A 126378-nucleotide genomic window follows, 5' to 3' on the forward strand; every position below is an offset into this window, starting at 1 on the left:
TTAACAGCAAGAAGGAGACATTTTATGGCTTTTTACCTCATCAACATGTTAAACATTAATTCTTCTGGAAAATTGAAGGGGTATTTTGTTGCAGTGGCTACTTTGTAATTTCGGCTTCCTGAGTCTGTAAGAATAAAAGATAATTCTCTGGTGTTAGATGTGAAGTAGAGATAGGAAGAATTTCACACATTGCAAATTCAGACTAGGGAAACGTTAAAAGCCCCCATTGTTAGTTCCAGGCTTATGATGCTAGAAAGGCTAAAATCTTCCAGATAACAACAGTCAGCTGCTCCCCGTAATGGGACTGACTTAATAAAAGCCCCAGTCTATCCATTAAGTAGAAATATTCAGAGAGAACTCTATTTTCTTCAGCACCCTAATTATCATTCCATATGTAAGTGCTCCTGGAATGTGGACAGAACATCATCCAGAAACATCGGGAGACAAACAACAGTTACTCCTTCCTAGCAGTCAATTTCAAAATAAGACAAATACATTAGGAAATCAGTATTAATTTAACAAGCTGAGCTTCCTCCCTGGCTCCTCACACTCTGCTGATAATCATGTTTTCTCGGAAGCACAGCAGATTTGCAATTCAGGCTCCCAGCTATGCAATTAGCAGAAGGTTTGGGAGAGCATGTTGAAAAGCAAGATAATCTTGGTCTTTATCTGCATGTACTTCAAGAGTCCCAGCCACAGAGGAGTGAATGGAGTCGGCAGAACTGGTGCTTTCCAAGCACCAGCACACACACAGAGCCAAAACCAAACAGCCTCCAGCAGAGGCTTCCACAGGAGAAGGGAAACTTTGCCTCTGCCATCGAACTAGAAAGTGAGCCCTACATACAGGTCACAACAGCCATACATACTGCGAGGGGACTGTGACCTTGTCCCAGCGTGTTTAGAAGAACCCCAGAACCCCACGTGACCATAGCAAATGTTCATTCGTTGGAGCATCAAGGTTGTTCACTGACCTTCATTCCGTTCGTTTGCCCCAGGTGCAGAGGGAAGTTTGCAGAAGTGCTTCATCTCCTTTCTTCAGCTCTGCTTCAACACATGACAATTCCATTGATCCACTACAGCTCCTCACTGTGGAACACATTCTCCCCCTTACCAAACAAGAGGTGTTTAGGCTGTCACAAAAACCAACTGAAGAAAAATTCCAAGGCCGTTCTGTTGCTACACAAAGTACTTCCATTGAATATCAAGGACCATTATAGGAGAGATGGGCCTTGTCCAGTTCAAATACAACTTCAGATTTTCTGAAATTTAGAACTCTGGGTTATGTGAAGGTAAATTGCAGTTACAGCTTCAGATCTGGATTCAGTGATGTATAAAATCACTGAAATATGGTAATAAAAACTGAGTCCTGAAAAGGGCAGAACTCTCAAAAAAGATTAATCTTCCATTGTCTCAAAAGGTACCCAGTAAAACAAAAAAACTGGTTCCTATCCTTCCCATTTTGCAGTAAGAATCACAAAGCCAAAATTCCCTAGCCACTGTGAATCCAGAGGTTTGTATTCTATGTTGTAGCTTATCCAGTCTCTGCATATACGAATTGGGAGAAGAATAAACCTTGAAAATTTCTTGTTTTAACAAGTCATAGCAAGAGCACCAGCTCTGCATAGTATGTTTGAAATGGCATTTAAGTACTACCAACAGTAAGAGTTTCTTCCTTTACAGTACTTATAAGTCACTCTTTTCTATAGCTTCTCCACTCTTCAAATTGTTTCAATAGAAAGCTGTTAGTGATTTTTCATCTCTATACATGGTAAATCCAAACATAAAAGTGTCTTTTGTGTATTACGGCTTGACTTGCTTGGCAATACAACAGGCACAGATAGCTTGTCCAAGAAGTGAGAAAAACAGCAATGTTTTCTAGAAGGCAGCACTTGTCTCCCTTTTATTCTTTTTCACTTGGAGTGTTCAACTTTGTGAAAAATCAGTCTCCAAATAGTAACTGCAGTTTGTGTGTTGGGTTTGGAGTTACAGTGTTTTTCTATCCTCACCCTGTTTTGTTTTTGCTGGTTTGGTTTTGTTTCACACTTTTTTTTAAAGGGAGCAAGAGATGGGAGAGTGTGACAGCTTTTACTTGGTGGTTTTTCTTCATTCTGCCCTGTCATGTGGTCATTTTTCCCCCCAATATTTTTAGGCAGTCAACCAGAGGAATAAGCTCTAAAGCTACTTGAAGACAAAAAGTTTGAGTGTCATGGGCAGTAAGATCCCTTTATATTTCTGTAGTGCTGTAAATGACATGGTGGTAGACATGATTAAACCTATGAAGCATATCAGACTAACTGGATTTTGTAATCCTGCCGACTTCCACATGTTTACAGCTGAATCTTTGTCCCCTAGCAGAGGCTGAAGGAAAAGGAATAAGAAGCCAGGAGAACTGTACAAGGATACTTTGCACCTTCTTCATTGATACCCTTCATGCCATTCAAAACAGGACTCCAGAATACACTATTTTAATTAGCAAAGCTTGTTTTAAAGTAAACAACACAAACACTCCTTATAGAACAGTCACAGGCTCCCCTGCTAGACATACAGGTTTTTTTTTGGCAAGATCACATTCAAACAGCATGAAATTCACCTCTGTGCACAGCCTTCCAGCAGGCCCCTGCACCGCTTTACCTTCCACGTAGCTGCTCTGGGTAGGAGCGAGTGGTACATGGGATAAGGACCGAAGTTCACTACAACTTTCCTCCCCCCACAAAAAGATGGTCCAAATCCGCATCTGTAAATATCAGCAGTTTTCCTCACTATAAGGTCATAAAGGTGTAATATAGGCGTCATGCATAGAGTACATACCATGTTTCAGCTGAGTCCTGTCCCCGCATGACTTTGAGCCCCAGTGAAAGTACAAATGCACAACACACGTGTGATGAAGCCCTCGATCAATATGGTTTGCTGCGTTTTGCTGTTTATCGGGAACAAAGTCATTCAACTGACAGGAGTCAAGACAGCAGTGAGAAGAGTATCCTCATGAGGAAGCTCTGACAGGATTCCTCCTGACACATGGGAGGACACGAGATTCCTTTCTTAGTTCAGTAATTGCTAAATGAACAGAAATCATCGATGCAACATTGATCCATAAAAACACTGATGACTGGGACCCTGTTATCCCCTGTACTACACAGAGGGAACAACAGATGGTCAAAGAAAAACAGGGTAAAAACAGAACAATATGGAAATAAGGTTGGTTCCATAACAAATGTCACTATTGCAGTCCATTATGCTGACACTGGTGATCCCTTTCAGCTATAACTGTGCAACAAAATCGGACAGGTCTTCCAGTCTTGATACCGAACTGTTGCTGCTGCTGATTTTCTTTTGTTGGTCAAGTTTTTTCTTGTTTGTTTGTTTGTTTTTCTTCCCCCCCTCCCTACCCTCCCCGCCATGTTTATCAACACTGATACATTACAGATCTTGTTAGTTATACTTTGAAGTCTGATCATGCAGAACTACAGGCAGGTGCAACTTAGATCTTATCACAGGATGGACATGGCAAGGTGAACAGTTGTTTTCGCTAGTTAAGATCTGGAGCTTTGTTACTGTTGTGGCTTTAATGTATACTGGCCATAAGTCCCACTTACTCAATTTATTAAATATACATGATTCTATATGTACACTGAAACCTCCAGTACCCTCCTGTTCAGCATGTGACTTAGGAAAAGGTCAGAGGTCAACCATATTTAGGCATACAGCAGCCTTATTGTAAAAGATTTACCAGAAATAGTGTGTTGGATTATTACATATTAGTTACAGAGGAAGGAAAAAATTCAATACAGCTATTTACATTATAAATACCTTGCTTTCCAGAAGACAAGAATGGCCCTGTTCAGGGAAAATTAGCAAAAGAGACAGGCTTACCTGTCTGAAACAATAAGCATGGTAGGGATATATTTATTTTCCAAACTGACTGTGTCTTCCTTCAATATGTGCTTTTCAGCTTTTCACACTCAGTTAAAAAGGCACCATTAGCCTCAGTTGAAGTTTTTCAACATTCTTTTGTCAAATCAAACCCTCTTTATAACTCAAACTTGCCATAGGTCAATGAGCCTGAACAGAAACCAAGTTAAAGCAGTTCACCTCTTGCAATCAGTAGTTAATTTTTAAAAAGAAAAAAAAAAAAAAAAAAAATAGGCCACACTGGCAAGTTCTTAATACACTAAGCAGATTCTACTGACAGGTCTGTTTTCCAGCTCATCGGTGAAAATGACACATTCACCTTTTCCCCACGCCTCTTCCAAGCATTTTACTAATTAAGAAATTACGTGTTTGTGGAATATTCAAACGTGATTTTCTTATTGTGTGTCTGAAAAAGATCACCTTGAGCTTGCAATTAGTGAACTGTGTCCTTTGTAAAGTGGTGGAAGTTCAAATAAGCACAGCCGTCAGATTCTTGAAGATGTCTGATTATGTTACAATTACATTCTTTATCCACACTGAGAACTTGGAACAAATACAAATACAACACAGGTTCTAAAAATCACATCCATATGTACCCCCTCTCTTTCCTACGCACACATATGGATGCAAAGAAAAACAAAAGCCTATACTTAAAATGAACCACTAACTCAGACTATTTTGCCAGACAATTAAAAGTCTAATCCTTCCCTGCAGGTTTGCTTTCATATTGCTCTCCCTGCAAGCTGACAGAGATTGTTGCAAAATGCCTTTTTAAAAAGATTTTCATTATTTTTCATGTTCAAATTCACACAAAATTTTAAAATCTCAATAAGCATGAGGAAAAAAATATAGATAGATCTGAAACGAAAATAATTTTTGATCCTTTGAAATACTGCCAAGTGTTTAATATAAATAAGCTAACGTTGGCTATTAAAACTTATTTTGAATTAAAATATTTCAATTACCTTTTCTAAGGATTTTGGGACACTCAAAACACATTTGGGAGATTTGCTGAAATGGATTCTCTCAGGCAGTTCTAATCTTGAACATTAGCATATTTTTAATGAGAAAATACATTGGTGGAAATCAAATCAGTGGTGCTCACTGACAAACATTAGAGTACAATCCAAATCAGTTAAGTCGCACTACTTTGGAAAATTTCCTAAAGGCACTCCAGCAAGTCTGATTTCTTCAGTATCATTAGCCCAAAGCTGGAAGGTAAAGCAATATATGTGAAGATAAACCCATATGTATGTATTGGTTATAAGTTTAGAAAAGTGATGCAGTGACATGTTTATCTGTCTTGTGTAATCTCCAGAAGCCAGTATCATGCAGGAACTGGTGATTTCCAGAGAAAAACCATCAGTGCATCAGGGAAGTAACTGATCAGGCTTTCTGTGGGTTTGTTGTAGTTTCTTTGTTGTTGTTGTGGTGGTGGTTTTCTGGTTTTGGTTTGGTTTTTTTGGACAAGTTACCATACTTGTACTCCAATTTAAGCTCCACTTTACATAATGCAAGCTTGCTAAGATTTCTGAATCTATCTGTACCATGTAATCCTAGATAGTATGGGAGGATTTCCAATAACAATGCGATTTGCATAAATCGGTGTGTGACCAACTCAAACATTTGAACTCTCTAAAGATCTATTATATTTAAATGGAATATAGTCAAAGCTCACTATTCCAGCTATCAAGCCAGTATCTGAAAACTGATTTCAAAAATTACAGAAAATTTTTGACTGAAAACATGCATAACCGTGCATCAACTTGAAGCAAATCAATACCTCGTCCTCATTTAAATTCATTAGGGAGAAGGAAAATGGAGGGAGGGTCTTTTAAGAGGAATTCTGGCCTTATTTTTTTTCTTTTTTAGTTTCTCGCACTCTCCAGAAGCATGCCATCTGAAAGTAAAGCAGAAACATTTTGCAGCAACTTTCCTCTCTACCTCCTCAATGCTGTTTTTTTTGCAGCTAGAGCTCTGAGCAGTCACTGGGAATTAACCTGCTGATGGCCATTTACATGACAAGCCACATGGGACAGAATTTCTTATGGTATTCAGGCACTTAAGGTGCCAATAGGCTCTTCGGCATATTTTCAAAAATACAAAGGTGTCCAGCTGCGATTCATGCTGATGGAAGATGTGCCACTTCTGGCATGGGCTTTCTGATTGCCCTTTTAGTGCCTAAATACCTTGGAGCATCTGTCATAGGTCTGTTGTTTCCCAATTTCCTATACCTCTTCAGCGGTGGCAATTACGTTTACAGCTGCAAACCTCAGAGAGTGAGGTGAAAATTGTTACTCAAGTACTATTTAGTAACATTTTAAACAGAGGTAGATTTTAAATACCACTGGCAAGGAAAATAAGAAAAGCATCTATCATTACCAGACTGAACACAATATATTGGAATTGAAGGGAACAGACTTGAAGTGAAGGGTATCAAAACTTCTAGAATCTGAAAGAAAAATTTTGTTTACTGTAAGACAGCTACAGAACATCATCACTGCAATCTTTTATGCAAGAGTACACTGATTTTTCTAAAGTATCAGCTGACAGTGCTGACTTCCTGGCACAAAGTAAAACAAAGAATAATATTCCTGTTTGATGACCACTACATCAGTTTGGACATACAAAGAACTATTGCTTTTCTTCACTGATGGCTTTTTTTAGTGTCCAATGTGGACAGCCCCAAGTCTCCTCCCCCAGACAGAGCTTCTCATAAAGGAGACTAATTTGAGGACAAAAAAAGAGATGCAGTAATTCTTATAGGTCCCATTTCAGCAAGGCACTTAAGCACATGCTGATGTCGATCGCTGCTGAGCAAAGGACAAGAGCACATCCTGGTTAAAATTATGTCAGCATCCCTATAGTCTATGAAATGTTTGTACAAGCACTGGTGCTTAGCGGAATCAGGGCTTCTGGGAATAAAGCTGTATCGCTTCCCTGATGTGGGTTCAGTTAGTGCTGATCACTAGGACACCTTCTATGGTGACCAGTTCTCCAGCCAGCACTCAGGAACCCAAACAGGACTGAACTATACCATGGGACTAAGAGCAGGTTTTTTTTGCTTCAGTTGATGAAACATGGGAGATCTGTAAGCATCAGTCTACTATAAATGGCTTCTCTGCTATTGCTCATGCCACATCTCCATGATATGATTATGAACAGTGATTATTCTTAGTTTCTACGTTCAACATCTGTGGGTTTTTTTGCAGTTTTTCTTACATAACATCTTTGCCTCTTTGACACACTTGTTGAAATAACACACCCAAATGGTGCACACTAAGGAATGTAAAAGAGGTCATAGTAGTTATCTGAATATTTTTAATATATATCTATGACGAATTATATCTGGAGGCGATACATTTCATTATTGCTAAGAAGTCACCCTTGGTGTTATTGCCTTCATACCTAGAAAGCATTGCTGTTTACCTTTCAATACTTTCGTGATCATTGCCTTCGAAGTAGGAGTTACATCACTCAACAATGATTTGATGTTTCATGGCTTGAGAGAGAATATTGCTAAATATTTTTAGCAGTAGTAAATTATTGCTTTTACAATTAATTCTCATTATGAAAAGAGATTTCCAGAGAAATATACCAAAAATATACGTAGAGGGGAAAACCAAACCAAACCAAAAAACACTGAGCACAAACACACACCAAAACAACCAACATTTTTTCTATGGCAATTTTGAGACACCTCAGACTTACCAATTCTGAAATTACTTTATATCCACTTAATTTTTATCTCCCCTCACCACCTCACCCTGGAGAAAAGTTTCTTTCTTTGCTTTCTTTCCTTTGAACAAGATCTGACTTGATACTTGATTAGAAAGGCAGGCCTGTAGGACAGCTAATAGTACAGCCCTATTTAAGTACAATTATGAATATCTAAGAATTAGTGAATTTAAAATATCCAATCATATATTCTAAACCACCTCTCTCTTTGACATTTGGGAAAGCATTAGAGCATGATTTAGCTAATTTCAGTTTACCTGGCACATTTTGGTAAGAAGTGAGATGACTCAGATTTTAGCTCATTTCCGACTCAAGTAATGATGCCCTTGCAGAGGAAAATGCTAATTGTTGTTTCGGCTTGAAAAAATGTCCAGTTCTTCTGAAATTGTGTGGAGATTTGCCATATTCTGGTAAAAACACTTGCTTTTACTTGCCATTGGGAATACTAGTACGTGTTACTATCTGGCAAAATCAATTTAATATTCAGTCACTGTTGGGTTCTTTGGAACTTGTTAAAACTGCCTAAGATGACCCTTTCAGCCCAGTCCACTAGTTGATTGGCATCCTCTGCTATTACTTAAAATACACTCTGGCTTTTTTCCATGTAACACAGCTGATAAAACTTCCTGGGAAATCACATAATTTGGCGCAAGCAAATGAAGAGCTAAAGTCCCTAGAGAATGCAGGCTCTCTTAGTAGCAGAGATCCCTGCAAGGGAATGATTTAAAGGGAAAACAACCTCTAAGCTGCAAACATACACTAAGAGGGAGTGAGCCACAAATATCCTTTCTGTATTTAACCTAGTAAAGATCTAGATGTAAAATAAAGACTAGTTGTGCATGTCCTTTTGACCATAATCTGCCTGTTGCCCAGCCCTGTCATACACCCTACCATACAAACATACACGTAATTCATAATAGTGAGCCTATCTATGAACTAAGATGATAACTCACTTAACAGTAACAAGAAAAGTTGCTTACTGAGATAAATCTTCTGGGTTTAGACACGCTTTAAAAAAACCTTCATTCTTGTTCCCTGTAGCTTGCAAAGATACATGTGCTTCCTTCTAACCTGGCCTTAGCTTGGCATATCTGCTCTAAAAATCAGAACAACAAGTCTTAACATTTACAAACAAACATTTTTCTATGAAGCTCTGTGGCATCTTCTTTCAATACAAAGTGGTTATTATTTCAAAATATATACAACTCTCAGCAGAAATTTTGGTGCTACATCTTCAAGTGTCTGAGGGAGCCGCAGTTTAATGTGGTTATTTACACTTCCACAAATCCTCATACAAGAACGTATGAACAAGCAGAGAGAATATATAGTGGTAATATCCTGTATGTAGTTCACCTGAAATGGGCCATTTAGTTGTGGAGTGCACACTAAGAATGTACGCAGATGTGCATGTCCTATAGGCACACAGTTGCATACACTGCCATAATTCTATCGGCACATGTGTGTATGTGCTATTCACACATGAAGAAAAATTGATGTATATCCCTATTTGCCTCACTGGGCAGAAGATGACAGAACAGAGAGTGAAGGCAGATACACACTTGTATGTTGGAGAGTGGCTACTGCGCACCTTGTCATGCCAGTGAGAAAAGGAGAGTTGCAGGTTGCTGGTTTTGCAGCCATTGATTTTACATCTTATGGGGAGGGGGTAAAAAAAAGGATTTTTCAGTTCCTTTCCACACCCCCTCCCCAGTAAGCATTGTTGGAAGAAGACCAAAGCAGAGCAACTACAAGTTAAATATACACTTGCGCTTAGCTGCATTACATAACTCTGTAGGAGAAGCAGGTTGAAAAGCTTTATTTTTTTTTGTTTGTTTCATTTAAATCTTTGTATTTTATTTCTCTTCCTTTTCATCTCTTAACTCCTGTTAATTTTTCCCCCTAAATTACATCATCCTCTGAAGAACGCTGGGTTTCGCAGGCAGGCGGCTAGTCACCTGCAACAACCGAGGGGTCCCGCAGAAGCTTCCAGGCTGCTGTCCGTGTCAGACGCCAGGGTTTGATCCGTGGACATGGATGAGATGTCGTTGACAGATGAGGATGGAGGGAGGCTCTCACTGCTGTTCACTGCTGCACCTGTGCTACGAAAATGAACACCAACGTGATTAAACCCGAAACCCCAGAACTTCTCGCAGTTTAAAAAGCAAAGGGTACTTACCCTGTGGCAATAGGCATGTAAGTACACAGACCATTTTAAACAACGGCAAACATAAGTGGCTATGCAAACTTTAGGCACTGGATAATATTAAATATTTTACTGGGGAATTCTTTCTCTCCTTCAACAGTCTGTTTCGAAGAGGTATAGCTCATGTTGTGTCTATCATTTCAATTCTTCCTAGCCTTCTTAGAGTTAAAAACCACCCAGCAATCAGAGGTCTGCTAGGATCACACAGGTGACAAGAAGATTAAAAAAAAGCCAACCCAGTCCTCCATACTCGGTCATAAAACCCTGGTTGTTTTCTTGTAGGTAGTTTAGTAGAATGTGTTGTACCAATTCACCCAGTGGCAATGCAGAGATGGCATCTGTGGGCGAGACAAGGCCAGTTTCTTCCTCTTAGTCAAGGACTAGGTGACTAAGCCCAGGATTTCAGTTGTGACAGTATTTTTGTGCATCCAAGTTTACCTGTCCTCTGTAAAATGATGGTAGTACCAGATATTATTAAAAAAAAAATCACTTTGTCTTTGTGAAACAAAGTCTGAACCTTCATGACATTATCATTAACACGACTGAACACGTATCACATCCCTGAATATTATTAGGCATTATGTGTCCTATAAATACAGATAACCGTGTGATAAATACAGAGCCACTGAAGAATGTATTTGTTGTGCACCTATGACCACTCAACCATCACTCTGCCCGTTAACCTCAACTCATACTTAATTCTCAGAGTAGCAAGCAACAATTGGATTGGTATTTTTTTCCACTAAACTTTCAAGCAACATTTTGTCATTCTCTTTCCACCAAAATTAACACTGTCTGCAGTTTGGGAGGGAAACATTACTTTTCATTAAATATTCATGATGTCGTTTTGCATGATATTGCACGGCTGGAAATCGTAGCCAGTCACTGTGACACACGGTCCTTTGTTTTGCAGATAGATGGCATTTCATTCTTACGGCTGAAAAGTTTTCTTGGCTCACATTTAAAGATTTTCATTTCCTTGAAATGGACAGAAATGAACATCTATTGCCTTGAAAAGCGAGACAACACACCTAATAAAATTACAAGACTTTTATAGTCTTATTGTAGAAATTAATAGCCATCTATACTAGTCAAAATATATGGTCCTGTGGGACAATGGAGAGTGTGAGAGATTTGAGGGATTTTCTTGAAGTTAATGTGTGGATGGGTTTCTATTAGATGGAGATTTGTTATTAAACTAGCCAGGCCCAAAAGAATTTCAAGGCCACCTTGGAAAGCTGAAAACATGACGTAAATCAACAGACCTATTAACAGTGAGACTTGGGCGCATGGACAGCTCATGAACATAGACAATATCCAATCAGGTAATGCATGCTTGGCGCATGGATGCGTGATCAGGAAATAACTGCATATATAAGGAGGCTTGTTTCTGTAATAAATGGCTTCACTTGAAATCATATTGGATTATGCGGAGTCCATGAGTTTTCGCCCTTGCAGGAGAGGATTTCTGTTAACCCTTTTGCAATAAAAACATTACTTGGAGAAAGAAGCCACCATAACTCCAAACCCTCTTCTATTTTCCTCAACTTTTTCTTCCCTTTATACACATTCTCTATAAATATGCACAAAACAGAGGCAGATACGCTCCCATTCAGAGCTCTAGATGGGAACTGCTTTCTGCTGTTGCAGTGGTACAAAGTTATTCCGGCATCAGAAGAACCCTTGGATTAGCTTACTCTCCTGATGCATTCAGAAAACAGTTGATGTTGTAAATGCTGCAAAAAGACAGAGTAATCTCAATGACGTCTCATTGGGGACTGCAGACAGCAGCCATATATCTTTTCTGATAGGAGGTTTGTTTTTCTATGACTGATTTACACCTATCTCATTCCTATTGATAACTAATCACCCGGGACAACACTGTTACTTAATGTTTACATGTTATTAAATCATGTAGCATTTTATGAAAATCAGTGAAAATGAATGCATTTAGATACAGTCAAAATATGACTGAATTATATGACTAACCAATGTATTACCTTTCTAAATGTTTACAGTCCTGGACAGAAGCCTGCCAGGAAGTTGTGGATACTGTCCCAGGAATCAAATGGAAAGAATTCCAGTAGATTCAATTGACTTTGGATCAAACTGTTGCTGTGCAGCTTGCTTTGATAGATGTGTGATCAAATTTTCTTGGCAAAATAACTAAGAAATAGCTGCAGAAATTGTTTAGGTGAAGATTTTGTTATGCTGTCAGATTCAGCACCACTGAATTCAACAAACCCTGCTATGTTTGCTTCAGCAAGTAACAACTCAGCCCATAAGTTTCTGGAAGGTGCATTTTTATAATAGCTATTCCGAGTTTTCAGCACAATTGTACGTGACACCATGCACACCTGAGAGTTACTGTTGCAGCCCCAGAGCACCCAGGCTCACAAAATACCCACAAAACCAAATGAAACCACACCAAACCTAAATGACAGAACTAAACAATTCAGCAGCACGAAGAAGCAACATCCAGGAACTCATCCAAAACTGTCCTGATCAATCAGTAACGCTTCATTTGCTGCACTCAGTATCTGCCTGCTGCTACAACAGCTTGTTCTGCAACGGATGGGTGCCACGTGAAACGCTGCAGAAATGACAGAGGGGCATTCAAAAGAGAAATAGATCCCCGTTTGTAAATTTGCTGTTTGGCAGGAAGCTTCTCACTGGCTTGAGGGTCAAGGAAAAGAGGAAAAGTTGAGAGCAGGTGAGAAACAGCTCCTGGGACCTGTTACCAGCTCTGCCACTGACTTGACAGCCGGTCTTTTAAGCCACACATCAGCTTTCCTGCTGTAAAGCAGGGATTCCTTCCTTAGAGAGCTCCTGTGAAGCCCAGTTTAATTAGCACCTATGGAAGTGCCTTTAAGACTTCTGCTGTGAAGTGACACAGATGCAGAGGAAAAAAAAAATTAAAAAATAGAACTGCAGCTTTTGCTGTTTCCAAAAGAAGCCTTGTGTCTGCCTTGGGGATTTGCTCAGCTTCTTATAAATCATGTAATATTAACTCTTATGTCACAGGGCTAGGCAACCAAAAAAGGGCTGCTAAAGGTATCCAGTAGTTCTTGGGTGACAGCAAAATGACCAAATCAGACAACAACTAAAAGGCAGGAAAGGAAGAATAAAAGAGTGAATTTCAGCATGAAAGGGGACTGCTAAGAATAAGCTGCACTGGGATCAGCACTATTTACTGTATTCAGTATCCAGAAGTCAGGAGACAGTTGGAAATGTTAGGTATGAAATTACAGCTGGGTAGTGAAGACTAGGGGAGAGCTTGAGAGACATGGTTGGACAGTTATGCAGTGTCAGAGCAGAGGAAATCTGCAAATGGCAGCCAGGTTATTTACTTTGAACAGAACTTAAGTTTAATTCTAAGTAATCTACAGCCTCTTCTTTTTCTTTTTTTTAGTGGAAATACTTGCTGCTTGCTAACACCAGTCAGATACACTTTTTTAAAAAGCATTAACCATACAGAAATGTGTATTGGTAAAGTACTCCCATATCACTGCATGAAGTTTATACCCTTTCCTTATCTGTTTCAGAAATGACAGAGCAGGAGACCTGAGACTGCTAGTGAAAAGGTCTACAGCACTTCTTGGTAAAGTGAGTAATTAGAAATAAATAATACATCGTCTATGGAACCCAGAAGGACGCCTCCACAGAAGATGCACATATGTGTGTGTGTTAGCCACATACATGCGTATGTCTGTGTGTATTCTGGGGACAATATAGGTGTACAAACTGTATATATCTTCATGTTTAAGGGAGTGAATTAGTCAACAATCCTGAAGGCTGATTAAATTTAGTGGCTATTTCTCACATACATTGTTGTGACCGAGTTCCACTGAGAAAACATTTTTTTTCTAAGCACTTTTATTCTCCCAGCTGAGTAATTATATGGCACAGACTCCTTCAATAGTGAGTGTATTGGTAAGGGGTACATCAGCTGAATTTAACAGAACTGAACAATTTGGCAATTCTGTAACAGAAAAAGAACAGAAAACCAAAACCTACGATCTAAGATTAAATTAAATGTTTACGTATGCATGTGGATGGGCGTATGTTCTTTGCACATGTTGCTTATATATTTATGTAACACGTACATACAAACCTATACACAGATCTTTCCACTCTATTCAGCACTACAAGTGCCTTAAGCAGATGGGTTTCGATACTGCCATCTATGAGAGACAGAAGTCAACTAGAGAAAGTGTAGAGAAAAGTAGTAAGCTCAGAAGTTTCAAAGATGCAGGTAGTGAAGTTCAAAGGAAGGAAGACTGATTAGAGATGCAGTAATGGAATTTAAGTGAGCTAAATGCTACCAGAAAGAAAAATGTAGGTAACTGTTCTCCATGTCCTCTGGAGACAGGACAAGAAGTAAGAGTTGAACTGCATTTTAAAAAAAAAAAAATTAGGTAAATATTTATGCAAACATATTTTTGAAAGTAAACAAGATCGCTTACAGAGGTTTTCTGGAACAGGCAGCAGAAGTACATGTTGGGAACAGTTTTGGACACAGCTGATTTTGTTCATTGGACGTGAGCACAAGGGGCACTGGAGGTTTCTCCAAGACCCCACATTGCAAGATTATATGTTGTATTGACTAATTCTTCACAGGACGTGATGAAGCACCAAGTGACTGACACCCTGATACACAGGAACTCCAACCAGTCTGCAGTATCAATGGGCAACTATTATCTTTGGTGCTGTCAACTTGAGTCATCTCCCCAAAAGTTCTGATCAAGTGATCTCAGAAATTTGTCTCCAGCTTGCTTGCTGTGATTACTAGTAAAGCCCCAAATCTCAGCCTTCTGAATTCTTGCCAAGAAGGCTAACAAGCACAAGCAATGTGTGTGTATAGTCTCCCTAATTTCCCTTTTGCTCAGAACTGGTCACCTGTTTTACCTCATTCTTTCAGTATTTCATTCAGCTAATCTAAATTAAGTCAGGTGCATAAAACTGAGAAATCTACTGTTTCATAAAACAGTTTCATCTCAGAGTGATTTTTAAATAGTTACTATACTTGTTGGCATCTGGCAACCAAAATGAGTCTAAAGGGAACAGCAAAAGAAAGATCAGAAATGGGAATTTTATATGGTCTGAAATGTTTTACATAAACAATAAAAACTTTTTACATAGAAAAAACCAAAATATGAATACATAAAAGAAATCCCTGAGTAGTTAATTCCTGAAAACAGGAACAACGTTTCTAGCTCATAAATCATACTGCAACCACCATTCTGTAGGGGAGAGAGATTACAGAGCAAGGATTTGTCACATACCTGTCAGAGCCCCAGATTTATTTTCAGTGGTGGTACAGTAATTTGGTAAATTAAGTCTTCAAGTCCTATACTTTATTTACTACTTAGCAAGAATGCAATGGATGGTTTTCAGTATCTTATTACCATCCAGCACTCTATTAACTTATGCCATTATTGCTATATTTTCCCTTGTCCTGTCAGTTACTAATGGCACATTCTTATTCTAATGTTAAGTTAGCATGAAGTAAAAAAAATCACAACACACACACAAATCTCCCTGAAAATATGCAGAGGACACTGAATTAAGTTATTTTACTTTGAGAAAAGGCTCTGCAGAAGGTAGGTAGGTTTACCCACAAACACTACTGGGACACTGTGCTCAAAATCTGGGCACTTCCAGTCTGCCAGTGAAAGCGTACCTTCCCAAATGTGTCTTTCTATGTATTGGCAGTCACCCTTGGCATTTCTGTGAAAAGACTGCTGATGTGAATTCTCCTCAGGTAAAATTTAGTTGAGATTTTTTTGTGACAGGATTTTAAGAATCTATGTTTGAAGACAAATTTCCCTTCTCATCAAAGTGTCAACCAAAGTCGTCAGCAAGATGTTCTAATGTTATCAGACTTCTGGAAGGATAAACTACCAGTGTAGGTACCAGTTGCTTACATGGGGGGGTGCAATGTTACATGTCCAATGGGTGGATATGTGCCAACCTCACCAATTTTGCCTATATCAATTAGCAGAGTATTAATTCATTTATCCATCAGCATAGCGGAACAGTAATGACAGCGTGAGATAATTCTCCCCACCTGCAGGAATATAATCCTGTAACCACAGATCTTTCCATAGAAAATACCAGGACAAGTATATCTCAAATAGCAAGAAGACCAATTTTTAAGTATTAATATGACATCGACTATCGAGGTCAACTGAATTTAATGAAAACTTCCTAACTTGGTTTACATAACTGTAAGTGCAGCACCAGTGCTTCAGCCATCTCCATTCTTTCTCTTTTTGTCCGTACAGAACACACGTCAAAGTCATTTAATGGGGCTGAGTACCTGAAGGAGAAGGCTGTCCTTTTACTACACCATTTTTCGTCTTTTCTTCAGAATTCATTACTTCTTTGTAAATGAGTTCTGGAAGAGAAAATTGCAACAGTTACAAATGAGAACCAGCACCTGTGATCAGGAAGAAAGCAACTACCTCAAAACGCAGCACTGTAGCCTTCCTTAGGCTGCCTTGCTCTGCCCTACCTTGTCTTCACAAGTTTGACAGTGCTGCTCACCTAAGACCTCTCTCTTCCATTCCCTTCCTCTCCTATCATCTCTTTTTGGAGCTGAATTGAGACAGAAACTAGGAAACGTGAATTGTTTAATGCTGCACTACCTAGAAATGAAGTAGCACAGTAATACAGTGCTTTTTACTATGGGTAAAATTCTGATGCATTGTCCTGTTCTACAGATGATATCCCTAGATTTCTATGAAGCATTGGAATCTGCATCCCCCCGTGTTAACATTAACCTATGTAAACGATGATAATACTGAGGATATTTCTTATATTTTAGCTACCAAAGTGTTAGTTTCTTCCTGTCAAAGGAATTCCTTTGGGTTTACACAGATGCACCTGGTGGTGGGACATGGCTGTTTCGCCACTGAAATACCCCTTCCCATTTAATTCTAAACTGCTATTACCTTTCCATTCCTCGATTGTATGTTCCCTTTCATCCAGCTGTTTATCATATATCTGAGGCGGTGGCTGCAGAAGAGAAACAAAGTTATTTATTCAACTGTCCATTACATTGTAAATAATTAGGAGTAACTATTTAAGTATAGATAAATGCCCTTCTCCCTCTTTGTTATCTATCCTGTACATCAGGGGTGTCAAACTCATTTTCACCAGGGGCCACATTAGCCTCATGATTACCTTCAAGGGGCCGAATGTAATTTTAGGACTGTATAAATGTAGGAGTAGTTACATTTACACAGTCCTAATATTACATTTGGCCCTTTGAAGGCAACCACAAGGCTCATGTGGCTCTTGCTGAAAACGAGTTTGACACCCCTGCTGTACATGCAAAAGCACATGAAACACATTTGAGTATTAAATGAATTAACACTTTGGGAATTCAAGTCTTTATGTAGGAGTAATCAATGTATTTTTCCCTTTCCTCTTTTAAACAAGAGCCATAATTGCAGGTGAAACAGAACCCTTGTCAGCAGTGCCACTGTTCTTATCCTGAGCCCAGAAGTTCCACAAACAGACTGTTTGTACTGGCAGAGAAAGTACTGTCAGAATACCAGACAAATACCAATCCTGATTAATTAGAAGTCATATTACAATACCAAGTTTCAAGTTGTCCTTCAGACATCATACTCACTGCTATACAAACTTCTAAGAGTAACTAATTTAATGCAAATCTCCCAGCCAGAATTTCCAATCTATGTTCCAAATTCCCAAGCTTGCCAGTATACATATTTTTAAGTAACTTTGCTCTAACCAGAAAGGTGTTGGGTGTTTTTTACTGTATGTTTTAGTTGCTGAGAATGTCACAGAAGTAGCAGATCCTGAAATTTGTTGAGAGAGGCAACTAGAGTTTCTGAGAGCCTGAACACCTGCCTTCCTTGAGCAAATAAGCCACATGTTCATTGTGTCTCCTGATGTCAGCTGCCAAATCCAGCAGCCGAGCAAGGCAGAGGACTCTGCCCCTTCCTTCTATCAAGAAGCTTCAGCATCTGAGGTAAGGCTATCAAATGAAGATGAAAACAAGATCTATTGTGATTTTGTCACGCATAAGTATTTCCTCTATCTTTCATCTTGGGCACTTGGCCACTGCGTCCCTTTGAATACATCCAACTATTAAATGCATGTTTGCCAAGCTGTTTTCTGATTCACTGAGAAGTTGAGGATTTGCTCTCAGGAGTAACACCATCAGTCTATTAAGCTATGTGCATACTATAGATAAAAGTGAGAAAGTAATCACATATATGATAGCTGGACGAGACAAGTCCACTGAAAACAAGAGAAGTTCCTACAGGCTGACAGTTGTATCAGGGCTAAAGACAAAGGGACTAGGTGAAGTCCTGGATTGCCAACTCTCACACATGAGAGGATGCCTAAAGGGAACGTGGAACACATGCCATGAGTTAAAGCGAGTCCCAGGCCTCAGCAGGGGTACCTGAGGTTTTGCCACATCAGCAAGGTAAGATAAAACCACATGAAAAGTCTGAGTCCAAAAGCAATGCAGCTGCTCGCTTATTCAGCATTAACAACCCTCCTCTGTCCCTTTCAGTCTGTCCTGAAGCTTAAGACATGTTAACCCAAAATCAAAGCCATCTCCACTTTTAGTGGTAGCAGCAGGGGAGGCATTTGGCCAAGACAAGAATATCCTGCAAGCAACTTTTCCTCCTTAAAGCTTACAAAAAGCACAGGCTGTGAGTAAAATTGCTCCTATCAAATGTAAACACTCTATTTACACCTTCCACAGAAAAACTAGGATATTTCTCCCCCAGCCGGAAATAAAAGGCTTTATTCTTTTACTGCTTCAATTCCCAAACACACAATTTACAGAATCAAAGGGAACAAGTGATCAGATGCACATTCCTGTCCTCAGTTCACACAACCACGAAACCTCTGGCTTATGCCTCTTCAAATTTATTTCAGTTATGTCTTAAGCAGACATAATTAGCTAATAAGTAACAAGAAAAGCAGCACTAATTATTTCCTAGATTAACACATTCTGGAAATGAAGACATTTTCCAGGGAGAGAGCCTAGAATAATCTAATTTTTTTTACCAAAATCCTATTTTGCTATGAAGATAACCAACGGAGAGCAACCAAACTCTGCATTTCACACACCGGAGGATGCCAGAAACTGCGCCTGCACTGTATGTTCTACTGCTGCACCAATGTGGATGCTGCAGAGCTGATTTGTGAGCTAGCGGGACACACAGCTCTCGGCAGGAACACAGGAGCCAAGGGTAACAAATATTCAGTGTGATGATGACAGGAATAAATCTCTGCTCTTCTCACAGGCAGGCTCTGTAACATCTAAAGCCTGTGCAGGACACGGGACAGTGGAGCTCTGCTATGAGGCCAGGCCAGCACTCCCATACTGGCATCAGGAATCTTTTTTTTATTTCTTTATTTTATTTTATCTTATTTTATTTATTTATTTGTGTTGATTCAGACCTCAGAATCCTCTAACAGTTTCAAGAATGAATTTATTTTCCTGTGATCCTCATTAACCCTAACGACAACGAGAGAGCTTATTGCATTGTTATCAAACTAGATAATCCCCTCCAGGCTGACCACCCAATTTCTGCTAACTTGAAAGAGAGGTCTTTAATGCAAGTATTGTCACAGCAATGGACCTCACAGAGCAGCTGCCATACCTGTGTCCTCCTGGGCACCTGATTTCAGTCTTGGTCCAAAGGTTAGCCTGAAAATGACTTTGCTGCCTAATTCAAATGCCTTAGAAGATGACTGAGCTCACAATTATTAATCTTCTATGTAGATGCAGCTGCAGTATTATAGACATTCTTCTAAATCCTTCATACATCATGTCCCAGCTGAGAGTTATACGGTTTAGTTTGTACGTTTTTCAGAAAAAGTATAGTTAAAGTAGCCTTAAATCAAAACAGAGTGTGGATCAAGCCTATGGGTGGCAGCATCTAGCTTTAGTTTAAGGCAGCCATTTTCTTCCCAGATCAGATTGATTTGCAAGTGACTGCAGTGGCAACAAAGAATAGAATCTATTTTTAGATGCGGAAGAAAAGGAATTAGTTATATTTTTCTAGTATACGTTAAAATAATCCCTTGTTGTTTCAGTGGTTCTTGGCTTTTATGTTTAATAAATGGATTTTTAAAATATTTATGCATTACGTTTGATATTAACTGAATATAATAACAACTACAGAAAAACCCCCAAAATATCCACACTGACCTTTTTCTAAAAAAAAAGAAAAAAATAAGAAAACTAACAAGAACATACCCTAAAAAAAACCCCACACCAAAACCCATGAAAGGCAATGTTTTTCATAGGGTTAGATGGATTTGTTAAATACCTTTCTAACAGCCAGGGAGAAAAAGCTTTTCACTAGAGAAAAAAGCAAAACATATGTTGAGGCTGATGTATTCTAACTTTCCCAAAGCAACACAGATTGGTTTGTGTGCTGCTGCTAGAATGCAAAGGGAGTGGGCTGAACCTCCCACTTGAATAAATCCTGCAGTCTTTGTCCCTGCCTCTGCAGAGCGAGTGCCAGCACAGCGAAGACCTCGGGATGAGCTGTTTTTAGAAAGCTTGGCAGGAGCAAGGCTTGATTCTGCATCTCTTCCCAGAACTGCAGGGTCTGGAGCGGCAGTTGTGGAGCAGCATACAGGGCAATGAGAGAATTAGTGATATACAAATACCAGAGGCAATGGGAGGCTGTAAAAATTAATAGCGTGAGGTTTGATAATTTGTTAAATGGCTTAGATCCTCATAACAGGTGAATATCAATTTGTATTTTGCCACAACCTAGATGATGTTACTGCTACTATTTATATTTTATTTTTGCAGTGCAAGCAGAAGCACACTGGTGTGCTGTCACCAGTGGCCTGAACTCTCTTCAGCTGGAGATGAAAGTGTCAATGGCCTCAGATTTCACCCTGTATTGCGCAGGGACTCCACAATGGGCTGTGGAGATGGAAAAAGAAATGCTTCTGTGCCCAGCCGTTCTTTGGAACCTTTGCAGAGCCTTTAGGAAAACTTCACCATCGAAGAAACTGTGGCCTGAGGTGTTTCTGAACAGCTGGACTGCAAGGATGGCAGGCAGCAGGAGGCAAGATTACTTATCCGTGCACAGATGACTGAGTAGATTACGGATAAGTACAAACAGCAAGCTGGAAAAATCTTGAGCTTTGTTTAGAGGAGAAAAAAGAAGATAAATGCCTCTTTTGTCTCTAACCACTACTTCTCACTGACATTAACATAGATTGCTGCAAAGGGTGTGTTCGGCTTCCATAACTTATCAGCTATAAATGGACAGATGTTGCTGATTAGACAAAATATCCATGCTTGTGTACAAAGCAGAGCTGCAAACTTCTTTTGTGAGACAACAGATGTGCACCATCAGCCCCTAAGCAAAAAAACAAACCCTGGAACTGATTGCTAGAAAACCCCTGTGGCAGATCACCACAGAGTTTAGAAACAACATCCAAATATGCACAATGCTGAGCAAGAGAAAAGAATACTAGAAAAGATGTACAACCGGACAGCCTTGATTCTGCCACAAAGTGTCACATGTAGTGAAGGTGACACCTTCATTCAAGTGTTGTTTTCTAGGCTCACAGAGGTCTCCAGAAATTCTTCTCCATCATCATGGATGCTCAGCACTCAAAGGCAAAAGAGATGGCTTTTTTTGTTGTTGTTTTCTTATAACAAACTTCAAAACTTAAAATTTATTTGAGTAGATTAACAGTTGGTCACAGATAGTTTATACAGAAAGGGCTAAAACAGTACAGAGGCAGTTTCCATCCTGGAGAGGACATCAGACTGAGAAATGCAAACGAGATCTCCTTCATAAGCATTATAGGAAACAGCATCACAATAATAAAAGGCAACACACGGGCTGTCAAGCACAGAAAAATGAATTATAATTTACAGCCCAGCCCCTCATGGGTAGTCCTAGATACAGAGACACGCCAGTGAAATCCTATGAAAATAAAACCAGTATCGAAAGCAGTGTTAGTTACAGCAAATAAAACCCCACATGATCTATCACTTGTAAAATTCTGTTAACACTGAGAAATGCTTAAAAGCTACTTTGTTAACATCTGATCTTTCCCTCTTCTAAGAAATCTCTCCTCTAATGAATGGCAATGTCAGAGAGCAAGCAATAACTACAGGTAAGTAAAATCTAAGATGAATTTTGAAACCATTTAATAGAAAACACCAGGTAATAATCTATGGTAAATTTTGCCACTACATTTGTTCCCATGGAATGGAACAGAATAATACTGTTCCCAAGTAGGAACCACTTATAAGATCACACAGATAATTCAAGAGGTTCCAAAAAGAAGTGATTCCTAAATCATTTATAGCTGAAGAAAAAAATGGGCAACATTAAGTCCTAAACAATTGCCCTTAAACAGCAGAAATTCTTCTAAAACAGCATCTTCCAGAAATATGCATGCAAATATTTTTAGCTGAAAAACACTGGGTTAATATTTTACAAAAAAACGTACTAACTGAAAAATTAAGGAAAGGAATTGAAAGCAGCCACAGTCTTGCATAAGAATGTTACTTTGATACCAGTAAGTAGGTATCTCTCCCATTCAAAATTATTTCTCATGCCAACAACATGGAAGGAATTAGACTGGAGACCAGGCAGCTCAAGCCAACGCCGTCCTAGAGAACAACCAGCATGAGTGTTCTGAAATTTGGCAGCAGAGCCACCCAGGTGGCAACACTAACGCTAATCTGAAGCATGTGCCTAGGAATCCATCCTGTTCACGAATGATTTAAACATTTTACGATAAAACCAGTAACATACATATAGGCAGCGTCGCATAAACATTACAGGAGATATGAAAAACTAACTATCTGATCTGGGATTTATTCACAGCTCATCTCAATGAAGGATTAAGAACATATAGCAAGATCAAAAAAGGCAGCTGTGCAAATGAAAACAAAGTTTCAGGCACAGCATTTTCAGAAAAGAAAATAGAGAAGTTAATATGTCACCAGGGAGATATTGAGATGATCTACAATAAACAGGGTAGCCTACATGGGGAGGCAAGACATGATGGAAATGTCTTCTTCACTAAAGAAGACCAGTGCACTTTGAGGAAGAAAATGTATGGTGTGTCTCATTTATTCATAATAATAGCCCAAATACTGTAAGGTAAAGTAAATATTGTAACACAAGAGTAATAAACAACAGTATTCGTTTAAAAGTAGAATCAAGACAGTTTCTGCATATAATATACAGGAATAAGGAACCTTTAACTGAAATATAAAACAGAGAAGTAAGGTCTATGGCTTCCTATTCTGATTTCACAACGGATTTCCTGTGTAACATTAGTAAATAATACTTTTCCTCTTTGAATGCTGGTTTCCCTACATATGAATTAGGTGTGAAGATTGGTAACAAATTTCAACAGTTCCTGAAATCCTGAGAATTCCATACAATCTTAAACACACATTATCTACTATGTTTTCATGTTTTTTAGAAACACGTATTTCACTTATAATTGGTTGAATATAGAAATTATCTTACCTGGGAATAACACTATACAAATGAATTTCAGAGTGATGATGTACATTCTGGAGAACCTAATGCTCTGACTTTATTGTAAAAGATACTGCAGCGAGCAAGGTGGTCTCAAAAGAAGCTGGCTAATGACGTTAGTATGTTCGACGAAAGAACTACCTCTAAATCCAAAATCTGGCTTACCCACTTACTCCACAGGTAAGCTCAAAAACTGTGCAAGGCCTGTTTCTAAATGTAAATATGATGATTGTTTCAGAGCTGTTGAAGGCTTTGGATGTGGTTTGTTTTTACACAGAAGTCTATGTAGAAGTTTATGCAGAAGTTTGTGTAACCTCTTGGTGTTAGTGAATAGCAATTACCACACCTCTTAACAGATCCTCTTGTTCCTTTTATCAGGGAATTGCTACATGGCACTTAAGGCCAACCAGAAGAGTTTATTGCTGTTACACATCGAGAGGGAAAAGGGTATTGCATCCCTACCGTTTTCCATTTCTGTCACAGTCTTCACCCATTAGAATGAGACATAATATCTTTATGGCTCCCATACAGCCTGTGAAAGACCATAAACTTTTAATAGACTTATAAAAAGGGACTGTAACTGTCTCACTATCCTGCTTTCCTAACTGGACAGGGCTGTTTTATCTTTTCCTCTCACATTTGTAGCGCTGTAAATCTGGGAAGACATGGAGGGTCGTTACCTCTGAGTTAAACCTTGACAATGAATTCTCTGCTCATTCGCTGAACTGTCTTCAGTGCTCTTCATGGTCTACTCCAGCACTCAGTGACACTCCATGGCACTGCAAAAGCTCACTTCAACATTTCTGCCACAATAAAAGCTTTCAGTTGCCTGTCTTCGTAAGCCTCCAAACCAAATGAATATTGTACAATAGATGCCCAACTCCTGTTGATGTAGCCATTTACTGGAGATAGGGAGAAATCTAACTAGACACCTAAGTGGATTAAATCTAATGCTACCCTGCTTGAAAAGGCCATCTTCTTTAATACCTCTCTATTGGTTTTGCTGTGTTATCTCTACTATACAGGGTTATTGACAGTGGGAGGAATCCTGCCTCGTGTTACATGCTATGGGAGGAGGACTCTCAAAAAAACCCACTCCACCACCAAACCTGTAGTCACATGATGAAAGACCTCACTCTATGGAAAACTGCTAAGAGAGAGTGCAGTGAACATGGGTGAATGCACCACAGCATAGGCCTGGAAGTCCCAGTGGGGTCATCGGATTAAATAGTGGGAGGTTAAGCACAATGCAAGTGATGAAAATCATCTCCACCACTCTCCTATCACTCTCTTTTCTGGTTCCCTGTGAAAAAGCCTGTGAAAAGCAGGGCTGTTCCTTCATAGAGCATCATCATGCTGCGAATCCTAAAGGAGAATTCATTAAGGTGCTCGCTGGTCCACTGCAAACTTTCCTTGAGAAGGCTGAAGAACATTCGTCTTTGCTAGTCATAGAATCATAGAATCATTCCAGTTGGAAGAGACCCTCAGGATTATTGAGTCCAACCGTAGCATAACTCTAGCACTAAACCACGTTCATCCTTTCTCCCACTCCTCCCTCTACTCCATCCTTGTCTGTCCAACTCTCAGTAAATAGCCCAGGCTCCTTTTGTACCCTCTGGCACCCAGCCCATAAAATGGATGCACATCTCTGAAGCCATGAGCTAATGAAGGAAAGGTGCTCCCCTAGAAGAGGCAAGGCCCACTTGGGGAAGGCAAAGCAAAACCCATGGTTAGTACCTGCTGTCTATGATACAGAAAAACAGAACATAAAACCTGGGCTTACGGTGTTTCTTCTCCCTTCACCGGGAAACAACAGCACTATTACTTGAAATCTAATAGACAGGTAACATCCCCAAATACAATGTACTTCCTTGTTTAAAAGAAGAGAAGATTAATAACACTGCAGTACCTAGTAAGCTTCTGTAAAGTGCTCCTTATCTCTCTGCCTGGCACAGGAGTTCTGATCTGCCTGTTGATCACACCCAGAGGGATGTAATTCAGCTTGGGTCAGAATCAAGGCAACGGAGAATCAAAGCGCCGAGATTGTATGGAGTCAAAGGAGACCAGGCTTTTCTTAAGTTTCTGTCTCTAAAGCTTTGTTCTCGGACAGCGAAAAGAAATCTATGCACCTTGGATGAGACCAGTCACAGAAGCCAGATTCTGACACAAGAGAAGACTCACTGAATGCAACTGCAGAAAACCAAAATTCATAGGCTCCACAACAGTAACATGCAGGAGCAAGTGATTTCAAATGAGTAGTCCACAAAAAAGAGAGTGGAAGGAAAAAGACCAAATCTGATGCTGACTAACTGGCATTTCTAGTGAAATACAAACCACAAATACCTACTTAAAACCTGTTTTAACAAAAGATCATCTTGAGGTAAAGATACTAACGGACAAATGCTTCAAACCTGGCCAATAGATTAAAAATAAAAAATCTGAATTTCAACAGGAAATAAGCAAAGTGAATGGAAAATGAGTAAAACTGAATACTCAGAGAGCAAAAATGGAAAATCCATTAACTGGTTTATCAGCTAACTGAAGCAGCAATGAGTTTGAACAGCCCAGTCTCCCGATAATCAAAATATGAGAGAATACCTTTAAGAGACAAACAAGAGTAGAACAAATGTTGCACTTGTTTGCCCATTAGTTTGAATAAGAACGGCTACTGTGCCCCACATTGCTCTATCTCTTTCCATTGCTTTACTATTACTAAAGCTTGCAAGACTGTCATGGAAAGAGGAAAATATCACCATCTCTTCCTTGAACTGGAAATCTTCCAGTCAGGCAACACAAAAATGTTCATTGAACTTATTTCACACTTAAAACAGAAGCATTGTAGTAGCAGACTCACCTTAGGCTCATACGCATTTGTGTTAACCTTTTGTCAACCTATTTCTATCAGGAACATAGATCCTAAATCCATACATGAATAATCATGAAGAAAATTGGAGCTAAATTGTTTGAAAAACCTATTTAGACTGTAGTGATTCATTTGCTTTTGTCCTCCATTTATAAAAGCTGGCTCACAAACACAGCTAGAGATAAGTAGGCACAAGAAGTTGAAACCATGCTGGGACAAATTCTGAACTGCACTCAGTGGAACAGTTAATAATCAGTACACGTTTCTCTGCCTTTCCCATGAGGCACTTTTATAAGCTTCACAAACTATGGCATTGTTTGTGGACAAAAAGGACCCAGACTAGTAAAGCATAAGGATTTCAACACACTTCAACAGTGTGAAGAACCAGAAGACCCAGAATTGTCTTCTGTTTCACATCTAGAAACAGGTTCAGCTGCAGAACTGAGATCTAGCGGCAGATTTAAATGCCGTTTCCACCTCGCAAAATTCAGTGGGCCAGATGCAGAGACCAAGTAGAAAAGTCACTGATGAAATGTGCTGGTGCCATTGTTTCATAGCACACATTAATAAAATAGCTTACCAAGAGGGAAACAGGACTTGTTCCATTCAAACTGGAATTGGAAACTTAAGATATACGCAACCTGGAAGAATCAGACCACAATCTGTTCTTTGTACCGATGCCGATGAGATTTTTTTTTTTTTTTTTCAAAAACTAACATTAATAAGCTGGAAAACCATTTTTTGGTTTTTACATCTCATTCGAATACTGGTTCTCCATGCATTTGTACCCTATTATAACTTCTGCGGTTTACTTCTATACAGACAAATTCACTGAGTCAGATTATTAAGTGAATCAGCAAACATACCTCTCAAAGAGCTCATTTGTTGGATGTTTTTAGATGAATACCAACTCCATCCCTGCTGCAAAGTTGGCAAGATCTAACAAAAATCTAACACACTAATTTCCCCATTGCCTGTGACATGCTGAACGCGTGGCATTAGGAAACGTTTACTGAATTTGATCCTAACCCTAGCAACTGCAACAAGATGGATATTTCAGTGGAGATGCAAAGGCTCTTGTGATAGCAATCCTTAATAATACAAAATTGCAATAGAAAGTAACACACAACCAGAGCAAGAGAATTAGCACAATGAAGAACCTAGGGCTTACGGCAGAATATAAACTCCTGCACAAAACTGTAACTGTTTAGGACATCAGATGTCTGTGCAGTGTTATAAAATACTCCAACAGGTATTCTGGACGCTACACTGGGTGCCCCGATCCCTGTCTGAGGTCACAGAGACTCACAGCCCATTTTACACACCAAGATGGCTTTTTCCAAGAGAAAACAAATTACTTCATGCTTGAAGCACTAAATCACTCGTGTTACCACACAAGTTTGTCACGTACAGGTACCTTGCTGCCTTGTAAAGAATGAACAGCTGACCAGACAGCAAGCATTCAGCCAGAAGTGGCAAGTTGTAACATAGGCACAAGTAAAACTTTCTCTCCAGTGTAGCAACAACTGCTCCTCCAGAGGCACTGCCAGTTACTAGAAGTCCCAGGACCTCAGGACACTCTTCAGAAAGAACACCAATCTCCCATGAATCTGAGAAACTTATTCCATCATCGAGACAGTGCTGATGAAAAACACGGACTGACTACACCTCAAGAGCTGAATTAAGAGGCAAAGAGAATCCAACTGAGTTAAGTTTTCTCTAGAAAAAAAATTAGTAAGTTATTCACAGCTAGCCACTGAAGGTGTGTCAGCATGAACAGATGGAAATTTAGAGTTCAATAAACTGTTAATTGCGAAACCAATGTTATCCAGCTTAACTTGCCCTTTGAAAAAGAGATTGGAAAACTAATGAATGTTAAGTGAAGCCAGGCTCTTTCTAGACTTCCTAGCACTCTGACAAAATATAATTAATATTTATTCATCCAGTGTTCATCTATTTAGTTTACACTGCACACAACCTGAACCTTCCTGGTTTTTAACCTGATGCAATCCCAAGAGAAGAAAGGTCTCTGTACCACAGAGCAATTGCTATCAAAGCAATTCCGTAACACTTCACTGTCAAAATACTCATGACAAAACTATTAGTGTGATTCTATAGTATGTTACTGACAACGTATAGCATGTTTTGGAAAATAAAACTTTCAAGTTAAGAGAGACAGAGAAAGCAGCTGGGGATGCCAATGTGAGTTCAGCTCACGTTAACTACACAATAAATGTGTAAAGAGCTCTGGGAGGGTGAAGAACACAGAGCATATCTAAAAAGATGCAATTCCAACAAAGATGCAAACAGCAAATAATGAGGACAACACTGAGCGTTTGAAGTTGAACATTTAGAGGTGCTGTTCCTTCCTCACAGGATGTCCTCTGTTCTTTGAAGTGCTATGGGAGCAATGACAGTTTGCTTTTCCACTGCTTTACAAATTCTGTAGCCATTTTACTGAACAACGAAACACAGCCAACAGTGAAAATGCAGAGAAAATGATTTGATAGCATGTGGCACCACATTTGTACAGGTATCTATGGTGACAGGAGGTGCATGTGAGAGACATGCCTCAGTGACCTAGAACATAATTACTGCAGGCTCTGGAGAGCTAGTGGGCTCATTAGATTCCAGCCAATTCACCCAGCAGGCAAAACGAATAATTATTGTTCATGTTTTACAGTCACAATCCAGAGAAAGGATGTGTTTTGTTCTAGATCACCTCAGGACTATAGTATAATCAGAAGTTAAACTGTTGTCTCTTCAGCTGTAGATGTACCCTGGTCTCTGCAGAAAAGGACAGCAATACAAGGTTCAATATCAGCTGTAATTCTGGGCGTGTGGCAAGTTTTTCCTTCTAAAAGGACAGACCCATTATGGCAGAAATTCAACTTCCACTTCAGTATGAAAAAACTTTGGCGATTAGGCAAATCATTACATCGAAATATCCACTGTACAGAACTTCCTGTTCTGCATCAGAAGTGGCTCTCCATGGTTAAACTCACAGGAAAAGCACGTCTGATGAGGGACACAAATCTGAATTCCGACATCAGATCAGTTCCGTAAAGCGGAGTGAAGAACTGCATGGAAATACAACAGAAGTATCTGATAACGGAATGAGGTCTTCAAGAGGGACATGAAACTAAAATGTACATGCTGGGGGAAACTCTTGCAGGGTATTTCATGTTCACATTTTGGACTGATAAACTTATTTGTCTTGAAGAAAACTAAACAAGACACAAAAACTAAAGCCTCTCTAGATAGCAGAGCCATAAAACACTCCTAAGCAACATACTCTGCAAAAGCCCTACACACCTGAAGTCAGATGGGGTTTTGTGCATTGTTTACTGCACTTCCAAGAACACATTGAATCGGAGCATGTATCTGAACAGCAGTGATTTAATTTTTCAAGGTTCAGATCATAGTTTACTATTGTGGTGAAGTAAGATTTCTAAGCCTGTTGAAATATTGAGCTCTGTTTTCATTCATGATTAGTATTACAGGGAACAGATTTTCCTGAATCCTGACTTAAGGTTTTTGTATTGTTTTATTAATTCTCCTCCTCTCCAGATGTATCATTGAACACAAACACAGGAAGTGATGCTTGCTTGTTTTCCACAAGAAAAGCTTTAGAGAGAAAGACAGTATCTTTTGAGAGAGTGATTTATATAACTAGAAGAAATAAGTAAGCTAATGGGTTAAAAATCCTCTCTTTAGGTTGTCTAGAAGAAAGCAGAAAATGGCTTCATGTGCTGGAAGTGTTTTTGCTTTTCCTATTTATTGCGAGTTAATCTAACAAAGAGATATCCCGTCCCTACATATTTCGTTCCCCATAAATCCAAAGATCACCACAGTCACAACACTATTTCTTTAATGCATGCTCGTTATGGAGCTACTGTAAAGCAGCAGGAATCTATGAATCATATCTGCATTTAGCAGTCTGAAGTCAGGAGTCATGCCTCACTTACCGCCTCCACTTCTGCTGGGTCATACCAGACATTAATGTATGGATGCTGTAAGGCTTCATCTACTGATATTCGCTTGGCCGGATCAATGACTAGCATCTTTGATAAAAGGTCCCTGGCTTGGCTGGCTAAAACAATGAAATCAGATAAACACAATATTAGTACAAGACAATTAACCCAGGGAAGGGTTAATTGGGTTCGGAAAGTAACAATGACACCACCCCTTAGAAAGTGTTTGTCTGTCCTTCTGCCTGTTGCCTTGGCATAGCAAGCATTCTTCAGTCGTTGTTTCAGGTCAGATTCATTAGAAAGGTATCGACATTTTGGTGGCATATGTTAAGTCCCCTGACAAGCTTCAGTGAGATTTTACATGCTGTGTGCAGATTCCAGGCAGAGGGCTGGATAATATACCCAGGAAAAATGAGCTTGCGCTATCTGTATTATTGCCAGGATCAGGAAACAAAAGCTCACATAATGAAGTATAAAATCATGGTACTGAAACTTACAGGTACTCCAGGTGGCTCAGAGAAACACCCAACATTTCTCTGTGTTTTAAAGTTTTTCACCTAGCCCACTTAGGGGACATTACAGATTTCAATGAGGCACAGGTACCAGACTTATTTTACAAGCATCCCATTAGAAGCAAAAATGTAAAATCTGTAGCCTGGGCTCAAAACATAATGGTACAGAAGTGCCTCAGAACTGCTCAAGTCTCCTTTGTCCCACGTAACAAAATTTAAATCAGTGGGACATATCATGCTCCACTGTAAAAATGCACAGCCTTATGTACATGTTGAGTCTTATGTTGCAACATTTATTTATTTTACCTGATAATATAGCCCATTGTGCCTATAAGGCCACAAATTCATTCTTCTATTATCCAAATTGTTTTCACAGCCTAGAGTTTGTAATAAATATACCATCTAAACCCATGTAAAAAATTACAACAACATACATTTCTAGTATTGTTATCAATGTATCATCCACAATCAAAATTATTTCCTGTGTAAATGAAAAAGAAAATGAAAGGAAAAATAATGTAATAAGATAAAAGTGCAAAAATATTACTAAGTATCTGGTCAGACAGGGTTGAATAAAAATAACATTTAATTAAATTGTTAACATTACTTATTGAAATATTTAGGCAGGGCATGGGATGATGCACAAGTGGAATTTTTTTACTATACTCTTCCTCTTTCTGTGACTATATCTTAAAAACTGGCATTCAATATACTCTAATGCATGTGCTTCCTGTATACAAAATATCACAACACTGTTTGGCAGGCATTTCTGTTCATTAGTTCCAAACTCAGGAAAATTCCATTATCAATTTTATTGTAGCAGGAGTATAAAATCAGGTGTATCCAAAAGCATCTGATCAGACCTTTCTCTGTCACCAGAGCTGGAACAGCAGCCTTGCTATGGAACAGGTGTTAATTGGAAGAGCATTCTGGGTAATGTAATGACATGCAGATTGCAAGCAAATGAAACCCCTGACATGCCACTGCAGTAAGTGGCCCCAAATACTCAAGTGGTGCAGAATGACAGACAGTGCAAGTTTGTAGGGGTTCAAGAGCTGTGACAAGAAATCCTTTTTATGCTAAACACATTAGTCACTCTTTCCAGTTGAAAGTCAATGCCCTGTTGAAGTAAAACAGGACTTCAATATATGATTAAAATCATTGCAACATATATTTTGTATTTTATAATGGTATTAATATAATCAAGTAACACCATAATTAAGTTAGTGCTCTGCTTCACATATCCACACCAAACCACAGCATTTTTCAAAAGAAGAAATCCACCCGTAGCAGGTATTAAACCTCAGCTACATCAAGACCATTTTGGTTGATGTTGCTGATGCCCTTCTACTGTCTAGTGAAGGTAGGTGTCTGGCTGAACTAGTATTTTTTTTCCTAAAACAAAACATTGCAAGCATTGAGAACTTCCAATAGAAGTTCTACTGTTCCTTTGTTAGGTTAAAAATGAGAGTAAAGGAACGCCTCAGTTCTTTGTGGCACAGAAACATCACACGGAACGCCACGGGGATATGCCTGACATATTAATCAATGATAACGAATGTTCCCTTGGTTGCCCAAGCACCAGTGTTCTCAAAAAAATAACTTCCAAGAGCTGCCTCTCAGCTGAATAAAACCCATGCAGTCATTCATCTCTGCAACTATTTGCATTACAAGGGAGTGCAACTAGAGAGAAGAAAAACTGGGAAAAGCATTGCACCGTAGCTGTTGGCACAAGAACCGCGCCCCGTTGTCAGACATACCTTTGAGTTTGTTGTGTTCTGAGTCGGCTGGGAAGAGAGAGTCTGGAAAAAGTTTGGGAAAAGTGAGGCCAGCGTACTTGGGTCTGTTCTCAACGTAGTTCCGTACCGTCGGCTGCAGCTTCTTCATGAATTCTGGACAGGGTGTTCCCAACTGCTCAATAACTTTATTCCACTGATCAATATCTGAACATCAGTAGTTAAGGAAAACAAAACTCAAACCCCATTGTAGTGTCCTGACATTTCTGTTTGGGTGTTCTCTGGGAATCCTCAGAGGTGTTTAACTGCCTTTGTAACATCTTTGCAGTCACCATCTTTTTTCATGCCTTTGGGTTCTACAGCCTGCAAAGAGCAAAACTCTCTTTCACACTTATTAGAGGGCACTGTGCAATCCTCAAATCACCACGGGAAGACACGCAGCTTCCTCTCTTTGGTAAATACTTGTTACTGTTTTTATTTTTAACCTGCAATCCAGTGGCTTGTGCCCCCTTCTTCTGACACACAGGTCACCTCAGTCACCTTGGCTCCAACAGGCACAGCAGGAACAACGTGTTCTACGTACAGGCTGTGGAGAGCGAGACCCAGCGGCTCAGAGTTCTGCCCGGGACAGGAGTCACCTTCAACTCATCTGCTTAATGCTTCTGTGTTCACTCTCTCCAATAACTTAATTGGTGCTAATTTTGCTAAACCCACCCAACCAGCAACCCCCAGGGAGCAATTTGGTTTTGTAAGAATGCACGGGTACTCATTTTCTGTAGACAAACGATTCCTCAGGTATAGACGGATGTTTCTCTTTAACTGCAAATGTGAGAGTTGTATTGCTAAACTGTTACTGACTAACAAGAAACAGGCTCTAGTGCTTAAAAAGAAATTGTATTACAGGCAATTTGTACTGAGCTCCTTTTTTTTTTTTTTTGGTCTTTTTAGTTTTCTTGAAATAACAATTAGGCATCTGATAGGTGTTACATAGCTCTTCCAGTCATGTTCAGAACAAGCCTTACTGTGCCTAAAAAACATATTAAGCGAATGTCTGTAAAATCAGAACCGTCTCTACATCACACTATGAAAACCATTTAAATGTATGCTTTAAGAATGCTGAAACCATGTTTTGAATGGTTTTAATTTCAACTGGGCAAATTTGCTAGAAATAGTGGTCTGTCAAGATTTTTCTGAACAACTTTCGTTTTTTAAACTAAAGAAAAGATTTATGTAGAATGAGCCACCCCGCCCCCCAACTCTCTACAGGTTCTGTGTGTCTTGTATTGTCCATGAAAATATCTTTTTCTTAACAGAAAACTAAAGAACTGCAACAACAAAGTCAGCCAAGGCTATAGCTGCTCAAAGAGTAGACTGTATATTTCATTAAACATTTTATTAGAAAAGAAAGTGTTTTGACATTTAAAATTTGTATTCAAGTTAACACACCTCATTGTTTGCTGGCTGGGCTCTTTCAGAAGCAGATCCTTCTGAGGCACTTGAAAATACAAAGGAAATGCTTTGCAGAGAAGCACAGAGAACACAAACACAGGTGCTGTTAGTTACAGCAAGAGAAGCCAAATGGATGAGAAAGCCAAGTTAGAAACCATTACTGGAAGCTTGACCTGTGCAAAGTGAGCGAAAGACATTTGATAGGGAGGAACAAACACAGGACTTGCTTCAAAGCAGATGTCAGCAGCTTACGCTTGTACAGAGCAGGTTATCCATCTCAGACACTGAATGGAGGCCAAAAAGAGAGAGACCTTTAGGATTACAGAAAGTTGTGGGCCTTGGACATGATGAGAGGGAAGAAGTTGCAAGATGTTCTGTATGTGTGTGGTAAGGATAAAAAACAGTAAAAAAAAAAAAGATCCTAGCACAGGGTCTATGTAGTGGGAATTGCCATGCATAACTGGAAGGTTTTTGAGATGGAAGAATCTTCATGAGACACCAGTGAAAAGATGACAGCCAAAGCCAAGGGAGCTGGCAGGGCCACCATGTTCCTCTCCTTGACTAGCCTTGATTTACAGGGCAGCACTGGACCTCCCGCAGCTCTGGCTTGTACCAAGGGCAAAAATGTTAGGTTTTATGTCTCAGCAACTTCAGGGACTTGTTTTGAATAACTGCATGATAATCATGCTTCTTTCCTGTATTAATTCTGACTTAAATTGCTTAAATATGGCCCAAATCCTTAAATAAAATCCTTTCATTTGCTCTTTATCTGTACACACACACAAATTGGCAGGATGGGGCACTCAGGACCTGTCTTTGTCCTACTAACAGCAACAGCAAACTCACGCCTGGTTCCAGCAAGGGCAGGTGTGGACAGAACATTTTGCAGTCAGATGGACACACATTTTTCTCTCTAGTATTGCTTCTCCACCCACCCGGGCTTCACTAGTGCTGCATTTTACCCTGAGGTCCAATACATGCAAACATGCAATAGTGTAAGAGCATTCTTGCTGAACACTGGTCCAGCTGCATTTCACTGTTATGTTTTATACAGTCACTGGTTGCAATGCACCTGTGGTGCACCTGATGATGAGAGTTTATCCCTGTCATGGTATGGATTTTAAAAATATATATATATTTGAAAAAATTCTGAAGTCTACTTATTGAAGCAGAGAGAAGCAGCTTTCTCTAAGTGGTCATCAATTGACTTCAGCAATTCTGTGGAAAACAAATGTTACTATAGAACAGCTCTAATGTGAATCAAAACCTACTGCAGGTTACATTAACCAGTGGATGATTGCGACTGTAGATGTTATTTGCACACCAACTGAAAAAATGGTACTACCAGTTAATGAGCACATAACTCTGACATAATCAGACATATCCCAGGCAAAAAAAAAAAAAAAAAAAAGCCTGTATTTGAATGAAGAAAATTTAAAGAAAAACTTCTGCTAACAGAAACCTCTGTTTTGCACCTTGAAATTAGACAAATATTGGACAGACTGGAAGCTGGAAATAATTACAACCCAAAACTCTGGAAGATGATGCTTTAATGCTATTTGAATGACCTCAGCTGTCCCTTGCCCCAAACAGGATCAAGGAAAATGTGTCAACTATACACAATAGCATATTGTATGACTTAGGAAAGAAGACAGGATCTAACCTGGATTTATTAGTTTGAGCGAAGGATTATATTTTCTTACGTTCAACGACAAGGTTTTGCAGGAGGAGAGATACTGTTTGCAGCAGGATGTTTTAGTTCTATCGGACTATAAATATCAACATACTATGATGCAGCTATACTTAAGCCCCTTCATTCATCTCTAGTAGTCAGAAACTTGGTGCTCAGCTGTTTAACCTTTAGCAATAACTTACTGCAATTGTTTAGTTGTTCATGTTTCTTTTTCTGAAAGGGGGTGTGGGGAGAATCTGCTGCAAATCTAACAGCAAACAGGATTTGTTTTTTCTGGCTAAAGGTGCTTCTTCCAGAGATGGTCAGGACTAGGACATGTCAGATCTTGCTTTTGTTAAGGTAGGCACAACAAAAGTGAAAAGGACATAAAGCTTTTCCTTCACAACAGACAGAGGGAAAGTTCATATCTTTTCCATCTCAAAATCTTAAGGGAACCACCTTTCTGACCATTGTCTCCTTAAATGTGCATGTTCCACTGATGAAAACTGACTGCATTGCTTTGTATACAGATTTTTGATGCTCCTAACTTGTCAGAATTAGAAAAATTACCATAAGCAGCTCTGTATTTCCCTCCCCAATAGAAAATTGTCACACCAGTTGTAAAGTTGATGGCTCAACCACTCTCATTTTTTTTAAAAAATTGACCTTTTTAAAAAATAAATCTGTTAATAAAAACCAAATCAACCAACTTCACTGTTGGAAACACTGGTGGCAGACACCTATTTTTTCCACTCCCGTAAGTTACATACAGAAGTTAACACAGGTTACAACAAATAAGCAAGAGAAATCAAAAACGCTGGCATCTGACAAGACAGCAAGTACAGAGTGTTTTCTGTGCCAAGGTGATCACTTTGAGAAGAATGTGACTTTAGTAAAAAATAGACTGCAATATAAACTATTCTGCAACTTTAAGAACAGTAGCTGCTATTTATATACTATAATAGAACATGTAGTACATAAATAAAAAGACTTCAAAAGATTACCATTGACCACTTGGAAGTTGGGAGACAGCAGTGTTGGTCATGTAGCTGTTGCTGACTCCTCGGGTGCTTGTCTATATTGACACCTTTACTAACATTTTCAACTCCTCTTTTTTTTAGCTGGCACTTCATTCAATTGCTGAGCACCTTTGCTTACACAACAGCAAGCAGATCAACGTTTAGTGAATCGTCCAGATAGTGCAGAACAGGACTGCAATCTTGCCCATCAACGAATCACAGAATGTTAGGGATTGGAAGGGACCTCGAAAGATCATCTAGTCCAATCCTCCTGCTGGAACAGAAACACCTAGATGAGGTTACACAGGAATGTGCTCAGGTGGGTTTTGAATGTCTCCACAACCCCCCTGGACAGCCTGTTCCAGTGCTCTGTCACCCTTACTGTGAAGAAGTTTCTTCTCATATTTAAGTGGAACTTCCTGTGTTCCAGTTTGTATCCATTGCCCCTTCTCCTGCCATTGGTTGTCACTGAGAAGAGCCTGGCTCCATCCTCATGACACTCACCCTTTACATATTTATAAAAATTAATAAGGTCACCCCTCAGTCTCCTCTTCTCCAGCCTAAAGAGATCCAGCTTCCTCGGCCTTTCCTCGTAAGGCAGATGCTCCAATCTCTTAATCATCTTTGTTTCCCTGCACTGGACCCTCTCCAGCAGTTCCCTGTCCTTCTGGAACTGAGGGACCCAGAACTGGACACAATATTCCAGATGTGGTCTCACCAGGGCAGAGCAGAGGGGAAGGAGAACCTCTCTCGACCTACTAACCACCCCCCTTCTAATACACCCCAGGAGGCCATTGGCCTTCCTGGCCACAAGGGCACAGTGCTGGCTCATGGTCATCCTGTTGTCCACCAGGACCCCCAGGCCCCTTTCCCCTACACTGCTCTCCAACAGGTTGTTCCCCAACTTATACTGGAACCTGGGGTTGTTCCTGCCCAGATGCAAGACTCTACACTTGCCCTTGTTATATTTCATTAAATTTTTCCCCGCCCAACTCTCTCCTACCTTTTCCCTTGTGGACATTGCCTCATCATTGTAGTATCTACGGTACTACTCTGGGCTGTTTCTAGGCTTCTAGAACCTTCTCTTGTGACCTACTGTCTTTGTAACATGCACAGCTGAATGCACAAGGATCATGTACCTAGCCTGGAAGGCGGCCTGTGTATATCAGCATTTTTAAATACCTTCCAGAGGAACCGTAAAACTGCAGTGGGAACACCAAACCCTGTGTATAACACGCAGAATGTGATTGAAGGTGTAGAATAAGGCTCCATACATGATAGCTTGTTTGGCCATCTGTCATTTATACTAAGAGAAGCTGACACCACGCTAACCTGATATATTTGCCACCCTCTAAGCGTTCCCAGCTACAGAATTTAAGGGCACATTCTTCCTTGTCTGCCTAAAATGCATTCAGCAGTTTGAAAAAAAAAAATAAATCCATGTATAACTACTACTTTCACAGCTCAGAGGACTAAGGGATCTTCTTAACTCCTTCAGATCACTTATGCAGTGGTGAGAGTAACAGTCTCCCTCAAAATTTTGAGAAGCCATGGAACAAGAGTCAACTCACAGGTATAGTCAGCTTCCCAAATTGATCCTGAGACAACACAACAAACCACATTGCCATTTTCTCCTTGCTTGAGGCACAAGTATATCCAAGCTGCACGATAAGAGTTTCTCTGTAAGCAGAACTACTGCTGCCAACCTTGAAGTTTCATGTAGCATTAAAAAAAAAAGCTTCCGTTCACAAGTAACTGCATCGTGCATACATCAAAAATGGCAGAGAAATATTAAAATGTCAAGGAACAGTAAAAACCCAAGGGACTCCGGATGCTACAAAGCATTTACTTGCAATTGGAGTTTATAAAAGAACAGAGCTGGATTCTGTTCTCAGCTCCACTCAAGCCGTTTCCTTGAATTCCAGTGGATCACAGGAGTGAAGCAGAGCTGCAGCCCAGCCATGCACTCCACTCTCACCCAAAGGCATTCCCTGTTTTTCTGGAAATAGAAACAATAGTACACGATCTATACTCAACTGGTAGAAAATGGCAAATAGTTAATTTTGCAGTCATATATATGACAACGCATTTCTCATGAATATTCAATCTTTCTGCTTCAAAACTGGTTTTCACAGTTCTTTATGCATAAAAATGGACACAATTTAGTACTAAACGCTCTTCAAATCACAGTGTGGTTGTAAAATGAAGCATTGCCTGTGAAGATAAGAAATTGCTGATAAATTCTGGTACACCACCAGTCTTAACTAATTTTTCACTCTTTCTACTTTATTTAGGAAACAGATTTCTAATTACTCTTGCTCTTTCTATTCTTGAATACATCCTAAAGTATGCTATCCAACCCCATCACACATCTGAAGAAATAGTATTTTTTATAGAAATGCTAAGCACGTCCTCCTTGGATTTAAGGAAGGAGGTGGCACGAGGTCGTCAATCTCAGCACCTTGGGGCTGCCTGTGTGACTTTCTGAGCAGTTTTTGGCTGCACAGCCGGGCACAGGAACGAGAAGCGTGACTGCTCAGCAGCACAGGAACCGTGGGGGAATGGACTTGGAGCAGAGGTGGCGTTGAGGAGGATGAAGCAATGACATTGCTCTCTGCTCATTGAACAGACACTTATGGAGCAGCAGAAGAAAAGCAAAGCAGAGCAGTACATAAAATTTAGTGGAAATTTAGCAACGCATTATAAATACGAATGAAGAATGTGAACTCAATTACAGAACGATCCTGAACAAATCAGCAGCTGGTAATGCCAATTTCTGTGGGGTTATTGTGGCAGAAAGCAGCACATAATGGTTTAATTATAGAGGCTTGGCTTGATTTCTTTTTAACAAGTATGCAGCTTTGTCAAAGAAACCAGCGCTATATAGGACATATTCAACTATTTTTGTACTTATCTGGGGATTTCTTTAAATGGTATCTTACAAAACGGAAGTCTATTAACATCAAAACACTTCAGCCTACAACACTGAACTATGTGAACCCCCACACTTAAATTTCTCACTTCACATTTGCAGAAAACACAAGCACTGCCTGGGCCAAAACTTCACAGAGCACATATACGCGCTAATGAGTTACATTAGCACATAGAAGGGATTTACTTTCACACATGCAGATGGAACGTGCTCATGTTCACATAAAAACTCATGAGACTTTCAGCATTCATTTCAGCATGCATATATATCATATCCAACATTGTGGACAAACACAAATAAAAATCTTAGTAGACAAGGCTGTGAAAATATTAATGCTACCATGATCTACTTTAATTTATTTCATGCTCTCCATATATTACTTTTTCCACATTCTAATAAAAATATTGAACCCTTTGAAGTGTGAATGCAGCAAAAGACAGTGCTGCACGGAATAAATATGTACATGCACGTATGTTCAGATAAAGTTCCATACAATGTATAATGCCTGGAAACTCCTATGTCATCTAAGTACAGGGTTTAAATTAGAAGGAAAACTTGTACAGAGGTCACCTCCATTACTCATTTGTGTAATCCTCTGGACCAGACATCGCTGGAGTTAGACCAAGCACTCATGGAGCTTAGTTGCTGTTGTGCACAAGAATGAACTACTTTCACAATCTGATAAGTAATAGAGTATATATCAAAGCTTTAATAAAACATCAAATAAAGTAAAAATTATGGTTGCCTCAGTCCTGAATACAAAATTGCCTCTAAAAAAAATGTACAAATTGGTCTCTAAGGAAAATGTCTGCTTGGACCACATCACTGATTTAATGCATTTACCTATAAATCACTTCCTGTTGATGTCTAAAATACATTGTGCTTTCACATAATAGCTACATGTACTTAAAAAAAAATGACAAACTGAAGTTCATAACAACAGTTTCCAAGGAAATTCCCAGCCTTCTGAGTCAAGCTGTTGCAAAACTAAATGACAATTTTATTCTTGGGAAGCAGAAGTCATCCCTGAACTGAAGCCATTTCCTACTTTCCTATTTCAATACCATTTGCAGAGCAAACAAGCGAAGAAATAAGCATTTCCAAAAATAATCGTACATTCTTCCTAAAACACAGAACTTCTCACATGCCAAGGTAAACAGTGACTTCTGCCCACCATGCTACAACCTGAACTTAAAAACACCATCGTTTATGAAAGACCTCATCCTCCCACCAATTAATAAAGAGACACGTATAACAATGAAACTTAAACCAAGTGGTCACTGGCTGCAGAAAACAATTCCAATGAACCACGCAGGACGTTGTTTTCCATCTCCTCACACTACAGTCGCTGCAGTTTCCACCTTTTTTAAGCCAGCAGGCTTTTACTGAGGGGCACTAATGGTTTATTGACATTTTGGCTTGCAAGGATTTTGCAGTGGGATTTAAGCCAGCTCTTTAGGTACAGTACAAGTGTATGTCAGCACTAGTCTGGTGGGAAGGGGCTGGAGGGAAAAGGGTTGGAAATACCTACTGAGGCCAAAGCGGCTGCTAGGAAGGATACGATCAGTGCCAGGAAACAACACAGCACCTTTAATCATTTCTCCCATGATGCACCCTACTGACCACATGTCAACTGAAAACAAAAATGAAATGAAGGTAAACAAGAAAACAGGAACAGAACAACAAATAAATGAGAAGACTTATCCGATCATGCCATAGCACAGAGGCTGCAGCCCACACCACAGGCACAGCTCTGCCTTTTGCTCTCAGCTGGTGCTTCTCTGCTTGAGTGCACAAGTTTCACAACAACATAGCAGGTCTGAGCAAAAACGACTCCAACAGTTTTCTTTACCCCAGTGTGGATGAAAGACATTATTAAACAGAGAAAACCGTGAAACCCACAGTTGGCTACTGTGTCATAATGCAACTTTGTAATTAAAATTTACCAATTAATTTTATCTTTTTAAAGTTTTCATTTGCATTCCTTACCTAGATTTATACTGCTTTGTACTGTAAATGAACACTGGTCTCTGTATTCAATGAGGATATGCAAATTGCTTTTCCTTTATCCCTTCAGCTCCCAGAGATCCATGCATATTTTCACAAGCTGAACTGCCAGAAGCCACAAAAGAAACGTGGGTCCTTATGAAGCCATATCCACCTCTTATTCAGGGTTTTGAATAGCATTTGTTGAGCTCATTTGACCCCAATAATGCTTGCTTTAGAGCCCCCTGCTCATTTCCATCGAACCTTGGTGAAGCCCCCCATCCATAATAGGGGTCTAAAGAATCTCATAAGATTTCCATTCACCATGATAGCAAATGGTGATTTCTCCATAGGACAGTTGAGTCGCAAAAGCACTAAGCTGTACCTTCTGCATTGAAATTCAGAGCAAAAAGGGGGACTGTTTACCTTGTACAGGGAAAGAGCAATTCAGCTGGGTCAAAGTTAACCACAATTTACACTGGAACACAAGATGAAAGTCAGGTTCCTTCTATCCACTACAGGATTAAGGTGGCGTTTTCCCCCATACAAATACCATGAAACCACATTACTTCTGCTGTCCTTGCTCTATGACAAGCCATAGGGCACGGAAGCAAGAAAAGGGACAGATTGGCCTCTCAGGGCCAGAAACTGGGGGGGAAAAAAAATGAAAGCATCATGCTGCTTGGTTAAATTTACTCTCATAATTTCATACTGAGCAACAGTTTGAAGTGGATTTGACTTTGAAGGCAAATATCCTATCCGTGGAAATCTTTACATGCCCGAGTCTAAGGTCCCCTGTTGCCTTATTTAGCATATGAAAAGTTTCATCACTACACAATAAATAAAACAATAAACAAATAGATAAATGGCTACTTGTTTGGAAGCAATAAGTAAACCTAGAGATGCAAATTATTGCTGCTTTCATCACAAGCTAAATGGCATGCAAGATAACAGGAAAAGATAGAGCAAGCAGTTGTTTGTTCATGTGTTAATCCCTTTTTATTTTCAGAGGCTGCCTTCTGACAGTACAGCTCTGTGCTGTGCTCAAGAGCACACACACAGAAGTTGAACTAGTGACTTACTAAACTTCAAACCCTGTAAAGCAGGGATGATTGTTCTCTACTCCTGAGGTTTTGAGAAGGAAGCTCTTTGAAAATTTACAAATCGGAAGAAGCAAACATGAACACCTAAAAATAACCAATATCCAAAGAGAAAAAAACTGTGCCTTTTTGACTGCTGCCTCTTTTTCTTCTCCCAGGACAATTAGGAATAAATCAAATTAGAACCCTGAGTTCCACTGTGTGTTTAAGAAAAGTAGTTAGTTGGAGCGTAGGAGTCTCAAACATATACAGCAGCTGTCAGAAGCCCCAGTTAAGGCACTGAGGCTTGTGCCAAGCTCCACAGGGGACTGCAGTGCAGAGACCTAAACCTTAATCCTTAGTTTTGTTTAGTCCAACATAAATCCAGGTGTAGTCTGAGTAATTGCAGCCTTACAAGCATCAGATATAGCAAACAAAAAACCATCTCAGAACACCTGCACTCAACTCCAAAGCACTGAAAAATTCACATTTGGCTCAAGTTTTTTTCCAAATACTAGATATTCACAAAGACCAGCAATGCTCCACCAACACATGGAACACTCCTAAGCTTCAATCAAATGCAGGCTGACTTAGAGCCACAGAGACCTCTGCATTGACTCTATGTAAGACTCAGTTTAGCAGCTGTTTGCCTTGATGATTTAGGATCACATGAAACTGAGTGTTCATGAATGAAACCCACAAGTTTTCATGACTCTCTGAAGTGAAACTGCTGAGATTTGGGTGGCACTTGATGAGAAGCACCCTCTCCATTAGACTACTGTGCCCTTGATTATTTGGAGTCAGTAAGTTTTGATTTGTTCAAAATCTCTACAAATGAGATTACTGCACAGAGCTTCTCTGAAACGCAGATGTTCATGTTTCCTTCCTCATTCCTCCATAATGGCCCTGCATTCTCCTCCTGCCAAACTGCAGGTTCTCTGGGACCTGACAAAACATGATAACAGGGAGCACAGAAAGAAAATCTGCAACTGCCCTTGCTAAAACACCTCCTGAGGTGGCTCTCCAGACCTGCACACAGTCAGGTCCAGTTTGCATTCACTGAAACTCATGAGCTTTGCCATCTTTCCCAACCTCATAGGCTAGTTCACACTTCCTTCACCCTCTCTCTGGCAGACCTCTGGGCAGACCCAGAGCATCAGTGAGAATGCCACATGTTCACGCTTGCAACAGCTCCTATTTTAGCGCTGCAGAAATCACCCCTCTACAAGCTGAAAAGAGATGATCATGTCCTCAAAACTGACTTGAGAAGACTATGACAGACATATTTAGGAATCAAATCACGATACCTGATTTTATTTGTCTAACTGTAGGCCAAAACATTTAGCACACAATGCTATTCCCCAATGAGTGATGTGTGAACTCCAGAAAAACTTCAAGGTGACTGAGCACGTGTGTCACAACACAACCCTTCTCTCCAAATCCCTCTAAAGCAGACAGACACCTTGCTGGGTGGCTTCTCCTGTCCTGTTACCTCCAGCTCTGTTGCTGAGTACTCCTGCAGATCTGCACTGAGGTTTGCTCTGAAGAACCATTTCTAGGGCCCTTACTTGAATTTCCAGGAAGAAAAATACAGCACTCTGTATTGGACACTGTATCTTGTTTGTACAGGTTTTTCCTGTTATTTCTGTGCAATAAAAAAGGGACATGCTTTATAAAAATACTTGGTAATTCTTGGTAATACACAGATGAAGCTGTTTTGGTTTTTTTTTCCACAAGCTCCAGAAAGCACAGGTACAAGTTTCAGGCTGCCAATGCCAAGGCAAGTTCGTGATGCGGAACACTCCTAATGGCAACTGTGAAGACAGCTCAAACACTTCAAAAAATTTTTAACACCCCAAAATCCATCAAACCCTTCCCTTCCTCAATTCTGTCTAAACCACGGCAAGCTCACAGTTTTATGACACACCAGTCTCAGGACCTTGCTGAGATACCAAAAACCTTCCCTTCATGCTTGTATTTATTACATGCATGGATTTCAATATGTTTTATCAAGTGCTCAGCACAGTGTCACCTCAATCCTTTAAGATTTCCTGAGAAAGTTTTTTTTTCTTTCTATTTTGTAACACCACATTCCACATGATGCTATTAAAACATTAATTAATATTTCTCAGTAACAGTAATAGGGTTCCAGAATGTCTGATTATTATTATTATATTTTTAAAAAAATTAAAACCACCAAAACTTTCTGTGAGTTCCAAACTGATACACATTTTACCTTCTTATGACACAGATGAGCAGGGCAACTGGCTGAAGGACAAAAATCTTATTCAAGAGCCATTGCTCTCTGGGATTTCGACTAGCAGATGCTCACCTTATTGATCATAGACAGAATTGATCTGCAGTAGACAGGCAGGTGCCAGACCCTGGTCCACCTGGAAAAATGCATTAGGAGCTAAGAATCTCATCCAGATCTGCTTTCTTCCTCAGTTTGGCTCTTGGTCACAGTGCTAAACAAGCACTGAAAAGCTATTGTTTTTCCTTGGGAACACATGCTCCACTGTCCCTTTCAGAACAGCAGGGCTTGCAGAAGGATTAGAAGGGATGTCACAGGATTTTAAGAGAGGCATGTATAAGACAAGGCCATGGGAATCTTGAGATGCAGGTTCAGGAATTTGTGAAGGCACGACTCATGCCCTTCCCTGTCCCCCATTTTCTTTTGAATATAAAAAAATCATTGCAGTAAGAGAGACCTAAGGAGACTCTGGCCAAGAAATGTGAAACACACTACGTTACATCTAACAGACAGTAACATTTAAAATGTGTTTTGCAGATCTTGCAGTCACTAGCTTCAGACCCTCTTTTTAGCTTAATTTCAATTTTGACTTGGAAGTACCTCATGTCTCAAAGAGTATTCGAGTACACTTATTTTACCTTTTCTAGCAGGAATCCCACAGGTAACCTCTCCTGCTACAATACAAACAGATTAGCATACCATTTAACAAACTTGACAAATTATATGTGATTTTGAGTGTGTTCCAGTCCTCTACTTTGATCCTGACCAAATACCTATCCGCTCTTGACAAAAGATGCTTCAGTAATATCTGTTTTGTCTACAAGCTCTAAATTCTCTGTTCCACTGTACCAGTGAAACTCAGCTCAAGTTAGTACATTTGCCACTAAGCAAAAGCTGATTAATGGGAGAGAAAGGACGAGGGTGGGAAAAGAAAAAAACAAAACAAAACAAAAACTCTTGTTATATTCTCAGAAAAATCTTGAGTCTAACACCAAACACCATATACTTGGGGAGGAATCATGCAGCTGAACAAAGTTCAAACTCAGCCGAAGTCATCACTGACAGACAAGCAGCAGGCTGACGCCCACCAGCTGAACCAGCCTGGAGAGACAAAAAACAACTGACTGCAGATGTTTCGTTGTACCAAGGTTTAAGAAAACCCCCAAGATGCACCCAAAACACTAGGATTATACTCACTAATAAATTCAGATCAAATGAAAAGACAAAATCTGCTACTGAGTTGTGGAAGGCAACATCTCTTCCTAAAATAATTTCTTGATTCAAAGTTTTCTCCCCTATGGCAAGCATGTTGGGTTTTTTCATATAAATTTCTGGGAGAGTAAAATACAATATTCCCTATGTCAGAGAGCATCTCTTAATCCCACCGTTCTCAAAGACAGCTGGCAGACAAAGGAATTTTTTAATATCTGGCCACGGTATTCAGGTAGCAAACAAAGTCTAAACTGTTCAGAGAACATTAACTTCACCTGTTAATACTGACTTCTCTTCATGACCCATTTTGGATGTTCATAGCCACATAGAATTTTTTTTTCCCTCTCTTGCTATCTTAATGGCATTTTGTGTGTTTACGGCCTTAGAGTCTAAGCCATTAGCTGTGCTATAATATTTGCAATAGAATACTTTAATTTTCCATATTCACCACTGTAATACATGCCTAGCCAAACCTAAGATGCTTGGCTGTTATCACGATATATTTCTATGGCCAATTCACTATCTCCCCTTCGATCTTTTGAAGGATTTACATGTGAATTTGCTAGACTACCATCCTTTACATACTTCCCCACTACCGAAAAGAAATGCTCTTAAATTGCTTTATTTCCCTACAAAGTCATATGTGCCTGTGGGATATCACTGTGACCTGAGCAGCTCAGATCTTAATAAATCTTTCTCACTTGGAAACCTTCAGGCCATTTTAAGCTTTTCCTTAAGATTTCCCTTCTCTTGAAAAACAAACACACATGGAAATACATTTCCAATCCTTAAATTGAAATCTTATGAGATTTTGAAGACATTATTAGCTAAATCTGAAGAGAGCTTTGGGGAAAATCCTGGAGTTTTTCCAAAATATTTCCAATGGTATCCAAGAATTTGCCAGTTTTTGCTGTTCATGCTTTTCCTGATTTAACCGAGACAAGGGTGGAGTGAGCATCGAGGAAATGGTGAGCGAGAAGTTCAGAAATGGACTACAGACAGTTACCAGAATTTGCCAGGAATACATTGGTCTGTAAATCTACCTGGAACCTGATTGAAAAGTGATTTTTTTTTCTCATGACTATCTGACTTCTGACAAAGAAGTCTCCCCGATGCTCTGCTGGAATGTCTGCCTGAGGTGAGCAACAAGGAACAAAGGTATCTGTGGTGCAGTTTCTATCCAGTACACTCCAGGAGGGTGGAGGGTAGTTTTGTTTTTCTCAAAACCAGCTGGGTCCTGGAAAAATGAGAGCACTTGGAAGGACCAGCCCTGCTGCATCGTAGGTCAGTCAGATGCAACACTGCAGCAATATTCATTCTCAGGTACTGTTCGGCTTTTTGCTAATGAAATCAGCAGTTAACCAAATGTGTTCAGAGAGCATTTTAATAAAGTTGAGAAACAACACATTTTTTTGAAAAATGCATAACTTAAATGTATACTATTTGGGACAATTATCATGTCCTAGTGCCTGTAGTCTACACAGATTTTGGAGTCTTCCTACAGTAACTTAGAGAGACAACCTTATTTAGGTAGCTGGAATGATCTGAAATTAATCGTCTCCATGTTTTAATTTCCATGAGGACATTAAAAATGAAATTGCATTTAAAGTCAGCAGCAACTCAGTACAATGATTTAGCTAAGATTAACTTTCTCAAGTTTTTATTTCCTTAGAACTTGGCAGCAGCTGTGAAATTTTTCTTAGATAAATACTGTGCCATACATGAATGTTCCTACTCCAGGATAGAAATGAGTAAGTTCCTTATGTTGATAGCAAGTGCACACAGTAGACATTCTTCTGAATAATTAAAAAGAAGGGAAATTTTTAGTTTCTAAACAGACTTGCCTCTTTCAACTAGAAAACCCACTGCTGGAGGGCCTTAAGTATCCCAAGGGAAGCTTTATTGTAACGTCATTCTGTGAAGTTCACCCGCAGCTGCATAAATACTTCACCAGCCCTTCCTGGATCTAGGAGGCAAACTACATCTGTCCATCAACCACCACAAAGGCAGGGAAAATCATATGGACCCATACACAAACCAGTCTTTCTAACACCAAAAACTCTTATTCACTGGGTCAAAATGGTTAACAAAGAGTACTGACTCGGAAATGAATGTTCAGATTTGTTTTTTAAATAACTTCCAAATCACCTGAATAAACCCACCACTAAAATGTGGTAGCAGTTGTAACTCAGCCCCCACACACTGCATTTCAGGGTATGGGATTTCCAGTGATTTAAGAAGTAGGACTATACCACAATTTACACAATGTTCTCTTCATCTGTTCAAAACTTCGGCTATTCTTTTCAACTGACACAGAAATGTTAAAAGGTATTTTAAAAATACTCTGCTGCTCCGCTATCCCTGAATAAGACACTGTTGTAAAAGAGCTTTGTCACAGCCACACAAGAACGAAGGAAGTTTGAATTATTTTTTTTTTTAAAGTTACGTTGTTCAAATTATATACCTTTTTTTTTTTTTTCCCCTGGAAATGGGCAGAAGAGCATGACTCTTAAATATCATTTGTTGTTAAACAAGCAGAGCAAACCCATTATTCATGGTGCTACGACTTTACAGTGAAATAGCTTTTTTTTTTCTGTATTCAACTAAAACCTTTGACTTCTCTCCAAATAGATTAAATGGAACTATGCTCAGTGTTTACAGCTGAACACAGTTTAGTTTTCCTTTGTACATTAAAAATATATAAAAAAAAGAGCAGGGTATTTGGAGGAAGAGTTATGATGGCGTTTCTGAGGTGGTGTTATCACTGAATTACATGTCTCATGAGTGGTGGGAGCAGCTCTGCACACACAGGTGACAGCAGAAGGTGGATCTGCAGCCTGCCCAATGTGTTACTGGAAAAGCTCAGCACCTCTGCACTGACATCTCAAAGCCATCTACTACTACTAATAAACCATGCAATTCTTATTCCGTTGGTAATAAAAACCACTGTTCTTGTTCCACTAATAATAAAAAATACTGTTCTTATTTCATTGTTGGGTTTTGCATCTGATATGTTTCCAGTCTCTGTTCCTGTAAAACTGGAAGGCAGCACAATGTTGCTGCTTCCTCCTCAGCAAACAGGAGGTACCTGAGGTTTCCCCATCTACCTGTTGGTAAAATAACAGTGCATCTTTACCTGGCTACAGGGCAGAGCTCCGTTTTCATGGAAAGTCCACAGAGCTGTGAAAAATGGGACAGGCAAGACCTAACTCTGACGAATGCTACAGGAGTCCCTTGAGGGCAAGGAAAAAAAAGAGAAAGTTACTTCCATGACTACATGTCTATAAAAGCCAGCAGTTGTCTTTCTGCCAACCTGCCTTTTCGATTCTGAAGGTGGGAAATGTTATGTTGCTGCATTTTATTCTGATGGGTGAAACACACCCTGCTTCTCAGCCATCACGAGTAGGCAGGTCTTCTGGTTTAGCCTGTGATAGACTGAAGACAAAGTAGACACCCCCTCTTTTGTTTTCATTTTCTAATATTGCTTTCACCACCTTGGAAGTGGTAAAAATAATATCACCCAAGACGGGAAGAACAAGGTGGGAGGGAAATACAGTTTAATTAATGACACAGACCTCATGCAAGTAAAGGAAAGTCCATTTTAAAATCAAGGGAATCTGATTTCAGGCCAATTTGGAAACCACACCAAATAAATGGCTGCCTTAAATGAGACGAGTCAAATTCTTCATTTTGTTTTAAAGAAAAAAAAGAAGCTGTATTGGCTCAACTCTGAGCCCATACAGCATTGAGACAAATCCAAATCCATGATGCATTAGCAAGCAAAAGATTATGATGTCACCACAAATGTTATGAAGTCACTGTTTTCTATATCGTTTATTAGTCTGACATAAAGACTACATAAAATGGAGTGATTACAGGTTTTAAAATCTTGTGACTTGTCTGACTGAAATAATTCTTTGCATCTGTTTTTCATTTTCAATTTTGTTCATATCAGTAGTGCACTATTTTTGCTTACTCATACCTCTGTGATTCAACTTTTTGTTTCTATCTCTACAGTCCTAGTATAGTCATTATACGGTAAAAGGAATGGGGTGGAGGAGAGGAACAAATAATAGGTGAAGCTGCAGTAAATGGCACAAGGATACAGTCCCTTCCTGGAAAGAGGATTTTGTGGCGAACCATTTCTCCCATAATGCATCCCACAGACCATATATCCACTAGAATAGCAGAGACAGGGAAGTAAAGAAGGAGGAAAAAAAGCAAAGTTAACTACGACATTTCACTCCTAAAGGAGGGGAAAAAGAGTAAGTTGATCAGAACAGTACAGTTTGTTTTATGTTTTTTGGTTTTTTTTCATGTTTCAACAAAAGCTAACATATATAAGTAAATAAGTAAATAAGTAAAAGCTGTGTCAGTCAACTCAACAATAGTGAGTAACAACAGTGGAAAAAGTTTAAAATCAACATTTCTGGGAGAAGGCCCACAGCTAGCAAGTAAACATCAAGTAACAGCTGCACAGACCCATGGTTTACACTGCATTTATGGTGAAAAAACAACTTGCTTATTTTTTAGATTAAAGTAAAACCAAACAATCCAGGCAATGATCATCTGGAATAACTCCTACTTGCAGCCAGGCAGTTTCTGGGCTCTGTCCTGCAGGTCTGAGTCTTTGCAGCCATACACAAAAAGTTCCAAATAGAACTGCTCACATGAGTAAAGGCTGTATGGACTAATACCTCCCTTAAGGGTTATTTAAAACTCCTGCTTCAGGACCTGTACCTATGTCCTATCTATAGATACCTATCTATATGTGTCTCTCTGGACCTACACACCAACTGGAAAGCACTGGAGAGTGTGACCTGTGCGGACTTTACTTTTTCTGTGTAGGTGCTCAAACACTAAACCAAATAAATGCTTCGCAGAACAAGTACCAACAAGACTAAGATAATTAAATCTTATCTTCCTGATGCCGCCTTCAGCTTTTAGATGCAATATGCACAGTTATATTATGTGCTTGACTTGGGTGGGGTTTGGTTTTTTTTTCCCTTCAGGTCTTACAAGAAAAATGGCTAGATAGGTAATGACACAGTATGCACAGAACTGAAAGATCTGTATCCAACGTTAAAGGGAAATAATGGCTTCCAAATGCTTTAAAAGACTGCGCTGTTTCTCAGCTTTGAATCTTCATTTTGTGGACATGTTTCACCTACACAATCAGTTTCTCCTCTTTTTCTTCCCCCTTTTTGTCCTTCAAAAGCCATCCAAACCAAACCAACCAAACAAACAACTAATTTCTTGGTAAAACATAATAAAGGTGAAATGTTTCATTTGGGAAAAGGAGGGTAGAGGTACCAGGGGCATGAGACAGCAAGAGCATGCCTGAGGCGGTGGCAGAATTTTCTCCATAGTGACAGTTTTAGGACCTTCCACAGAAATGCAGCAAACTGGTGATAATTATGCATCTTTAGCCATCCAAGTGCAGAAAGAAAATGAAAGCAGTGACCAGTCCTTATACAGGCAGTGTACATAGGGGAAAAAAAAATAAAAATTGGGGACTTTCAGTAATGTGGCAGCATTAGGCCAGAGCAGGGAAGCAAAGTACAGTCCTTTATGTTGACTTCCTTGGGAAGGAATATTTTCAAATATTTTATCTGTTTATTTCATTTTCGCTTTGTACAAGACAAGATCATTCATCTTGAACCGGATTCATTGCCCAGGGAAGTCAAAGGAGGTCTCTCTGTTAACTTCAATGGGCATTTGATCAGGACCTTTGGATGTGGCAAACATTCTTAGTACCTTCCCAGCTGTGTACTTCATCACAAAAGCGTGTCTAACTTTTTCTTGGTGCAATTTTAATAATGTGAAAAGCGAGTGCTTTCTCTGTCCTTTCAGGGACAATAACAACAATGGTAATCATCTACTAAACATCTGGAGAGAAAAAACAAATAAACACAAAATAATTCACTTCACAATAGAAGGAACTCCAGATATTGACTAAGGAGCTATCTAAAGCATGCTGAGCCTAGTTCAAATTTCTAATGATACTTACCACCAATGTCAAAATACTGTGAGGAAGTTTATTCCTTTTTCAGAAATAATTCTGTACACTTAGACTCTGTTTAATGATTCTCCACGTTTTAGACTTTCATATTAAAACATGTACTGTAAATTTACAAGGATTACAAGTAATTAATGCAGGGACTTCCCAATTTTGGAAGAACATGCCTTTATTCTTGCTTAAGTCACAGAATCAGCTCTCGAAATCAGTTTCACTGCCCTTTATGGGATGCGTTTGGCTGTTAGCAAAAGTTCTCCAACAGATTAGCTAGCCTCTCCAATTTAAATTAATTTGGAGATTTTAACAAATACCTGGTTTTGACATTTGTTGTATTTGTCATGGAAAAGTCTGCTTGTCAAATAGACCAGTGGTAGCTTTTGACAGCAGATTTTTCTCCACTATAGGTTGTATCCCCTCCTTTCCTGCCTAGTCTACCTCACGCTCAGTTGCAATTCTCAGCTTAACTACAAAATGAGAACCACTTACAAATCTTTCTTTCATCCCCTGCAAAATGTCAGTTCTTCCTTACCTGCTTCTCTATAGTGCACACCCTCTACCTGTTTTTCACAGTCTTTCTAGGGACTTAGAGTTATCCAGATCCTCCATAGTCTGTTCAGAGCAAAATCCTATTAACATCTAGGGAGATTACATACAAATTAGATATACTCTTTTTTAGCTTCAAGCTTTTTCCTCTCCTCTCCAACTCTACTTTCCATTAAAGAAAAGACTCAAGCTGCAAAATTCATACCTAGCTCTTGGCCACATGAAACCTGTCAGCAAAACCTAGGACTTTAGTTAAACCTATCAGCAAGATAGAAACCATTCCTGAAATTCAGATCTAGCTCTGCCTTTGGAGGAATTCTGGAAGGGCTAGGATTCCCTATTTCAGGTTGTACCCCTTCTTCACTCTAACAATTCAGAGACACAGACTCCAATTTAGAACATACCACTCGTCCAGCAATCCCAGTGGTTCCCAACACTGTTTCAGAGCCACAGAACCAAAGACAATTCTGGTCAGACAGAGCTAATTGTGTATGTTAAGGTCAACTATAGCTAAGAACAGGTTTCTCATTATTCTGCAATCCCACACTGATAAATTCACCATCATGGCATCCCGAGTCCATTCTGTAGCTCAGTATGCAACAGTAAAAAACTGCTCTAAATGATCTGCCTTTTAAATTCAAGATGTCATTTTCTGTTACATTTTCTTTTTCTGTGGAAGGCAGACCTTAGATTTCAGAGCACACTGCACTTGCTATGTAATGGAAGCCCTACCATTCTCCTTGTAGCCCATGCCCAAGATGACCTCTGGTGCTCTGTAGTAACGTGTCACCACATATGGAGTCATCATGAAGCTGGTGCCTGCAGTCCTGGCCAGTCCAAAATCCAAAATCTTCAGTGTGCAGTCAGATTTCACCACAATATTACTCGGTTTTAAATCCTGCAAAAGACAGTGAAAAAACATATGACTATCCTTCATAAAGCTATGTACAGCTGTGACCTGGACTGAACATCCACCTTGTAACCAGTTTTATCAGCTCTTCTTCTCTTCCTCTCATAACAAAAGGGAAACATTTTTGAATTTGGTTTTATCAGCTGGAAATCCCAAAATAGTAAAAGCACATTTAAATAAGGAAGTTAACGCAGGGTATTTTCAATCCACTCATAACTGCCTCCTGCTGTCAGTCACAGGAACTGTTCTTTTTGTTGGCAACCACAAAAAGCACTCACTACCTCTGGCATCCACAGCTGGGCACTGTACCCTCACCAGACACAGCACTTTGAGGGGGAAAAGCAGAATCAAAGGATGCATTTAACATAGACTTAGCAGTCTTTTCGTTCATTTTAGCACATGTAACATTCCAATTCCATATGCCCTGTCTGTCCTCTCCATTTCCTGATCAAGCAGTATGTGGACCACACTGCAACATCCAGTTTAAATGTGTGAATGTCATATGTGGTACATGTCTTTTTCAGGAGAAAAGACACCTATACATTGCAGAGATCACTTTGATGATATCTGGTGTTTGTTCTTATTTATTTTTGTCTTATTAAATTCACAAGTAATCTCATTCCTAACACAAGCATAAAGTCACTCTGCTAAGTGCTGGGCAATGACTTATAAGCTTATAGTAATTTTTAGAGGGAGATACAGCTTTGATCCACAGTACACAAGAAACTTGGGTGGCTTCTAATGTCTTCATAGTGATGTCACATGCTGCCATAAGTTTCAAACCAAATTCTCCTTACCCTATGGATAATTCCTGCAGAGTGAAGATGTTTGATACCACAGAGCATTTGGTACAGTAGATAAGACATTCGTTCATGGTCTAGCTCCATCTGAATGACCTGGCACAGGTTGGCATCCATTAACTCCATTACCAGGTAACTGAATGAAAAAACAAAGTCATAGAGTCATGGCCTGTATTGAATAGGAACCACAGCATCATCTCAAAGAAGTAACAATGCATTTTCTTGCTTCAAAATTCAGTTTATTTCTGCTGACTGGAAGCAAGGCAGATGGAGATGGGCTTACTGTAGGGCCTACTCACAACTGTACCAGTTTGGTGGTTGTTTCTCACCGCACCAGTTCACTGCAGTGACTGTGTTCTTATAGCATCCCAGCAAAACAGGCAGATTGCTGGCCTGTTCTTGGTACATTCCTCACCACAGAGACTGAACCCTACATGGGCAAACATGCAGCAAGACACTAAAACACGCAGAAAAGAGGCACAAATGTCAAATGGCATGACTGCTTGGCTTTTGGCCATTACGAGGAATGGCTACCACAGTACATATAGGAATTGGAGACCAGTAGAGATGTCTGAGAGGCTAAAATGTGCACCCCATGCAAAATATCTTCAAAACTCCTCTTAAGACTGCATGATTTCACACTATTCTCATTACGATTAATTGGTTTCATGCTTCTGATAAATAAGCTTCACTAACAACCTCAGCAGGACGTTAACCCAATCCCCTTTAGAGGTAAGTTAATATGTTAAACACATCAGCTCATTTTTGATGAGACATCTCACAATCACAGTTGATTCAAAATTGTAACATTACATTAAAGCAGTCAAATTTCAGCGAAAACACCAGCTCTCCCTCTCAATGTGAGCTGCACGCCTTGTATTCTCTCCAGCACTAATTACCACATGTGCTCTGCACAAGTCTGCAGGGACAATATTATGTGGAAAATCCATATAACAAAGCCAGAATCATAGTCGCGTGACTCCAGCCACTGCTATCTGCTTGTTATCACTACTGATTTAGAGTACAGAATGAGAGTATATTTGCACACAATGCATGTAGAATATGGGAAAGACTGAAAGACAAAAAGAGTATAGCTATATAAACCACTGAACGTTTAAAATTTCATTTAGGCCAGCTTCGCACTACACACAGTAGTGCTTGTGCAATAGGGCAACGCTCATCAGAGATGCTAGTTATCCTCTACACCTAGCACTAGTTCCCCAGGCAAGTGATTTTACACAGTCAAAGGTTATACCAAAACAAATACAAAAGGAGGATATGTTTCGCATCAGTCTCTTCAACAGGAAATTATTTCAGTTTGAAGTGCCAGATTTCAAAACCTCACACACCTCAAGGAGTTAGATAACAACCATCATTTCCTAAGCAAACTCATAAAACAAAAGCAGGCCCCTTTAACTTCTCATACCCCCTGAAAACAAATGCAGACACATCAATCTCCTCAAGAAGAGCCACCAGCAGGTTTTGCACTGTATTACAGCACTTAGGAAACCCAGTATTAAGCACCTTTTAAGTGTCAAAAGTGCTCTCAATATGGGAATGCAGAATATCTGTTTACCCACAGTGTAGAATGCACATGATCTTGTTTAAAGGGTCTCACAACCTTTGTACTTTCCTGAGTTATATTCAAGGTAGACTATAACACCCCACTTTAGTTTAATTATTGCCTGTGTTACTTACACATCCTGGAACTCCTCCAGAGATTTCTGTGGTGTGAAGACATTTAATAAACTGATAATCTGAAAAGCAAAGTAAGACAAAAGGATAAAAAGAAGTGATAAATGTAAGCCGTTAAACCATTTTTGCAGAATTTTGAAGTGCATGTTAAACTCATTTTCAATGCTCAGTTTATACTAACACTTCTTGCTTTATGGATCAGTAAAAAGTCATCAACATTCAAAATAAAATGCTGCAGATCTCTAAGATTTCTTCTAGCTGCACTTGAAATGGTTTCTGAGAGAAGGATTAGAGAACCACAGAATGTTAGGGCTTGGAAGGGACCTCGAAAGATCATCTAGTCCAATCCCCCTGCTGGAGCAGGAACACCTAGATGAGGTTACACAGGAATGTGTCCAGGCGGGTTTTGAATGTCTCCAGAGAAGGAGACTCCACAACCTCCCTGGGCAGCCTGTTCCAGTGCTCTGTCACCCTCACTGTGAAGGAGTTTTTTCTCATATTTAAGTGGAACCTCCTCTGTTCCAGTTCGCAGTCATTGCCCCTTGTCCTGCCATTGGTTGTCATTGAGAAGAGCCTGGCTCCATCCTCCTGACAATCAGCCTTTACATGTTTATGAACATTAATGAGGTCACTGCTCAGTCTCTTCTTCTCCAAGCTAAAGAGACCCAGCTCCCTCAGCTTTTCCTCATAAGGGAGATGCTCCACTCCCTTAATCATCTTTGTTGCCCTGCTCTGGACTCTCTCCAGCAGTTCTCTGTCCTTCTTGAATTGAGGGGCCCAGGTGTGGTCTCACCAGGGCAGAGTAGAGGGGAAGGAGAACCTCTCTGGACCTACTAACCACCCCCCTTCTAATACACCCCAGGAGGCCATTGGCCTTCCTGGCCACAAGGGCACAGTACTGGCTCATGGTCATCCTGCTGTCCACCAGGACCCCCAGGTCCCTTTCTCCTATACTGCTCTCTAATAGGTTATTCCCCAATTTATACTGGAACTTGGGGTTTTTCCTGCCCAGATGCAAGACTCTACACTTGCCCTTGTTATATTTCACTAAATTTTTCCTGCCCAGCTCTCCAGCCTGTCCAGGTGATGCTGGATGGCAGCACAGCCTTCTGGTGTGTCAGCCACTCCTCCCAGCTTGGTGTCATCAGCAAACTTGCTGATAGTGCACTCTATTCCCTCATCCAAACCATTGATTAATATATTGAATAGTACTGGTCTCAGTACTGACCCTTGAGGCCCTCCACTAGATACAGGCCTCCAACTAGACTCTGTCACATTAACCACAACTCTATGGCTTTTTTTCTTCAGCCAGTTCCCAGTTCACCTCACTACCCAACCATCCAGACCACACTTCCTCAGTTTAGCTGTAAGGATGCTGTGGGAGACGGTGTCAAATGCTTTACTGAAATCACGATAGACCACATTCACTGCTTTACCATCATCTATCCACCAGGTTATGTCTTCATAAAAGGCTATGAGGTTGGTTAAGCATGACTTCCTCTTGGTGAAGCCACATTGATTAGTGATGATCAGTGACACACCAAAATGTTAATGGTAAGACAGTTAGCTGAACTTCTAAGTTACTGGTTCAATGACCAACCTCAGCTCAATCCAACATAGCAGTCCTTGTGCCACAGCCAGATGTTTCTTATATGTGAAGAATGCACATCTGAGGGGACAAGCAATCAAGGACCACCTTATTAAACATAAACAGAAGACCTTCTCACTTCTCTCTGACATGGCTTCAATTACTTTGAGGGCACGTATGCACACACGCTGGCACAAATCCCATCCTGAGAGGTACAGCTTTTTAGCAGAAGAACTTTAGAACAGTGGACACATTCTGGGCAAAGACATCTTCCATACTGCAACTCCTGTTTCACTTTTTTTTTTTCTTTTTTATGGTCTGGGCTGTTGAAAGACACTGGTAAGAGTATGTGAAACAGTACAGAGGAAAAATGTGACTCCAGGGATCTGAACTTCTCATGTTTTCCTTCTGTGTGGGCAACAGAGGCAGAAGATAACAGCACAACCGCCACAAAGAGAACGTCTGAATTTCCCCTTCTTCACGCCCATCACCTCTCCAGGCTTTCTAACAGGAATGGTTCAATATGCTTTCTGTCTGCTCACATATTCTGACTGATTCTTGCTTCTGCACAGGTGCCTTTACAGTTCTCTCCTTCCTTTGCACTTCTCTGTACAGACAGATTAAAACTCTTACCCAACTAATGTGGTGCTATTATCAGCTCTTATGCAGCATCTTTGAAATTAATACTGCTCCTGCTGACCGGTGCTCTTTCCAGTTCATTAAAAACACCGAGTGAGAATGCATCATTCTCCTGTCTACAGGGGGAACTACTCCCTCATCACTGCATTTCAAAGCCCCATGCACTGGTCTGACTGAGGGTGGCTTCCATCCAAGTCAGGAGGGAAGAGGTGACTACAGCCCCGATCAACACAGTGGAAGTGTAAGCATAAGTCAGTGCAGAGGGCACTACAGGTGACAAGTCCTGCTTTTGGCCATTTTAGGGTCAGCCCTTTTTCTTTCCGTGTGAATTTGTGATTGAGAACTAGTGTCAAATCCCACATCACAGTTTGCAAGCTCATTTATGCTTTGCATAAGGACAAAGAGCCAATGCAGGATCTGAGGTGAGAGCAAAGAGGTAGCAAACACACACTCACTTCTCATGAAAAGGAAGGGGCACACAGGTATGGCATCAGGCCACAGAAAAAATGGAGGAATTGTAGGAAAATGAAATTCTTGGGAGATTCCTTAACCAATGCAATAGGACAATCCTACATCACACGACAAATAAAAAGCTTATCTAGTGTCTGGCATATAGCTCAAACTAGGTGGTTACAAATAACCCAGACCTGGAATAACTCTTCTGCTGCAGTTTAGGAATATTTTAGTTTGTAACAGATATTAAATGTCATACAATAGGTAGTGTGTGTAAGAAGCAGGAGAATCTAGAACCTGCTAGTATGGTTTATTTCGACAAGAACACTGTGATTAGAAGGAACAGCACAACGTTTTCAAGCTTCACAGTCCCTGGCTTCACAACATTAGCTGACACATGAACAGGTGAGAATGGAAAAGTGGTTTTCGTTCTTAATTTTCTTCAGAGGTTTTGCAACTGCCTTTTCCATGACAGCCCCTCATCTTGTAAAATCTATACAATGCATCTGTATAACTAGGTTTGAAATGAAGTCCAGACGAGGAATGACACCCATGCACAGGTACTCCAACTTGAGACACTGTTTTTCAGTCACAAATCTCAGCAATAAGAAGATGAAGCTGGGATTCCGACAACCACTTCTGTATTTTTGGAAAAGAAGTTGACAAGAACATACTCTGCTCTCTCCCAGTTTATCACCCCAACCCTACCAGCAGCATTTCTATTTGGCATAGCCTTTAAATAAGTACACGGAAGATCCTCATTCTCCTACGTGGGCATATAGTACCAGAAAGACCGTAGAGTCCTTGAGTGTAATTGATTTTACTTCTGTTTTAAAAAGTCACCCGAAACCCAATTTTGCTTCTAACAATCAAATTACATACCATTTCTCTGGTTACCTACTGAAAACTTACATTTTTATGATTCACGCACTTCATGAGGACCAGCTCCCTGTACGCTCGCTTGGCGTGAGTTTGGTTCTGAAATGGTCTGCTGAGCTTCTTAATGGCCACATTTCTGTCAAGGACGGCATCATATGCAGCACTGCAGTAATTACAAACACAGGGGTTAGGCATCTCAGAGGATATCCTGCATTTCTCAAAGCAAATTCCTGAGACTGAAGTCTACTATTGCCTTCTTTTTTCCACTGAGAAAATTACTGGGATGAAAGAAGGAAAGAGTTTCTAGTGAGAAAAGAAGAGATCAAAAGGAAACATGTACCACCACATCGGCAGAAGGCAGCATGCACCACTACTACTAACTCCAGTTCCATAGGAAATAAACAATTATTTTCAAGGGGTGGGAAAAAAAATTAAGTAACTTCAAATAAAAATAAAATAAAAACTGGATGAGACAAAAAGTTGTTTCACAAAGCAACTCTCTGTGCATTGGGTACAGTGGGGAGGCTTTTGCTTTTTCTGTCCCTATTAAGGACACCTTCACCAAGTGGCTCCATGAACAATTGCCCATTTCTATCTAGAATAAAGTTTGTATTTTCCTTATGATATTTCTCATGGAATCAAGTTACTTAATCATTCTTCAAGACCATGTCACTCAGTTCCAATAACATACCTAGAAACAGGACCATTTCACAAAATTTCTCTACCATTTCCTTCTGATAATAATAGTTACACTTAAATATTTTGAAACTATGAAGAAATACAGGCTCTGGTTTGCAAAGTAGGCTTTTAAAACTAGGCTTGTAAAATTCTCCTTAAATGTTTTGCTGAACGTTCAGTTATTTTGATCTTCAGTTCCTACAAATCTGAATCACTTAATTTGATGGTTCAAATCTGAGTACACAGATTCTGACTTCTAGGTTTCAAAAAGCACAATAATTCTCAGAAATGTTCCCAAACAGACAGTCCTTGGACCCTCTTCCTGATTCTCCCCTTTACCAAGAATAAGGCAAGGCATGACACAAGTTTTCTGTTACTCCATGAAGACAAACAATGTATTTCTCAAAATATAAACCAACCAAACCACTAGTTATTCTAACTAAGATGCTTTAAGCACAAAGTATTCAAAGTAATTTTTTTCTTATTAATCCCTGCTTACTATACACATTCACTGAAATTCACGTACAGAGTCTTACTGATCAAGTACAGAGCAGAAAGCATGCAAGCATCAGAAGCTTAGTCACAAAGCCAACAAAAACCTGTAAATGCTCTAAATAAGAAAGTAAAAAGTGTTGGCAATGTAGGTCTTCAAAACCACAGAGGTGGAGAAGAAAAAAATAAATATTTCAATTACACTACTCCTACATAGATAACATAACAAATACATCCCATAAATAGGAATAACTGGTTGCTAAAGGTGATGAGGAGTTTCGTGAAGAATGTTTTAGTCCACTGTTGACATTTGCGGCAAGATGGATGGTTTTCCCCTGAGAATACGTTCAGAGGGAAAAAAATAATTTCTCATGACTGCCCCTGCAGGTATTCTGACACTGTCACGAAGTTCCATTTTAACATTTTTGAAATGAAACTATTTCAGATCAGAATGTTAACTTACAGGGAAAAAAGAATAAATACTGAACAAAGAATTTCCCCAGATTATCAATACTCTGAAATGCCAAGTCATGTACCTGGAGAGGAATAAGCCCAGGCATCACCACACAGCTGGGGAGCAATGATCTAGAAAGCAGCTTTGACGGGAAGGACTCGGGAGTCCCAGTGGACAACAAGCTGAACATGAGCCAGGCATGTGTCCTCATGGCAAAGGAGGACAACAGCACCCTGGGCTGCATTTAGGAAGACTGTTGCTAGCAGGTCAAGGGGAGTGATCCTTCCACTCTGCTCAGTGCTAAGGCCACATCTGGAGTGCTGGGTCCAGCTCCAGGCTCCCCAGTACAAGAAAGATAAGGATATGCCAGCATATTTCCACTGATGAAACATGAAAACAATTTGGATCACAGTATCTGTCATATGAGGAGATGGTGTGCAACCTGGGGTTTTTCAACCTGGAGAAGAGAATGCTCATGGGGATCTTACCTCTGTTCTTAAGTATCTGATGGAAGGACTAAAGAAGATGGAGCCAGACTCTTCCAGTGGCCCTGAGCAACCTGCTCTAGTTAACTCTGCTTTGAACAGGTAGGTTGGACTTCACGCTCTCCAACATCATCCATTCTGTCATTCGGTAGCAACTTTCTCCTCTTTCTCATTGATAAGGCATAGAACTTCTATGACCAAGCTAATACCATGCTAGCCCCATGCATAAACAAAGATATCACACTCACTATTTAAAGTGTATATGAAGCAGCTTAGATGACAAGGCTATCAAAGATCCAGTCTGACTTGACTTGATTCTGGCCAGAGAATTTCACTCAACTAAATCTTACATTATAAGGAACAACATGTATGGTTTATAGCCTAGTAGCAGAAAGTAAACCTTCTGTACCAACTGTCAGAACTGTGTTTTTAATTCTCTCTTAGTTCAGTCATGACACAGCATCATAAAGCCCATGACTAAAATATCCCTTATTACATTAAGAAAGTACTGAACAAATAAAATGCAACAGTTAAATGTTTTGTCTCTGTGGTTCATGGAAATATATTGCAAATATACTTCAGCAGGCAAATCTCTCGACTAATCCATATTCCTTGATCGCGTAACATCTTTTAAGAATAAAAGCCTACATGAGACTCATCTGAGCTATGTAAAAGTACTTTGAATCATTTAAATAATCTTTTCTCGTATTTTAATCTCATTAGTTATATCATAAAATAACTTACTAGGATTTAGAAAACACTAACACCAAAAGTTTATCTGGGCAACCTTTTCTGCAGTTTCTGTCCTCTGTTTGCTTTTCTGAATTTTCTCCAGCAAAGCAGGAGATAAAAGAGCACAAATCTAAAATGAGAAAACAAAAGACTTGTTAACCCTTGGCTTTTATGATCCTTTCCCAGTCCTGTACTTACCATGGAGGAAAATAAAACAACTAAAGGAATCCTTTGTACAGTGATATTTATTTCAGATACAAGGATCTTGACTTGAGTTCTATCATTGCCTTCTGTCAAATGGAAGGTGTCCAACTACTTTAAGAAGTCAATATGTGAATTCATTTCACTGAAAAAAAATAATAGCACTGATTTTTCTTTTTCTGTTCACCAGAGAGCAGCTTTTGTTTACAGACAGCCAACTATGCATTTCACTACAATGTAATTACAGATACCACATGTGGGTCCTCTCTCTGGTGCTTGCTACACAAAATCCTTACCTTGGAACACCAAGGTTAGTACTGATGACATATCAGCCTTCTTAAGTCAAACTTCAATCAGTGGCAGAACAGTGGCTGTATAAACAGGTGACTCAGGGGAGCAGAGATAAGAGAGAAGGAGTAATGAGTGTCTGAGAACCACTAATGAAAAGGCTGACCGTGAAAGTTAATCTCAAGATGGGCAATAAGAGATTGGACTTGCATCTATAATAAAAATCTGTGCTCCTTCCCCTGGAGACTATTATAACACCCCTTGCTCAACTATGAATTTATTTTTTAATTTATACAGCTGTCCTATTTTTACAACAAAGACTATAATTCACCCTCTGTCTTACAATAAAACGATACTTTACTGCAACATGAGCTCAGAAACATCCTCCAAGTTTACGATATCTCTGGCAGCTGTACAGACAGAAAGCGCAGAAAATAAACTTCTTCCCTATAAATTCTGTTTACAGCTAGTTTGGCAAGGTAAATGTTAGTGTTAAAAATGCCTTTCTAAACTGTAAATAATTTGAAACAAACCAATTTAGCAGAGATAAAAAACTTTAGCCATGTGCAAATATAAATTCATAACTACCAAGTGATATATGTAATTACAGCTATTTAACAAAACTCTATGCTGACTTCAGCAGAAAAGAAAAAAAAAAAGAACATAAAATAAACTAATTTTAGTCAAATTTACATGAACCCATCTCATCATTTACCACCAACATTGTGCTTGAGTTCAGACTGTAAAGAGCAATGCACTGTTATCACACACTTGAAGGACCAGGCATTCATTTTTATACTTATTTTGAAAAGCAAAGAGAAGCATTTGAGTTTAATATCCAAGATTCTATTTTCAATAGACACTCACCAAGTAAATGCTTAAAATGATTCTTCTCATACAGGAATAAATCTTTTAAACAAAAGAAACTAAAGAATTATCACTACCATTGTATTCTACCCCAGAACAGACTGTCAAAATCACAGAAAACAGTTTTTAAATTGACTCCTAGGGAAGTCCTCCTAGGACAACAAATGGCAATTTTTGATAGCCTTAAATGTCAAGATTCTTTGGATGGGGCACACATGTCCTTTTCAAGAGGCTTGCCCTTTCTGAAGCCACTACTCCTTTAAAGTACTATTATGAGCTCTTAGAAGATAGAACAAAAGCCTGGAAGAGCAGCTCCCAGCCTCCCAGGACAGGCTGTGAAACAGAGACTCAAAGCAATCTCAGCAAACAGCCCTCTACATTAAGAAAGTCTCTTCACTGAATGATGTAGAAATCTAAGGGACACTAAACGGTCCTCTTACCTACCACTACATATATACATATGTCACAGCAAATATAGTATTAAAATCTTTCTGAAAAGCTACTTAATGGTACATATACTTTCTAAAGTAGCATCTTTGCCTTCCTCCAGAAAGACTCCAGCTGCAGCTTTGTTCCAAATCACTTCTATTTATTTCTGCATTACTTGATGCTTCTAAGGTAGTTTTGCCACTGACATTAGCATTTTGCCTTATTTCCTTCATCCCAGCAGAGTAAGAGGCAAGAAATCTAAAAGTGATCTTGTTAAACAAAGCACTGATCTGTATATTTTATGTATATTTTAAATAACCTGGTTATTTGATGCTGTGATCTCCATCAGTGGAAAGAACTGGCAACCTTGAAAACCACAGTTAACAAGAATGCTAATGACAGCTCAGCCTCAACCACCACTGATAGATGGAACAGAATACATTTGATATAGACACATAGATACACATCTGCATGAATATGCACATACACATAAGAAGAAAAGCACAGATGGTTGTATATATAGATGCCTTTCACAGTAATTTTTCTGACTTCAAACTCCCTGCCCTACATTTTCGATAACTATCACTACTGCATTTCTGAGAAGTCATTTTTAGGAACAACAAGAACCAACTATCTTTCTCCTATATGAAGCAAAATTTCTGCAAAAGTGCTTTACAAAACTTTAAGTTCTTTTTCTTTGCTCTACTCAAGGTCTCACTTCAGACAAGCACCCTTATAAAAAAAAAAAAAGAGTGGAAAAATTAGTTTGGTTTAAGTAGATTTCAAAGTGTGTGCTGGTATGTTTTTTTGTGGTTTTTGTTTGCTTTTTGAATTGACCTCACTTATTAGTCCAAATTTTAGAATGAAATCAGACTTACCTTTTTTCCCCTCTCCTTTCAACTTGTAACTTATGAGTGTTTAGAGGCAGACCTTGATACATTTATATTTACAGACAGTGCATACTCCTTTCTTCAATAATTACTTTTAAACAGAAAAAAAAAACACTAAAACATTACTTTTAGAGTAAAAACTTTTATCCAGAAACTATATTTAAAAGAAGTGAATGTTTTCCATTACAATGATGTAAAAGAAAATAATTCCATGTGTGCACCAACACGTACAGTTTCTCCCAAAACATTATAATTCAAAGGCGGCTGTATTGAACAAGAGGCTTTCAACGTCATTATTAAGGATTGGAACCAAGCCTGTGTGCTGAAAACACAGAAAATAACCAGCATGACCCTAATGAAAAGCTGCAAACCTGTAGTCAGGAATGGCTATTCTACACTCCAAGATAAGGTCTATTTCTCCTTAAAATGAAGAGAAATTCACTTGCCTCTGAGACAATATTCAGAGCTGATGCTTAAAAAGACCAGTACAGTTTCATAATGAATGATTGCTGCACTTTTTCTGCTACCAGATACAGTTCCAACTATTTGTTTTGAGTTTTCATCAGCTCTCAGTTCCTTGCAATCAGTTGGTAACAAGCTGGATTAAGAAATTTTAAAAAGCTTCCTCCGCACATGCAACACAAGTCATCATTTACTTTTTTACTGTCATCATGGCTATTTCACAAAATAAAACAAACCAACCTCTAAGACCTTCTGTGAGCTTCCTTGTCACAGCAGAGGTTACTCATTGGGCTCAAAATGTTCCTTCCCACACTACATGAGGAAACAAAGGATGTGCACAGTGAAATAGAAAGACTGAACTAAGCAGTCACCTCAGTGCATTTTACATGGGAACAGGTCCCCTCTCTGGGCCTTTGGGAACGTCACAGCCAAAACACCATGAAGTCACTGCCAAATATTTAACACGCCACCTCTTATCCTGTGTTGGGAATGAAATAATATGAGAGAGGGCAGAAATGCTTGAATCATTTGGGATTATCATCCTAGTCCTTGAATAACAGTTCAACATTGCTGTTAAGATCCTATTGTGAACTTTGTAGCAGTTAAATGTCAAAAAGGTACCATTAAAATTGAGTGATTTTAAGACAGACATTCAAAATGTGTGGCTTACATTTCAGTGTTTAATCGGTAAAGACAGGTTTTTTTAAAAAAAATCCCAAAACTCTGAGAGAATCAGGCCTAACATTTAGTGTGCACATGCTTTCATATATTTAAAAACATTATGGCAGGTAAAATTCTGCTAAAACCAGAAAAGATATATCTTGCTCTCTGCTCGCACTATACTCTTCATTTAGTGTATTGCACTACAAAATGTTTGTTCTCAAACTTGGCTTATAAGAGTTATGGTTCTGATACTGAAATAAAGTCCTCTGAAAATGGAAGAGCTTACTGACCAATTCACATTATGGATTTTACATTTAGATATTAAATATTTTAGAACAGAGAAGAGTATACTTGGCACGTTTTGTCTAAAATTGTCCACGTCTCCTGTATTACAGTATCACTGAAATTATTACAGTAGTATTTTAATACAGGTTTCCTCACTTGACTACAATATACTTATTCTATTTGCCACCTTGTAAAATACAGCACTCTGAAGGCCTTGGTTAAATGAGAGCATGTTTTAGCTGAGCTGTGTTTTTTCAGAAATCAGACCAAAGCTCTCTGGTTATCTATACACTGAACAAGAAAAAGTCATTAAAAGAGTTCTATGCACATTTCTGTCTGAAAATGCGCATAAATGACCAGAAGAAGAAAGAGCTGCTCACATGTGCTTATTGAAATGGGAGCTCAACAGACGAATCTTCACCACAGCTAGAAGAAACTACTTCAACAGGAATCTTTCCCCAGTCGCATCTGTGACAATGTAGGCCTAGATATTTATGATCTTAAAATAACTTCTTCAGAGATCCAAATGCACTCGTGCTTATTCTTAAAAAAACCCCACAAAGTCTGAGCTCACAACTCATTCAATGCCTCTCCTGTCACCCATAAAGGATTAGACTAGTACGATTTTGATATCCACAATATCTGCAGTCCAATTTTGATTTCATATTAGTCATTCTGTTCAAAGTACTAGAGTCAGCCCCATTGCTTGAAATGTCAAAACCAGGCAGCTCTTTCCAGCAAAGATAAACTGAGAAACACAATGAATTTGTATTTCTAAAGGCAACTAGATTTGCAGCTTGGCTGTGAAATCTATTTTACAATTCAGTCATGCTGAGACGGCTCTTATCCATTAAACTTTCAAATGGGTGGTCTGAAGGAAGATGCTATCATACATCATACATATGACAATGTAAAAGCTGCTGCACAGGGGAAAAAAAAAAAAAGGCTGGAACACTTATTTTTAGTAAAATATTAACAAAACAAGTTCACTTAACATCTGTCACTGGTGGCTCCAAGTGTACTATATCATGATTTCGTTATACTACTGGGTAAAACAATAACAACATAATTCACCATGTGGCAAAACAAGTTGCACACTTAGAAAACTGTTGGGAAAAAGAAGACTCACGGGCTGGAATCAGTTAAGAAAAAGGATAGTCTGTAGTAAAATTTGCCCTCTATTACTTGATAATAAATTCTACTGTTACAAGGCTGAACCTGCTCTGCTGATATCTTCTTTTAAAGTAGTTACACACATGAAAATATCAAATTTGTTCATGTAAACAAAGTGCTCTTCCATCAATACCTCTATTGGTTCTTAAAGGTGACTATCCTCCCCAACTCCATCACCCCCCCAAACCCACGTATAGAGAAGCTCCACACCTGTACAGACCAAAATCTCTTGACAATTCAAATGCACAGGGTTATGCGTTTTTGGCTCAGGTTGTACAGAAATGTCTGTATGACTCTCTCATCTGCAGCTTGAACTTCAATTTAGTTGTCTTTCTAATTACCTGAGCTGGTGACACCCTAACAAGAACCAGTTTGGAGTTCACTGATCCATTCTGTACATTGATGCAAGACAAACTCTTTTCCCATAGCTATTCTCACTCAAAAAGACTGTGTAGGGATACAGTAGGAAAAGCAATATGGAAACAGGTACACTGTTCACACATCACCTGGCATGTCTCTCATAATGGATGCCATTTTACCTTGCCTAGTGACTAAAATGTTCATGAGGATACTGAATATAAAGTATGTTTATATATTTCTCACCTGTATATATACACTCTGCTAATTTATATTTGGCTGTGGAAGCAATTCAGTTGTAGAATCCTTTTCTGAACTGAACTGGAAACTCAGTACTTTCTGCTTCTGCATTTCTTGTGTCCCTAATTTACTATATAGTCTGCTAGCTGACAATAACTTTTGCTTACCGTCAGTCAAGGAAATTCAACCTGGTCAGTGAAAGAAGCCAAGTTGGTTTTTTGGTTTTTTTTTCTTTCTGCTTTAAACGTCTCTAGGCCAAAATGCTTCCCCTCACATGTGTGACATGTTAGAGATGACAGTCTCGTGGTTTCCAAAGTGTGCAACACTACTTGCTCTTTGTAGGCTCAAGGATTTACTGAAGTCAGAGCACAGTAAATATCTGAAAAACGGATCAGAGCTGGTGGTGCTTATCAATATTCAGTGGCATAAAACACAAACACATGGGCAAAGGAAGTTAAAATGTGATTTGCAGGTAAACATTTGCCCAGCATTTGCAGAATGGATATAAGGCATTGAATCTTGCAATGAGATCTCACATTCAGTGCTCTGAACTGTCAGGAGGGTATGTAAACTTCGGACAGTTTTCAAGTTGTGTTAAGAACCAAAGCAGCCAAAAGAAGTCCTGTTTCCTCATTTAACAATAATTTACAAGACTACAGAAAAACAGACATCAAGGCAGAGCCCGTACACCTGGCAGAAGTTGAATACGTAGCACTTTCAAGCTGTCAGTCACATGATTAACCTGTTATTTTTGGATCTACAAACTGAAATAGAAAACAGCTACTATCTTCCATAGCCACCTCAGTGTCATAATTTAAAAGACTTGCTGGCTTGCCTGACAGAACAATATCTGTCAGTTTGGAGAAAAAGAAACATTATTTCACCGCTTTTCTTGCTGCGTTTCTCAACTGATGAAAAATCAAAATTCAACCAAGCACTAAAAATGTATTGTCAGCAAGTCATCATCTGCAATGTGATAATCATGGAAGGAAAAAAAAAAGTAAAAGTAAAAAGGCTAACCCTTTCGCTGCTTTAGTTTTCCATAGCTAACCTTGCAACCTCTGGAAGGCTGTTCTAACCAAAGAGAAAGAGCAGATCAGAAATGCTGAAATGTCACTTGGTGGTGTTCTCAGAGGGGAGAAAGCCAGTCCTGCCACAAATGTTACCTTTACCCTCCCAGCCAAAGGGCTAATTCACAACCTACCCCTACACTGACACTAACTCACAACCAACCCAGGCTGCTCTGACTCATTCTGCTCTCTCCTTTATCTACAGTGTCTCACATCTAGGGACATGTCTGACACAGGTAAGATGCGAGCAGGTAGAACTGATCATTTATAAGAGTACAAAACGTTTTATCTGCTGTATAACAAGCTGAAATACCTGTGTTCAACAGGAACAAAATGAAAAACTACTCAGGGTTTTCGGGCTTCCCTGTTACACCAGAAATTTCAAGATGTAGATGCTGTGACACATTTTTAAAACAAGATTTTTGTTTCAATTGGAAAAACTACCCCTTTCTGTGTCTCCTGGTGAATTAGCAACCCCAGAGATATAAAATTTATTTTCAATTTGTAAATGGGAGCCAGTCAATTTTGGATTGAGAGGTGTAACACCATAAATCCAGAAAACAATAGCAGGAATAAAACCACAAACACCACCCCTCCCAAAAAAAACCCCAAACCAGAACCCCCTGTTTGCTACACGCTTTCATTCCTGCCTTTGAGTCTTCCTCCTTTCTGCTTCCCTTCCCAACTCCCTCTATTGCCAACTCTTGCCCATTCTGGTGCGTTTTCCCACTTATGTTATGCCAGACACGTCTTACATTGTTCACAAACTTCACCTGGGCTTCATAAACAATCGCTTGTTTCATGTTGTCTTTCTATTTCACCTAACTTCTGTTACATTTTAGTTTTTCAACTGTCACTGTTTTTTACAACTGTCTAAGGACAGCAGGTGTTCATATAAGGGATAACCTTTTTTTGTAAAACACTGAGAATCGGTATACCACATTAGTATCAGAAAATAAATATCAGCAATACATCTTAACAAAGAAAACAGAATTATCTGAGGTGTATTTCCTTCCAAACTGGCTCTAATTTTTCTATTTCTGGTTCTACTGCTGCTTTGTTTTGATGCCTGCCGTTTTATTTGAATGCCCTGTCCTAGAGCCCTATCTCTCTGATTCCATATGGTCACAGCTATTTTCCTATCGCAGGTGAAACCTCTTGTTCCTTGGAGAGAACTTAAGCGTTTAGTGACATAGTTCTCATGAAAAACACATGGTCATTGGTGATGATGATGCAACAGTCTTCCTTTCAGTGGTGGCAGGATTTCAAGTGAATGAAATAAAAGGGCAAGTCTGACCTCAGTTAAGGAATGCCTGCACTGCACTGACAGTAGTTAATTTCAACCCTGATTTCCTCCTTGAACTGAGATTTGTCTGCAACTGAATTCCAGGCAAAGACAACATGATATAACAGGAGAAGCAAGGACAGTCTTAAAAAAAAAAAAAAAAAAAAATTAAAAAAATCTGATATGTTGAAGCATAGGAGTGAGATAGAAGAAACGTGCAAAAAGGGAAGTCTGGCAGTGACCTAAAGGAAGTTTTTGATGAGGTAGGAGCAGATAGGTGCTTGTCACCTGCAAAGGCAGTTATAAAATGTTACTGCCTGACAACACAAAGTGTAAATCAAATTGAGTTTTTCGTCAGCCACAACAGAAAGAGTTTAAGTTACAGAAACATGAATTTCTTCTATGAAGCCACAGAATTTACAAACAACTGATAATATTTTTAATGGCTCCGAAAGGATCGTAGATGCTTATCCATTAATGGCTGTGAAGAGACCTGCTCTATACCTCAGAGTTGTACTGATCCAACTGAAAATCCTGGCTGTTCACACTCTCATATGAGCCTGACTGTGCCTTTACAGTGTTGTAGTTTATGACCAAGTAAAGAGAGTACTGCTGTCAAAGTACACAAAACCAGGTTGTGCAGAGATAGTTTCTACACCAGCTTACTTCTTTATTTTTTTAATAAAGCTGAAGAGAGAAAAATTTTGATAGATCCTGCCTACTTAACTATTGTAGTCACAGAAACTATGCAGGTTCTTTAAGAAGAAAAAAAGGAGAGAGTCTGAGATATAGATGGTCTGAGTACTTTAGAGACAGAGCCTCTGATATCTTTGCTAGAATAGCATGCTGTGGCATGTTTTATCACATATTGTTTGTGACTACCAGAACCTAAATTAAATTTCAGATTTCTGTGGACTAGTGAAGGGAAATGAAAAATGAGAAGATAAACACGAAATACTTGGTGACTTCCAGGAATCTCAGCAGTTAGGTAGGAAAAGGACATTAAAAGAAAAAGACGATTTTTTTTTTTTAAAGTAATTACGTCAGACCTTTGAAAAAAAATTAACAATAAGTCTTGCTCAAACATTACATCTCAGGTACCCCTGTCATATAAATATGGGTCTTCATCTGGCCTCAGGTGCCTTCATGCACTGCTACTGAATATATTTTTTACTTTTTTTTTTTCTTCTTTCCCATTTCTATTAAATATATCAATAGATAGAAGAAGTTGTAAGAATCAAAGTAAACATGGAATAGAAGTTGCTTATTCTTTAAGACAATTAACTTAGCTCAATTTTCAGATATATCACATGCTGCTTGACAAGTGGCAGCTGTTATCTATGCGCTTAACAGCAATTTCCTCCACATTGAGGCTAAATTCTTCAAGCAAACTGTCTGAATATGTGCTACTATGCAAATTCTAACAGTATCACCTTAGGAAACACAAATCTGACTAACTTAAGATACCATCCTCCCTCAATATTACAGAGTCCAATTCCAGAGCTACGAAAGACTTGCTGTTCCCACCAGGAGTTTCTCAGCACCTCAAAATTCATGTGCTGGTGATCCAGATTTCAAACACAATTGGGAAATTTGCTATCTTTCTGAAGAATCAAGGCACAGATGTATCAGAACGACAAAACAGAATGTGTTGTTCTAGATGTACATCAGATAGTGATCTATGGTTAGCTGAACCCATGCAACTGAATTTATGGCATTTCAGAGTAATGACGCTAAAAAATCCAAACAATGCTACAATGTGAATGTAAATTGTAACTGGAGAATAATCCTGCAACATACAGATGAATGAGTGAGGCTTGAAGTTCGCTCTGGGTTTACTTAGGGGTATTTCAACATTTCAGAACTTTCCGAAGTGGGAAAAAAAAATAAATACTGGCAATCATTTAAACCACTTGTTCTCAGAAGAAAAAATCTCATCAGGTTTTGTCATTGTAGGAGATATTAGCACTGGGAAGGATCAGAGAATTTGTTTAAATTTACAGGCTTATTTCACTAACAGTACAGTAATGGTTTACAGTACAAACTGACAGGTATTTTCTACATTATTCTTGCACAAAACACTTCCAAAACTCTCTAAAGTTTGTCTTCAAAAGCCTCCTCAGGAGCGGAGTGTCAAGGCACATCAGCAAAGCACACAACAGCATGAGGACACAAGCTGAACTAATGGATACGCATTGGAGAATCTTTTAAAGAACAGAATAAATCCACAGTGCCAGCCAACAGAATAAGCACAAAAAGTCTGAGATATGACTGTGTAACTGAAACACAACCGAATTCACAACACACACTCCACACTGATTTACAGGAAAGACTGGGACTGACAAAATTAACACTGCCACTCCCTTCAGGGCCACTAAAATTCTAGGCACATCTGGGTACATGGTTCACTTTGTTTCTGCTCTGAATTATGTGTATTCTTTCTTCTCTTCTGAGGGAAACTGGTGATCTATCTTATGGTGATAACACCTCTTAACATCAATGGAACTGTGCTGGTTTATACAAGAGGAAACATTGACCTCTGTCAGGGAATACAGTATTTCAGTTCAGTGGCACAAAGAAACCAAAACAATGTAATTGAGATGGCAGGGTCATGATAGAGAAATATCTTCATCTCTCAACAACTTTATTATGCCAGTGTCCAGCTAAACAATAGAAACAGGGTTGTGCATTAACTGCAAGACACTGTCACTATTCTATTTTCCATTGCACCGTAGCAAATACATAAACTATTCTTCTTCGATCAGTGTGGGCTCAGCATTGATTATGCTCAGAGATGTCATCTCCTCTTTTCTATGTTTTTTACCATTATTTCCATTGCAGTATCTCTTTGGAGCCTCATACTCAAGACTAGGAGTCAATCGTGCTACATGAAATCAGAACTGAAGGATAACCAACATACAAAAGAGCTCGAGTGTTTTTGCAAACTCAGGGATCTCATATTCTTCATTATTTGCAGGCACATTCCACACAGAACACAGTCATACTAAATTAAACTTTATTTTTATGTAGTTCTGTTGATTGACTATGTTCATATTCTTCACAGACATATAGCAGAGATCTACAGGATGGAAGAGGTATTCCTATAATAATTTTATTAGTATACATGAATATACAGAAAGTAAGAGGAAGTTTTAGCTGGTTCCATTTTCACAAATCTTTCATGACCAGCATCATGACACAATAGGACACTTCTCTATGATAGCTCCCAGAAGAACAGCAACAAAAACCCCTTCACATACTGGACAGAATCTGTTGCATTCCTGCTCCTGGTGATTTCTCTAGGGAAAACAATCAGCACTTATATAGCAACAACAAGCACCACCATCATAAATGCCTGTTTGGAAGAACTCTGCACTTCTTAGGATTGAATCACCAAATTATATTTAAGTCAGCAAAGGAGAACCTTAGACAACACAGCAAGGTAGCAGTTGCCTTGCTGACTCTACTTGTTACAGGGAAGACAAAACCACTGCAATCTTCTTCCTATGCAGGCTCAAAAATATAATGTAATCACTATTTCTGAGATGAAAAAAAAAAAAAAAAGGCAGAAAAACCACACAACCATAAACAGCATTAAAAAAAAAAAAAAGTCCAATTTACTTCTTCAAGGATATATTTATAGACTCCTCTATATTTGCAGATGAGACACCTTTCTAAATTTATAATGCATTCACTAAAAAACTACCAGGGCTCTTCAAAAACATCCTCAAAACATCGTTCCTGCTCCCATACTCCCCCAAAAATATTACAAAAATCTCCTGCATAAACTAGGTAGCATAAACCACCTCCCAGTTTACACTTCCCTGTCCAGTTGACATGTTATTAGACTACATCCCAACATCATACAGTATGAAAGTCTGTCTTCACTCTTCACAAAAGAGCAAGATAAAATTCAGGATTTCAGCTGAAAGACATCAGACTCATCTATTTGATACTCACCCAGACAACTCTGTCTTCAAAGCCAACACTTTCTCCTGAGAATGCACACAGGTATAGGCACCAATGCAGTCATAAACCAGGCCAAATGTCTTCCATAAGCTGCTTCTAAGATTTTAATTACTTGCATCCTCAAGCCTCTACGTGATCTTTTCACTACCTGCCATGGAAAACTGAGCTTCATATACTTGCTTCCGTCATAAATTCAAAAACTATCATAGCCCCTTCAAATTGCTTTTCAAATATTCCTATACAACATAATTTTCCTAGACATCAGAGGCAGTATCAAAATATCACAGCAAATATAAGAAATGAAAGCTTGCAAACCACAGCAGAAAACCTACAGATAACTGCTTTGCTTCCAGGCAAAAAGTATTAATTTAAAAAACAAGAAAATCCTCACTCCACCATCAGCATATTTTTGTTGATTTTATAGAACAGGAGAATCCCTTTCCCTCCACCCTCTTCTAAACCATCCATCCCTGCAGGCTTAAAGTGACCTCTCTCTCTCTCTCCCTTGTAAAATAAGGCAGCTGTCACCTCCCTTCTAACACTGCAGAGAGGTACAAACTAATGCTTCTCTCAGTGGTTTAAGTAGCATGTATCTAATTAAACTCAGAAAACTGTTCTCAACTCATTTTACCTTTGAAGTTTTCTGTTTCTATCAGACTTGAAACTCAATGTGTGTCATTAAAAGCCTGCATAGTTTTTACAACTACAGAGCTTGGTCTAATATACTTCAAGCTATGTTTTAGCTGTGTCCCATTGTCATCATGTCTAAACCAACGTGATAAGTTTATGCAAACACACTCTATATAGTCTTTCTCACAGATGTCAGCACTGTGGGTACAGTGAGCAAACAATCTACAATTTCCTTAAGAGCAGTTTTTGCAGAGTGAAGACGAACTTCCCTGCTCAAGAGATTCCAACCAGGCTTTTTTCTTCCTGCTGGTAAAAATAATTTTGTGAACACAGTTAACAAAAATCCCATTGAAAGCTCCTACCATTAATTCCTGAAGATATGGAATGCAGTATGTCTACAGCAAACATCACTTTATCAACGAGTCCTGTAATTATTTCACATGGGCGCAATGACAATTATAAGTAACACTCACACCACATGGCTTGCTCTTATTCACACAATTTAATAAATTATCATCCCCTCAAGACTTTAATATCTTTACCTTAATGTTTCTGTATCAAGAAAATGATTGTATCTTCAGTGTAATTTTTAGAATAGTCAAATGAAGTCCCCATTTATTTCATAACCCCATTCCCTGCTTCCTGTGACTGTTTCTGTCCCATGACAAGAACTATTTTTCACTGAATTGCTCTTACTTATGTTGACATCTATTTATAGAACTGTGTGAGAAAGACTTCAATACTCTGTGGCTTTGCCGAGGAGCCCTGCAACACCGGCTTCCAAGAGCAGCCTGAGAAACATCGTGTCTCTCCTCCATCTCCATCTGCCTCCACAATTACCCCATGGGCTGCAGGCAGCTTGCCGGGGCAAATGCACCTGGCAAGGGGCAAAGGCAGCCGGCATGCTGGACATGTGGGGTCCCACATCCAAGCGAACAGGAACGCTGGAGCTAGCATAGAATCATAGAACCATAGAATTGTTTCGGTTGGAAGAGACCCTCAGGATCACTGAGTCCAACCATAGCCTAACCTAACTCTAGCACTAAACATCTTTTAAACACCTCCAGCGATGGTGACTCCACCACTTCCCTGGGCAGCCTGTTCCAACGCCTTACAACCCTTTTCATTAAGAACATTTTCCTAATATCCAATCTAAACCTCCCCTGGAGCAACTTGAGGACATTTTCTCTTGTCCTATCACTTGCTACTTGGGAGAAGAGACCAACACCCTCTATCCTACAAACTCCTTTCAGGTAGTTGTAGACAGTGAGAAATGTCTCCCCTCAGCCTCCTTTTTTTAAGAAGAGCAAGTGGAGTTTGGGCCTGAAGTTAGTGCTGAGGCATGGAACATCTTGCACATGATTAGTAATGAGAGATTTTATGTTAAATTACTGAAAAAGCTACTCTTAAATAGTTCCCTTTGGGAATTACGGTTGTGTGGCTGAGTACTAAAAGCAGAAAAATCAGCAGCAGCTCAGCTCTTCCAGCATTTGCCAGCTGCAAAAATTTAGACTAGTCAAGAAGCAGGTCACTGGCTGCAACTTCTGGCATTCCTTTATTCAGCTCCTGCACTTGTGCAAGTTCTGGCACTCAGAGACAGAATTGCATCCCAGATCTGCTACACTCCTCAAACAAGTCATTCAGCATGAACAGAACCACTGGATCTAAAAGAAATGACAACCTAGGTTTTTCCCACTGTTTTCACAGAGGCTCTCCTCATGACAGTTCTTTCACAAAGAACAAGAGAAGCAGGGCAAGACAACTTCCTCACCACAGCCAGCAGCACTCCACAAACAGGCAGGTTTTTGGTACATTTTTTCCCTTAAATTGATTTTCTAGATGTAACCCTATATGCATCAAAATACCTATAGTTTCTAAATACTATAAGTTTCTACAGTAGAAACAGCATTTAAGGTTACTGTGTAAATTTACTGTTATTACTGTATAGTTCTTCTGAAATTAGAAACACAACTGAAGATTATTTTATCATGTATTGTCTTCCTTTAGCTAAACTACATGTTTTCACAAAATTTTTCTCTAATTTGTTCTTCACGCTTCACTCAGTCTGTTAATGTATTTCTGATAAATTATCGCTCATGACAGGTAGATTAGAACATAATACATACTAAGCAAAAAAGTTCATTATCTTCCCCATCTATCATGTAATACTGCTACATCTGTACAATCAAACTGTAAAAGGCCTTTTATGGCCTCTCCATGCTGCTCAAACATTTCAGGAGGTTCATGTTAATTTTCACTTGAACTAATTTGTTTACTCACTTGGTTTTATTTTTAAGGTATTCTTAATTTTTGCCTGTCAACTCAGTATGAAAGACAAATTTACAGGATGTTACTGATTTTATCTAGCTTAATTTCTATGCTTTTTTGCTGCTCATAATTGATCACTACAGCAACTCAGTTGCAGAGAGGTTCAATAAAATAATTTTCATTAAATCGAAAATAGTAACACAAAACATCTGTTGCTATGTATGAATGTGGATAAACAGTGCAAAATTAACATTAATAGGACTTAAAGTATGGTTTTTTTTTTCCCCAAAACTGATTTTAAACTAACCTCTAGCCCTTTTGTGGTTAAAATACAAAATGAAGCACTTCATAATTTAGGTCAATCTTTGGACTTGTGTGGCCTTAAAGTGTACTAAATGCTCAAAGTGGCAGACTGAGACCTAAGGATGTCTTGCTAGTTTTTGTTACACTGCTGATTATAGTGCCAATGATCCATGGAAGCCCACTTGCCCCTGGATTAATGGAACCTGTTACTTTACCATTGCCTCCAACTGTAAGCTAACACACACCACATCAAAGTCAGAAAAAAACAACAGATAGAATTAGACTTTGTCTCTGATTAAGTTATAGATAAACAGTGGTGTTAGTTACCCTAATGCCTCATAATTAAGCAGGTAACTAATGCCTGCACATAGACATTTAAATACAAGCCACTGCAATCTAAAATCCATCTTTAAAAATGCAGCTGCAAAAGCCAAACAGGGTATATCACAACCTTTGAACATAATAATTTTGCATTCCATAAGCCTGTTGTATTATTTAGGAGAGCTACTGCATTTGTGTCTTTCGTTTGCATTATTCACATCATTGCAATGTCTCTTTTAAGGAATAAAGGAAACATTAGCAGTTACCTCAATTTAAAAGGCTTCCATTCTGAATACTTGAGAGTGTTATGGGATGTGACATTGCTCTCAGTGACTTTTACTGTACAAAGACTAAAATTACAGGGTTTACTTGGGATATTATTTGCACTGCCTCTAGAAATAGTGCCACAGTTGTCAATTATGATAAGATCTTTCTCCTGCTATCTAGCTAGTTGCATTTTGCTATATGGAGAAACAAATCCAGTGCTATCGTTCTCACCAGCAGAATTTATTAGAGAATCACTAGGCTCCTTCTGCCTCAGGATGTCTGTTGCCTGACTGCTGTTTTTGCAATTTTAGACAATGTCTGTGGCTTGCAAACTGTGAAGAAATGTAAAAGGCAAATCCTATTTAAAAGCATAAGAAAAACTGCTGATACTTACCAAACTATTCCCTGAGCCCCAGAGCCAATAGGTTTCAAGTTCTGGTAGCGTTTGAGAACTGTGAAGGTCGAGTCACCTACTTCCACACTGTAGAACTGGTTGTCAACTTTGCTTTTGCTCATGTTGTAATGTTTGGCAATATATGACACATCCACTTGTTTCCCAAATCCCTGTTGTACAAAAGAAGGAAGGCGGGGAAGGGAGGAAGGGAAAAAACACAAAAACCAAGGCTGGTAAAACGTCAGAATACTGATGAAACACAATCTAATTTTTCAATGTAAGTTATTGTCATTTTAGACTCATTTTCATAGATCTACATATGGGTCTCCACATGCTACTGAAGACTGTATCAAACCCTCTTTCACCCAGGAAGTTACAGTAAAAAGCCACCAAAGAAAGCAAGCTAGCAAATTCTCCAGCCAATGTTTGTGACAGTTACCCTCGACTACTGGTCTCTGCCTTTCATAACTGCTGCTTTATGACTACTGGCTTATGTATTCGTGCTGATTCTGCCCTCATTTGTACTGCAATGAATACCTTATTTTAAAATGAAAATACTTAGATCAGTGTAAGAAATGGGACAACATACACAGATCACAGACACTTTGTCACTGGTCAGATAAGGCAAGTAAGTCCGTTCACATGAGCGCTAAAGCTTTCCCTGAGCATATGATAAAGGCCCTGAGAACCTTTCAACAGGAGCTGCAGAAGAAACAGCACTTTATGAGATGAACTGTGGCCTGAAATGGTTCGGTATCATGGAGACTATGCGCTAGCTCAGGAGATCTTCCCAAGTTCTGGGGTTTTAACAACATAAAAGTTGCTCTTGTGACCTGACAAATGCATTAGCCCTAAGCAAAGGCTAATTTTCATGACACAAAGACAAGTTACTGTAAACATTTCATGCTTGCACTGCAGAGCTGTGACCTTGCCCAAATTCATATAATTACAATAGAAAAAGTCACATTAGAACTATTTCATGACTACTAGTGGGCTCAGTTCAGCAAAGTACATAATAACTTTGAGCTAAAAATCGGAATTTAGTGTTTGTAATTTTGGATCCTGCACGATGTGATGCTGAGCACAGGATGCAAAAGTTCGACATGTGACAACAGATCTATCCTCAAGTATTTGCTGATTGACTTATGGAAGTCAAGGCTTTTCCAAATACCTTCTATAAGCAGAAGCAAATCCCAAATATACTTTCCTGCTGTATGTGTCTTTCTCTGCCTGTCCATTAATTTTCAGTCCTCGCAAATGCAGCTTCTAAACTTTCTTATTTGCTCTATTATAATTGCTTTCTCCAAAAAATCTGAATAATGACCCACGTTATAAGACTACAGAATACTATGTTGAATTTTGATGGGGCAGGGAAAAATGTAAAGTTGATTTGGTAACTATTTTTTCAATTTAAAGGGACATCATTCCAGACTGCATCTGATTCACAGTACGTAGCCTTAGTTTTAAAACTCCTTCCACTACATGAAAAGAGATGCATAAATCTGGCCAGCTCGGCTATTCATAACAGACCTGGAACCGAGAGACTTTATTTTAGTAATACACTCCTGACAGACAGGAAATAATTCCAGTTCCATCTGGCTAGACAAACACATTTGCAGCTTGTGTTTTTCTGATGTCATTATCAGAACAATGCAGACAATCTTCAGCATTAACATGTAATACTCTGAAACCAATGTTATATGAAGCATCAGCGTAATAATTTTATTCCTTAGTGATCCTGACTTGAGGCTAGCTCCTCTGGAAATACAAATACAGTGACTTTTTTAAACAAGCCACATGACTGTGCTAAGTCTTGAGTGAACCAGGCCAGCCATGACTTGTTTGCACCCTCACTCCTAAGCTACTCTACAGTTCAACATATGGTATGGAGCTACACAGGAAAAGACACTTTGTCATTCTGCCTTTAGTATCCTGTATACATAAAAATTGCTTTTTTTAAAGTCAGACTGAGCCTGTGAACTGCTGGCTTCAGGAATCCCATGCAGCTTACAGTGCGATTTCTGAACTACCGCAGTTCCAGATGGTGGTTATTTTAAATCCAATAATGTCTTAAAAATCAATTAAAACAGCTCAGTAGAACCACTCTCTAGTATCTCAGTTGTGTGGATAATTAATGTACGCAATCGCTTCAGCAGCAATTAAGTGATATTGATCAATGGGGCGCAGAAGACTACAAACAGTAAGACACAGAAGTGTCCTTAGGACCAGTGGAAAACAGACTGTTCTACAACAATCTGCTCCTAACTGTGTGCAAGCAGGAAAGGTAAAGACCATTTTATTTTGCTGGATTTTTTTTCTTTTTTTTTTTTTTTTTTTACATCAATATTTTTCTCTTAAGTCTGTCTAATTTAAAAAAACCCCAAACCTGTGACCCATAAAGAGCTTTGAAAGAAAAGACCAACACCAAGAATTACTAATCAAATTCAAAATAGGCTGATTTAGTTTGAAGTTCACTCCAAGCCAGAATGCCTCCTCTGAGTGATAAACACTTCAGCTTTCTGGACAGGCCAATGAGTCTCCAGATCATCTACTGATTTGCTTCCTCCCTTTAAAATCCTACTGCTAATAAAATACCAAAAAACCTACTCTCTATATTCTGCTTATTTTTACCAAAGCCTAAATAAGCAAAATTAAAACAAAATAATCCTACTGCATAAGCCCAAAATACTGCTTACTTTTATAAGAACCAGGACATGAATAATTATCTTTGTTATGTTTGTAATTTAAATCAAATCCCAAATCAATGAATTAACAGTGTTATTGAATTAATCATATCTGATCAGATCTCCAAACTGAGATGATATATAATCAAATCATGAACCATTTCCCGGTTGAGACAACAGCCACTTCCTCAATAAAAACAATGAAACAACAGTTTTGTTTCACTCTAAAATTCAGCTAAAAAGGCTTTGACCTTAACAAAAAAATTCATACTTTTAGTAAGAGCACCTCAATGTCTGCTTTAGTTCAAGCTCTGATGAAAAGGTTCTTCTCAAAGCCTTCAAATCCACATTGCTGATCTTCAAGAAACCTACACACTACGTTTTGGTCTTGTTCTGTTACTTTTTCAGTGCTTACTCAAGCCCCTACCGGAAGCCTTGGTGTTGGTTTAGTGGTTAATATCCTTTTCTTTTTGCCACCTGCTACCCCATCTATACCACGTAAGCTATTTCGGAAGAGGTTTTACTATAATATAATGCTTACAAGTTCTGTACCAGCAGCTTAAGTTTAAGCTTTGATTATCTGAGAGCAGAAAGGAACACAGGGCTATGAATTTCCAGTATAAGCTTTTCTGTATACGTACCTGAACCAAAACCTTCTTCCAAATTTGATTGATTTGATTGATTTGATTGGGCAAGACTGCTTGAAGGAAAAGGGGCCCAAGATAGCTGGATTGCATTCAGAGATTTCTTCTTCCACGCTGAGGATCAGAGCATCCCCACACGTAGGAAGTCAAGTAAGGGAGCCAGGAGGCCTGCATGGTTGAATAGGGATCTGTTGGGTATGCTCAAGCAGAAGAGGAGAGTTTACAGGTCATGGAAGCATGGGCTGGCCACTTGGGAAGAATATAAGGCTGCTGTTAGAGGATGTAGGAAGGCAGCTAGGATAGCCAAGGCCTCCTTAGAATTACAACTGGCGAGAGGGGTCAAGGACAGCAAAAAGAACTTTTTCAAATACATAGCGGATAAAACTAATACCAGAGGCAATGTAGGCCCACTGATGAATGGGGTGGGTGCCCTGGTGGCAGAAGATACAGAGAAGGCAGAATTACTGAATGCCTTCTTTGTCTCTGTCTACTCTGCCGGAGGCTGTCCTCGGGAGCCCTGTACCCCTGAGACCCCGGATGAAGCCAGGTCAATGGAGGAGTTTGCTTTAGTCGATGAGGACTGGGTTAGGGAGCAATTAAATAGACTGGACATCCATAAATCCATGGGTCCAGATGGGATGCATCTGCGGGTGCTGAGGGAGCTGGCTGAAGTCATTGCTGGACCGCTCTCCATCATCTTTGCCAAGTCTTGGGAAACGGGAGAGGTGCTCGAGGATTGGAGGAAAGCAAATGTCACTCCAGTCTTCAAAAAGGGCAAGAAGGAGGACCCGGGTAATTATAGACCGGTCAGCCTCACCTCTGTCCCTGGGAAAGTAATGGAACAGCTTATCCTTGGTGCCATCTCAAGGCATATCAAGGATAAGAAGGTTATTAGGGGGAGTCAGCATGGCTTTACCAAGGGTAAGTCATGCTTGACCAACCTCATAGCCTTTTATGAGAATGTAACAAGGTGGATGGATGATGGCAGAGAGGTGGATGTGGTCTACCTTGACTTCAGTAAAGCCTTTGACACAGTCTCCCACAGCATCCTCACAGCTAAGTTGAGGAGGTGTGGTCTAGACAATAGAGTAGTGAGGTGAGTAAACAAACTGGCTTAAGGAGAGAAGCCAGAGAGTGGTAGTCAATGGTGCGGAGTCTAGTTGGAGGCCAGTATCTAGTGGAGTGCCTCAGGGGTCAGTACTGGGGCCAGTATTATTCAATATAGTCATTAACGATTTAGACGAGGGAATAGAGTGCACTATCAGCAAGTTTGTTGATGACACTAAGCTGGGAGGAGTGGCTGACACGCCAGAAGGCTGTGCTGCCATCCAGCGAGACCTGGACAGGCTGGAGAGTTGGGCGGGGAATAACCTAATGAAATTGAACAAGGGAAAGTGTAGAGTCCTGCATCTGGGCAGGAACAACCCCAGGTTCCAGTATAGGTTGGGAAATTACATATTAAAGAGCAGTGTAGGGGAAAGAGACCTGGGGGTCCTGGTGGACAACAGGATGACCATGAGCCAGCACTGTGCCCTTGTGGCCAGGAACGCCAATGGCATCCTGGGGTGTATTAGAAAGGGGGTGGTTAGTAGATCGAGAGAGGTTCTCCTTTCCCTCTACTCTGCCCTGGTGAGACCACATCTGGAATATTGTGTCCAGTTCTGGGCCCCTCAGTTCAAGAAGGACAGGGAACTGCTGGAGAGGGTCCAGCATAGGGCAACAAAGATGATGAAGGGAGTGGAGCACCTCCCTTATGAGGAAAGGCTGAGGGACCTGGGTCTCTTTAGTTTGGAGAAGAGGAGACTGAGGGGTGACCTTATTAATGTTTATAAATATATAAAGGGTGAGTGCCACGAGGATGGAGCCAGGCTCTTCTCGGTGGCAAACAATGATAGGACAAGGGGTAATGGGATCAAGCTGGAACACAGGAGGTTCCACTTAAATATGAGAAGAAAGTTCTTCTCAGTAAGGGTGACAGAGCACTGGAACAGGCTGCCCAGGGGGGTTGTGGAGTCTCCTTCTCTGGAGACATTCAAGACCCGTCTGGACATGTTCTTGTGTGACCTCACCTAGGCGTTCCTGCTCCAGCAGGGGGATTGGACTAGATGATCTTTTGAGGTCCCTTCCAATCCCAAACATACTGTGATACTGTGATACTGTGATACTGTGATCTTAAGAAACTAGCAATTAGCATTTCATGAAGAATTAGCTGAGGAAAGGGAGGGTATACATATACAAGGTGATCAGGTTTACTTGTTAGGATATCACAATGAAGATGCAAAAGGTCTCATACAGGTCTTCTAGGAAAGTGAATTTCACTGAGTTCTTACATTTTTAGGTGAGCTTCAAATGAATTTGGGCAAGCTCCAATACTGAGGCCCCAATGTAATAATAAACATTGCAGGTGTGAAACAAAAGCAAATTTCTCTATTATTTTCACTTTGAACAAAACACATCTAGTTTCACAGATTTCTGTGTAACATGAAAGATTATTCCTCAGAGACAAATTATGTATCTGAGTGCCATTTGGTTTTGGTTCCATAAAAGTTTGGGTAATGCAATTTCACTATCCAGCACTGACTGGAACTTAATTTTTACTTCACACGTACAAGAATGCACACACCGTTAACTTCTTTTGCCAGTAACTAACTGAGAAATTCTAACACAGATCTAATAGCCATTCTCCTTCCACTATACTGAGAAACTTGGAGAAGAAAAAGCTTTTCAGAACTGAAAACATAAATTTCCTTGTTGGGTCATTTGAACACATAGCCTTACCTGCAATGATGCTTGCTTAATAGCCCAACAACTAGGGAGAAGAACAGAACTGTCAAGTCTCAAGCATTTGAGATGAAGGAAAAATATACCCTCACCATTACTAAATACTTCAAAAATATATATTTTGTTTTTAAAGAACATCCACCTAAAAAATTAAGTGAAACTCAAATAATGCCTTACGCACATCTACAAGACACATTATTTTACTTTTGTTTTGTTTTACAGCATAGAGAGAAAAAGAGAGGGTTAAAAAGCCCAACAGAAACAAAAGGATGTTATTTTCTGTATTATTAGGTGAATTGTTTCCTTAGATTCACATTTGTCTATTTCTACCCCATAAAAGAACTATATTAACTACTTTTCAGTGACAGACCTTTGTTTCTGAACACCATTCTTCCTATTCTTGAGAAGCCCAAAATATCACAATTTCTTACCCCTTAGTATCTCATGCATCTAAGCTTTCATAAATACAAACCATGCTAATGGCAGTTTAAGCTAAATTGCTCTCCTTCACACTTTCCAAGACATTGAGTGCTGTTTGTTACCAGGCACCAACCGAGGGGAAACATTACCCCAACACTAGTATCCTTCCATGTTTCCATACAGAACTACTTACAGGAACACATCAACTTTTAAAGGTGCTATGACTCAAGGCTACTGAAAACAACTAAATGTCTCCAGATGTGTGAATGCAAGCAAGGAAGAGAATGAGATGGAAGACTGAAAAGCTGACTCCTCATCTGCAGTTGGCACAGTCCCCAAAGATGAGCAGGAGAGGATTGTTCTGAGCTAGCAATTGCAGTCACTCCCCAGGGGCCCTCACTGTCTCCTCCCCATCTCAGACAAAGAAGCTGGTCTGTAGGACAGCATGTTTCAGAGGCAGATGCCTTTGGCTCTCTCAGGATCCAAAAGGATAACATTTTAAAACTACAATTTGACCTTAAGTCCAATGCTGAGATTATACAAATTGAAATTCTGAAAAATGACAAAATCCTCAGAATCTTCTTGGCAGTTCCAAAAATGTATCTACAGGTGAGCCTGGCTTCACCTGTGTGCAGCTGCTAAGTCAACAACGCTATTAATTTAATGGCAAGCCTCCTGCCTGCGCAGCCATCATTTTATCAGAAGATTTAAGAGCCAGGATCCCGGGATGAACAGATATTTACTGAATCCTCTCTGCTTTGGATGTAGAGGTCATAGGTTTTGCTGTGTAGATCTGGACAGCCTCAAAAACCCCACTTGAGAAATAGAAAGTATCTTTGCATAGAAAGACCTGTTAAATAATTTTTCACTGTGTATTCCGTATATACCACATTTATGGCAGAAATACTGTCTGTTTTGCTCACCATAAAGTGAGACTTCCTCTCACTTAATCTGGCTCTCCCTGAACTCAACTGTCCACAGATAGTGATCAAGATAAAAAATAGAGGTTTTATCAAGTGTGTGTGTTTGGGTGTAGTATTACAGAGTTTTATCTTATCATTCTTCCATCTCACTCCAATCCCACAAGGATTATATTAGTCACTCAGTCTTACTGATTTTAGTGTGTTTTGAGTAGGTTTTTTTTCCTCTCCACAGATTAATTCTCTGCCTTCTTTCAGTCTCTTTGCAGCAGTCTTGCCCTGTCCCCCAGACACAACCTACCCTCCTTTCTGAAGTCAGCCTTTCAAGTAGCCAGTTGACCCTTGCAAACAGCTTAATTTTAATTCATTGATCATTCATTTTTTCACTATATTGGCTTGTTCATTCTATTTTAAAACTATTTAAAACTCTTATTCAATGGAGTACATTATTCATAAGTGTTGGTTGGTTGTTGTTGTTTTCTATTTTTCCTCTTGTTTTCTGTTGTTGCTAATTTTTGGTTTGTTTCGTGTAATTGTTTAACCTCTTCTGAGATACCAAAGCCCCAGTAGCTTTATAAATGGCTCTTACTTAGCTCTGATTATACAAGAACTAGTAGGTCTACCTTCTGTTTCCTTTTCATCAGTATCTTCTCAAAACACAAAGCAAAGCACTGTTTACATATTCTTCACTTGTCCTCCACATGTTCACTAAGCTTTAACTAGTTTTAATTGCTTCTTCATTACAGGCACGAGACTTTTGTAGTTCATTCATATCTGTGGTATCCTGTGTTGCTCAGAAGTCATTGTGACCCAAATGTGTCTGCTTCATTTTGGGTCAGATTTCTAAGAGATTTTCAATATGTATCTGCACAACAAAATAACTAGTTCAAAATGATTCCTCATTCCCTAGATGCCTGGAAAAAAAATCAACAATGACACACAGGTAACATCCAACCCTGGTCATCATACCAAAGAAGGTAAGGATGAGAAGACTGATCAAGAAACACAGAGAAAAGATTACTTGAGACTGAGGTTTCTTTATAGACAGGAACTTAATCAGTGATCCAAAGAGAAAATGTAACCAAAACTACAGGAAATAAAGATTTAAGAGTAGGTGAGAAAGCTAAGGTAAAGGTGTTTGGAAACCATCTTGTTAAAGCACAACTCCAGAAATAGGAAGCAGCAAAGACACTGTGAAGCTGTGTCCAAACAGAGAAAAGCAATGGCTGTACCCACTTCTCACAGGAGAAATGAGAAGAGAGGGAACACTGGAGTTTGTATTAATCTGTTTGTTCCAAGGCCCCAGATTTGAAAGAGAAGCAACAACATGGGGAAAAGCAAGATACAATTAAGATTAGGAAAGAGAAATGGGACCGCTAAAAGTTGGCCAAAACATTGCAACACTAAAAAATGAAAGTACACTCAACTTCTCAATAGTAGTGAAGGGAACGTAGAAACACAGGGTGAGAGCCAAGACGGGATTAACAGGTCCTCTATTTATTGCATGTATTGGTAAGACGGTATATCTCAAGTGGCTTACACTTCTCAGGAAAGTGTAACTGCAGTGAAATACTGGGTATTTTTTAAGAAATTTTCTTCCAGTATGCAAGCGGGGTAGTAAGAAGACTGACTACACAAAATGCTACGCCCCAATGCATATCATGGCTTCCTGTAAAAAGAAGGGTAAAGAGGCACGTAACTATGTTACAGATGAAATATTAAAAAACCCCCCACCTCAATACAATTATATAATTACAGTATTCACTGTGAAGGCAACAGCTAATACAAAGATTCTCTCTTTTACAAGTAAAGACTATGAGGAGATGAATAATTTAATTGCACATTTTGTTAGAAACAGACAGCTTTAGTTACTATAAAGTATCATTTTCGTCCTAGAAATCTAAGATATAGGTCATTGCTCATTCATTGCTTAGGAATACTAATTAATCTCCTGTTAAATTGAAGACATAATTATAGGACGTTCTGCATCAAGACAAGTTTCTTTAATGGTTAAAGTATTAATAATAATTCCATCCAATCTGATTAAAGCATTAGTTGAAATTGTAATTGAAGTGGTTGATCAAAGTTGGGATATAATTAAAAAATGGTCCAGATGAATCAACCAGTCAATGGAGAGCAAAGCAATTAATAAAGTTCGTCTTTTCTGTGTGTAGAAGTTTTCTAAAATAATGTGGTTTCTAAATGTTTATTGATGAAGTATTGCATCTAGGAAGTCCACACACATTTTGTTCAAGACAGATAAGCATGAATTTGGAAATAACCCAAGTTTGCAGAACACAGGGGAAAAAAAAGACATCTGGAGAGAAATTAAAGCTTTTTAAATGGTCTTATTTTGAGTTTTTTTTAAAAGCATGAAATTAGCAGAAGTTTGCAAAAATACCCTCAACATGCAAACTAAAATTTCATTCTAAGGTTTTTCAGTAGGCATCAATACAGCACCAATTCCAATGTGAGTAAGCAAAAGCGCTGACTGAGGGAGCTGCGTCTCTTTAGCTTGGAGGAGACTGAGGGGTGATCTCATTAATGTTTATAAACATGTAAAGGGTGAGTGTCAGGAGGATGGAGCCAGGCTCTTCTCAGTGACAACCAATGATAGGACAAGGGGAAATGGGTACAAACTGGAACACAGGAGGTTCCACTTAAATATGAGAAGAAAGTTCTTCTCAGTAAGGGTGACAGAGCACTGGAACAGGCTGCCCAGGGAGGTTGTGGAGTCTCCTTCTCTGCAGACATTCAAAACCCACCTGGATGCCTTGCTGTGTAACCTCACCTAAGTGTTCCTGCTCCGGCAGGGGGACTGGACTAGATGATCTTTTGAGGTCCTTTCCAATCCCCAACATTCTTTGATTCTGTGTGATTCTGTGAAAAGCGCTGATGTATTCTATCTGAGATAGCAAATTGTTTAAGCTAGGCAATAAAGACTAGTGATGATGCCATACCAAGGAATTAGCATGTGAGATTACATTTCTGATTAACATGATATGTTTTCTTAATGTGCATGACCAGATCCCTGATATCTCATCTCAGTACGCACATGTCCTGCTTTTCTGTAAGAAAATTATTGTTGCAGCAGTACAGAAATACTGTGACATAAAAATTCTAATAATAAAGATGTGTTTTTCAAAGACAAGAAAATTCAAAACTAATGCTCCAAGTAAAAATAATAGAATTGCATTCTACATAAAAGTAACCTATGCAGCTACAATTTAGAAAACCTGACAAGTCTGACAGGCTATAGACATTATGTTGTTAAAAAGAATATTTATATATATATATATATATATATATATATATAAACAACTAAAAGAAGGAAACATGGATGACCCAATTAGTATCTTTTAGACATTATTATTGAGCGTTTAGATATCAATGTCCTGTTCTGCCCAGAATATACTACCCTGCATTATGCTGTACTTTGATAATAATGTGCAGGGTCCTACACATAAAACCTGTTGTGATATCACCCTTATGAGTGTGAGAATCTAATGAGATTCTGTAAGCCTAAAAAAGAAATCTTCTCCCACCTTTCTATTACAATAGACAAGCAGATGTCATTTTCCTCAACCTTAAAAAAGATGGCCATTTCAGAACATCATTTGACTAGCAATGTACAGTAATGCCAGACTTAGATGTTTTCATATTGTGAATGGGGAAAATGTCATATTTACTCCACTTAAGATTCTTTCCTGCTGAGCTAGCATTCATCATATAAAACTAGTGTACTCGATAACATAAGCTCTGCATCAGGAGGAACAGCCTATAATTAGGTATATGCCACATTCTTTCACAGTACCAAAACCTATGTCTTTTATGCCATGAGAGAGACATCACCACAAAAGATTTATTTTAAGAAAAATATGCCCACAGTACTAACAATCACTGGAGTACTCTTCAATATTGTACCTTTAAAAGACACTTCAGTACAACCTCTATATTTTGTAGAAAGTCTGCAGTGATGCACAGATTCACATGGGAGCAGAACTTCTATGTGGTAGACATGAGCCACAAAATTTCTTCCTTATGTCCAGCCTGAATCTCCACTCCTTCAGTTAAAAACCATCACCACTTGTCTTATTGCTACAGGTCTTACTAAAACATAAGATTTCTTCATTTCATAACAGAGAAGCTTTCTATGATTGATACATAGATGTTTCAACCCTAGGAATCATTTTTTGGTACCAGTTCAGTAGCTGCATTTCTGATTATACAACACATTTGCAATTTCAAAAAATGACTGCAGGTCACATGTTGTCTGGTACTGAGCTAGTGGATTCAATAGATCTTTCTACTGATTTCACCAGGCTTTGAATTATTTCACAGAATCATTTTGGTTGGAAGAGACTCTTAAGATCATTTAGTCCAACCATAACCTAACTCTGACACTAAATCATGTCAAACACTGTCTCCAACATTAAGCCCTGGGGAATACCACTTGCGGCTGGTCACCAACTGCATTTAACTCCATTCACCACAATTCTTTGGGCCTGGCCATCCAGCCAGTCTCAAAAAGGTATTTCTGCAATAAGTGTTTGAAGGCTAAAATCCTGTTTCTTGCAACATCTGTATAGTAGATCTTGCATATATTCATTGGATGACTCCTCTCTGGGTACCTGCTGTCAGTGTTAAAGATGAAACAGTTTCATTCGGTGATAAAAAAATCAACCAAAATGCTGTTCATTTCATCATGTATACTTGAACAAAAATATTGCAAACACATTGAGTTCTGTATGTTCCTCTGAACATCTTTTATTAAGTTACAGGAACAGCAAGGGAACAATTACAGTAGCATGTTTCAACTAGAATCTAAATCAAGAACCAGAAGTGCAGTGACAGATAGTATTGGCCATACATGGTCACACATTGATTGATGCCCAGAATAAAGCAGGACAGAATATAAATGGAAAGCATTAAGAGTACCTTTCCTGTGCACATGTAAAATAGAAATGTTTCTGTACATCTCTGCTGTAGTTCAATGAACAGGGAGAGGGAAGATGGCAAGCAGAGATATGCAAAAAACTGTATTCTGCACAGTGAAAGTAACCTTTTCATCAATAACTTCTTTTTCAGAGAACCTGAGGAAACCCCTCCCTTTTTTTTTACAATTTTTGCAAATTTCTGAATATTTTTTTGCAAGCCATCTCTGTAAAAAAAAAAAGCACAAAAATACTAGGTTTGCCAAAATCCTTTATTTTCTCAAAAACAGAGGAAAAATTAAGTAAGTTAGATAAACATATGCACATAAAGAATAGGAGATTAAAAAGGACAGAGAAGATAGTTAAAGAGATTAAACTGAATGGCCAAGAACCATCCTAGAGTTGACAATTTACTAAGTGCAGAGCCAACCTTCTCAGCAGGACAGATATTTAGTACTCTTGAGTTAAAACACACAAAACAAAACTCCCAACACCTGTCACTTTTTTGTGTTAAATGTTTACATATAGCTAATAGCCCTCTTCTTATTTAGAATTCTGCTTTCACTTTCTTGGACCTCAGAAGCAAAATAAAGGGAAAAAACCCAGCGTTTAATGGATTTCCATTTCTAAGAATGTGGCATTGTTCTTACCCCTCAAAAAATGAAGAATGTCCCTAATGTCTCTCTAGCTAGTTAGATTGCTAGTGTCCCATCTTATGAAAAAATTATGAACAGACAGAATTAAAACATAAAGCACTGTTCAGAAAAAGTAAGCAAAAAAGTAATTTTTCATTCATGATGGAAAAATGTGTGTAGATTTGTGACTCATTGTCATGGTTTAACCCAAGCTAGCAATACAACCGCGATAGCCACTTACTCATCCCCTCCCTGCCTCCCCCAATAGGTGAGAGAGTCAAAAGGGAAGGGAGGAACTTGGACTGAGATAAACACAGTTTAATAAAATAACAAAATACTAATACACTACTAATATATATATATATAATAGAAATAAAAGATACTCCAGGCAATTCCTCATGAACTCCATCCATACTAAGCAGCCAGTCCCAGCAAGTGATATACCAGTCCTGAACAGATGATCCAGAAGAGAGAAAAAAGGAAAAACAAGCAGAAAAGCCCAGAGGCCTCTGCAAATGGCAAAAGGCCAGACTAAACGTCCCGACCCAAAACTCCCCTGCCTGTGCACCAGGGCAAGCAAGAGCAAGAATGCCTGGAAGAGCAAGCGAGAGAGAAACCGGAAGGCCCAATTCTCCTTATACCTGGAGCATGATGCTGATGGGATGGAATACTCTCATTGATCAGTCTGAATGTCAGTCAAGCTCTGCCCCATCCATGCCCCTCTTCCTTGGTACCTCACACCTGTGAGCAGAGCACTCAGAATGTCCTTGGGTCTCAGACCAGAGCAATTAAAAACATGAGCTCTGTGCTGGGATGTTATCTCTTGTTCACAAACTAAGTCCAAATAATGAGAGTGGTAGCTATGGAAAAGAAAGGTTTCTAACTGCACAAAGAAAATTAACTCATTTTCAGTCAAACCAGCATACTCATATATATGTTAACTAACATAATCTACACAAGGGAACCAAAAACCAGACAAATCAATACATTTTTTCTTCATCTCACAAAGTTAGTTTCAGCCTTCTAGAGTTGCAACCATTGTTACCAAAGAATTTGAAGGGTAATTCTGAAATACAGAATTGGCTACAGTGCAGTCTCATGACATCAGAACCTGCGTAGCACATTGTGTTCAACTAGAGACAATATAAATCCCAGAATTTCAATTATCCTCCCTTCACGAGACTAAGGGACAGAAAACTGTACTCACATACTACAATGTAAAAGGCTCTGTCTCACAAAAACAAACGCTAACATAAAATAGCTTTAATTTGCATAATTCTGTGAAAGCATCTGTGTAGGTACAGTTATTCTGTTTGATTTATCATTGAGTTTATTGGAAGTTGCTGAAATTCACTTATATTTTTTCTTCTATTATTATGGCATGAACTGCAAAAATGAAGTATATACTGTACCTTGTTTTACCTGTAAGGAACACACACCTGACAAAAGGCAATCTTCACATCCAGGGTAGGTTCACCACAATAATACAAGAAATGCCGGCTCATAAATACCTGCAATTAAAGAAAAGTAAACATAGAAATCTTGTATGTCTGCTGATGTCCAAGTACAACACAGCTCTACCTACATTTGGATTATAAAACCAGCCTGAGTTGCTGTCTAGCTTGTGGACAAGAGAAATGAGTTAGAACACTGAACTGTAAGTAGGGTCTAAATTCTTTCTGATGCTCATCAAGGTTTTAGTCTCAAATATGACTTGGTTACATCTGCCAAATTTTACAGTAACTCATGCCATTACCTCAAAGTTTATCTTGTTACTTTTATATTCCTATATAAACAAAATAAAAATCAGGTCAATAAAGTTCTAAACAATATGGGAATTTCAGACAGTTAATATTATAGAGAGGAAAAAACCCAAGTCCTAAGTTGGAAATTAATAGGACAGTTATAGAAAACTGAGAGACTAATTATGTCACTGTATAAATTCATGGCACAACCACTTCACAAATATTACATGTAGTTCTAGTTTACATCTTACAATTAAAGAAGTTATAGAAAAGGGCGGTAAGAAGGGTCCAAAACACATGGTGATTCCTTACACGAAAAAACTGCACAGACTGAGAATTTTTTTTTAAACCTAGAAAAGACTTGTCTTGAGTGGAGATATGCTGAAGATCCATAAAATGAGTAGCATACTGAAAAGGGAAAACCCTTATGGTTTTTGGTTTCCTTTTGTGTGTTTGGTTTGGTGTGTGTGTGTGTTTTGGTTTGGTTTTGGTTTTGTGTGTGTGTGTGTTTTGTTTTGGCGGTTTTGTTTGGTTTTTGTTGTTGTTTTGGTGTTTGTGGTTTTGTTTTTGTTTTTTTGGGGGGGGGTGGGGGGAGTAGTAAAAGAAGTATGTGGCATCAAATTAAGTAATCAAACAACAGATTCAGAATCAGCAATAAGAGACAATTCTGCGTCTGCTGTTCCGTCAGACTGCGAAACTCCCTGCTTCATGTCATTGTGCATGTCAGAAGTCGACCTACATCCTAGTATTATCAGGCAAATTCACTAAGAAGGAATCTGCTGAAGTTTATTAACCTTTGACTCAAGATAACTCTAAGTCACAGTCTGTCACCATACGCTCACTCTATTTCAGATTCTTTCATAGGCATCTGATACTGGCCAAGGGAGCCATACACTAGACTAGAAAGGCCTCCCTGTGTACCCTGTTACAGTTGTCTTAACTGAATTCCATAATATCACATTCAGCTCTGACTAACCAATCCTTTCCTAGCTGCGTTCCAGCATGGGACATCAGGGAAAAAAAACACAGTATTGCTATCAAGCCAAAATAGGTAAATATGTCACAAGATTTCAGAGTACATTAACCTTTCAGATTTTCTTTTCAAAGAAAAAAATATCTTTTAACAGTACAATTTAAAAACTAGCTACTTTTAGGTATATAGATAAAATTAATGTAGAACTACGTGTTTTTCTTTTACATGTAAACTCACTATAGACTTGAAACCCAAAGAAATGCAATCGTCTCTCCATTACGATACAGGCATATTTCTGAAATACTGTGTGCCTCCTTACAGCCCTGCAATACATAATTGTCTTCAACAGGAACAATTAACTACCTTTAAGTGTCAATGCCATTAAGTAAGACAAGACTTCATTTGGAGTCACTTCATCTCACACAAATTGACCAGGACTTAAGAAACTACAAGAACATATTCACCAATACTTGCTAACTTGAATGCAGCATGTGTTCCCACACGTGTTTAATTTTTAATAAATGAAGAATCCTGTTAGGAAAGTGTATGACCTTTTCTTAATCACATTACAGCATCTGAAGTTACTGCCTCATTGTCTAGTGAGTTATTACTGGAGCCTCACATTCCACAGAGACTTTATGTTAAAACAAGAAGGAGAAAGAAAGAATTTTTTTAAAGTTTTTAACATTAGTCATATTCCCAGTGATTTCTGGAAAGCCAGGAGATAACTACACTCTCAAGCTGGGGATATTTATTCTATGCAATCCTATTGTCTGGATGCATAATTTTGCTATAATAATAAATGACTGACATGCCATTAGTCACAACACATTCAAGTCAGAGTCTAACAGTGAAAAAATGAAGAAAGGAAGGGAATGGAATTGAGGAAATTTGGTTCCTCACTGAATTTGCTACAAGAGTCTACAGAGAAGACACACTTCATATTATATGTGCATAACTACGCAAACACAGCTCCTCAGCTTTCCAAAGGAGTGACTGTAACTGTTAATAGCCACCACAGGCAGAACAACAGACGGGTACATTTTATGAACTGGAATTAATTTTACAACATCTTGTGTTGTACTTGTATGTAGTTACTGCTTATAAAATAAGTGTGATATGTGTTAATGGCCTAGATCAATACTCATATTCCTCTGTACATGAGATACATTAAATGGATGACTAGAGAGCTGAGGTACTCCAGTTGTACACCAGGCAGACCGTCTTTCTGTAGCACAGAGATCTGTAAGACTGTATATCAAGGGCAAACCAGATTTAAGTTCATGTTTTTTGTAGTGCTCTATATCAAATTCATACGAGATTCCTTCAGTGCCCTGTAAGTAATCACACACGTATATAGCTTCCGATTTCTTCATTCAGAAAATACACTGATGTTCAACTGTGTAAATACCCTTGATCACATCTCCTCTGGCACTGACACCTCATCACTAGAGACACAGAAGACGTGTCAGTGTAAAGCAAATTAAGAACTGGCCTGATGCTGAGATAATTATGTCACAACACAAAGCAGTTATAAAGCAAAAAGCTACTGACAAACGACATCATTCACTAGGGATCTGAGTTTTAGATGAGAGCAAAAGCACCCAGTGTTTTTTACCCTATTTCTGACAGTTTATCTTTTCAACCTTGAGCAAAATCACTCAGGGTGGGAAGAACTGAGAGAACAGAACAGCTCTGATACGATAAAACACCTTGTAATAACCCAGCCTGGCATCCAGCCGGGAAGCCAGAGATTGCAGTTGCATCACAGGGAGAAACATCTGTGAAACATCACCACCACAAAAAGATCTCCAATTTTCATCACGATCAAGGCATCTGTATGCTAGAACCTGGAAAACCATACAAATCTCAGCAACAGATACATGATCTAGTTTCAGGGCAATACAAAACTAGGAGGCACTAAAACAGCAGGAGTAAAGCAACTGTTAAGGCAAGAGTAAGAAAATCCCAAAAATCCTCTGAGCAGCCCAATGGCACAACCCCCAAGTGAACTGCTGCCAGGTACTGTAAAGATCCCACTGAGGCTTGGCCTCTGCCTGGCCTGCTGCTTCGCCACGCTCTTCTCCACACTCCTCCTCCTTTATCAACAGCTGCTCATCCAAATGGAACATGGGCTACTGACGTGCACCAATCTCAGGAATGAACTTCCCCTTCCCCTCAGTGCTGCTGCCAAATCTATCTATTTTGCAGTAAGACTGGTTATTTTTAATAATGTTTATCTTTTTCTCCAGGGATCAGGAGGATTATCTCATTATTATTCAAATAGTTCTTTGAAGACTGAAAGGATTAAATCAATACTATTACTAAAATTACTGACAGCAGAGAGGAAACCACACCATGACAGTAGACAAAGCAGTCTAGAAAAACAACAGTAACTGTAGTTCCCAAATATAGCCTCCCACAGTAAACCTTTCTGCTCATCCTTCCTCACCCTCAAAGCTACATGATGCTGGTACCCAGTGAACGTCTGGGCAACTTGGCAACCAGTCTTTTGGCCTACGGAACTTTGTTTTCATTCCTGGACAGCACAGTAGTTACATAACTGGCTTCTGGATCATGAACCAAGACCATGTGTTTGCCTTAGGCTCAAGAGATGCAAACTTTGAACCTAAGGTGACTGAACTGTTGCTCTGCTGGTCTGAGGAGAAACCTCAGCACTTGCACCCACCATGCTGCCTCTAAGCTGCTTCTCCAGTTCTCATCTGGGGAAAGCATCACAGTCTCTTTCTTTTCAGAAAATATCTCCATGATGGTTTCTCATCCCTGTGTCTCCTAATAAACAGGCACATCCCTCATGCCCAATGGATATTGCCTTGGCCTGTCAAAGTACATTTAAACCTTTTTTTGTGACAATTCCAAAGACAAATATGGAGCCTCAGGAAATTCCACATGACTTTCTAATTCAGAGAGACTAAGGAGTCAGCTGCCCTGCTGCAATCCTGCCTTCATCACAGTCTAGACAGGCAGGACTCTTCACCTCTCCCCACAGCAAAATCATCTACACCAAATACATCAATTCGGGGTTGAAGCAAGATTCTTGATGAGAGAAGCTGCAGCAGCTGTTTGACATATGTTTAAACCAGTGTTGCTGCAGTTAAATAAATCAAGTCCCAAATCTAGTGCCACTGCTGCACTCACTACGTCCCATGCTCCTGAGGCTGTACTCAGAGGCATTTATATGTCCTGCAACAAAATGAATTGGAAAGAAATCCTGATTTCAAAAGTAAACCCGTGTGCAAATACATAAATAGTACAAGCTGCAATTTAAATATAAATCAAATAGCAGTTTAAGATATCATAGATGGATCCGCTTGTATCTAAAACAGGACTAGATTTAAACATGGCAGAGTATGGCTGCAAAATAGAAGGTTTTAACAGAATCACAGGACAAATCCTAGTAATATGCTATAATCTGTTCCCAGTTCCATCAAGTGTGATATCTCAATAATAAGGGGAAAATATAGATATCGGTATCAAGAGCCAAATCAAGCATTTCTGCCTATTTGATATTGCCATCCAAATACATCACATGTGTTCAACGCGTACAGTGCATGCGATCTCTATCTTCACAGGCATGTAGTTCTATATTTGTGCTGCAAAAGGCTAACTGAAATATTGCTGCCTCAATGATATTTCATTAATGAACAGAAAGCTTCATTCAGAGCATGAAAGAAATTAATGAAATAGCACAATCATTTAAACTTGCTTTTTTTAAAAAAATATCCTGTCCCACTTCAATGAGAGGGGGCAATTTATCAATTCAGCTGTCACTTAAAAACCTTATTGAAAAACACTAATGTTCAATGATTAAAATCTATGAATTGTTAATGCTTCCTGTTCTGAAAATGTATTTGAGTCATTTCATGCATCTCCAGTACTGGGATTCCTCCACTCCATTTAGCACCTTTGTAACCTGAATGTATGAAGTAATGAAGTCGTGATCAAAGTCACAGAGTGTGAGAAAGCACACCAGGGGAGAATTGTCATTTCTGATCCCCAGACTCCTCCTGAATTTCCGACATGGGCTCAGTCTTCTTTAACACGCTGGATCAAAAAAGAAGGGATGCAATTTGACAGACTTTTTCATATAATTGCTGCCAGTTATGACTGGATATATATGTCCAAATATCCTATCAAACTGGTCTTCAAAGAACAGATTATCACGCTTATCAGCAATTTTTATAGAACTTTTTTTCCCCCATATCTAATTTAGAGCACTGTAAAACGGCATTTTCAGTACCAGCTTCAATGAAACCCACTGCTTAGCAAGGAGCTTCAAGACCTGACAGAATAAATATGAACTGCAATTTGCAAGTAGATTAATAATAGACAAGGAGAGTGCTTCTACTGAGAAACAGTGTTGTTCAGTTGTGTCTATGCTCTCATTTTAATTATTTTTGGAATAACTGGAGGAAGCAATGGTGTGAATAGGGTAATTATTAAGGTTAAATCCTAGCAGAAACAGATCATGTTCCACCAACATGAGAAGTAACAGCACATAAAAATTCACAATAATCATGCAAAAATCTCTAAAACTGAACTGCTGGAAAAGAGAGTGGTAAAGAAAGAATTTAGGAATAGCACTGAAAAAGGTTTTGGAGAAAATACACGTAAAAGGGAATTACAGAATATAAACTGAAGAGATAGAGGACTGATGAGCAGGTATTACTAATGACCACAGCTCACATGCAGAAGACAGGAACGGATGAGCTCCACGTGTGGCCTTGCTACCAGCTTCCTGCATGTTGTCAAGTCAATCATTAAAAGCCAGATCCCCACACTTAACAATACCTGGTATAAATACCCACACTATAACAATCCAAGATGTCACATACCTAAGTAATACTTATTTTCCCAAACAGGCACTATGAGAGGAATGACCTGCTCCTGTGAGGTGCAGCAACAGATCAGTCACCGTTTATGATGATCTTATGATAATCTCTCATACTATCTTTTCATTTGTAGCTGAATGTCTTCATTCTCTGATGCAAACTCAAAGACAAAATAAAATCTAGCTACTTCCTAGAGTCTATAAGTTAGACTCTGATATTGGAAGCACCTCTGAATTTGCACAGGACGAAGCCATGTGTAAGACCACGGCTCTATAGTGACCAAAAAATGAAGAAAATGTAATTGAAAAGAGCTAAGCACCACTAACTTCTTGTCTACCATATAATAACGACCTTTACCACAACAGTAAAAGCTTTTTTTTTTTTTTCTTTGGGTGCTGTATTTTTCCTATTCTGGCATTTGGTTTTAATTTGCTTTCTCTTTCTGGAAAAAAAAAAAAAGACAAAAAATTGAGGTATCCATCTCAGCACAGTTGAATGAAAAATTCTGCTGTCTCAGAAAGTTTTTTCCTCTATTAAAAAAAAAAAATAAAAAAAAAAAGCAATAAAAACCTGTTCCTTAGATAAATGTCAGCAGTAAAACTGCCTGAAGTTATGTAATGGATCACATCAAAACTATTCTTAATACACTATCAAGTCAGAGCACAACCTCCAAACCTAATGCAAACTCAGTTAAATTTGCCTTCAACACAGAGGGCCCTGGCACTGAATGACTTTTGCAAGTGATATGCATACTACAGAATACACAGAGAAAAATACTCAATTACTGTCTACATCAAGCACTATCAATAAAATTAATAGATTTTATTAAATATATACTGAGCTCTAATGGGAATGAGCTTCTAATACTATATGCAACTGGATCTCATTCTTAATATGCTGCTCTGTTATGCAAGTTAACCACCCCGTCATTGAAGGCTGTGTGTAAAAAGAAATAATATCCTAGTCAAAAGCAGAAGTTTAACTTTGGAAGAAATGTATGAAAGGCCAGGGTACTTTGATCCAGATATATATCCTGTTTCAGGGTATCTTCATTTTTGGCACAAGGGTAAACAGCAATTTCTGTGACATTTTCATTCAATTTAGAGGAAAAAGTTTTGGTGATTTTTAAAAGGAACAGATTATGTAAACAAAATAATATTTAGTCATGCTTTTACTTATTTGACAAATACTTTATTAGACTCTACCAATGCCCACCTTTCCCCTATCAAAGATTGTATGACGGAGATGCAAAAAGCTGTTTAGGTCTATGGAGAACTTGCTTGACTGAAACATCAGGATGTAACATAACTTTTAAAGAATGGCACTGCTGGCCACTGAACTGAGCTGGACAATTTACACCTCATGGTTATTCAGGAAGAGCATCACAGAATCACTCACCGTGGAAGAGACCTCAGGAATTCTCTTACTCAACCTCTCTGCTCAAAGCAAGGACAGTTGCTTCAGTTTGCAAAGTCAGGATGCTCAATCCCTGCCTCGGTTTGTATTTACATATTAATACAGCAGCTACACACCTAAAAATACTAGTATTCTAAAAACATCTAAGATGCTTAGTTCTGGAATACAATCCTGTGGCCATGAACAGATTACACTGTAAATTCTGCAGCTACAGAACAGTTTATTTCTCATACAATTCAAATCCAGACACCTTACCTTCAGAAAAGCTTTTCCCTCTCCTAAGCTTTAACATTTGTAAGTTTTAATTACCCCCATAACAAAAATGCTACAGGAACTACTTATCTCAGGGATACAAGCAAGATTTATTGCAAAATCACTGCTGTTAGTATCAAATGGCAGATGCATCTTGTTTAAGAAAACACAGAAAATGTTTTGATCCTTTACAGGTTGTGTTGATTAAAACTCCAAGTATATGAGAAATAAGCCTCAATGGAGTAAGAAGAGGCTCTGTGTTTCTGATGATCAATAATTTAATCTAATATAATGCAGGAGCGGAAAGAGCAGCCTGTTTGCTGCCGAGCTCTATCCATCTACCTACACTGTTGCTGTTCAGAATGTATGTCTTGCTAGTGCAGAAAGGCTAAAGAAATCAAGGCTGCCTTCAAGTTAGGCAGGGTGTAAACCCAGCAAAAGCAGGTGTTTCCTTGCTCTGACCTACCTCTAGTTAATGCTGGGTACAAGATTTTTAAAAGATAATTGGCTTTGTGCTAAATAAAATACTAATTCAGAATGTTTTTCAGTCTACAAGCTGATGCACACAACTGCACAATGTTTTCTTCTTTAGCTTCCCTGGCTATCTGCATGCTTTAGACATAGCATGTGTACACTGACAGTACAACTACTATGTGCTACTCATCCTGCGGAGGGTTGCTTTCACTTCTCCAAACAGGCACTTCTCCTGAAGCACTACATCAGATTTGGGCATGAAGTTCTTAGATTAATCAAGCCCTTAATACACAAAAACTGAAGTGCAGCACCTATGCTTTCACTGATGCCCAAATTCTTCATGCCTGTTATACTATTTGCAAAAAAACTTAGTTTTACTTATTTTTGTTTTATTTTTGGTCAAGCTGCTAAATATAGTAAGCTATCTGTTATTACAGGGAATGATAATGATATATCCAGTGAATACTGGATAGGGTTCTTACAAAACAACAAGAGGATAAATATTTAAGGAAAACTTATCTACTGATGCTGACTGGTGTTGCTGCAATAGTCAGTGTAATTTGTTTTCCCATAAACAAAATCAGAAATACAGTACATGATTAATGCTAATTTACAGAATTGTGAAGGTTATTGTTTCTTACCTGCTATACAGATGACCACAAACTAGCATATTTTGTGAACTTAGACTGGATTAGGTACGGAGTGATTAAAACCAAGCCATGTTCCTGTTAGGTTATTGTATACAAGTAAACCAAAGAACAGCGCATTAAAACACAAAGGTAAACTGTCACAAGAAAGTAAATTATTTTCTCATTGTTGTTTTCTTCTGTAACATTGGAACAAAGCAACTTCAATAAAGTCAGAAAGCAGGAATTTCCAAGACAGTAAGCAAAACCACTTGTTCATCTAGATTTTTAGACCAAGGTATTTAATAAAGGAATTTGAGCCTTACATGAAAAATGAGGCTATCCAGGTCTGTAATAGCTAATAGTTACAGCAAATAAGATGTTATGGTTTAGGACTTCAGTTAGGGTCCTCCTATTTGAGACCTACTGTACAGGTAATGTCCTGTGTGGTTATTTACGGATTTGTATACTGACCTGTGAATCTTCTGTGAGAGACCATGACAGATACAAAGAGGAGTCCCATGTTTTGGCTTTGCTGCAATAGCAACTTTGCATCTCTGTTGTATGTACTACAGCAGCCTTTTCAAGCCTCTGCATTTCAGGAGACCTATTTAGAATTTTTGTTTCAAGGCTCTTGCATTTTTAATAGGCTGTCACAGATTAAACAAAGGGACAGTGACAAGAGAAAATGAGGACTGTGGACTTTCTAAAATCTTGTGGCCAGCCTCCATTAGCCTTGGATGCCGGCTCACTTCAAATATTACCACACGAAACACTGACACCCCCCAGAGGGCCCAGCAGTCTATTTCAACAAGCAGAGACTTGGGAGACCTGAAATGTAGCACATGCAGCATTGTGCATGAAAACAAACCTAGCGTGAAATGGCCAGCAGGAATCATATGTGCCAAATTTAGTCTACTTTCCCATGCCAAGTGTCACAAAACAACTTAGGTGAAGTTAAGATAGCAACTTTACAAAACAACTTGGATGGAAGCTAAACCAAAAAGATTGAAAAAAAGATAATACTGCTGCAAAATACCTTCCTGTAGTTATCTTTTTGTAGTAAGTAACAGAAACATTACAGCATGAAACACATTGCATTTTCATGGGCCATCATGTTCTCTAGTAGTAATTTCAGAGCTGTTTTTCTACTCCCATTTCTCAATCTCACCTTCTGAAAGGAAATTGAGCTCTCTAGCATGCTCTCCCTGAGTTGCCATCCCATCATTCCAACACACCCTAACCTTGGAGATACACAGAATATGGAGAGAGCACAAAGACATGTTTGATCCTACTTCGCTGAGTGGCAAGGATTCTGCGATTCGAGGAACTTGGGGATTAATCTTTTACATTAGACACAATCACATCAGAAAAGTGTGTCATTCATTCCAAATGGAAAATTTTAAATGTTATTTTTTGTAAGCCATCTGTTAAAACAACCAAAGAGAGGGGAAAAGAAAGAGGGGAGAGAAGCTAAAACAACAACATGAAAGTTTCTACAGTACTGAAATGGAAGGCAGAATATCAAGGTTCTAGTAACGATGTAAAAACTGTTCTTCACATCACTGCAAACTATACTGAAGGTGTAAGGGCAGAGGTGCCCTTTTAACTGAATGCTCCTTTCAACTGAAGTGGAGATTCTCTTAGTGCTTTGGTAAGAAAAAAGGAGCCAAAGAGGCAAGCTGGACAATTTTCTAGACAAATGGTTTGGGAAAAGAGAAAATAGAAAGCGAAACAAGTTGTTGCCTAATTTCTCCCTCCTCATCTCCACCAAGACAGAGACATCTTTCCAGATATAGGAAGAGACTATTATGGGTAAACAGCAATTTGCAGTCGGTTCTGTCAAGCAGAGGCACGCTGAACCATTTAAAAGCATGGGTACCCCCACGATTATGGAGGAAGGCTATAGATGCATTAAAGCAGAGATACAGTGCAGATGTTGCAGACAAACAGGTAAATGTCTGCCTCTCTTATTCTCAGGCAACTGTCAACAATTTTCAGAAATACTTGACTCTGCTGGGAAACCATAGGGACTAAGGACAGCACAGGAACAAGTTTAATTTACCTGGATACACCAGGTGGATTGAGGACTCCTCTCATCAAAACATTGCCATTAATAAGGTATAGTACATCTTAGGAAGAACAAGGTGAGCATCCTTGAGAAAGCCTTCACCACCACAGGAACTCTGGTGAGTGATGACAGAAAGTAAGAGAGAAAAAAAGACTAAAGAATGACTTAAATGACAAACCTCTGTATTACTTTGAAAGAGTTTGGACTAGAAGATCTGAGATAGGTACCAAAAAGTGATATGTTGCCATGATCTGGCTAAACATGTATTTTACTCTGACTTATTTTCAATAAAGAATTTAAGAAGTACGAGAACACAACCTTATCCTACTTTTGGCTCCCTAGATATAAGTGCAACTGTAATTCTCAAGCTCTCCCGTTTAGCACCTTGTGTATTTTTCCAAAAATGCTGCAATCCACAGCTTCTTATGTTTTTGGCGTCTTACTTCAGCTGTGATTCAATTTGCAGAGCTTCCCCACAGCTTGAACACCTTGTGATGTCCCTACCACCAAGCTTTCTTCAAGATCATAACAAAATAGCAATGTAAATAATAGTCGTTATTTCATTCAGACCTTCACAGTCAATTCTACTCTCTATAAATCACTGCCTCATTTGCCTAATACTTATTGCAGTTAGACTACAAGCTTGGAGAATATAAACACTACACATTTTGTAAAGTTTCATGCATGCGTGCCATCAGATCAGTATTATTACACTGCAACAATAATAATGACCCCCCCCTCACATGCATGGATACTGGCCATGCTCATCTAAAGAAGAGAAAAGACCCACATGTCCTTTTTGTTACAGGAAAATCTCAGCAGTTTAGTGTGTGTCCAAGGCATCAATTCGTCTTAGGACTGCCAAGGGGACAGTGTAGCTCCACATTAGCCTCAGTGTTCATGCAGCCTAGCACATCCCTCACACAATTCCACCGGAGGACTTACATTTGCTCTCCTAAACCAGAAATATAAGCATGCATGAAAAACTCAGTCATATGCCAGGGCTCCGAAGTTTTAGATTAAGGTTTCAGGGTTTAAACTTTTAAACTTGTTTTTTTTTGAGTGGAAGGCTTTATCAAGGGCTCAAGAGGGGATTATTTTCCCTTTCTGAAATGTCTGTCAGCCAGTAAAGTCACCATTACACTTAGCTTTTTTCTTGCAACAGGTAAGGAACATACACCACAAGAAGCAATTGTCATTTGAATGAGCAAAAGACAAGCAAACATAATGGTCTCTGGATTCACTTCCTAGTGCTTTTACACTTTTAACTACAAATGTAAATCTTCCTAAACTATGCAGAAGGTAGCACCACATTGCCTAATTTTACTCTAATTCAGTTCCTATCTTCTAGACTTCACAGCAGGTATTAACATTATGAAAATACATGTATACTTTTCTTAAACACTAGTAGACAAACACACAAGTATGCACCAGTTCCCACACTACTTACAAGGCCACTGAAGCTGCCTTTTCCAATCTGCATTTGAAAAACTATTTCTGTGCTATAAAGAAAAACTAAACAGTCAAAATTGCAAGTAAAAAAACAAGCCTGGAAAAAAAAAAAAAAAAGAAGAAGAAGAAAGAAAAAGGATATCCCTTAGAGCACAGGAACACACACATGAACTGAAACATTTTTGTCTTTGACCAATTTTCTTTATTTTCCTCTCCCCCAAGCAAATATTTCTGTTCTACTAAAGGCACTTTTTGTAACGAAGTCTTCTACCCACATTTTTTTCAATCAGCTGTATTCAATACTATCTCCTAAATGTACATCCCTGTCTAAATCTTCAAAGTTCAAAAAATACATGCTCACATGTAGCTCTCTTTTTTTTTTAAAAAAAAAAAAAAAAGGCACTGTGATGGGGAGCTCAGTGAGGTCTTTGTGGCATCTGAGAACTGACAGTCTGGTCATGGCCTTTTGCCCCAAAGCTACACTATCTAGCAGAAAGCGCTTAGGGTGGCAAAAACTAAAACCTTAAATCAACATTGTCAGACACATTTTAGACACTATTGTGTATATCCCTTAAAATAAAATAAAATAAAATAAAATAAAATAAAATAAAATAAAATAAAATAAAATAAAATCCACACGCACACAAAAACCCCAAAACACTCTACCAATGCAAACGTCAAACAAACAAAACACAAACACAACAAACACAAACAAAAAAATCACACACATAGTCATTTGCAAGGTAATTGGAAGTACATTAGAAAAAGAATATAGGAACATCTCCAGCATGTGAACATGGCACAATGGACAGGAGAAACCCAACTGGGTGACCGGCTGTGGTTTGATCATTGTCTTGTAAATGCTATAGTGTCCTTCCTCTTCCCAAGGTCAAGTGTAGTATTTTTGCTCAAGTTATGCAAAAGCTGTTTGCCAAATTTGGGGCAGGTGGAGAGGAAATCTGTATTAACATTTTATCTGCAGAACAACACTAGTCCGCTAGTCCCAAGGTGAACAAAATAGGTGAGTTCATAAATTCTCTCAGACTCCCCTAGTCTATGAACAAAACCATTATTTTTCTTCTCAGAAAAGCAATTAATATCTTAGCTGTTTTTATGAAGAGAAGGCTCATGTTTCAAGCAATTTTAAGAAAGCGTCCGGCCAATAAGAAAAAGACAGAAACTATTAGCGATAAGGAAAGACATATAATATGTCAGAAGAACAACATAAAATGCAATAAAATGCAACTTCATAAAATGCAATAATCATTTCCAAAAGAAACTATCTGAAGAGAAGACTAATTGAGGAAATACTGAAACATGAATGAAGAAATAAACTAAGGAGAACTTCCAGAAATGACTGTTCCAAATTTATAATGGATGTGAATACATGCAACAGTAAGTGAAGCTTAAAGTTCCAGGTAAGTGTAGTAAGAGCATCCACTGACAGCTGCTTTTATTGCTGCTAATTACACAGACTTAACAGCTGAAATGTTTGTCTACATTACCAATACTATGCACCAACCCTAATTCATTCCTATTTATCATATTCTTGCCATTTCACCCCTCTCCTATTACCCTTATTTTGTCATTTATCCTCATAATGAGTTATTTCTACACTTCAATCCAGCTAGGAAGTGTAGCTACCTAGAAAATACCATTGGCTAGTGGTTCAACCTATTCATACCTTTTGTAAATATTCAGGGAAAAGATAATGTATAAATACCTGGTCTGTTGGCCTGCGCAAAGCTCTACACTGTTGCTCCTAATTTGCAAAGGGAACTTGAACCAGGCAGTCAATCAAAAGTATTATTCCTCCAAAGCTACCGTCTGCTGTGTCTATTCCACCCTGTACTGGGATGATCCAGCCAGCAGGCTGCTAACATTGAGGTGCCTGTCTTTCTCTGTTCCCGTTTCCATAAAATTAAGAAATTCCGTGATTTCTTGTTCTCTTGAACCTCACAAGGGTCATGTGTCTAGAGTACAAGCATAAGCAGGTAGCTTTGCTGTCTACTTTTCAAGGCCAAGCTGAAAAAAATGAAGGACAATAATTTCCTGTATTAAGTTTGAGCCCTGCTTCCTAAACAAGAGCAGATGTACAGCGAATCAGATATTACTATCTCTAAGTATTTTCTGATAACATTTCCATTTCCAATAGAAGTTGCATACAAGACAAATCAACTTAAATCCAACTGACCTGGCATCCCTTGCAAGGAGCTATCCCACTGTGAGATAGCTGACTGATTCCTCTTCTCCATTTCAAAGTGGTAGCATGAGCTACTACAACATGCAATGCATGTCACAAAGCTGCTCCACGCAGAAATGACTCACTGTCCACAAAAAAATACCTGAATTTAGATGAGAAATTTACTTCACTTAGTTTCCAGCCTCCTGCAGACTACAGATCAGAGCATACTTTGCATACTCTACATTATATAAACCCTTTGCAATAAAGTGCATTGTTCATATATTTCCTATGTAATTGACTGGTTACCGCTTTTTCAGCAAAATCAGTAGCAGACAGGTTCAGTGATGCTACACAGGGGGGAAACCTGCTGACAAAAAAACCCTTCTAGAGTTTCCCACCCTCTAAAAATAGTACAGTGTACTAAGCAAAATCAGCAGGTAGATGTTCTACAAAACAGGTTTATAACACCCCTCAAGAACTGTTCCAATAAATAAAACTCAGGCACCAGTAAAATAAATAACATGCCTACTCAGAAATGTCTGTATCCCTGGTTTTAATCCACAATCTGAAAGCACCACTATTATACCTTTGATACAATTTTCACTTTTTATAAGAGCTAAAAGAAATAGGATGAGGCAAATTCCTAAACAAAATAGAAGTTAAGGAAGACCAAGTTTCACTGAAACCCATTCTTTTCGCAGCTGCCTCAGTAACAAATGAACAAAATCTGATTTTGCTTGCATATGCAAGTGTTTTTTTTCCATTTCATTTTTGAATCCAAACAATTTTGAGTATAGAAGTCAGCAGCTGAATCAACTGATGCATTTCTCTGTAACATCTAGTACTTTGCTCTCTCTCTTTTTGGTTGGTTGTTGTGTTGTTTTTTTTTTCTTTTTTTTTTTTGACTTTCTGATGGTTGTGGGGTTTTTTTGTTTTTTTTCAATAGGACATGTTTCTGGGTTTTGGTATGAAATCAGATGGATGTATGGTTAATAACAGACTCCATATTGTTTTGAACAGCAGGGAGTTTTAAGCTGAGCTGGGCAGAAATTTGTGAATGACAGTGGGAAACAGAAAATCCAATGTGATGTTTCTGAAGCACAATGAGCCTTTAAAGCCCTTCTAAGCATGTCTACAAAAGCAAACTTTTTCTCCCCTTACCTCTCTGCATCAGTAGGAACACCTTTTATCAGACATTCCACATATTCCCTGATCTCCTTTGACCTCAATAGTCTGTTCTCCAGGGCATGGCAAAGAGGAAGGCTTAGATTTTATGTTAGGTATGTACAACTACCAATATACAACCTGTAGCCCTAAAAACAAACAAAAGATAAAATCCTACATCAGATCCCAATGTCACAACACATGTTTTACAATACTGGATTATTCTTTTTTAATTCTATTTTTAACCTAGATAACCCACCAGCTTCAATAAAAATTTCTAGAATGCTACTTTCCCAAGTTATTTTTTTGTTTGTCTTCTTTCCTCTATTCTTGTTTGTTTGGTTTCTGGAGGTTTTGGTTTGGTTTTAATTGGGACTAATACTAAAAAGGCCTTTTGCCTTTTTCAGCCTGAGCCACCACCAACAATTCTGATTAAAAGTACAATTCTAACTTTACACCACAGGTTTTTAAAACCATAATGCACATACCAAAGAAAAATTATACTTTTATTAGAGCCCAACTGCATTATCACAAGACCTTCAATACACTATTATTTCACGATATTTACAACAAAAAAGACCTGGTCACACTGGTTACCATAGCATGCTTGAAATCTGGTTCATCATCACTGCTATGTTCCTGTTCCAAACTCTGTCTTCATCTTCCATTTGTTCTAACAAACCATTCTATCAGTTGTACAAGTGCTGTTTTCACCCTTCCTGCATTCCAATAGAGAACACCTCAAAGATGCCCCAGTGAACCACTGCAATTCCGCTGAAAGCCACCTGTACATGTCTGCTGACACACTGTTAAGCTGGACAGACTGAAGCAGCTATTGTCCTGCAGCATCTCAGGATGAACTCCAGCATCTTTGCAGGCATCGCCAAGCAGCATGACAATCACTGCCATGCAGATTAGAAGTTTTAGCTTGTTTTCCTGTTGAATAAAGCTTGTCTGCTCATCCTTCAGCTTTAAATAAACATTTAAAGTGTAATCAATCAGGAGCTAGAAATACAGAGAAAACCAAGTTTTAGGAGTTGAAGTGTTCATAAATTAATGTGAGTTTACAGATATCGTGTCCTCTAGGATGTTTAATGAGCCCAACAAAGTCACTGCAGTAGGACAACTCACAAGGTGCGATGTTATAAAAAACATTTCATCTGTAATTCACACAAAACAGGTTCAAACAGAAAACAGGCATTTTTATACATTTTTTGATTGTCTTTAAATATATAGAGATATGTGCAGTAACACAAAATAAGTAAAATTATTCAAGCACTTTCCCAAACTGAAGCTCAATCATCAGAAACACCACATATTCACCACAACAGAATAGCAGGAAAAATGTTGTCCTATTCTCCTTCTCATGACTCTGGCCTGTTTCTCTGACTTACAGGGCTATATTTCTGCAACAAAAAGAAGTATCAGAAATAATCCTTTGTGGCAGCTGCCTTTTCTGTTTGCATAGGGGCTAGTACTCCATGCTATAGAATAGCCTCATGCTAAATAAATGCTCATTTCAGCAGATTACTGTGAGCTGTGATATACTACACTGATTCTACCTCAGTCCTACCCAAAAACTGTGGGCGATTTTACTTCCCTCTCACAATCTCTCGATCTTTCTAATTTACAACAAGGGTAGCATGTCTTCAGAATTTAAAGCTGAAGCTACTGTCTCTGAAGAAACAGAATATTCAGGGAACAGTGTTACATTCTGCTCACATAATTTTACACCTCAAGAATCACTGAAAAATTATTACTTGAATGGAATGGGTTTGGCATACTAGATACATAAAATGCATATGCATTTGTGAATGCCATGATTTCAGTATTGAACACGGCAAATATGTTCCTGTGCTGAACCGTACCATCTATCCTCAGAGGTAAAGCATAGAGAATTTGCACACATTCAGCACTTCTAAAAATACTGTGGGACAGACATGTGGTGAGAACTTCAGTATTCTTTCTTGAACCTAAAATAATGACTCTCTTGGAAATGTAAGCCCTGTACATCTAGCTAACAGAGACTATGGTTTCAGAGAGGCAGACTATTTTTATTTTATATTAAGTACATGTATTCTACCAAAAATGTACAAGAAATTACTTTCTGGGGAGGCATGGAGCCTGCATGCTTTAGCCCAGATCCTCACTCTGTTAGCCATAAACTGACAGCTCCACCATTTCAATGACTCTTGTTGCTTGTTGGTTTGTTGCTGGAGCTATTAGAGAACCCTAATACTGAGCACTGTTTCACTAGATGGAGCAAAAAGGGAACAAAAGCTTTTGCCTGCACTCTTCTAAACAAAACAGGAACCTCTCAATAAGCACAGGTTCTGTCTGTCTTATTTTTTGGGCTGCCATTGCTTCTTCTATGACAGATTCATGGGAAGTTGTGCCGCTTCCCTAACCTCTTATACAGGGGTCCAAACAGACCTGAAGATTATTATGACAATACTGCTTCCAACAAAATTAATTCCTAACACAGGCTTTGCACCAGTGTTCCCAGGCTGACCTGGGAGTGATGCCAGGCAGAACAGCTGGAACAGCATTAACACCTGCTCTGTAGCATCACCTAAGCATTTGTTCAATGGCAGATCATCTTAAAATTACATACTAGGGACTCAAGAATTTGAATATCTCATTTATTCCTACTTCCTATGCATTTTCCTAACATTCAGCTCACAGGTAAAGCTCCAGTATGACCAGCACCTAGGAAGCTAAGCTTACCTGGTCACATTATATCATGATCTTAATTGGCTTTTTTAATCAAAATTAAAACAAACAAAACAACAACAAAAAAAACCAAGCAAACAAGAACACGCCACACAATACCACACAAGTAGGCTACCTAAGATACAAGAACACTTTGTTATATTCTGCAGCTGTTCTCAGCAGTGCTTAGCAAACAAATTCAACACAGAATGCCATTCAGAACTATCTTCAGTCCTTGCTAGTGTGTTCGCATATTATCATGATTAATCATCATTATCATATTAATGTACAGACACTTAAAGATGAACTAAGAACAGTCACGTTGTACTAGGTACTGCTAACTCATCTTTTATCATTTACACCACTATTATATTCTATTTGTATTATAATACTACACATCCATGCTACACAGAGAAGAGTATTACCAAAGTGCATTGAGATCTTAATTTTGCCAAAAGTTAAACAGCAGCCTAAAATATCAGCATGTGCAATGTCCTCTAGACCTCAGAGGTAAACATGTGCAAAGGTACTGCATAGAATCCACAGCTGCAACGTCATGCTTATGGAAGGGAAGTAATACTGGAATTAAGACTTAGAGGTGAAACTTTACAGTAAGATACAAAGCTAAATAGGTCAGGTCTACAGAAAACAGCCTAGCTCACCCACACGCCCTCCAGGCTCAGAACTATCATGCAAAATGTCACATGCATTCAATGTTTTTTCAAAGGTTAATTGCTTGGTCAAATCAAACCAAGTTCTGTTTATAACACTCACAGGTAATCTTCATAAATGAAGGCTTTGATCACAATAAGTTCTCCCTCACAAGGAGCAGACTACAAACTAGAGCTACAAACAACATTTAGAAAGTGTTTCTTTTCCTGTATTGATTCTCCTCCTATTCCTTCATCCACATTTTTACAGTATACTGATCACAGTGCAATATGAACATCACACAAACATCTAACATTTCCGTAGTAGTTCACTTCCTCTGCAGGGATTTTCCTGCAGATGCCTTACCAGATATAAGATAGTCTGAGAGGGAAGTTTTACATTTTGTCCAGGTGGGACACTAGTAATTGTTCTGAGGTCTTCCTGGGGAAAGCTGAAAATCTGGGGATCACTGCTCAACAACTGTGGCCTGGCAAAGTTTCACCACTGTTTCAGCGGAAAACAGCTGTCAAAGTTGCTAAAGATATGCAGGATTAAGGAAGCCCAGGTATGAGTTAGGACAAATAGCTAATTTTTGTGACCTTTTGTTCCATTTTCAAAGAATCATAGAATCACAGAATCACAGAATGTTAGGGAGTGGAAGGGATCAAAAAGATCATGTAGTCCCATGCCCCTGCCGGAGCAGGAACACCTAGATGAGGTTACACAGGAATGTGTCCAGGAGGGTTTTGAATGTCTCCAGAGAAGGAGACTCCACAACCCCCCTGGGAAGCCTGTTCCAGTGTTCTGTTACCCTCAATGTGAAGAAGTTTCTTCTCAAATTTAAGTGGAACCGCTTGTGTTCCAGTTTGTATCCATTGACCTTTGTCCTATCACTGGTTGTCACTGAGAAGAGCCTGGCTGCATCCTCATGACACTCACCCTTTATGTATTTGTAAACATTAATAAGGTCACTCCTCAGTCTCCTCTTCTCCAAGCTAAAGAGATCCAGCTCCCTCAGCCTTTCCTCATAAGGGAGATGCTCCACTCCCTTCATCATCTTTGCTGCCCTGCACTGGACTCTCTCCAGCAGTTCCCTGTCCTTCTGGAACTGAGGGGCCCAGAACTGGCCACAATATCCCAGATGTGGTCTCACCAGGGCAGAGCAGAGGGGAAGGAGAACCTCTCTGGACCTACTAACCACCCCCCTTCTAATACACCCCAGGATGCCATTGGCCTTCCTGGCCACAAGGGCACAGTGCTGGCTCACGGTCATCTCATTGTCCACCAGGACCCTGAGGTCCCTTTCCCCTACACTGCTCTCCAACAGGTAACTCCCCAACTTATACTGGAACCTGGGGTTGTTTCTGTCCAGATGCAAGACTCTACACTTGTCCTTGTTATATTTCATTAAATTTTTCCCTGGCCAACTCTCCAGCCTGTCCAGGTCTCGCTGGATGGCAGCACAGCCTTCTGGCGTGTCAGCCACTTGGTGTCATCAGCAAACATCAGCACTCTATTCCCTCATCCAAGTAATTGATGAACATATTGAATAATACCAGCCCCAATACTGACCCTTGAGGCCCTCCACTAGATACAGGCCTCCAACTAGACTCCATCACATTGACCACAACTCCCTGGCTTCTTTCCTTCAGCCAGTTCATAGTTCACCTCACTACCCGATCATCCAGATCACACTTCCTCAGTTTAGTTGTGAGGATGCTGTGGGAGACAGTGTCAAATGCTTTACTGAAATCAAGATAGACCACATCTACTGCTTTACCATCATCTATCCACCTGGTTATGTCTTCATAAAAGGCTACGAGGCTGGTCAAGCATGATTTCCCCTTGGTGAAGCCATTAGGAGCCATTGCGCCTAATAATCTTCCTATCCTTGATATGCCTTGAAATGGCACCAAGGATAAGTTGTTCCATCACTTTGCCAGGGATGTAGGTGAGGCTGACCAGTCTATAGTTACCCAGGTCCTCCTTTTCGCCCTTTTGGAAGACTGGAGTGACATTTGCTTTCCTCCAGTCCTCAGGCATACTCCCATTTCCCAAGACTTGGCAAAGATGATGGAGAGTGGTCCACCAATGACCTCAGCCAGCTCCCTCAGCACCTGTGGGTGCATCCCATCAGGACCCATGGATTTATGGATGTCCTGATTGCTTATTTGCTCCCTAACCCAGTCCCCATCAACCAAGACAGACTCCTCCATTGTCCTGACTTCCTCTGGGGCCTCAGCGGTACGGGGCTCCTCAAGACAGCCTCCAGCAGAGTAGACAGAGACAAAGAAGGCGTTCAGTAACCCTGCCTTCTCTGTATCTTCTGTCACCAGGGCACCCACCTCGTTCATCAGTGGGCCTACATTGCCTCTGGTGTTAGTTTTATCTGCCATGTATTTGAAGAAGCTCTTTCTGTTGTCCTTGATCCCTCTCACCAGGTTTAATTCTAAGGAGGCCTTAGCTTTCCTAGTTGCCTCCCTACATCCTCTGACAACAGCCTTATATCCTTCCCAAGTGGCCAGCCCCGCCTTCCATGATCTATAAACTCTCCTCTTCCACTTGAATTTACCCAGCAGTTCCCTGTTTAACCACGCAGGTCTCCTGGCTCCCTTCCTTGACTTCCTACGTCAGGATGCTGTGATCTTGAGCCTGGTATAAGCAGTCCCTGAACGCTATCAACGCTAACAACTATCTTGGGCCCCTTTACCTTCAAGCACCCTTGCCCATGGGATTTCCCCTAGCAACTGTTTGAAAAGGCCAAAGTTGGCCATACTGAAGTCCAGGGTTGCAATTCTGCTTGCTATTCTGTTCCTGCCACAGGAGATCCTGAACTCCACCATCTCATGGTCTCTGCAGCCAAGGCAGCCCTCAGCCTTTACCGCTTCAACCAGACCCTCCTTGTTGGTGAGGATGAGATCCAGCAGCACTCCTCTCCTAGTTGGCTCCTCCACCATTTGCATGAGGAAGTTATTGTCAATGCACTGGAGGAACCTCCTGGACTGTGGCTGGCTGGCTGAGTACTCCTTCCAGCAAACATCAGGGAAGTTAAAATCACCCATGACAACCAGGGCCTGTGACTGTGAGGCCACTCTCAGCTGCCCGTAAAAGGCCTCATCAACTTCCTCACCCTGATCTGGTGGCCTGTAACAGACACAACAGTATCACCCCTGCCAGCCTGCCCCTTAATTCTCACCCAGAGATTCTCAACTCACTCCTCATCCACTCTTGGACAGTACTCAATACAGTGTAGTTGTTCTCTCAAGTAAAGAGCAACTCCATCACCACGTCTGGCCGGCCTGTCTTTCCTGAACAGGACATAGCCACCCATGACCACATTCCAGTCATGTGGAGCTGTCCCACCATTTCTCTGTATTTGCCACCAGATCATAATCTCCTGCCCTAACACAGGTTTCTAACTCCTCCTGCTTATTCCCCATGCTGCATGCATTGGTGTACAGGCATTTGAGGGAGCGAGCTGAGCACACTGATTTCATCCCAGGGGTATGGGAGGCCTCTCAGACTTCATCAACTCTAGAGTGTTGCCCCACTGATGCAAGCCCAGCCACAACCCCACCCCCCTTCAAGTCTAGTTTAAACCTCTCCAAATGAGCCCTGCTAATTCCTTTCCCAGCATCCTTTTTCCTCTATGAGATAAACCTTTCCCGTGTATCACTGTCTGGACTGGTGTCTTGTAAAACCAGCCGTTATCAAAGAACCCAAAGCCCTGCCTGTAGCACCAGTCTTGTAGCCAACTGTTTATGGACTGAATTTTTCTATTCCATCTCATGTCATCACCCAAAAATGGAAGGAGGGAAGAGAAAATCACTTGAATAATTTCATTCAGAAAAGACATTTAAGATCATTGAATCCAACTGCTAACCTAACACTGTCAAGTCCACCACTAAACCATGTCCACAAGAATCTCATCTATATGTCTTTAAAATACCTCCAGGGATGGTGACTCAACCACTTCCCTGGGCACCCTGTTCCAGTGCTTAACAGGCTTTTTGGTAAAGACATTTTTCCTAATACCCAATCTAAACTTCCCCTGGTGCAACTTGAGGTTGTTTCATCCTATCCTATCACTTGTTACTTGCTCCAATTCAAAATAGCACAGATAACGCAAGCAAGGGACACACTAAGTGGTCAGTTTTCTCTCATTAAACTAGCTGTTTTCTTTCAAACCTGATCTAAGTTCAGTATTTTCACCCTATGGGTGCAATGTAATAATCAATGACTGCAATATCTTGTTCAGCTTCAGGTAGAGAACATTTCTGTAACTGTGGATCTTGGAGTATAAAGAACAGCCTAAAGGACAACTAAACAAGCCATATGTTATTCCTTAAATATGCCATTATACAAGAATAAGGAGTCCACATCCTGGATCTTCTTGCTGCTCCGTACTGAAAATTTACAGAAAAGGGAGAAGTCCTTATTTGGAGAAATAGAGAAACCTTCTGACGAAAGGTAAATTAAAACCCCGAAATGTCAGTGTTGAAATACTCAAGAATAAGAATTTAAACAGAGGTGATCAATGAAATCTTATCAACTGCACATCATTGACTAAAGGGTACATGAGATGTATTGTCCACTCTTCAAAAATAGTTTTGCCACTTCAATTTCTACCAGACCCATGAAATTAAAATAGTTGTTTATCAAACTGCGTTTTTTGGGTCCTGCCAACTATACATTTCATCTTTCTCTTCTGCCTAGATGTGCTGCACAACTGCAGCAAGGCTTGGAATCTAGAGAAAGGCAGAGCAGAGGGCAATGGCAACCAACAGCTTTGCTTCTTCTCCCATTAACTTATTCTACAGGCAGCTTAAAAGTCACTCCTACAGACAACTTGGCAAAATATGCACTCCAGACCATCATGCAGTGCACTTACTTCCATGTGCCCTTACTCTGCCACAAAGGGTTGTACTGTATACTACATCTGATTTAAGGTATAAACTTTAAAAGGAGCAAAGAGCTGTTTGAGGCCTTTAAGACATCCTTCAGTGTCAGTGAAATATAGGGAAGCACTTGTACATTCAAGAGCCTCCACATCTTCCAAAAACCAGTGTCCACAAGCATACTCCTGACTTCTACACACTCATGGAACAGTAAGTTCATGTCACAAACCACTATGCAAAGCCAAGGGCAGAAGATTAATAACCTTTCCTTTCCCCCTTTTTACTCTTATACATGATTTTATGCCTTTCTCACCATTTTGAGTTAAATTCTGATTTTCCTGGCAACAGAGTTATAGAAAATACTGCTGAAGAAGGCATCAGTAAATTACCCAGTCTATATTCCCGTCTGACAGCAGGATCAACTGTAATTATTTCTGACAGCTATTTTCATAACTTGTTCTTCACGATGGAACATGCCCTTACACTTTACATTACATCCAGTGGAGAAATTCCTGTTTACAAAGAATAAAATCTGTACCTTCAGAAGAATGGTGCTTGACATAATGCTAGTCTTGCAAAGATAGAAAAAAAATTCACAGAACATCGATAATCTCTGGGCCAAATTAACTGCTGGTAGAAAGGTTAATCAGGGTTACAGCCACCTCCATGATGAACCAGAACTCGCGCCATGTAGAAGTTTGGGAGTTTTTTTTGTTAACAAAGAGCTAAAATGTTTAGCATACTCTTGTGTCAGTTGTTTTGCACATGCCAAATATAATTTTAAACAGCCACTGCATTTGAATTACTGTAATCTCATGAAACACGGGATTGCATAAGTATAACCAACCCAACCAGAAGACCTCAAGGTTTCATTTACATTAAGGAGTTTTCTTATCCACTTCACAACAAACCAAAACTACTGCCAACAAGACTTGATCTTCTGCCTCCAATGAACTTTTCCACCACATTTGCATGGAGTTTAACAACAGTGAAGGAAATGCCTTTGCATGGTTGTTTACCCCTGGATTTTGAAAGCCTGACAGATATGAACCATTAACCAGTAACTGTTTATGGTTGGTTGGTTTGTGACTGGGAGGGCGGGGGGGTGTTGGTTTCATTCTATTTTTAAATCAGTGTCACTTCAAAAGTAAATCACAGTAACCACCAATTTCTGCTCACCATGGAAGGGGTGCCTACTCTGAGAGCTCACGGAGCATCTCTGGAAGACACAACAAGGCATATCACAGCTGAGAGCACACCTGCCTGCAGCATGTTCCCTCTGCATGGGGATGGCCCTTAAAATTACCCATGGCATTTTAAAGGTTCAGCTTCCACAAAGTGACTTCAGGGTTGCTCGATACCAGTCTCATGAGGGACTGCAAAAGACTCGGAAATTGAACACCACTTGGCTTAGGTTCGTCAAAGATGAATCACAGACCTGGAACAAGATGAGCGAAACAACCAATGCACACTAGAGAGCTCAACAAAACTGAAAACTCACAGCACTATTTCAGATCCACCATATAAGAAACTTAAGGTTTCCTTTAGACCTTGCAACAATATCCAAGCAGGACAGGTTATCCACCCTTTGAGAACATATGATGTCCTACTTGTGGGAGATCTCCAACACATTGCAGCTAGTACAAGGGATGTACAAGTCAAGCAAACCTCGGTCACAGAGATAATCTTCCTGGCTCTGCACTTCAATTCTTGACTTATATAATCATTTCAACATAATCCAACTCTTACAAAAAAAAAAGATGCAGGCATGCAAAAGAAATCACTATGTCCATCAACATCCTGTAGGCTTTAGGATGACCATGTAGGTAGCGATGAAACAGGCCACAATGAACAACAGCTTAAAACATCCTTCTCCTTCAGAGGCAGAAGGCTTTCATCAAAAATGTGTTGCTGTTATTTCACTACTTAGCGGCCTCATTAATTCAGAGACGTGTTTCAGAATAATTACTCTCCCCTTTGCTTTGTGGAAGTTTTCCTTTAAGGGAGATTATTCTCTCTAAGGCAGACACTGCCTTTTGAAACATGAATTATTATTTTATCACTTGCATCTGTCTAATTTAAAATATGTATTATAATTTCAGCTCCTTTTTTCTCTGTATAATCCAAATACTTCTGCTCAGTAGGAATGCTGGTGCTTTCTTTTAGGCAGAAGCTCCTACCTTAAAGATACACTGAAGGAAAAATTAATTCCCATTTGTGGGATACTGTTCCCACATGATTGCAGAACAGCCCAGTCAGTCACAGAAGGGTGGGTGACAAGCAACCATTTTGCTATGACAAATGCATCCATTTGTCCTACAGTAGAATATTATTCCTCCCAAATTAACAGTAATTTACTACCAGTGAAAAAATTTTACTGGATTGCAGAAGGGGCATTAGTTGTGGACTAATTTTATTCTTTCACTGAAGTTTATGAATTAAGCCTATTTGATTTGGTACAATTGCTTCATACTTAAACAATTAGGAAACATTCACTGGCAAACTGACATTTGAAGGTGAAACATTAAACACATAGTGCAGTGTTCAGGGTTTTGGGGGTTTTTTTTGGTAGACAGAATTTACCTGCAGTACTTGAATGGTTAGAGAAGAACATCACATGCACTTCTAGACAAGCCAGCATGTACTACTCAATAGCTAATCACTCCTGAAGAACATTCAACTGCGATGTAAAAAAAGAAATCTCTATCCTACTGTTAAGCAGGATGTGGTTTATCAGTCCGTATGTTGAAAGAGACGTTGTACAAATGAAATTCACAGCATCAGCAATAATGAACTGGATGTTTCAAAAGCTCGTCAAAGCAAGATGGATGCCTCCAATTCACAATCAGAAAGGCACATTAAACCAGCCACAGAAAGACATTTGCATTTCCAAGACATTTCAGTGGATTCATGCCTAGTCTTGGCTGCATTTCAATGAAGATAAAAATATGACATGTGCACTACACCAGCTCCACAGTAGGAGCAATTCCATGCCTGGGAATGGAAGATGACAATTTCTGAAGCAGAACTTCTCAAAGACATGTGGAGTAAGCACAGCACAAAGCAGCTGTTGCTGCTGACCGGATGGAAACTGAATTTTCAAGAAGTCTGCTTTGAGAAGGAAGGGAAGAAAGGGAAAAGGAGAAAAGGAATCTGACGATCACAAGGCCACAAAACTTACCATAAGTCTTTTCTGGACCAATTTCAAAGCTTCAATAGAAGGATAATTTTAAAAACTAACACCACCGGTACAGAAGCACAGTTTTGTTTTAAGTAATCTTCAGCAACCAAAGTGTTTTATGCATTTTCCTAAGTATATAGCAGAGTGTAGCCCTTTCAAATTCAGGTGTGTGCTATCCTCAAAAGGGTATGAGCCACTGCCCAATATGACCACCCTTTGCTCACTTTTCCTATCACTATTATTGCTAGTGCTGCCAACTCTTATTATGGTATCACAAAGTCCAATGGTATTTGTTGCTCTTCTCAAAGCTCCAGGTTAATAATTTTAACTGTCATTTAAAATAAATTTCTGTCTCTCACAGTTGCAGAAAGACGATAGAACACACTCAACAGCCTCAAAAGATGGAAAACAAGAACAAAACACACAAAGATTCTCCATTTAAAAACAAAATGACCCAGTAATTTTTTGAGACGTCAACTCATGATTGATGAGTACACAGAGACAAAAATCCACTTTGCAAGTGACAGGCAGTCCTAGGCATATGCTTATTTAAGCAACCTGGACCCAGAAACTCAAGGCATTTTCTCATCTCAAAAAGATTCCTTCCTTTAACATCTGTACTCAATGGAAACTCTATGGGTTATTTCAGTGGAAGGAAAAGCAGGTTCATTGGTGACTGGTATCAACTACAGCTAGTGAAGGATAAATGAAATTTACCTCTAAACAAAAGTTTCTTCTCCATGGCTGTTGAGATTTAAAATAAAGGTCAGAGTAAGTAAGAGTCCAAACAAATGCATGCGAGCAGGACAGACAATTTGCTGAGGAAAATTGCCACTGAAATAAAATTCTGTGACGTTAACTGAGGGTTAGTTTGGATTCACGCAGTGCCAAATACAGACAAAATCCTATCTACACTGCAATGTAAACGTTTTTAAAAACCTTCTCTGTGTAAGTCTGCTACAGCCCTTACAAATGCATACAACCAAAGCACATGTATGTCTATTTCAGTTTGTTACCAAAATCTTAGCTTAATCTGAAAAAAACTGCATAAGGCACTGTTATAGCAGAGCATTCTACTTGTCAGAAGTTACTCCGCTGTATCAGAGACACCCTATAACAAAAGATTTCAATGTTATTATTCTTATGTAAACATGACAAAATTATGTACAACACTGAAAAAGTGTAAAGAAAAGACCTGCATGAAAAGTGTGAAACGTATTTTCAATAAGAACTGTCACCTCAGTTTCTCCAGACGACTTTTTGGAGACTCAGCACAACATGCTGAACTTAAAGATCTTGTATACCACACTATTGTCATAATAGCGTCATTACAAGATTATCATATTGTGTCTCATATAATACCCCTATTACAAATCAAAACTAAATAAAAAGATAAATACTATTTAACAAGAATGATAAACATATTAATAAACAAATTGTGCCTGAATGATGTAAGTAAATTCATGTCCCTAAGAATGGCCAGAAATACTGTCCTGCACACACAGCCTTGTACAGAAGTTTCTGCATCATCACAGTGTTGTCAGCATTAGGGATCTCACACTATGGCTATGCATAAGTCCTGACTTCTTGCTGGAACACTTGATGTTGTACCAGCTGACAGGACTACAACTTGTGACTTCTGTGGCTGATTCTTCTCCCATGTGCTGACCCAAGTCAAGTATCCAAGTAGCTAATGATGTGAAAATTGGTGATAAGAATGAATGCTAAATATTTAAGCATAAATTATGGAATCCTAGAATGCTTTGGGTTGCAAGGTACCTCTAAAGATAATTTAGTCCACCACCCCTGCCATGGATGATTTATTTTCCTTATTACATTACAGGTATGAATCCATGCTGCCATACTGAAGCCTATTCTTCCACCTGTACAATAATGTAATCCCTCTGCACAAAGTTCTCTCTAATAAATCCCAGTTACTGCAAGTGAATGCTTGCTGAAGAAAGATGTCCTTACATCTTTCATTGGATGTGGTTGCTCAAAGCCCCGTCCAACCATAGCCTACATACATTTCATCTAAGCCACAGTTCAATGTGAAAGCAGACTGCCTTTCACAGGGATAGCTTCAACAGTTTGTTGAGTTCATCTTTACACTGTCCACTTCTACTGAGACCACACAGGAGCTTTCATGATGATGAGATTTCATCAGATTTCTCTGTATAATGGGTAATACTGAATTCATCTTTGAGTGTAAATTCCAGTGTCTACAGGAACAGGAGTTCTATTTCAAACTGGAATCCCAAGGGAGACAAAAGAATGCCTGCTAGCCAATGTCTTTCTCATCAGAAAAGGCACGTGGGTGGAAAACAAACCAGAGGGACCAACCACATGGATTTTAACTATGTATGTAGATAAAATTAACACCATTGAGGGAAATAATTTTGTTACAGTATTATTGTTTAATTATGAATTATTTTGCTTATTACATTACAGGTATGAATCCATGCTGCCATACTGAAGCCTATTCTTCCACCTGTACAATAATGTAATCCCTCTGCACAAAGTTCTCTCTAATAAATCCCAGTTACTGCAAGTGAATGCTTGCTGAAGAAATACTCAATGAAAGTTACTCAGATGAAGACTGGAACAGTTTAAGCATCTGAAAGTGGGGGGGGAGAAGGGTGCGAGGGAGGGAGAGAGAGAAAGGCAGAGACTGACTCTTTTTTGTTTTCTTCCTGTTACATTGATTAAACCAGCCTATTTTGAAACACACTGCCTTGAAGCAGTTAGGTACTGCTATCACTATGCAGAGGGCTGTTTCACAGAAGAACACAGAATCCTTTCTGTCATGGTCATTAAATCCAGTAAAATTATTACAAAGTGATTAAGTGTCAGATAACATGTTGAATTACCCTGACCTACAGAAACTGTGAAGCACCTGGTAGGGCAGGTTATAAAATAGCTATTAAGATTAAAGATTGGACAAAATATTTAGGGCACATCTTTTACAACATCAATAGGTCATGTTTATAAACCAATAAAATATCTGAATGCAGTAAAACATAGAGCTGTAAAAGTTCATGAAAAGATTTTATCTGGTTTGATCACCAAAAAGCAATCACACACACTTGCTTTGAGCTGAGACTATGTAGTCTGGTTTTGGACAGGTAAGTCTTTATTTTAAAAATAATTCAACTCAACACCCAGAAGATAACCTTTGCACCTCAGGTTCCCTTATTTTAAGTTTTGAAGAGTGTATTTTGTCACTTTTTTAAAAAAAATAAACAACACTTCAACCTAACAGCATGAATCTTGGATTTCTACATGTCCTTCGAAAAGAACGGCTTGACAGACTGAAGGATCTCAAAAATAAGGAGGGGAAAAAAAAATTAAAAATACTTTTGGTACTCCTTATCTGCTTCAGCTAAAAGGACTTATTCTCAGAAAAAAATACACACAGTTAAAAAGTGCAAAATAGCTTAAATGATCAAGCTGCCAGAAGTCCTATGGATCAGCAAAGGAAAAGCTTTTCTATTCTCTAGTGCTTGCAAGGCGTGCAATTATCCGCTGCAGAAAGAATATTCTGGAGTACCAACATTTAAGCTAACTTCACTAGGGAGCCTCTCCTTTTGGGCTTGCAGCTGTATTCACATTCTTAATGACACATCAAATTGAGTATTGGCCACTGTGTACAGTTCAGGAGCATCCCCACCTTATATTTTTTCAGACCTCATACACATCAGAAGTGGCAAGCATACAGTTAACTTGCAATTCTTTCCAGTTCCTTCAGGATTTTCCTCTGAGGACATGCATAGCCAAATAAATCTGTGATGAAAAAAATTTAAATCTGGTCTTATCTTGGAGAAAACATCAGTTTAAATATCCTTGAATGTACTGAGATTCCTTCTTTTCTGTTTATGCCAAATGAGCACTCAATAGATAAATAATTGCTCTGTTCAGGTTTACATTAGAAAACACTGTGAAAACACCTTCTTCAAGAACAATGATGACTCAATTGGAAGACAGTCACCTAATGCTGAGCAGTATTTAACCACAAACATGAATGTGGCAGTAGAACACAGAAACACTATGCTAATACCCTGTTTCTCATTTCATGTCACATCTAGCTCAATGTCTACAACAGACTTCACTAACTGGCCCAGCCTCTACTCACAAAGAGAACAAAACTACTAACTGCATACTACGACAGAATAAAGTTCATACTCTGACATCAGCACGTTTTACTCTATGTTCCTACTTGTCCCATGGAAAACACGGATGGATACTTAATTCACACTGTGTAGTGCCTAAATATCAAGCTCAGACTATACGTGGTTTTTGAAGTTCATAAGCGAAATTTATTATGAACAGAACGCTTTCAGAAACACCACCCCATAAGTTATTAGATTTTGCTGCCTAACAGACATGTATTACCTCTACTTACAGCACCCAGAGACTCTTTACATCCTTCATCTGAAAATATTTCAGCTCATATGGGTCCACATGTTGATTACTCATCCTCAGACCCATACAGGCACAATGTAGTAGCACTGCTTGCCCGCAGGGTTCCATCTGGGATCCCCAGGCCTGCACAAAGAGAAGGCACTATCTGTCTGTCAGAGAAATAAAACATTAAGTAAAAGCTAATCACAATTACAGTCTTGAGTAACTGTCCACAAGCAACATTGCCAGAAACAGCAATGTACAAGAGAAACAGAAAACAACCCTATTAAATAAAACAGCAGAGCACATGGTGCCATACTCTACAAAGAAAGAGTGAATGTACAGTGATACACCTAATAAAGCAGTTGTACATAAAAAAAAAACAAAAAACCAACAACAAAACCACAAAATTGTTTCTTAAAATATAAGCTTATCTACTGTACTTTATGCACTCCAAATCCTTAGCATAACTCTTTTAAAGACAAGCTCAGATTAGCAATTGTCCATGAATATATTAACATGCAGCAGTCCTCACAAGCATGTTGTCAGTGTAGTCACTCAAATTTAATGTAACTGAGGTAAATGTATAAAATCAAATGTTTGATTTCATCGACCTTTTGTGAAGTGCTGCTCAGCACTGGTTTCAGACAATGTACATTCAAGGAGCCAGCAGAACGAACAGCCAAGGGATACTCACGTCTGCAAGAAACATTGATATCCAGTTAACACCAGTTTGAGACTAGGAGGGTTAAAAAGTACTGTCTTCAGAGATTACACACATATGCACCTGTTATCTGAAGTGGAGTATAGGGACACCATTACCTCTGAAAGGACCATCACTCTTGCAACATGAAGTTGTTGAGTTGAAAAATTCATCCATATTTATAAAACATTCTCATTTCTTTACATGCTGTGCAAAATCAAGCATAAGGAGTCCTGTAGGTAGGGTAAAATATCGTAATTGGCTCAATGACCATTCATAAATAAATTATTACAAAGGCAATCCTTGCAAATTCATTAAGGTACACAGGAAGAATTCAGTTAACATTTTTCTCAAATTCAAAGGGATAGCTATTTTAATACCTTTCCTGGATTTCTCTGCATACTGCTAGATCACTCAATGCTAGAAATAAATCTACAGCCTTCCCACCCCTACAGTGGAATGAAGTACATCAAACGGCAAGCTGTTTAAAAACCTCTCTGACAGAGAGCAAGCACGGGTCTTTGTCCTTCACCTCTCTGTACTGTCAGATACGCACATTTCCCATGCATTGGAGCTCACCGAAAAGCTCAAAACAAAACCCCTTCATTAAAATTCTGTTTGCATACTGCTGTTACTATGATCATATGTGTCACACAGGAGGACATAGTGAAGTTTAGGGACAGATGAATAAGGCCACGAGAGCCAACTACCTTTGAAAAGGAAAGCATTTGACAACTTGGATCTTTACTCTGTTTTGAATTAAACCCGGACACTAAATCCAGTTGCCTTCAAGTCTCAGAG

The 126378-nt window shown here is 39.1% G+C and overlaps 1 protein-coding gene across 4 annotated transcripts; it reads right to left on the reverse strand.

The window, feature by feature from the left end:
* Nucleotides 1–9461: 9461 nt before the first annotated feature.
* Nucleotides 9462–93331, reverse strand: MAPK10 (mitogen-activated protein kinase 10; the record flags this gene model as incomplete). Of its 4 annotated transcripts, none has more annotated exons than XM_080343794.1 (12): nucleotides 9462–9741; nucleotides 16173–16250; nucleotides 16807–16870; nucleotides 30217–30341; nucleotides 32495–32677; nucleotides 50180–50251; nucleotides 53368–53533; nucleotides 54343–54481; nucleotides 56044–56102; nucleotides 59633–59762; nucleotides 78803–78972; nucleotides 93260–93331. In XM_080343794.1, 12 exons carry the CDS (start codon nucleotides 93323–93325, stop codon nucleotides 9599–9601), a joined length of 1395 nt encoding a protein of 464 aa, XP_080199920.1. In that variant the 3' UTR covers nucleotides 9462–9598. The 4 variants fall into 4 exon arrangements, with proteins under 4 accessions (XP_080199920.1, XP_080199922.1, XP_080199921.1 ...); XM_080343796.1 differs by lacking the exon at nucleotides 50180–50251 and adding an exon at nucleotides 41104–41175 and having other exon boundaries at nucleotides 93260–93325; XM_080343795.1 differs by having other exon boundaries at nucleotides 78803–79032; nucleotides 93260–93325.
* Between the last annotated feature and the right edge of the window lie 33047 nt (nucleotides 93332–126378).

This window comes from Nesoenas mayeri (assembly GCF_963082525.1).
Source record: "Nesoenas mayeri genome assembly, chromosome: 4".
NCBI lineage: Eukaryota > Metazoa > Chordata > Aves > Columbiformes > Columbidae > Nesoenas > Nesoenas mayeri.